Source organism: Bolinopsis microptera, chromosome 5 (genome assembly GCF_026151205.1).
Source record: "Bolinopsis microptera isolate Bmic1 chromosome 5, MBARI_Bmic_1.0, whole genome shotgun sequence".
Lineage (NCBI taxonomy): Eukaryota > Metazoa > Ctenophora > Tentaculata > Lobata > Bolinopsidae > Bolinopsis > Bolinopsis microptera.
This window is the reverse complement of record NC_087076.1, coordinates 2842735-2986279: the sequence shown is the minus strand read 5'-3', so window position 1 is coordinate 2986279 and position 143545 is coordinate 2842735. Positions and strand designations below refer to the sequence as shown.

Below are 143545 nucleotides of genomic sequence, written 5' to 3'. Positions count from 1 at the left end.
AACTTGTAAAAGTGTTGGAGCGTCTACAATGTAGGCGCTCCAACACTTTTTCTTGTTATAGAATTGGTGAGAAGGTTCTGAATTGATCCAGAACCTTCAACCTTTGCCTCTTAGTATTTTATTTAGATATTAGTTCCCAAGACTTACTGTTGAAAATTAGGGAGCTGAATCGTGGTTCACAAGCCGAGAATATAAGCTAGGCCAATAAGATTTTAAATAAATTAGGATGATTTGCGACTTTTCTATAGATAACAGTAGGAGAGACCCAGTTACAAATGCATAGCATGGAGAGAAAATTGAATGTAAAATTTATTCCATCTTGCCCAAAAACAACGAAATATTTTGATTTGGGGATGGTTGAAATGGAGTGAAAATTGGGTGAAACCCCCTCAATAACCCTTCTATAATATTTATATTTTTCTCTATGTAAATAGTTGTACAATGTACATAGTTGTGACTTTTGAGTTATGCAATTTACGTAAATCGTAATTGTTTTAAGTAACGTTCATCCCTACGATTCACATATTTGCTTTATCGTATTACATCATTACTTATCGATAATTTATTAATATAATCAATACAATAATTACGAGGTATACTTCGTGACTTTAAGCGTTTGAATTTTAGTTTAGACATGACGTGATAATCTGCATATTTTGTTCTGTTGGGTGTATAACAACCCCATAACAACAGGTAGCAACAAGATTCGATCATAGTATTACGAAAATGTTAACCCTGGCCTTCATCAGATTCAAGAATTATCATCCTTACTAACCTAATTAAATGCACTTTTCCAAGATAATCCTGTTCAGATAAATATTATAAATATTACATTTAAATATTATATTATATAAATTTATGGCAAATTCTTAGATTCTTACACAGTCCGTAATCTAGTAATAATGGTCATGGAGGCACGTAGCTCAGGAATCTGTTTTTGTTTCTAATTTTCTCCCTGAAACGATTTTAAAATAGTTCATACAATGAGCGAAATAAGTTACAAGAACTTTGACCTTTTAAGAAAATGTTCCTTCGGGATAATCTCAATCATTGAGCAGATAACAAGTTCCATGAAATTAAAACTACCGTAGTACACACTGTGTACCTCATTGAATAGACCGACTGTTTAATGCAACCTGTAATACCACTCACCAGTAATAAAACCTTGTGTCATTTACAGTTTTGAGAACGGTCTAACTTTAAAGTTTTATCAATAAAAAGAATTTCTTTGTTTGAATTATGATTCCCATGAAACATTCATAAATGAGACAGGAGAAACGGCATCTTAGGACGCGAGGAGAGTTAGGACTCCTCGGGGCAACTTGGTCGTTTAGCTCCGGACAGTCTATGCAACGTCTATGCAACGTCCATGCAACAACAAAAGAACCGTCTATGCAACGTCTATGCAACGTCCCTGCACAATGAACACTCTATGCACACTCCCTGCACGGTCAGTCTATGCAACGTTTATGCAACGTCTATGCAACGTCCCTGCACAGTACCATATGAACACCGGCTACTAGCCGGCTACTAGCCGGCTACTAGCCGGCTAGTAGCCACTTTTGTAATAACAGCTCCTCAACTTCACATTACCAACCGGCTACTAACCGGCACTTGAAAAGTGGTCACTAGCCGGCTACTAACCGGCTACTAGCCGGCTAGTGACCACAAAGTGGCTACTAACCGGCTACTAAGCGGTCACTAGCCGGCTATTAGCCGAGCTCTAAAGCAGACCTACTAGTAGCCGGTTCCAAACCGGCTACTAGCCGGCACTCGAAAAGCGGTCGCTAGCCGGCTACTAACCGGCTACTAACCGGCTAGTAACCACCAAGTGGCTACTAACCGCTTTTCGAGTGCCGGCTAGTAGGTCCGCTTAAGAGCCGGCTAGTGACCGGTTAGTAGCCGGTTAGTAGCCACTTGGTGGTTACTAGCCGGTTAGTAGCCGGTTAGTAGCCGGCTAGTGACCGCTTTTCAAGTGCCGGCTAGTAGCCGGTTTAGAACCGGCTACTAATAGGTCTGCTTTAGAGCTCGGCTAATAGCCGGCTAGTGACCGCTTAGTAGCCGGTTAGTAGCCACTTTGTGGTCACTAGCCGGCTAGTAGCCGGTTAGTAGCCGGCTAGTGACCACTTTTCAAGTGCCGGTTAGTAGCCGGTTGTTAATGTGAAGTTGAGGAGCTGTTATTACAAAAGTGGCTACTAGCCGGCTAGTAGCCGGCTAGTAGCCGGTGTTCATATGGTACTGTGCAGGGACGTTGCATAGACGTTGCATAGACGTTGCATAGACTGACCGTGCAGGGAGTGTGCATAGAGTGTTCATTGTGCAGGGACGTTGCATAGACGTTGCATAGACGGTTCTTTTGTTGTTGCACGGACGTTGCATAGACGTTGCATAGACTGTCCGGAGCTAAACGACCAACTTCCCCTCTGATTGTTAATTACTGCATCTTGCCATGCGTCTTTTTTATCGACCCGTTAAGTTAATTCATTTACCCTGCAAGTCCTGGACTTTGATATTTTACCATAGCTTGCTCGCAAAAGTTAACTTCATCAACATTATTAGGTTGTAGCCAATGTGTACTATCTTGATGGAGAAAATTGCTCCTTTAAAGTCGTTGGAGATTCCAGAAAAGATGTTTCTTTTCAAGACTCATGTAAGTTTCATTGAAAAGGGTTGGCTTCCAAAGGACGGAAACGTGATAGTAAATTCTTTTCAATCGTCAACGGGTCATATTTATTCTAGCATCATTCACCAACAAATTGACAACAAACTAATTGTAAGAATGGACTTCTTTATCGATGATGAAGCAACCTTGGAAGAGATCGATATTTTTTTAGATGAAGTCCTGAATGGCAAGAATGAGGCAAATTTCAGTAGTTGGTTCGTAATGAATATGCAGACGAGATATTTTGATGACATCGTCAGAGGTGTCATCCAACGACTTAACTTTCACTTTGGAAAAGATCCCAGTAAATTTAACCACAACATGATAGCTTCTCCTACAACAGAACCTGGCCAAATATCTGTACCGCAAGGCTACATACTCGGTCCACTGCTGGAAGGTCATGCTGAGGTAATCACCAAACAGTGGGCTCTGGACATTGGTTTCGGTGATGCAAGTTATGACAGCCTACAGTCGATGGTATTGGCAAACATAACACAAAGGCCATGCTTTGGTATTTTCAGTAACAGTGATCCAACAACTCCGATAGCATGGTTAGCTGTGTATGGTACGGGAAGTATTGGGCAGCTTCATGTTAAAGAGGGTCACCGAGGGAGAGGGTTAGCTAGAATCCTTCTTAGGAATGCTCTGAAGATAGTTCAGAAAACCCATGGTATGGAATGCCGGGTACACGCCTGTGCTGAAAAGACAAATACTGCGTCTCTCAATTTGCTCCTGTCAGAGGGTTGGCAACTTCAACCTTTCAATCACAAGATTATACTTTTTCGTAAGACTGGCGAGCAATGATCAGAACTCAATCTTAAGTTCAATATATGGATATATATATGAACATAATGGACTCCTCCTGGCACATTATTGACCGGACAAATGTTGCATTAATACAGTTTTGAATTTTAACATTATCTACGATTTGTTTCAAACGTTTTTTATATCAATATTTATTTGTAATATTTTCAACAGTTTTGAAATTGTTTTCTTTGCAATACATGTATTTATTAGAAACCTCTTGCGTGCTCTAAAATGCATCTGCTCATAATCGGTAATTACAGTGTGAAAATTTCAAGACACGTAACTTGATTCAATAATCAGAAAGAGTCCTGTCATAAAAACTGTTGATAAGCTGATGTTAGAAATATCAAAATTATAATTCCTCTGCATTTGAACTGTTTGAATTTCCCTTTTAGTGTTGGGTAGGTACTTTGAACTTACAATCGTCTGGCTGTTGCTCTGATACTTCCTTGAATAGAATGCTCAAATATGACTACTTGGTCAGCGAGCTTAAAACTAATTGAACTAGTAGGGGAATAGGTACAAGAGATAATGTTTAATATTACGTAAATAGGCCGGTCAGGTATCTTTTAATAAAAAGATAAAGTATCTTCTACATATAGAACCGTCTTATTAAAAATTCGAATCTTCTTTATACTTAGTATTTTTCAAGCTGTTTGCATTCTTGGGTCCAAACCATGTCCTCCCACATTCGACTTACAATTTGACAGTTGACTGATTAAATTACTTCATCAGAGGGTGTATTCGGGCTATTTCTTCAAAGTGTTAAATATTTATTTTCGTGTATTTATATTGCTATACATTATTTTTTCCAGTTTAGATTCAACGTCGCTCAGAGTACAATTTGAGTTTATTTCATACTTGCAGACATTCACTCTGCACACTTAAAGCGTTGTGTGTTATTCCCATGGGAAAAATGTCTCCTTGTTTCCCCTGTTTTTAACCGCAAAAATAATGTCCAGTACCTTCACGCAAACCTTGATTACTCGCTTCAGATCTTGGAATTTTGTACAAAAGACGGCGAAACTGTTTCGTATTTCCATTTCCATTTAAACGGTTCATTCGCATTTGGCATCCGAAAGCAGATTAATTGTTATGTCGACGTAAATGACTGTTTTAAAGACACGAAACAGTACTATGTTTGTACGCGGCGGTCAGATATTCTGAAACAGTACACGGCTTTTTATATCCTTACCGCGCGCCGCTAGCCACGCGCGCTATCATTAAAATAACAAAGTGCCCAAAGTGCAAATCCTATGAGTGAAGGACACGTCATGCTGGATTTCATCCGACAGTACAATATCAGTGAAGTGGACATGTTACTTTCGTTATGCATCGAACTAAAACAATGTCTATTAATCCCGCTACTAACAAGTGACATCAACAACTTTGAATAACGTTCTGTCTTATGTCTAGCAGTAATGAAAGGCAGAACAATTTATGCTGCAATTGCAAATTTAATAGAGATAAACTTTCAGGCAAGAGCATCTACGGAGACAAATTCAAAGACGAAAACTTCAAGCTGAAGCACTTCGGACCAATGTGGCTGAGCATGGCTAACGCTGGTAAAGACACCAACGGCTCTCAATTCTTCATTACCACTGTGAAAACTCCCTGGTTGGACGGAAGACACGTCGTCTTCGGCAAAATCACTAAAGGAATTGTAAGTGGAGATATTCATTAGACAAATAGGTTGTATTAAAGTTAAAGGCAACTTGATTAATTTCAAACTAGGCCCTAGGGACTTCGAAGGTCGAACGATCCACTTAAATATTTCTATTATTATTCGAATGAAAATGTATTATTTCAATCAGGCTAATCTGTTTGAAAAACTTGACTTAACTATATAGAGATAGTCCTGTATCAAAAGATACAAAACATCGTGTAACTATCAGTATGTAACCTTACCTCTTTTTCCCAGGATATTGTCAGGAAGATTGAAGGTACAAAGACCAACTCCCGTGACAAGCCACTTAAGGATGTGGTCATTAAGAAGTCCGGCGTTGTGGATGTACCTGCTGGTACACAAGTCGACAAGAGTTAGAGATGTTCTCTTTTATCAGATCTCTGACTTGCATGAATTATTTTAATGTTCTTAACTAGTAGCTACTTGAGTATCATCGTGCTAGCGAAAACTTAGGAATCCTGGGACTGGTTTTTGTACTGGGTGTTTTCAATTATTTATTTGCTAGAAAATATTCGCTAATTTTGAATTTTAAGCCCTTAAAATTCTTTGAACCAGAGATGTTATAATTTAATCATGTTTCAATGTTAAGCTGAAATTTTGATAAATTTATATTTAAAGTTACTATTATTATAATGTCATGTTTCATTACTACACAATCTACACAATGTAGGTGCAGGTGACTCCACCAGGCTCGCTGCAACATTCACTTCCTCTCATCTGGCAGCTAATCAGAAATTTGACACCCCTCCTGCAGATATATTGCTTATTTTTGGCCACAATTTGTGACGGTAGCGTGTCGTCAGCAGCTCATCCTTAACTTTGGAGGTTCATGCCCTGAGATTGAATAACAACGCCTTCTCCTTTGCAATCTCGAGTCGGGTTTGTAACTTGTTGCAGCGCCCTTTTGATCAGTTTGCGGTCCGTATTTTGCCCTAATCCTGTTATATTTACTTCCTATCATGACCTACGAATTATGCGATGTTTATTAGCTCGGGCTATAGTTAGTTAATCCGCTTTGTCCGTGTTTTTGTGTTACTTTCCTGTCATCCCATCCCTTCAGACTCTATAGCCTCTGCGTTATCAAGTAGAACTAAACTAAAACTGGAAAAATTCAACAGTGTGTCCAGTCTGACATCTATTTAGAGGGATGACTTTAGTCGGAGTTGTAAACTACATGCGAATCCATTAGCACATAGTTTTACACATTTTCTAAAGCACGTTGTCGTGGGTTTAGGGTTACTGGGGTCGCTGAAATTGTAATTCTCTGTCTGTAACTTAATCCGGTCCAGTTAGCCGGCACGTTCATTTCCCTTTTATAGTAGCTTTCTGTTATCATGAACATGGTAAGTAATCACCAGTTCGATTTCATTTCATTTCTTCCTCTGCTTTTGTAGAACCGTGATTTTATTTTCTCAAACATTCAGTGTTTATCCAGTTTTACCCAGTACAGTAATAGTTGGTTATTGGTGTGAACTTTAATAAGAGGTTCCTACTTATTAAGTAAGCAACTTATCATTACTATAGATTTAGTGATCTACTGATATGGCGAGTTAAAAGGAGCACTTCATTCCCAACAGGCAGGCTGGGTAGATCACCTACTCAAAGTAATTTTGGCAGCCAGCAAGCTTTCTATTTGCGTACCATCATGACGGTGGAGTGCGCATGATTTACCTGAAGATTACATGAGCTTCGTTGTTACACAATCTGACAATCGGTCACTCGACGGAAGGAGAGGCCGGTCTCCTCCCGCTACGATTAATGCAACATTATGCCTTTGCGATTTGGTAGATCATTAATTTCCAATTTCCATGTTGTTCTTTTTAAAAGTTTTCCTTGAAAAAGATTTTTATAATCACCGTTTCTTTATTAAAAATGTTGCCTTAACGGCAACGCTAATTTCACGTGTATAAGCTGATCAGTGATCAATTATATTTAGGAGGTTATTTCACGACTAAATACTTTTTCAAAAAATACCCCTGGATGAAATCAGAGATGAAATCAAAATTTGTTTGATTCTGTGGTAAGTGATAGTATTTTACACTTACAGTAAACGTTGAATTCGAATTCGGACTGTCTCCTAGAACTGTAGCCATGCAGTCATTATATTCGACAAGAACTATGTTGAGGTATTTTATTTTGTGTGAAAATCTTAAGTGATACATGACGACGGCGCTCACATTTGAAGGAGCATATAATCTGTATGATCATTGATCACATTGCTTAGAATCTTTCTATACACGATAGTATGTTTATCATTCTTTGGGTACAGTATTTGATGGTACGTTATCATTGATAACAGGCCTGGTCTTTATTCGAGAGTATGAAACACCTGGTTTCGACGAATTGGGTATTAAATGTGCTGCAATTCATCAAATACTGTAAAAACTTAATGATTTTGATCAGTCTTTATTTAATAACTTCTATGGATAGATCTGTGTCTACTCGAACAGTAAATTTGAATGTTTTTCTGATTTTTATAGTCAGGATAAAATTTCAGGAACGGCTGGACACCTTATTTTTATTTTTGACGTCAGTTCTCTATCCACCTTTACTTAGGCTTCAGTTTCTTCTTCTGGTACTACACAAAGTTTAAATTTAATTCTATTATGACGTTTTCATGATCTGTAAATGCCTCCACATAAAACTATCACTAGGTATTATATCGTATCTCTTGATGACAGTTCGTCTCGTAGTCTTAATGATAAATCCAAGATCGTCTCGATATAAACACAAACATAAGTCCGCGTTTTTAAGCTGAACCACGAACGCGTTTAGTTTCACCATCGATCGATCGTCCCGAGACAATAATATCGTGTTTCTATTGCTGTTAGTGTTAGATCTTCCCGAAACTATCTACTGCTCAGAAACTTTTAGCGCGATGCGTTACTGTGCCGCACCGAGCTGCCATGAATTGACATCGTCAATTAACTCAGAAACTAGTGCATAGTGGAAGAAATTATTAACATAACCATGCATTTCACCATGATCATGATTGTATCAAGTCGTGACCCCCATTATCCATTGTTGATTGTCGTTTCACTAAGTGGTATCACCAATCACTAGTAGTAGTACTAGTATCGTGGCGAAAGCCACGATACAGCCGCGCACTCGTGCGCGGCAGGTCTACAAGTACAACGTATGACAAGATTGACGGATGTTACTCGTCTAAATTTCTTCGAAGTAGCGCGCGCCGCTTTCTTCTCGAAACGGCAAGTGCTACGAAGTAGCGCGCGCCGGGCCAGATCATTAACAATGGTCAAATGACAAGATCATGATCGATCCACCTACTATACTGAGTAGTGAGTTCACAAACCTTCCAGAAAACGCTAACTTAAGTTAATGTTATAAGTATAATCGTACTTATGGTTGCTTTAAAGTTCAACTGGCGAATCCTTAATGGGTTGTACCCGAACAACATTTATTTGGAATATAAATGATTAGAATCGTCAATAACAAATAAATTACTAAGCAGATCGAAGCGCGCGTCAGCATTATAGCAAGTTCTAAAACTACGGTTACTGGGCGGCGCTCAGCCTGTTATTCCGCAGAATCTCTATTCTATGTTCATAAATCTATGTTTATGAATATAATAGCCTGGGTCCCCAGCTTAAACCTACGGATGAATTCGACTTTAATTTGAATCTTTAACCACTGTAAATGACATCAAGGTTTGAAGACCACATGGCATTCGACTAGCGGCCTCACTTTAGTCTTAGATTTCTAGTAAGCATTGATAATGGGTTGTTTGCATATTACGTAATCAGCCGAGGCACGAGGGGGGAGGGGGAATTCCCAAATAAAATAATTACGCTAGTTTAATTTTGACACATTAAATTGCATTTTATATGTTGTAGCAAAAATATGTTCGCTCCTTTATAAATGAAAAAAAAATCACAGCCGGGCGGAAAGTATACAATTTGCAATTACAATGAACCGATAAAATAATGATATTCTTGCTATAGGTTTAAATGTACAACCTCCCAGGACGCGCGCCGAGTTGGATTCGTCGACGGTCCTGGAACAAATATTTTACGAGTATTACCCGTTAATGATATTCACAATCAAAAATGACAAATGAAAGGCAACGTATTTCAAATTACTAATCTAATTACTACATTTACATCATTTTTACTGGGCTGCGCTCATATCAGCCTGTCATTCCGCCGTTTTTATTGGTGTTGATGACCACTATCAGTATCAGTTTACAGTTACATGGGGTCCCCAGGTAACACTTTCTATATTTATTATTATTACATTTTCATCCCTCATATCTGTTAAGGCGCGCATAATAAATAAATTTCTTTAAAAAAAGCAAATCCTATTCAATATCTATATATAGATATCTATACATAGTAATATATAATAAGTATAAATATAATACAATTATATAAATGATAAAATAGTTCAATTTTTCTCTAACCAGAGCGCTCGCGCGACGCGCTTTCAGTATGCAGTATAGTAGCGCCCGCACGATCGAGTGAGCTGCTGTATCGTGTATCGCGGCTTTCGCCCCGCTACTGAAATGAAATGATACACTAGATGAAACGACAATGAGGGTCACGACGTTATACAAATCTTCACGGAAAGCACATCAAATTTGATACGTATAAAATATGTTTATTATATAACTTGCTTGATTCTGCTGTATTCAGTTTGTAGTTGACGTATTCCGACAAAAATGATTGAAATTTAAGCTGAAAAATGTTTGTACCACATTTAAAAATATATAATTCTGCGCGGCTCAAATGTCAAATAAAATGAATCTTAAATATCATTTTCCAGGAATTGGATGAATCTATGTTTATTGAATGGGGATGACTTCTGAGCTGGAGAGGAGAAAATCTTTCTCTTTTACCTATTTCAATCGCCCAATCAGCCATACTAATAGTATTTGGTATACCAACGCAGAACGCCTCTACAAGCAATCGAGCGTCGTTTCAGGCGAATACTCAGAAATCAGCGCAATAGAGGTCACTCCGCAAGACGACCCAGTTTTTGCAATCCCACCTGAATCGTTGAGTCAAAGTTTGGATTATGTCCAAATGGAATGCGACGTTCACCCTGAGACAGATGAAGCTTTTGATGAAGACACCCTTGTCCCCACAAAGTTGATAGCCTTGAAGTGTGATTCACTGGCACCACACGAAGACCAGTTAGTTTCCACCATGTTTTCTCTTGATTTGACCTTTTAAAATGCTTGACATGTTTTGTGCAATGTTGTTTATATTTGTTCTGTCGTATCACCGGTCAAACTTCTTGCGTATTGATAACCCTACATTAGTCAAGCTATATCTACTTCCTTTTTTACTGGAATTTCGAATAAAATGTTTGTGTTGGCGATCCGCCCCATTACCGGTCACTCCCCCACTCGTGTACTACCTCCGCCCGGTCTAATACAATAAAATATGCAATATTTGCCTACAAATTCATATACGAGAATTACCTCCGCACTTCCCATAGTAAAACGAGGAAATTTAAAACTTACGCATACTCAACGTTCAATTTTGTGTGGGGTTGTGCCTTGAAAAAATTTGTGGATGTGCTCACGAATTGTACAGTTGATTGTACTTTTCTTACCTTTATGCGAACACAGCATTTTATCCTCTAGTTACGGTAACATTCCTGCCGGAATTCTTTCTTTCTGTGATTATTTTCGACACCCGAACTATTCAAGCAAAGTTAGTATCACTAGTCTAAAAATATCTTATTCCTTTTTGGCTAGACATAAGATACGATCATATATCTAGTTCCTTGTCTGATGTCGCCACTCCCGACCCCGCCCACTGTATTAACTGAACTGAGCTGGCTATTATTTAGCTGTATTTAAATGTATTAATTCGTCAGGTGGTTCCACGGTTACCTAGATAGACCTGATGCTGAGGTTCTGTTGAGTAAGCACCAGCCTGGTTCCTACTTCGTCAGAATCTCTATTCCTTCTGCTGACCGACCAACCAAATACGTTCTCAGCGTTCGAACAACCGTCGGATATCAACATTTTAAGTGAGTTAATATGAGATTATTAATTAGTTCACTTTAATATAATAATTGTTGACAAGTGCTACGCTTTAACAATTTAACGTTTCGTTTAAAAAATACACCCTCGCAGTAGGCGGGACCAGCTATTTTGGGCATATATTTGCTGTGGAATTAGTGTTTTAAAACGTGTCGTAGCCTTTACATTTCATTAGTCATTAGTATTGTTTAATTTAATAATACTCTACACAACCTTATTAGAATACCACTGGCACTACTCAGTGAAATTTTGAAAACCATGCAATAAATTTGAAAACAACAATTTGAAAACAACACAGCACAGTATACATGTAGGAACATGCTTATCGCAAAATACTACAATATTTAATATTTAAGGACAGTTAAAAATTCCGGGATGTACAATAATCAGCATATATTATCACATTTAACATTAATATATAGTTCTATAAAGAGTTATGATCTATACGAATTCCGTGTCTTTGAATGAAGTTCCAGCTCTTAGTTTAAAACATTTGTTGATCAACGGCCACGTACGGTAATAGTAAATCTGTGCCGTCGTCATCTTCAAAAATATATGAATATATTAATGTGTAGATTCTCATGGACAAACCTCGGACATTTGATTGCCGTTTTGCTGTTGTTTTTTTGTTACATTAACTTAGTGTCTGTTTGTTTGAATGTGTGTGTGTGTGTGTGTGTGTGTGTGTGTGTGTGTGTGTGTGTGTGTGTGTGTGTGTGTGTGTGTGTGTGTGTGTGTGTGTGTGTGTGTGTGTGTGTGTGTGTGTGTGTGTGTGTGTGTGTGTGTGTGTGTGTGTGTGTGTGTGTGTGTGTGTGTGTGTGTGTGTGTGTGTGTGTGTGTGTGTGTGTGTGTGTGTGTGTGTGTGTGTGTGTGTGTGTGTGTGTGTGTGTGTGTGTGTGTGTGTGTGTGTGTGTGTGTGTGTGTGTGTGTGTGTGTGTGTGTGTGTGTGTGTGTGTGTGTGTGTGTGTGTGTGTGTGTGTGTGTGTGTGTGTGTGTGTGTGTGTGTGTGTGTGTGTGTGTGTGTGTGTGTGTGTGTGTGTGTGTGTGTGTGTGTGTGTGTGTGTGTGTGTGTGTGTGTGTGTGTGTGTGTGTGTGTGTGTGTGTGTGTGTGTGTGTGTGTGTGTGTGTGTGTGTGTGTGTGTGTGTGTGTGTGTGTGTGTGTGTGTGTGTGTGTGTGTGTGTGTGTGTGTGTGTGTGTGTGTGTGTGTGTGTGTGTGTGTGTGTGTGTGTGTGTGTGTGTGTGTGTGTGTGTGTGTGTGTGTGTGTGTGTGTGTGTGTGTGTGTGTGTGTGTGTTCGTTTGTGTTCTGAGTGTGTGTGTGTAATGTGAGGGAAGAATGTAGATACTAAACGAGAGGTTTAAGTCCCGGCAGGGTGCGGCTATGCTCCCTCTCTCTCCCTCTCTCTCCCTCTCTCTCCCTCTCTCTCTCTCTCTCTGACCATGGTTTAAACATCTCCCTCTAGCTCTATGAGTCTCCGACTCTGTATTATATATTCAGTCAGGATATTATATAGTCCACATGTGACAGCTCTGCTCTTCCACCAGATTTAACCCCAAACTCTTCCGGATGTCCGGGTGTTTCCAAAGAAAGGAGTGTGGCACGTCGTAGGACATACTGGGACATCCCTCCACCATTCCTCACCAGACAGAGCAGTGGAACACCGCTCACCAGGCTACCGAGTTCTCTGGTCAGCTAAAGAAAACTACGTGTGAAGAAATTATAAGGTTTCTGCTAGGTGTTGAGAAACTATTTTTAGTGCCCTCTCTCTCTCGCTCAAAAGTCAGCATGTAATGGCCTGCTCTTAATGTACACGTAACTTGTACTACACTTCTATACCATGGTGAGGGAGGCAGAGAGAGAAGTAGCGAGAAGTGGTGAGCTGACTTTACTAGGGGGCAGAGAGAGAAGTGGTGAGCTGACTTTACTAGGGGGCAGAGATAGAAGTGGTGAGCTGACTTTATTAGGGGGCAGAGAGAGAAGTGGTGAGCTGACTTTACTAGGGGGCAGAGAGAAAGAGAAGTGGTGAGCTAACTTTAGTAGGGCTAGGGAGAGAAAGAGAAGTGGTGAGCTAACTTTAGTAGGGCTAGGGAGAGAAAGAGAAGTGGTGAGCTAACTCTAGTAGGGGTAGAGAGAGAGAAAGAGAAGTGGTGAGCAAACTTATAGGGGGCAAATAGAGAAGTAGTGAGCTGACTTTACTAAGGGCAGAGAGAGAAATGGTGAGTTAAGTGTTAACTCTAGTAGGGGTAGAGAGAGAAAGAGAAGTGGTGAGCTAACTCTAGTAGGGGTAGAGAGAGAAAAAAGGGGGGGGGGGGCCAACCATATTAAAGTATATTAAAGTATATCCCCGGGTCAAAATCGGAAAAAATCCTACATTTTAATATACTTTAATATACCTACAATTAGTAGATTAGAAGATAAGCCAATTACTGGTCCCCTGAACTCATACTTCATATATTTTGGCTCATAAATTAGTCAAGTATCAATATCTTTGAACAAGACTAACCTTACATGAAAGGTAAATCTAATCTATACATTAAATAAAACAAAATTTTTCACATAATTTTTTATAATGTAGGTATATTAAAGTATATTAAAGTATATTAAAGTATATCCCGGGTCGAAATTGGAAAAAAAACCTACATTTTAATATACTTTAATATACCTACAATTAGTAGATTAGAAGATAAGCCAGTTGCTAGTCCTCTGAACTCATAATTCATATATTTTGGCTCATAAATTGGTCAAGTATATGGTAAGTAACATGGATTCAAAATTTTAATGGAGAAAATGTAGGTATATTAAAGTATATTAAAGTACATTAAAGTATATTAAAGTATATTAAAGTATATTAAAGTATATTAAAGTATATTAAAGTATATTAAAGTATATTAAAGTATATCCCCGGGTCAAAATTGGAAAAAATCCTACATTTTAATATACTTTAATATGGTTGGCCCCCCCCCCAAAAAAAAGTGATGAGCTAACTTTAGTAGGGGTAGAGAGAGAAAGAGAGAAAGAGAAGTGGTGAGCTAACTTTAGTAGGGGTAGAGAGAAAGAGAAGTGGTGAGCTAACTCTAGTAGGGGTAGAGAGAGAAAGAAAAGTGGTGAGCTAACTTTAGTAGGGGTAGAGAGAGAAAGAAAAGTGGTGAGCTAACTCTAGTAGGGGTAGAGAGAGAAAGAAAAGTGGTGAGCTAATTTAACTAGGGGAGAGAGCTAAGTCTTTGAAGCTTTGTCCTGTTCCCCACGCGGGAATATCAACACGTAATCGTAAAGAAACGAACCGATGACAAAATCTCGCAGAAAGAGTGCAGGCATTTTGCCTATTATTGTTTAGCCTTCTTCAGGACTCTACACACTATAAAAGGCGAGAGATTCTTTCAGTTTCTTTGGTGATTCCATCGAATTGTACTTTCCGTGTATTGCAAAAGTGATGGCTAACCTTCACACCTTCGTCTTCTTACTTTTGTTACAGATGTTTTACAGCTCTAAAAATAAACCCAAATAGAATTTGAAGCGAACGTGAACCTCCGTAATCCAATTAGAGACAGTGTATCAAATTCTCTTTCTCGGCTCTTCCCCGGGCTTCTAACACTGCACGACCCAAAGGGCTCATTTAGTATTCATAGGTTCTTCTGTTGAGATAACTGTTGATGCAAACTTCAATAGAAATAACATAAAATATTTCGCTCCCGCATAAATTTTTATGCATCTTTTTAACGGGATCAAATTACGGTCAGGCTGTGCCCTGGTTCATTGCTCAGTGTATCGTGCCGTAGTTGGATCCTATAACCTTTCCTCCCTCCACCTTTAGATCTTATTTCTCATTTCACCACCTTTTTCCCGCTCAATTGCTCGTTTTTTCTTTGCTCTTGTCGTTCAATTTTTGTACACAATTGCTTTCTTCGTTCTAATTTGTGGATTCTTATAATATAAATGCCAATTAAAAGTTACCCGTTTTTCTGGGAGGTTGCCGATTATGCCGCTTTTATTTCATTCGCACGATTTAGTTTGTCCTGTCTAGCTGTGTGAGTGTGAGTGTGAGTGTGAGTGTGAGTGTGAGTGTGAGTGTGAGTGTGAGTGTGAGTGTGAGTGTGAGTGTGAGTGTGAGTGTGAGTGTGAGTGTGAGTGTGAGTGTGAGTGTGAGTGTGAGTGAGTGTGTGTGTGTGTGTGTGTGTGAGTGTGTGTGAGTGAGTGTGAGTGAGTGTGAGTGTGAGTGTGTCTGTCTGTGTTTACTGTGTGAGTACATTTTCTCTCCCCACCTGTAGCCGACAATTTAGTGTAATTTACTTGCTCCCGTACTGGTTAGTCTGTGTGTAATTAGCTCGAGCCGTGTATTTTATTCAGTAATTGTCACGTGAGGGCCTTCCTTTTGACATATTGGGTGGTCTCTGATTTGCACTAATGTGGATGGCAGGGGGAAATTACTACTTTAAAGTGAACGGTACCCCAGACCTGCCTAGCTCTCGTCTGGTTTATGGTCTGTGTACATTTCAGTGTCGAACTGTCAGCTGACTCTACAAACCTCCACACGCCTTAACTTTCGTTTCTCTGACGTCTTCATTTTAATTTACTGATCATCCCGGATTGTGATTTATATCGTGCGTTATAAAAAGTGAGTGTTCTCGTTCTCGATACCATATCAATCAAACAGGCGGCGGCGGCAGGTAGTTCAAATCCACCGTCACGTCAACTTTGCCCTGATGGGCAGCGAGGCTGAGTGTAAACATAACACTGAGATTAAGCTGGTAAACATCTGAAGATTCAGTGAAATGACGTGATTGTTATCTGAGACTTGTATCCCGCAGCGATACGAGCTATTCTCTGGGGGTTTGCAATGTGTAGACATACCATGCAGCCAGATATCTTCCTTTAAGTGGTTTCTTTTTTAGGAGAACACTAAACCATTATGATCATATTTCTGTCTTGCTATGATTTAGAGCGAGGCCGACTAGCTTTTATGTTGTGTTTGATCGAGCTTTATTTTTTGTTTTATTTTGTTAGACGCCTTTATTAGTTTGTATATTTAATATTTGAATTTGAGTGTCCCATTTTACGAGATAGCACATTATGAGGGATTAGAAAAAGAAAAAAGGTAGAGTAGAGTAGTAGTGGAGCTCTCCCTCCCTCCCAGTAGAGTATTAGTAGAGTTCCCTCTCTATTGAGTGAGGAGTCGGTAGTCCTGATCCCTCCCAGTATACTTATAGTATTAGTAGAGCTCCCTCACTCCCTCTCTATTGAGTGAGGAGTCGGTAGTCCTGATCCCTCCCAGTATACTTATAGTATTAGTAGAGCTCCCTCACTCTCTCTCTATTGAGTGAGGAGTCGGTAGTCCTGATCCCTCCCAGTATACTTATAGTATTAGTAGAGCTCCCTCTCTATTGAGTGAGGAGTCGGTAGTCCTGATCCCTCCCAGTATACTTATAGTATTAGTAGAGCTCCCTCACTCCCTCTCTATTGAGTGAGGAGTCGGTAGTCCTGATCCCTCCCAGTATACTTATAGTATTAGTAGAGCTCCCTCACTCCCTCTCTATTGAGTGAGGAGTCGGTAGTCCTGATCCCTCCCAGTATACTTATAGTATTAGTAGAGCTCCCTCACTCCCTCTCTATTGAGTGAGGAGTCGGTAGTCCTGATCCCTCCCAGTATACTTATAGTATTAGTAGAGCTCCCTCACTCCCTCTCTATTGAGTGAGGAGTCGGTAGTCCTGATCCCTCCCAGTATACTTATAGTATTAGTAGAGCTCCCTCACTCCCTCTCTATTGAGTGAGGAGTCGGTAGAGCTCCCTCACTCCCTCTCTATTGAGTCAAGAGTCGGTAGTCCTGATCCCTCCCAGTATACTTATAGTATTAGTAGAGCTCCCTCACTCCCTCTCTATTGAGTGAGGAGTCGGTAGTCCTGATCCCTCCCAGTATACTTATAGTATTAGTAGAGCTCCCTCACTCCCTCTCTATTGAGTGAGGAGTCGGTAGTCCTGATCCCTCCCAGTATACTTATAGTATTAGTAGAGCTCCCTCACTCCCTCTCTATTGAGTGAGGAGTCGGTAGTCCTGATCCCTCCCAGTATACTTATAGTATTAGTAGAGCTCCCTCACTCCCTCTCTATTGAGTGAGGAGTCGGTAGTCCTGATCTTTCCCAGAACAAGTGTTATAGCGTGCGTGTCCATGGCATGCTCGTTCCTAGCCTGTCCTGTATCTCCATCTCCACCTTGCACACCTCTTACCCGGGCCGACCAGTGCTAGTTCAGGAGGGAGTCTATATATTATAGAAATGAGACGAAACATCTCAAATATTCAATCCTGGATTTGTTGGTCTCGCGTGAGTTGCACTTCTTGTCACAAATTGTGAAACAGAATTTAGAGACCCTATCTCCCATTTCGATAAACAGTTGCTGAAATTATTTAAAAATAAATGATCGTCATTTTGTTAGAAATTATACAAGAGTTTTTCACGGTGTTCCTTTATAAATACGTTTAGTACGTTAATGCTATTTATAAAATCTAGTCTGCTTCTTCAAATCCGCACAATGGGAATCTCGAATCATTCCTGCATATTATTCTTAAATCATGATTAAAAATATAACGTCAAACGTGTAAAAGACTGATAATTCCTATAAGTTTAGTTAACACTAGTTGTAGAAGCTCCAATATTCCCGACTATAAAAGTGCCAGACGGAATGGCAAGTTGGGTTTGCCGATTAGGATTCCTGTTCATAACCAGCTTCAAACTGTCTCCTCACAAGCTGGTCCGAGTGCTCGGAGTTTCCGAATCCCACAAACATCTCCTCGGTTTATTAAATTGCACAACTTTTAATCGTCGGCGGACGTCCCAAGTATCATATTAGACGACTGTCGAAAGTCAGTTAAGTGCTTTTCGAGAGACTCCCTATCTGTGAAAGACGGAGCTGTGCCGATAAGGCACAAGCCGACTAACATCCCCTTCTCTTCACCCCCCCTTGTAGTGCACTCACCCGGCCATGTCATCTGCTAAATTTTGTCAGACCAATATGAAATTTTTGAATGACTCGGGCCGGCTTCCCGGGCCTGATACGGAGGGGGTGACGTGTCTGAGCTGGAGAGGTTGTCTAGCTGAGCTGTAACCCGTCACTTGAGAGAGTACTGCCTGGCAGGAACTGCTGTCTTGAACTGTGTCGCGGGGAATAGCGACTACCAACCCGCCCACCCACCAGCTTTTACTTTTCTCTGAAACCAACTCCGGGAAGGGCGTACTCTAGAGCGTTGTGGGAACATATTTACCCCAGACTGATCAGAAGTTCATCAGCACATGGAATTTATGTTCAATAAAATTTCGAATACCAGATACGGATACCTAATAAAGCTTTCTGTTTTGCCAATTAGCGGTTATTTAACATCTAAGATTTCATCTCTCTGAGGCTGCAGACTTGACTCTTTTCAAAAATGCCCCAGAGGCCATAAAGACAAAAGAAGGCAGGCTCTGTCACTAAAGCCGTAGTCCGGGTGCCATAACCTTACATAACCTTTACAGAACCCTACATCTGTGTTCTTTAGCCGCTTGATTGACCTGCTTTGTCTTGAGAGACACTCATTGAAGAAGTCTATTAATCAAACACATGCCTTTCCCTAAAATTGCTGGGATTTAGGTTGTCTAATGAGAATATGGGCTTGTTTTTGAGATCCGAGGATTATGAACTTGTGTTGATCTGTGAGAAATTCATTTATATTTAAACTCGCGGGGTTAGGTAACACTTCTCGCGGGGTTAGGTAACACTTCTCGCGGGGTTAGGTAACACTTCTCACGGGGTTAGGTAACACTTCTCGCGGGGTTAGGTAACACTTCTCGCGGGGTTAGGTAACACTTCTCGCGGGGTTAGGTAACACTTCTCGCGGGGTTAGGTAACGCTTCTCGCGGGGTTAGGTAACACTTCTCACGGGGTTAGGTAACACTTCTCGCGGGGTTAGGTAACACTTCTCGCGGGGTTAGGTAACACTTCTCACGGGGTTAGGTAACACTTCTCGCGGGGTTAGGTAACACTTCTCGCGGGGTTAGGTAATGCTTCTCGCGGGGTTAGGTAACACTTCTCGCGGGGTTAGGTAACACTTCTCGCGGGGTTAGGTAACACTTCTCGCGGGGTTAGGTAACACTTCTCGCGGGGTTAGGTAACACTTCTCGCGGGGTTAGGTAACACTTCTCGCGGGGTTAGGTAACGCTTCTCGCGGGGTTAGGTAACACTTCTCACGGGGTTAGGTAACACTTCTCGCGGGGTTAGGTAACACTTCTCACGGGGTTAGGTAACACTTCTCGCGGGGTTAGGTAACACTTCTCACGGGGTTAGGTAACACTTCTCGCGGGGTTAGGTAACACTTCTCGCGGGGTTAGGTAACAGCTTCTCGCGGGGTTAGGTAACACTTCTCGCGGGGTTAGGTAACACTTCTCGCGGGGTTAGGTAACACTTCTCGCGGGGTTAGGTAACACTTCTCACGGGGTTAGGTAACACTTCTCGCGGGGTTAGGTAACACTTCTCGCGGGGTTAGGTAACACTTCTCACGGGGTTAGGTAACACTTCTCGCGGGGTTAGGTAACACTTCTCGCGGGGTTAGGTAACACTTCTCGCGGGGTTAGGTAACACTTCTCGCGGGGTTAGGTAACACTTCTCACGGGGTTAGGTAACACTTCTCGCGGGGTTAGGTAACACTTCTCGCGGAGTTAGGTAACACTTCTCACGGGGTTAGGTAACACTTCTCGCGGGGTTAGGTAACACTTCTCGCGGGGTTAGGTAACACTTCTCGCGGGGTTAGGTAACACTTCTCGCGGGGTTAGGTAACACTTCTCGCGGGGTTAGGTAACACTTCTCGCGGGGTTAGGTAACACTTCTCGCGGGGTTAGGTAACGCTTCTCACGGGGTTAGGTAATGCTTCTCGCGGGGTTAGGTAACACTTCTCGCGGGGTTAGGTAACACTTCTCACGGGGTTAGGTAACACTTCTCGCGGGGTTAGGTAACACTTCTCGCTCCATTACTTAGCTTACTAAGTTAAATACCGCTGTGATGACTATGTAAGGTTATGTAGCTGCAATAGTTGATAAATAAACAGATCTTTATTAAATATCAGCTACTAAAAATAGTCGATTTTAACTTTGTGTGGGGTGAGCTTATCCGTCAAAAGTTGGTATGGTGTGGTTCATTTCTTGATCGAGTCATAATTTCTTTGTCGGTGTGGAACATTATTTTTGTTGAGATAAGATACTAACGCATTATAAAGCACTATTTGTTGATCTGTTGAGATCAACAATGTCTCAGATAACACGTCCGATAAATGATAACGTGTCCATTTCCAAGGTTTTGTCAAGAAGATATAAGCACTGATAGTCTCTCCTAATAGATGAGCTTTATTTCATATTTTGGTAGTCAGTAAGGCAAGCACTTGGCGACGGTTCTGATGCCAGTCAAAATCGTCCAGCCTACATTATTATGCTCTGTTTGAACCGGTAAAATAACCTGTTTGAACCGTAAAATGACCTGTTTTAACCGGTAAAATGACATATTTTTGACCATATATTTGTTATCCAGTGAAATCTATTTAGACCGGTTTAGTTCCGGGATTGTTTCAGGCTGCGTGGTTAGAAAGTCTATATATAACACTCATCCAACTAGTGCAGTGTTGATTACCAAGCAGAAAGTACTTCAGTTGTAGGAGCGACTGTGTTTGTTATGTCATTGGGGGTTCCATTGTTTTCGTCATTTTTCATTGCAAATTTCCAAAAGTGCCAGTAAATGTGCCCCCCCCCCCCCCGGCCCCCCTCCCCCAGCTGCATGTGGTAATGCTTTCATGACGATTTGTTTAAGGAGAGATTGTCTTTGTTTATGTTTACACAAGAATACTGTCTCTGTATGTTAGTAGTGTGTTTGCTGCGGAGGATAGTCCAGCCTTCTCGGCCACTTTGTCACCGGTCCATTATCTCAATTTAAAACCGGTTCGTAACCCTGTAGCCTGTAAATGCTCCACATATTATTATGCTGCGTGCCCGCATTCCTTTACCCCCTCTTGCTTGCTTTAATTTCTTTGCTTTTACTCGTAATACGATACAATACTACAGATTCCTTACATAGCTGAATGATAAGCGGAGATTGCAGGGGCAAGCTGGGAGAGATAGCGCGTCTTTTGAAGGTGATCTATTTGGAAATTATGTTGGTTATACTTTGATGACTCGTAGTTAGTAGTGTCAAGTTATAAATATCTGAGTAAAGAGGAACAATAACTTTACTAATGCCAGTTAGTGTGGATAATATGATTATTTTAGGAGAGAACCGATCGGCGGAGCTGTTTGTGCAGAACGCTGCTTAACATCTCGCACGCAGTTAAAATATCCCCCTGTAACCTAGTTCATACTAAAATTAGCCAGTTCTTTCACCACTTGTGTTGTAATAAACTAGTTTGTTATGCTGTACACAGTGGGCCACCAGGCTACTGTGCTGTAATACAGCTACTTTTAACACAAGGCCTGGTTATAAAGCTTATTGCGTCTGTCGATGGAGCTGTAATTTCACATGAAGACTATTCCTGACCAGGATACATTTCTATGTCTACCACGTTTCAACGGGCCCAAGTTTTAAAAACTCAACATGCTGGCTGGTTCGTACTTTCGGTAAGGAAACATTTACCATCTTCCATCTCTGTCAGGTTCTAAGGAAAAAAGTTAAACTTTTCACCCGCCCTGCGTCTTTCTGATTGGAAATAGTATGTTCTGATACAGTATATACACTTCTGATTGTGCTAGTTCTTGCCACGGTCAGCGGCCCCGTGTTTTCCCAACAGAAGCGCGATTATGCCCTAAATTTATCCGAACTGTAAACGCGGCTTTGCTAAATCTATTATCTAACAGACGGTACCCCAAAAAAAGTCTACTACGCAACCCTTTTAAGTGGGCAAACATATGGGAGACTGTCAGTTAATTAATGCATTTTATTTGTGCTACGTAAATTTCACTGACCGGTACCTTTCCCTTTATTTCTATAGATATTATTGTTATATGCACAATAAAATTGTAATATTTCATCACTAAAATCAATTGAATGAGATCACAGGCCAACAGTACGGTATGTTCCATTAGATCACCTCCGTATATTTTGTATATATTGGTCCTTTCTCTCTCAGTCTCTCTCCGCTGACGACAGACAAATAGTGTATAAATACAGGAGAGAAAGTCACGAACATGCCATACCCACAGCGTCTGGCACAGGTCCAGTATTTCAGGTTCCAGCCATGGGAGATAGAGATCACATTATAGTGTTGTCATCACATTTTATTACCATCTCAAAAAATATACATACACTAGGGTGATTTAGAGTCCCTTCTAATTGAATGAGCATTTTTTTGCAATGATATCACATTTATGTATAGTCCATTTCAGCCGGCAAGTCGAGTGAATGTCAGATATAAAGCTATTTAAAATACGCTAGGAATAGCTTGGTGACCACGTGGTGACGTCACGTGACACCACGTGGCAAGCATTGTGTGTGAAAGAAAGTGAACTTGATGTTACTTAGCTCAGTTAGTCAATTGATAAAGCACTAGAAACGCACCAAACCTGTCTTTCAAATATTTACTGAGAGTTAGAAGGGAACACGGAATTGATTTGAAATAATCTACGGTCACTGTATTTTACAGTGCGTGATATAATTCCAATTATTCGGATCACAATAAAACACCGGAACAAAGCGTTTGAGGTTGAGTTAAGTTTATTATTAATGATTATGAGATCTTATTACCACACACGAAAATGATACATAGTATATAACGAGACAAATTGTGTAGATTGGAATTGTTTGTCGCCCTTTTAATGCTCCTAATTGGGGAGATCTCAGACATAATAGAAAGAAATTCAAGGTTTAATCCTTCGACAATCTTTTATCAGATAATCCGTTAATCTCTAGCTCTGATTAATTGCACAGTGTATTCTAACGTTAAAATTAAATTTACTCAATTTAAACTTTATATGCTAAAGTGAAACTGACACCATGTTTTCGATGTGATCACTTTTTCTGAATTTTGGGGTTGGTTTGATTAGAATTAATTGTGACGGAGCTGATGAACTGTTATCTTAAGTGCACATGACGGATATATAATTTCACAGCGGGTTAACTCAAAAGTCGGAGTAACCGTCAACTTAATGGGGTATAAAAACGTTCAACACTAGAGTATACACGATACATAGTATGATAAATATAATGACACCATTCTTTGCTACGTTACTTCTCAGTCTGACTTTTCCTTGTGTGAGTCTGAAAACAGTAGCATGTGCCAAGCAATATATCATCAGTACGTGACAGTACGTGACAGTACGTGACGTCAAGTGACATAATATCTGGAAGGTATCATTGACGGACTCATATTCTTATTAGGATATACCTGCGACACTGAGTTTAAATAATCTACGTTAACAAACATTTTCATCCATGATTCAAGAGTTCTGTTTATTTTAAGATCAAACGTTAATACATCGTCTGTTTTATTCATAGTTTCTGTGAAGCAGAAAGTATGCATCACAATAAAATTACAGCCATTTGCAGTTTGTTACGTCACCAGTGTGACGTCACCCGCCGGCTGGAATATGTGACAGTGTATTGTAGTCTCTCAAAGTCAAGGCTTACTTGAAAAGTAGTTGTACGCTTACGTCAACATGACGTGTGTTGGCAAGAAGGTTTGCCAGCCTGCCAGCAATGTTGCGTACAATATACTGAAACATAAACGAGCCGCCAAATAAATCAGATCGCTGCCATCTAAATAAAAACGAGCTTCATCATCACAAACGTAACACTCGATATTTTCAGGATAAAAACGATCTTAGGTGAATACTACATCAGTATCTACAAATTCCCAACGTTGAGTAGCATAATTGGATATTTCAGCCAAGTGTCTCCACTCTTGGCTGGTTTATACCTCAAGTCTCCTCTCTCCCCCAAGAGGGTAAGTACTATTAATTAACTAGTTAATTGGTTCATTTGTTTCTCTTTTTTCGTGTATTGTTAAGAATAACGGTAGTGTGGGTTGAGTTAGGTCTAGTTAATATGGTGTATCTCCATCCTCCACGCTGTGCAATGGATGGCTTATTCGTAATGGTACATTGGTAGCGTTTGCAAAGTTATTTTCATGCAGATGTGTTGCGCTGAACTTGTCGCTGGTTTGCGTTACGATGATTATTTTCTATACTATACTACTACTACTACTATACCCTACCAAAGTCATGTTTGAGTACTAGTTTCTTATAATTTTGAGTCTTAACCAGAACCTATGGGCACAAACTTAACTAATTTTCGGGGGTGTCTTTCATCTACCCAGTTGTAGTAAACTTATCCTTGTACACACTAAGTAACTAATAAACATACTCGTAACTTTTAAGTTGTGAGTATTAGTTCTCAGTTGTAAGTGCAGTATATATTTAATATATATTTATATACGTCGTATATTTATATTATATTTATATGTCGTATATTTATATTATATATGTTTTGACACATGACTCCAGTGCCACAGTTATTACTCGTCACTTCAGACCTGTCACCTGTCAAAACAAGGTGCATCACCTTCCCACCAGCAGTTACAGCCATTAGATCATTACATTCTTTTAGAGCACCAGTTTAAAGTAGGCATACTGACAGGCCAGTTTTATTTGCCCAAATATGGGCAACTATATTATCAGGTGAGTTTTAAATGCCCAAATGTGGGCATTTAATATGACGTCATGAAAGATGCCCTTCAATTGTTCGGCCTATAAAAGCTATCGCGGCTCTGCGAAAGGAGGCTTCTGATTTACAGTGCTGGCCAAAATTAACAGAGGGACCTAATTTAGCGGCCTTGGGTTGTAATTTAGCGCCATCTTGTGTTGGCCAACGGTGTTTAACAACGCCGTGTTACCGATTGAAGAAAACTGACAATCGGGGTTTTAACTGTCCTTCTTTGGATAATACTCTTTTTATAAATATACAAGTTTATTGGGATGTCAAAATATTGTGTCAAAAACACTTAAGGTTGTTTTAAATTTTCGTGTTCGTTTAATAATACCAATAATTAGCATTATCTTAGTAACAAAGCAACATTCAATGGTAATTTTCTTCCTTCTGTCTTCTTTCTCACCAATTTAACGTTGTAATGCCCTTATCTTATATTGCCTGTAAAGTGCCTCCCCAATTCCCAAACTTCAACATGGATTGTGAACATGTTACCTGTTAAGTGTTAATAGTGAGTGGAAGCCTCTTGAACCGGTAATCGTGCGGTAACGATCCAAACAGTAACGTTTCCATGAAGTAAGTATACCACGTATCGCATTTGTGGACCCATCTCAAAGCCACCAGTAATGCCACAAATCTGACATTCAAACAGATTTGCTCCTGATAATCATTTTGATTACTTTCATCAATTTATACGTTACACTTCATACGATTGTTGGCGACTTATTAAGCTTACTTGGTACCATCATTAAGCTTGTAATGTGTGATTTAGCTGTGAAATGTTTTAATCAGGTGATGTTTCATTCTAAAATTGCGGTTGTTTCTGACTTATTAAAGATGATATTCTATTCACGTAGTTATAAAACATCGTCCTTAATGAGTCTTTTCTGAAAGAACGATAATATTACAGCGAAAGAAAATTGTAGTGATTTTAGAACCACTGTAATATTTAACAAGAAATCCACAATTCTGGCCCAAATGCTCAGAAATCTTTATATACTGGTTTAATTGTTACATACTTTGATTTGGACGTTAAAACGTGTAATTATCAGTGGCTGCTTGCTGCTAGACAATGGATTAGGTTATGTAACAAATAGCTAGAAGTGACCAAATTGTTTACGCAAGACACCAAGAAGGTGATGTCGGCGGTAAATGTTCATTTATCATTCTAAGCACTGTTGTGGAATGTGGTTTTGCTGTTCAGTATCTCTTCTGTACAGTATCTCTTCTGGGAAGACTATTTGGTATGGCGTCTAAGTAATTCCCAACATGGACCTTGGATCTTTCCAAAGTCATCTATATCATTCGGGAAGAGTGAACGAGGCATCGTGGAGGGCTTGCGAAGATTGTATGGCTTTACTGCAGGAGTATTCTAGCTTTCCCTCAACCATACTGCTTTGGTAGAACTCCAGAACATTCCACACTTCTGGTGTAAAGATGTTACTGATAGCTGGTTACTTTGCCACACACTAAACCACTTTATGGGCACCCTTTACAGCGTGCTCGCTACTTCTGGCGCTTCAACAAGTACTGTATCAAATATACTGTATCAAATTTAACGTCGCAACATTCCTTACACCACCACCAAAACTTGTACGACGAATTCCAAACCTTTATTTTCAAAGTGAACATACTATCCACAATATTACCACAAATATTCGCATATCATTTCAAACTAATGCAATGGTTTCTCCAACTGAAGCGGGCTATTTATGGCATTATAAACAGCAGATAATGGGATAACAAATACTATGTTATGTATCAGACAAATCAAAATTATTTTCAGTTTCCGGATGAGAAACATCTAAAAATACCAAACCAATGTTTTGTAAGATAAGCAAATGCCTGAGAACTTAACAGGTACTTAACAAGGCCACTAGGCACAAACGCGAGATCTCATACAAAGAAACAACGCCAAATAATGAATATATAATTGCGCACGAATCTAACCGAAATTTTTAATTTGCACGTGTGGTCTTGCCCACTTTGATGCTTGACGTTATTATCGATGCGTTGATTCTGTTGTACCCTGTTCTTTATAAAGATTATATTTATAGTATTGTGATAAATATCAACTACAAACTAAGAGCTGATAGTTGAAAAGCAACATATTATCAACATATTATCAACACAAATTGCTCAATTATTACATGCCTGATATTTATGGTTTGGGAACACAGTGGTCACCTACACAACAGTGTCTACTGGGAAAGTGGCTTCAGGGCGACAATAATCCTGGTGACAATATATCATCTTCAATTTGATAAAGATCCATGATATAGTACGTTATGAACTCTCGCCTGTATCAAATAAAACAATAATATAGACGGAGCTAGTGTATAATACACATAAAGTATCAACGGATATTATACATTATATTATCTTCTTTCTAGATCCCACTAAACGACTAATCTATATATTCCACATCTAGAAAACCCACCGCTACTTTCTAGCAACCTTTATAATCGGAGCTTCCAACACTAAGGCTTCTTTTCACAAGTTTCCGTCAAAGTCACACGTGATCTCTCTAGGGTATAAATAACGACTAAGTGATATCCCATCATTTCACTTTCCGCTTATGTGTATTTATTATTTATACCGTCTAGCAATTGTTCCGATCTTTGTGTTGTATCGAGGTTTATAGTCATCAACTGCACTCTTGACTCTCAAACCAATTGAGGGGGTTGGCTGTGGCGCAACTTTGCAGGAAAGTACGGGTCTCACTCGTTCTGTCTCTACTTCACAAGTGAATACACATTACTCATTAATACATGTCCCGGTATGATATTCCACTCTAAAATACCTATATATCGATGTTCTAGTCCTCATAGTCTTTAGACGTAATATCCATATACCTCTGAGTCTAGGTACTAAAAGCTGATTGTATTTTATCGAAAGTGCCACGAGTTCTGAAGAACGCTTACTTCTACGAAGTTAAACTTGATGCCTCGAACAGTCAATATATCTGGTATCAAGATATATCTGGGCGACCTTCCGCTTGACTCGGAATAATATCTCTTGAACATTTTCAGGCAGTTCCTCGAGAGAAGCGATTAAAGGCCAAAGCGAGTTACATTCCTAAGGAAGATGAGTCACAGGACGTCCTCAGGTAAGCCATCTTCATTCTTGGACCTCGCCATCGGGTTAATTTAAAATTAATACTCGAGCTGTATTGCAAAGTTTTCGGGAGTTTTTTAACATACGGCAGACACGTGTTTCGTACTCCATATCTTATTTTGAGTCAATTATTCTCTTCATAACGTATCATATGTTGTGCTATCCTGCTACCTGCACAAACTAATTCATATATATTATCGAATAGCTCAGGCCAATTTGAGCCCTGACGAAAACGAAAGACTTCGACTTACTGGGCTTCATGTGGGCACACACAAGATACGGTTGTGTCATCTTACGTCGCTCGCTGTGCATTTTGAGTAAAGAGAGTTCCCGCGCTAAGGAAAATTGCGCGCGCACGAGTTTATTTTAATTGACTTATCTCTCGATTAAGATGTCAAATCTTACTCTTATCTTGGCCCGGCCGAATGGTAGAATTGCAGGAAATGCCCGTTTTTTTCTGATAATAGGAAGCACGTTCGAGAAGGAGGTCTGGTAATTAAGATTATTTTTCGGCAGAAGGCGCGGCCTCTGGGTTCTACAAACCTCTGTCGCGTATTTGATTTTTTAAGGAAGGGCGCGGCGACCACGCCTATCTTATACATCACTGTCTAATATTAACACATGTTCGGTGGTTTAGCGAATAATAATATCACGTTACCTTGAGTTCAAATCACATCTTCATTAATCCGCAACAACAAACCACCCAATCTAGGCTCATATTACTTGACATAGGCTCATTAAAAGGCCCTTTTGAATAGACTCCGTTATCAAATGTTTCGAACTTCAGGAGACATCAGTCTGCAGTATCAGCCAAACTTTGAGAATAGTCTTGTATTGATAAAATTCTTAATCCTCAAATGGTGCATATAGGTCCATTAAAATGCCCTAATTTTGCAAAATTAGGCAAAGTGAGGCATACCGTTCGTTCCCAATGACGTATTAGCTTAACATTTAACCGCGAATTCTGAATCACCGCGCTTACCAACGCAACGTTTGTGAACGTATGTTATCAAAGCTTTTTTCGCCCTCAAAGCTAACTTTGGGCAGGGTGACTTTGGCAGAATAGTGTTGGTTATGTGCCTAACCTGGTGAACACAGTGGATATTCTTGCTGTACGGCTAGTTAAACAAGGAATTGAAACTGTGGGGCTCCGTGCAGACCAACCTACCAGTGGCTAAAACTCTAATATGCAAAAAACGATACATTTCACATCTCCTAATTCTGGCCTGCTATTATCCTTGCAAAATACCCATAACACATGTTATGTAAATATGTTCAACTGCTAATAATAGCACAAACGAAGGGTAGGAAACATTTATCATCTCCCAATTTCAGTTTCAAGTTGGGAGACATATTTGTAACTGACGACATTCTGGACGGCGAGGACTGTCGGTATATTCGGGGACGCCGAGAGAAGTCTGGGGAAACTGGTCTCATTCTGAGGGTTCTGGTGCAGGAAATCCCGCACGAAGACGAGGATTATTACAAATACGAGTGAGTTATAATACATCCATACAACCGTTGAACAGATCAACTTTCCATTACTTTTTGATTACTGAACGACGTTATTTATTTATGATCGGTTTACAGAAGCCATGTCTTCGGAACTGTCGCCCTGAAATGTCTGGTCTAAAGCAGTCTGTTGGTGAAATAATCCTGAAATTTGAGAATTGAGTCGGGTTTGGTATCAAAAATCACACCATAATGCAATGCACTATTTTGTAATTGATGCAGGCGTACGTGCTGCCTTACTAAATATTCTTATTCGGCTTCATGTTAATACCCCGTCGACTAAAAACGTCTGCCATTGGCTTGGATGCAGACATTAGTTACCCACTTTTGCATTTTGTATTGTTCTTGTAGCCTATTTGTTAGCATAGTACTCGGTTTGAAATGATAGGGTGTAGCCTCCTTTCTATTTCTTGTCTTCTCAGCAGACAGAGGCTATCTGCTTCTGTGTCCTACCTTTCAAGCTTATCTGGTTCTCTTCAATCTCTGGATGAGAAATACTCGACGAGGTTAATGATAATTTTCAACACAACATACCCTATCTCGACCTAGACCCCCTCCCTCCTAGGCGGCCTGTGTCTAATCATATCTGTTCGTCATATCAGTCAGCTTAAAAAACTGTCGAGCGTTTAAATGTGGATTTTAACAACGACCGTTTTCTTCAGGTGGTTCCACGGCAGGATAACGGAGGCGATGGTAGACGACATGTTACGTCACGGTCAGTCCTCACTTCTTCCTTTGTTTATCTGTGTTGCTATTTTGACATTGGTATTTCGGAGCTGTTATTAACCATGGGCAATGGGCGTTTACAATTGTTAAAGAAATGTTCAACAATTGTCTGAATATTTTCATACATTCAATTTATGTAACATAACTTCCATTTTATTGGTTTATTCACGTCATATGCCCTCACTGTGATGTCATATACCAGACATTCACGTCCTTTTGCTTTATTATCTCTTATATTTACGTCAATCCAATGAAACGACTGTGGCGCCGCGTGTTTCTCTGGCACTCCTCTTCACAGATAAAAACTAGTCCCAAAATGCCTGGGATAAATGCAACATTTTGTAGATAAACTGTTATTTGTATGCGACAGTTGCTGTGACTGTGAAGATTTCAGTTTGTTTACCGATAAAATTCTCATTATTTGGTCTGCCCTAATACGACCAGTAAATCAGAATATCCCGTGAAGCTTTTCTTAAATAGGGTCAGTCTGGCACACATAATTACAGGCAACTGAAACACCGTCGCCACAACATCACTCACAAATAATTATGACTGTTAAGATATGATTTAGAGTCCCATATTGTACAATTATTCTTCTGTTCCTAGGCCCCTGGGACACGCTAACTCCAGTTAACTACCCTGACGCTATCCTGGGTTCTAGAATATTCTATCAGGGCGTGTGTGTATCCTGAATTAGAAATATCAGCGGTGTTACAACCACATTTATATGAGAAACCGCGTTCCTTACCGGTAATAATTTAGAGTAATTAGTACAAACCATAAGATAAGTAGCTGTAGGACAAGGCTTCCGTGGAAACGCATTAATTTAACTAGCACGACAAACGTTCTGTCGTGATTGCCGGAAATTGGATTTTCAAGTACGTTCTGTGTCATTAACGGCGGTGTAACCGTCTATAACGGAGTGAAAACGTACAATGACTCTCGGGCAGGGTGATCGCCGTTAATTAGCCTCCACTTTTCGGAACATCATCGTACTCTCTCTCCCGCTCCTGCTTTGCTCTTCTTGACTCGAACAGCCAATCAGGGAAGCCCTGTTTCTGGTTTTCCACCAATGGCCGGGCGGGAAAATCACGATGACACGCGGGTCTAGGTGCCAAAAGAAAGGGTCGTTATCTCTATTTTGAGCATGTGTAGATTGGCACCTAGTGTAACAAACCCTAATTTGTAGCGTTTGTGTTCCCATTCTCTAATCTCAGCTCCGGTTTCAAACTGGATCGGATCGGACGTAGAGTGTCACCAGATTTTTGCATAAATTTAACGAGCTATGCTTGAAATCTGAATCATGGTTCTGACGTATTTTCTTCGGTTACGTGTCTGCGCGTGCGGTCTGATCCTTCATCCTGTATACATGAATAATTTTATTGGAATTGTTGCAGCCAGTTAGAGAAATTGATTCTGAAATATTTTTGTAATACATGTATGTTCGACGCCGGTATTCTTTATTATCAATGGCTGGCATTTGGTCCTTGGAATTCTCAGTAAGACCTTCCAGTGTGCATATGGTCTAAAGAATGTAGCCAAAAATCGCCAAACTTTTATAAGTGTTCCAGTGAATAGTAACAACGGCAGAAACATCTTTTATTGAGCGTGTAATTAAGTTTTACTTTGATAACTGAATACCGCGCCCATTTCCTGAAATGCTGCACTGCATTGTCTGTCGATCTCTATCCTCATCAGACCAACCAAACGTCTAAATCACGATCACGTGACAATCACCGACCAATCAGAACAAAGAAACTCGATCACGTGATAACAAAGAGCCGATCAGAGCAAAGCATCACTCGACATACTTTTGTGCCCGAGTCTACCTTGCCTGTCTGCTTCGTAGTCTGCGACCTGATCGTCGTCATCACCACCAAATAATCGCTGGTCTCATAGCCGCCATCAAGCAGCCCTGCACGAGATGTTATATCGTCTTCAGAAGTTGATCTTCAGCACTGCACTTCATATCAGTTGTTTCTCAGGTAACATTCTTCAGCAGCACATACCGTGCATAGTTCGTACAATGTGTATCGTAGGAAAAATCAGTAAAATTGGCAGTGTTAGTGAGAGCATGGACAGTGAGCTGCAGCCTTTTATCACCTGTCAAAATAGGGCGTGGTCAGTCCTCTCTCTCGACTCTCTCTTTCTCTCTCTCTTTCTCTCTCTCTCTCTCTCTCTCTGCTCGCCACTATCCTTCTCTCTCCACACAAGTTGAAAGTGGGAGCTCTCCTAACTTGAGTGTCGTGTTAACACCTTAACGCTTTTCTCTCAGTGCTGTTCTCGTCCACAGTTTGCTTAACTACAACAGACACTGACCAGTCGGTCGGATATGTTGAACTGATGTTTTAAACTTTGTGTGCTTTCTGTGTCTGGTGAACTTCTCATGTGTGGTTCTGCTGTTTGAGAACTATGGGTTCTCGGCGTTCCGCATTTTTTCGGGAAACTTTGTTCTTCTCAGACCATTTTTACTGCTTTATCGCCCTTTGGGCGTTTTTCGTGCTAATTTAAAGTCAAACAGAGCTTGAGATATTTCTCTTTCTCTTAGTGTTCTTAAAAAGAGGAGTAGTTTCTTTGTTCTCAGAGAAATTACAGTCTCTCGCAAACCTTCACTTTGTGCAAACCTTTTGCCTTTGATCTTTTGACGTCCCACGTCATTAATAGGACGTGCGCACTTCATCAATCATTGTCATCTCATTTGACCAAACCGTGGTCGAAAAAGAGATGATATCAGCATTAACACTCTCTCCCGCGCTTACCGATTACTGATTGCATCACGATCAGTGTGACCGATGAATAGTTGGAGAATTACCAAGAAAATGCCCACTCCAGTCTTTGAGTGATAGGGAAATTGCCTCTTATCGCCCAGACCGCCGCCATGCTGCTGCATTAGGGAGACACGGACAAGTTACGATCAAAGCTCCCATGTTTTTACCAGGTCATTCATCCTTCATTTATAATCAATTCGCTAATACTTAAGTAATTATAACCAGTGCCGGTACTTGACCAACCCGGGCAGTGCCCCGCGCATCGTTCCCATGCCATAATCCACCTTATCAGTAAATCAATTATTTGGGGTGAAGGATAAGTGGAGTTGCCAGTGTTGGTAGCCTTCCTATAAACGGAGGGTGTGCCCTTCCCAGCCGCTCATATTATGTTAGTCAGCTCGTTGCTGCGACATATTGAAATATTCGAATGTTCATTGTGAGTTGCCTGATTGCAAGTGCAGCTATTTAACGTGTTCCGCAGTTGTATTGCAAGGGTAGGGACCTTTGCAACTACCATATGTTCGTTCGCTTGACGTCATCTTCAAATGCGAGGTGTTCCTATGGTTTGAATATTTTATATTTGAATAGCTTTTGGGTATGTTTTAGTGGGGTGGTTGTGGTGGTGTTTAAAGGCGCGGCATTTTCTTTACTTAGTTCCAGTTGTCGTGTGGATCGGGGAAACTCTACTCACACCGGTCATGTGTCCACTCTGCCGTTAGGAATCACAATTTCGTTTGTGGCTACATGTGCAGCTTAGAAGCATCAAGCTGGCGTTCCGTCCCGCCCTATGCTTATAAACCGATCAAGGGCAGTCCTCAAATTTCATTCCTTGTGGACCACAGCCCTGGTGCTTGTCCTGTGCAGTTCTCATGAAGCTCTTAAAGTATGCAGTGACCTAAGTGTAGCCGTGGTTTGATCAGCGGTCAAGGTTTCGTTACTCGCTGGTCTCGTTTTTCGTTTTCCTGTTCTTCTCCTGATCTAAACCTGAATATCCGTTAATTTCCATTTAATCGGACCTGCCGGGACTATAATTCGAACGTTTAGAGCAGTCTGAAAAGCGAGTACTGTTCATAACAATACCAAGTCTGATCAACTCTGTCACGTGACCAAAATGAAGCCTTCTGATTGGATAACTCCTATCACGTGGCCGTGATGGAGCACAGTGATTGGTTGAGGTCCACTCCGCTGATCAAGAGGGACTAAGTAGCTGCTAAGCTTCGCGTTCTGCGGTCTAGGTTAAGTGACCTTGTTCATGATAACCGCTAATGAAACTTGTACGGTATCTGTTAGCAAGGTGAGATGGGACTAGCCCTGCCCAGTTCGCCTGCCACCCACCCCTCGAAGTTTAACTCCACATTCTAGCGTTACCTTTCGTCAGTTCTATCTTGTTCTCTTCTGCAGTATTCTAGAACAAGTTCGCTACATTCCCTACTTAGGGCACTGCAGGTCACATTCCTTCATGACAGGACTCCTTCATTAAATTTCGTACGCTATATTTTCGAGTTCCTACTTCAGATCATGTTTTGTTCGTGATGATAACGAAAAGCTGAACATCTGCTTTCGTCATCATATAATGCATATTGTTTGTTATCGCTCTGTTTGGTATTAAATCTCAGAATTTCCCAAAGAAATTGATATTTTCTGTAGTCTTTCATGGCGCCGGGTTCATCGTACACCCCCCTCGACAGTTTTAATAACAAACAGCTTCTACGCTGGCTAATCCTATTATACGGCCCGCTTAATATATATTACCACGTAGATTTGATCTGGTAATTTTTTCAAAATTTACCGCAGCGATGAATGGTCACTTTATTTTATTCATTTGATCACCGTTCATTTGATATGATTACCTCACCCTCTTATTTACAGTAGGTGCTCCCTTCTCATTTATACAAGTTTCTACTGGTTTCGCTTACTTCTCCTGTGTCGTAATGGTTTCTTGTTGTGAGTAGATCGGAATTAATGGCTCTAGTTCCTTCTTGCATAACTACGTTCTAGCATTTACCTCACGTTTCCCCGCCCATCGACAGGATGTTAAATGAGATTCACATCTGCTCGTTTATACAGTTATCCATTTCCACTTTTCTGTTTCTGCCTTTTGCAAACTAGTTGTGTTCAGTATAAAGTGGTAGTTGTGTGATTTATTTAATATATAATATGTACCTACACAGCGTAATAAAGTGTGATTGATAAGTTGTAGCTGATGTATATGATATTGTATACAACCTGCTACTATACATCGTGACCGGACCTGCATTATAGCCACACCCTGCATAATTGTCATTATAAAGTTGCTCACAACCACTAAGATGTACCTACATTATTATATACCAGTCGTGGTGGCAGCCTTGTCCATATTATTCCTGAGCTTGTATACAGTCGGCTAATCAGTGGTCACCAGCTGGTTACTCATAGTCTCCATCTCTCAAAGGTAAGGGTCAGTCTTATTACGTAATTACAGTGGTCCTACCGGGACCTGATTGTGTGTAATTATGTAATTATGTGTAATTATAGCTTGTCTCCGTTGTCCCGGGATGTTTGGTTTTATGATCTGATATCCTTTGTAGTGTTTATGTGTATTATTGGGTGTGGTTGTACATGTCCAGCTTATGTTTGTTGTTGTAAGTCAGAGATCACTGATACTTTCTCTCTCTGTGATTGTGATACTCTCTCTCTCACTCTCTCTCTCTGACTCAGACACGGTCTTTTAGCACAAGTTTTAGCACAAGTTTTTACCTGATAAATTTGAAATTACTTCCCTGCGAAGCTTCTTGGGTGGCTAGCAAATAAGAATCGACCACTTTAATGGCCGTTTTTGAAACTTGGTGGTTATTTCGCAATGGTCCTTACCGAGCTTACCGGTGTCCAAGAAGCCTATCATTCTTTAAAATAATTCGTTTATTATAAACGTTCTAAACATGGAATAACGTTCTAAACATGGAATAATAAGGACAACGCCCAAATCCTACCCAGAAAACCAAACATCAGAACAAAACATTACTTTGACTTCTGCCAATATCTCTTGTTGTACGCTCAATTACAGAGATAATGCAGATCAAGTACATTGTCGAAAACAAAGTCTGACAATAGCACAAATCAGCACAAAGCTGGCATTACATTCAACAGAGCTGGCGTTTTCTACGCCTGAGTTAGACATTGAGATGCTCTGATAAGATTGGAGGGTTGATAGTTTAGTCCCAATACCCTAGAAATGATATCAGTAGTTTGGTAATGACATTAACATCCAGCTGAAGCGGGATCAGCCCAGAGCTGCGCCCATTCTTGAGCCTCAGTGCCTGCTCTTAATTCAACTATCGTCCCCATTTCTTCACACTTCTCTACCTTTACATTCTAGCCACTATAATTGTGTGACGTTATTTTGCATTTTTTCTAATATATCACTGCCTCACACTATTTTGACGTAATTTAAAGTTTGATTACGTAAGACTCTACTATGTAGTTAAATCTGCTACTGGATAATATTAACATAACGATTACAGCGTTATAGGTTACGTTACTGTGTAATCCTCAGCGAGGACGCGGCGCCGAGTTTTTAGTGGGCGGAATTCTTTACTAGCTTTGTAATTGGGTATCAGTGTTATACAATGCAGCAGCCTTACAAATCATTACAGAACTATTTTTCATTGTGAGTGAATTATATACGTTTTTCATTACAGATGAGTCACATTGACCGAAGTCTCGAGCCCACGCCCTTTTTATTGAACACATATTTTAGTTAATTTCAAGAGATTCTTGCTATTTTGTCATTTTAGTTCGGTCTGAGGCACGTAACGTTCGAGACGTCATATCAATGCGGCCCTGCAACACCTAATTGTTAGGAATTATTTCCATTAATTAGTGGCTAATTATGGCAGGGATAGCTGTTGATATTTTTGTTTAAAGTGAGAGTACCCGGATAAAAATAGCTTGTCTTTGTGTGTCCGGTTGGTTTTGTTGGTTTTTATACCTTGCTGGCTGCTACCTTGCTGACTGCTACCTTGCTGCCATTACTCTAGCCTGTACTGATCTCCCCACCTCTCTCAGATACTATACATTTAATCAACTTTCCTGCCTTCAGTCCAGTTTGTATGGCTTCCCAATTTCAGCTGTATACTCCTCATTTGTAGCTACACGCCGGGATCACGTGGCACTTGCTAATGTAGTCACAGCAATAGTCACATGTAGTCACAGAGTAGGTCAGGTGGAGGAGACGCCCTGTGCTGCACAGTGGAGGATATGACTTGTGTGAGCAGCAGCAAGGGCTGGAGTTGGTGGCTGGCTGATGCACGGACCTGCCGGCCAGCCCGACCTGGCTACCTGACCTGGTTTGGTTTTAGTGGCTTCCCGCCACGCCTCCCCACTGGTAGCCTGGTGATATTTAGGTGCACTGATTACCTCTAACTCAGCTTCTCTCAGTTCTCAAATGTTTCACCAGCTTGTGCCATTCTAGTTCAACTATTTGTGCAGGTTGTAGAGCCGCCATCTCTCAGATCCATGACTTTCAGCAGCACATGATATCAGCTTGTCATTCCCAGGATTGCAGTTAATGGCTCTCTTGTACCTCCCTTAGCGTCGTGGGTGGCACCTCTTTGAACTGGAGCAAGTCAGCTGCTCGACTGGTCTATTTATTTCCTGTTCAAATTTGGGTGTATCTGCCTTACTCCAGGGGTGGAGCCCAAAAGGCGGTGGAGCACACCTTGTTGTTAGAAATGGGAGGGTTTGTGGTGTTGACTTGGGTCCTTACTCCTTGCACTGGCAGGTGCCATTACCAACCAATGTTTCTGAATCTTCAGTGAACACCGAACTTGTCACGGCACTGCAGGAAGAATTTTAATGCAGCGCTGTTGTTTTAAAATTCAAAGCTGTTAAAATATAATCAGATGCGACATTGCATGCCCAGGTTTCATTTCCGAGAAAAATTTTTGTTTCCAAACAAAATTTGTGTTTTAAAAGTTGATCTGATAATATGGGTCACGCATTGTCATGCAGCAGACAGTAGAGCCATCTGGTCTATTTCAGTTATTTTGCTTATCAGTATTACGTGTCACACTTATTTCGGAGTCAGGACTAAAATAAAACCGTAGCCATCTAGCGTAACCTTTATTAGGTTATTGTTAGTGTGAGAGTTTGGTAATAACCAAATCAAGTCAGAACTATCATGATCATGATGTAGTCGAAGTGTCCGCCCGCGCAGTACACCTTACTCGCGCTCGCTCAGACTCTATTATTGGGAATGATACCCAGAATAGTAACTCAACCTCCTGACTGTAACCCATATTTAGAGGTGAGCTATATTAGGATTGGTCACGTGTCTGGCTGATGGTGGACCACCCACAAACCCCCAGTCAGGAACTGGCAGGTGTACTTGCTTGTTTCTCCTTATATAGTCATGGTTTTTAATGGCTTGTCGCGTTCTGTCAGCTATAAAAAATTATTTCATAGCCGTTGATTCGCTTTGCCTGCATGATTTCGTTCCTCCTACACCACTTAGACACAATTTGAGATCATCTTTCCACTTGGTTCGAATATAGTCTTTAGTTTCCAGAAATACCACTGCATATTTCAGGATGATGATGATTTAATCGGAACTTAATTGCCGATTATGGATTGTTTTTATGGCGGCACTTTGAACTGTTCTCCAAGATTAGTTGGGTCACCTGATCAATTATCGGTTACATAGTTCTGAAGCACCCTAATTGGAGACTGCTGTGTAAAGGTACCGAGACCATGCCTTTCGGCTCTCTGACCAATCACTATCAGTTTAATTTGTACCAGTAATCCTCTGTGTGTTCTCCTCTCTACAGGCAAGACCGGCCATAACTTTTTGACCCTATTGACGCTAAATTATCGTGTTTCTAATTTTTCTCACGCCCTTAACCGGTTGTTTCTGTTTACATCATTGATATTCCTGGAACATGCCAGTTGTGGGCCTGCTTTTTGCAGCTTATACGCCGGTCTTATACTCAAACCAAAGGTCTTATCGCTTTACAACGACACCAATAACGCGGTGACCTTGTTACTGAAAAAGATTAAATTACTTATTTATAGTCCCACTCTCTTTGGAGGGGTTCTTATCTCACAGAAAAAATGGTCTTTCCCACGCTGCCCACCGTGATAAGGGCCCTAATATAAACTACCCGTCTTTTAATGCCTTTTTGATGATTTCATTATTATTGCAAATATTAGGTTAGGCTCGCGTGATCTGATTCAAATATATAATATTCAGCTGTTGAGACTCGTGCCGGTTTTAGTTTCACCTTCTTGTTGTATGCGCGGTGGATACTGTTGTGCAGCTCTCGTTGTTTATCTCTCGTGTTTTTAAAATGCTCCTAATTCCTACCATTCCTGGAATTCCCTCTCTAGATCATATTTTCATTGTCATAACTTCTGATGTATCGATTATGGTCTGAAAGACGAAATCGTGCCCTATTTAATCAGAATTATAGACACCACATGCCTTCCAGAAGGACTGAATAATAAATTGAATAACTGGATAATATGCGGGGTAACCTTGATAAAAGAACCGCCTGCATTTGCTCTCTTATCTTCCAAACATGGTCCCTTGTTTGAAGCGCTGTAATATTTCTAGGAAAGCCGAATGTAATTTGTCTAATATGTTTTAAACTAGGGGGTTGCTGCTGGTTTTTGGAAATTGTAATTTCACCTTGTTTTTAGTATATATAACTGATAACGGTGCCACTAGCAGACATATTTCATTTCATTTCTTTCGTTTCTAGCTTTATGCTTGCCCCGGAATGGTATTGCTTCTGACACCCTTCACGATGAAGATTCTGCAACGGCCTCGGAGCCGACTTGCTTCAAAAGGTACTACAAAATTTAATAAATTAACATTGTCATCGTTATTTGACTGAGTGGTTTAACCTTTTTCGATCTTCTTGTTTTAATCTGCATGAACTACATAATTTGCTTGTACCTGATTTGTAGAGAACATATCACTGCTCTCTTTCTCTACTGTATTACAACCAACCAATGAAGACGGCTTGAACTACTTGATAAACTGTGCTTCAAAGGGCTCAATTGACGCATTGAAAATGCAGCTTAGAGGGCGTCCAGTGGGCTCTGTGACAAAGTCACGATAACGTATTTGAAATGCAGCTTTGAGGTCCACTTTTAAGTTGGTCCAATGCTAAACAAGTTGTTACTATCCGAGACTTCGTCTAATTGCTGCATTCTTAGAATCACGGTCTATCCGCTATAATTTCTCAGTATTTATCAGTACAGGGATGATCTCCTCAAATAGGTATAAATACCTATTTATAAAAACCCACCATTTAAAAGCTATGCTTTAAATTTGACAGTTGTTGCTTTGGGTGTGCTGGTTCACTGGATCATTTTTAAACTGTTCTGGGTGTTGAAAACTCGGATCAGTACAATTTTAATGGGCAACTCCATAAAAGAGCATTTTATATGGTTAATGAATACGACTATTGAGTTACACCCTTATTTATCGTTATTTATCAGCTGATATCTCCACTATCTCATTTAATAGCAGTTCTGCTGTGTTTTTTTCTTACTGTTTAAGAAACATTACTTCATGTCGTTCATCTAGGATCGTGCTCATGTGTAACATAAAAGTTGAGTTGGTGGGTTGTGTTCTGGGTTGTCTCCAAGTTTACAACAGTTATATGACCGGTTATCTAGGTTATCTCTGCTATCCAGGTCTGGCCTCGTTCTTCTCTTTCCCTCGTTAACAGAATTGTGTTAATTGTAGGCGCGGCACGGCTGCATCTAATAGGGCAACAGATGAAGGCAGCAGTAAACTTTGCGACTAAATTTAGGGAAATGAGTTTTAAACCGAATCTAACACGGCAGAATAATTTGGAGCAATTAGCTGCTGTCTAGAATCAGGATGTCACGTGCCCAATCTGTGACTTACCCGCCACAATCCCACCAATCACAGCGTCTCTCTCTCTCCCACATGACACGGAACTTGCCGGGGCACCGGTATAGCGTCTGGAGCAGCAAGCCTGCTGAGCGTGCGTTGCCTTGATACAAGCTGGTCACGTGTCCCACGCACGTGCACTTCTTCCACCCACGTGGTACACAGAAAGCACTAAGCAATATACACGCTTATTATAGAGAGGCGTGGCATTATGTGCTGGACTGCTTGCTCTATATAATATCGATACACCGCCTTCAGCTGCACATTGTAACGTGTACTCTCTTGCAATTCTCCATCTCTCGCTCGCTCTTTATTGTAATGCTTTTAAATCTATTCATGCACTTGCTTGCATCCGCTATCAATGCATTAGCCTGTTTAGAACAGAACAAAAACGAGATTTAACTCTTATTGTTGGGGGATTTTATATTTTCTTAATATCGCTGCGGTTTCTGCATGACATAATGGTCGCGGCATGCGACTTATAAATTGGTTAACACTTTCACGCGCCTTATTTTGTCAGTTCCAGTCGCTCTCTTGCCCGTTATCATCTAGATTTCCTTATCACCACCTCTCGTCAAGTACTAAATTGACCCGTCCAAGTACCGGATTTTCGTTTCCCACAAATTTGATACTCAGCCGTGTCATGCACTAATCTTGTGATTATCTAATTAAAGTCATTAAAACGCCCGGTACTGCCCTGTAAAACCTGGCCACTGCTAATTTAGATTTATATTTTAATGACGTTATAATTGATTATGTAACTAATGAACGTACTTGTGAATTAGATTTATTGATGATGGTTCAACTTCGGTTTGCGAGAAGAAGACCTTACAGTTGGCACAAATCAGCAGGTAGCCACCTCCTCTCTCAGTTTACACTCATTCTACACACTCTCACACCTCCACCGTGATCACCCTCATGTGTTAATGAATGTGTCGTCACGTCGCCCCTAGTAACGGGTCACATTCCTGACCGAGACTACCCTCGCAGGACCAGGACATTACCTAGAATCCTTCTTTACCCGGAAATAGGGCCCTCCATTAGCCGGATACCGCAGATTCCTGGGATATCTTAATTATTGGGAGCACACAAATTACAAATTAACTCAGATCGCAATTTGGATTTGTTCCCTGTACAGGGGGTTGTCTGATATAATCATGTGACATGCTGTGATACTGTCGTGTACGTTATCACAGTCACACGGCCCTTTTCCTGTTTCACATCATTACAGCTCATTTCACCAGTATCTCTGGTGCCTGATCACATCCCATCCGACCACAATCACTTTAATTGCCCTCAACTTTGACGTGCTTCATTTGATTTTACACCCAAAATGTAAAGATTTAATATCCTGTTCGATTTTGACACCTGCTCTTATTTCAGAGGACGACGGAAGATACGTGATAACGAATTCTGGCACCAACACTTTCTGTATGCACATCAAGACAGGAACTGATATAAAGTCTACTCAGATCTTCCCAACGGGGGATGGTAGATATATGATGGGATCTCAGAGCCACGAATCTTTGACTCAGTGTATCGACTCTAAGGGAAAATCTTACCCTAACCTGAGCCCTGTCAAACGAAAAAACGTAAGTTTTTCTTCTTTTTCCCTTGCAAGGTCAAATATAAATAACAGATTTAACTCCGATTCTAACTTAACTCCATGTTTTATACTACTGATTTGAGTCGAAAGCTGATAATATTAACGAACCAGCATGTTTGTGAGGTTTTACTAACTATTCTTATCTCCAGGTCCGGAGTGTTATCTACGGATCTAACCCTCAGAACAGACCTTTAGTACGAGATGATAAGATTCCTGCTCGATGGAGACCTTGTACGTGTTTATCATTTTTTAAACGTCGTTTTTGTGCGTGTTCAATGAATTTCCTTCAAATCGAAGTTCTATTTCTAGAAGTTTTCTCACCTCAACAAAAATTCTTTCAAATTATCTTATTATTTCTTCTTGTTTCACCCGACTTCCGGTGTTCGCGTCTAAACTGTATTTAATTAAATTTAAAAATAATCAAATAATGTCTTGTGACATGCTAAACAGTCTCATTTTCAGCAACCGCTAAAGAGTGGAAACCAATTAATATATTCTTCGAGACGGACGGAGACAATGCTGTTTTCAAGAGTACTGATAAAAAAGGAGAGAAGGTTGGTACATCATTTTCCGTTCTTGAAATTAGCAATAATTTCATTTCTTAGTTTTGCGATAAAATTAAGATTTTGTGGGAAAGTTTTAAGTGAATCTTACATCATCTCTTTGTGTTACTTTACCGAAAATCAACGCCCGTCTTTCAACATCGGTAAAAGTAATTTCATTAGAATAAGGTTTATTGATAAGCTTGTTTGACATTTAAGTATCTCTGACATCATTTGATAAAAGTCTCACTTTCCCGAATGCCGAAAATTACGCAACTTTCGTCCGTGTTTTAACACCCCAGCAGTCGTCACAATTCTGGAATTAGATGACATAAAAATGAAGGCGGAGCTGCAAAGTTTTACATATTTGCTTTCTGCAGGTCGAGAAGCTGATCCCGCTAAGAAGTTGCCGAGTGTACGAGGTTGACAAGAGCATGTTCAACTCTGCTTTCTGTTTGCAGATCGTTGTTACGGGCTTGAACCGAGAGGTTTATGGACATTTCATTGAGGTGGACAGTCACCACAAATACTTGGTTAGTTCGCCATTTCATTGTATTTATTTCAGTTCAGTGTATTCATCAGTAAAATATGTTTTGATTCTTCTTTCTCTAAACCTTTTTACTTAAAGAAAATTTAATGATCTTATCTCACACAGGAACTGCTAGCAAAGCTCCAGAACGAGCCATATCCGGTTGACAACGGACCCAGCCGACCAGGAAAACGGATGAAGAACCTCAGGATCAAAGTGTGCCAGGTAGACGGACCTGCTCCCGTTAGTTTGCCCGGTCCAGTGTTTTGCCAAGTTGGATTCGATGACTCCACCGTGCAACGAACACCCAACGCTCACAGCCCCAAGAAACTCTGTTGGAACAGCACTTTGCACTGTAAGCACAGTAACATCTGTAAAAGCAACGAACTGAAAGTAAAGTTGTGTTACAGTAAGAACAAGAAGCCCTGCGAGCTCGATGCAGCAACAGTACCCCTTAGTGAACTTGATAACATGACTTTCAAGACTCTTTACCCTACCCTCAACATCAAGGGCCAGGTTAGAACCGAAAACATTGCATATTTCCTTTTTAATCCCACACAAATTTACTTTTTGGGTCACGTTTGCGGAGTTCTATTGGAGTTCTGCTGACGATGTGCACCACTATCGGTTTTATATACTTTTTATCGTACAATTCTAATAGAATTTAAGTCGGCTTTATTTTGCGTTAATTTCTTTTGAAATTGATCACGTATTAACTTTATCAATGTTAAGGTGCATTCTTGCGAATTCCTATTTTAAAATTATACAAATGGCATTATACCCGATAAATTCTAACGTTGTCTCGTGTTTCAGAATAACCAGGCCAGGTTGAAACTGGAGCTTTACTACCGTGATCACGCAGTTTTACAGTCATCGTATTACCACGATCTGGTGAATGAGCTTCAGAAGGACAACTTCAGAGCCATCAAACTGTTAAGGCACATTCATTGGAACCAGGACTCGCGAGAAACATTCGCTAATGGTAAGTTTAAAATTATACGGATGTTGGGGTTAAGCGGGGTTGAAAGTTTGGCTATTTCTGGCCCTGATTTCAGATTCTCAGGTGCATGTTCAATAAGCACTGACATAAAATGCCCTCCACGTTTCCTCCCCTATCATCTGAGCAAATGTTTTAAAATTAAGTCTCTGAAAGGTTTGATATAAACTCAAGTCTGACATTCCTCCCGTCCCTCAGTGCTGCTCACAGTGTACGATAAGACCAAAGTGCACCTGATAAAGGAGCTCATATCGGAGGAGATTGCCCGACATCCTGAGAACGACAAAGGCTCTTTATTCAGGGACAACACCATCACCACCGCCCTGATGGTCGCTATCCTCAACGCTCCACCTTGTGGAGTATATTGGGATAACGTTTTCTCGGGCATTGTCGCAGATATGAACATGAGAGTCAAGGTGAGTTTCAGCATGCACATGTTGTGGGAATATTTCTTATCGCCCATGACTGGACCTGGAAGTTGTGGGAACCTGTAGTTTCCGTAGAAACGATTATACAACATTATCGAGCCCGGTGTCAAATTCGATTAATTTCGCACGTTATAATTTCGTAATTTGTCGTTTTATTTATCGTTTGATTTGAGTCAGAGCCTAACCCATTGACGTACTTCAGGCCAGATCAGAGACAACTAATCTGGATGAGGACAGACTGAAATCACTGATCGAGGAAGACAGAAACCGAGTGTTAGACGCTCTGATAAAGTCAGTATCTGAGATACCAGACACTATCAGAGATGTTATCCGACATATCTTATCTGAAGTGGCGTTGAAGTGGCCAAACGAACCCTCAATCCAGTCCGCTATCTTGATGTAAGTTCTTTGATTTTCTTTTTAAAATCCTTAAAGTTGTATAATTTGGCCGGGCGCAAGTTTGGAGAATATTCTACCAATGAGATTGTAAAAGCCAGGTCATGACACCTGCCTCAAGTTTGTGTGTCCATTAAAGGTGATAAAGGTGGGCAGTCTGAGTGAAACTCAGAATACACGGGGCACGGCTCGGCCGCTAATAAGTTTATGAATTGCTGCATCTCAGATGTAAATCATATTAGGAGTGTTAAGTCACGGCTGGTTTTAGGGTCGCCTTCTTTCCAGTAAACATGATTTGAAAGGTTATCGAATTAGCTACCGGCAATTCGCACCCAAATTATATAATGGCCCCTTAACGTGTTAGTCTAGCCTAACCTCCACGGCTTTGTTGGGGATTAAAGGAGCGTCAGTCTTTCTAGATCACCGCTTATCACTTTTCACACAGTGATAATTTCAGACCGGCTGTAATAATATGAACCACCGAACGCACATTCGTACAAATTGTTGGGATTGTGCTCTGTAACTGAGCACGGCCCGTCTAGGTGACTCTAGTGGCTGTAATATTACTGTCAGGTGTGTACCAGGCTGAGTCTAACTGATCCTATCTCCACAGGACGATTATGTTTGTTAGATTCTACTCCCTGAGACTCTCCCACCCAAAAGATAGGGATCTTCAGTCGATGCATCCAGACACAGCTCAAGCGCTCCTCAATGTCGCGAAATCCATCAAAAGGAAAGACGTTGGAGGGTTTCTGAGTGCGATAATCAACAGTGCTCCAACTTCAAATCTAAATGTAAGTATTCCCGTCCGAGGGTTTAAATAATCTATTTTCGTTCAACTTTAAACAGCTAAAGTAAGTATATGGGCACCTCGCGGTGCAGTACAAGTGAACATGTTTAAACTGTAAGAGCTTCTCACTGACCAGGACGCCTCCCCACAGGAGCAGACAGTACAGGATGTGTCAGGACTCGACGCTGGTGACGGCGCCCACCTCTTTCACCTCATTCAGTCCACTCTCCGTGCCACGGACTCTACATCACCCTGGATTCCTGCCTCCGACCAGGACCGAACTTCACTGAACTCTCTCAAACAGGTCCTGAAACACTTAGAATCTGTCGAGCAGGACGTGGACTGAACCACCACGACAAACTGTTTTTATACTTTTTCGTAGAGAAAAAGAGATAAAGACGGGTCTTGAGATTCAATTTCCTTTGCGCCGACACGAGCTGATCGCGGCGTTATTTCTACAACATGTTTTTAAGTTCGTGGAATTTGTTAGTTTTTAATATAGAACGTTGCTCGGCGACGTGATTTGGTCTGTTTCTTGACTTTAGGTAGAGTACTGTGATTCGAGGATCGTTTTTTACTTTTATACGAAGTAACTTGTGACTCCAAGCCGGACTGCAGAATGACCAGCAAGATCACTAATTCATCATTGCTCTTGCTGCGTTATTTTCTAGCATCTAGCATTACAAAAATCTATTTATGTAAAGAATAAACTTTAGTTTTAGGTTAGGTTTTGGGAAGTTATTGTCAATTATGTTTCCACCTGCGAGAAATTTTTCTATGTCCTATGTATATGTGATATTTCTGACGAAAGTAAAATAGCCAGTTTTCTAAGATGTTTGTTGTTCTGAACCCCCATGATCAATGTGTCCTAGTACATGATTCATGACTTTTGATGTAGCGGTAGTCTTTTGTCCTTTTCTTTGTAACTTGAAAAGTGATGTAATTTTAAATTTGACATTGTCAGTAGGTCTTCAAAATTTGAGTATGTCGGGGCATGGTAAATGGGGATATCATTGTATCTTAGGTGAATTTATACAGCGCAAGTTGAGTGGAGTTAATGTGTATGCAGTTATTTATTTGGAATGGATAGTTTGGAATAATAACGCTGTTGTATTCTGGTATTTACACTAATACTATAGATAACAATGTTTGTATGTTGTATAGAGTTTATTATTTCAGTTTTAAAATTTCGTGTCTTATTTTTAACTCTGACGATAGCATAAAAGTTGATCATCGTACAATGATCGTTCAATCGTGCCAGATACTTCAAATGGGGAAACTATTGCGATTTTTTTGCAGATGGTTAGTTTATTATGCACATTAACCTGAATTTTGAAGGCTGATTTTTGTTTTGGGGCAGATTTCTAACACACTGTATATATTTTTGCTCTAACCAGAGCCCTCTCGCTTCACATAGCCATGTGTCTACGCGTACTGCCAACTGCGTGACGCGCTTTGCGCTTGTTTCACAAGGGCTCTGGTTATAGAGCAACCCTCTCTGCTCTCGCTTACAGTAGCGCGCGACCGCCGAAGGCGGTACTAATACTATTCTATGTTATACCTTACTCGGAAATATTATGACTGGGATAAAGTGGTGGGTTTTAAAAAATTCCGCCATATTTTTCCCGGTCAACAATTTTACCAGTCATAATAAAACCCGCCGAGTCAGATTATGGGGTTCCAAGGGGGTGGTGATCATCATATTTTACCTGAAGTCTCATATGTGCTAGAGAAGACGTTTGAAGCAGTGGATGGAGGGCTGTAACTTTATTGGCTGTTGCTACCATAATTTCGTTATAAAAATCACAATTTGGTTATAGAAATCAGATTTCAGGATGGACCGTGATTCTCATTTCTCTTGGCCTTGCCCATGAATCAGTGGATCGTAGAGAAGAAAACAATTTATATGTTATAGAAGAAATCAATGGAGCGAGAGACATCAGCTGAGTCGCTCAAGATTGATCGCTTCTCGTGTGCAGTGTGTAAACTAAAAAAAGAGGGATTTTTTCCCGTTAAAGTAACTTGTGGCCACATCCCGCTAGAAGTAGAAGTGAGTAAACTGTGCCACTATTTCATGGTCCACGGTGGATTGATTACTGGAGCAGTTGAAGATGCAAAGCCAAGACGTTCCCAAATACCAAGCGGTGGGCAGGAAATCAAGCTCCGGCTGACCTTCAGAGCAGTAGCCCCACTAGCGGACAAAATGAAAGTCTTGTTAAGACAACAATACGACTTCGAATTTGACGGTCAGCAGCAGGGGGATATCAATAATGATAATGGAGGGGACATTAGCGATAATGAGAATGAGAATACGCTTTAATGAAGATTTGACTTATTATTGCTTAGATTTATTTTTCTTTCAATATACGTGTCTTTTTTTCTATTTCTGAGTAATATCAATAACTGTAAATTGAAATAAAATTAACTTCTTTAACAAGTAACAAAAAACAAAAATTTCGGTTGAAAATTTGTTGACCTCTGAAAAAAAAACTTGAAAGGTCGGCCACCGGTAAATTTATGACCGGGATAATTTGGCGGGTTTTGGGAAAGTCCGCCATATTTTTCCCGGTCATTAAATTTCCCAGTCATAAATTAACCCGCTACAATATTCCCGAGTAAGGTATTTTGAAACAATGAACAAGCGTTCACATAGCCATGTGCCTACGCGTACTGCGTGACGCGCTTGTTTCACTGCAAGCGAGAGGGCTCTGGTTAGAGCAAGAACAAGCGCGTCACGCAGTACACAGTAGTAAGCGTAAACACATTAAGTTTAACAATAACATTAACGGGTGATACTCGTAAAATATTTGTTTCAAATATTCAGGCAACAGGACCGTCGACGAGTCCAACTCGGCGCGCGTCCTGGTACTGGTACAGTGGTAGGTTATAATTATAAACCTACAAGTAGACACATGGCTAAGTTGTAAGTGAACGTATATACAATTACAAGTCGTGACTAAAAAAAGTGCCTCAATTTTAATCTGTGGACTGTGGAGTGTGGAGGGATTTCTGTACAGAAATTCGATATAAGTTAAGTTTCTTTGTTTGTTTGAAAACCCCGAGGGGTACCATTCGTCCATTCGTTTCCCAAGATTCGCCCTATTTTATCTGTTTTTAATAAAATATCAGTAGTATTTGCTGAGCGGAGCTCATATCCTGTCCATGTCAGTGTCATTCCGCAAAATCTTTGCTACACGTTGTATCATGTATACCCCTCTTGTTGCTTGTGCAAGCGAAGCGTGCACTCCGGCCGGCTTCGCGTGCGATCAAAAGGAAATGCACTTGCAACTGCAAGCGTGTGTCAACCAAATTTCTCTATTCTGGCTGAATTTGGGAAATTTTAGTTTTCTGTGCCTCCGGCAGACCAATTGGAGAACCTTTCCGTCGTTAACTTACGGCACAATAAAGTTCTCATACTCATAGTTGTCATATTCTGGACAAAAAGTTCGGGGTGGAAAAATGTTTGAAAAAAATTCAACAGACTTTAACTTGGACGGATCTTAAATGAACAGACTTTATTTGAACGGACATTATAAATGAACGTTAGGGCCTCCAGCGTTCAATTAATGTCCGTCCAAATAAGGTCCGATAAGGTATATGACAAGAACAAATTCTGAAAGTCTCAAACTTCTATTTTGTTCATAAGTTAGAGCCATAATTAGATTTAGATATTGCGCTGTGACAAGGACAAAAGAAAATCGCGATTATTTAGGCCAAACATCGCGGCGCTGCGACAAGCAGAACTAGGCAAAATCGCAGCGAATTCGCAGAAATTTCCACGGTTCTTCAAGTGAACAACAAGTTCAAAGTTGTTCTTAGGCACGTGGTTCTGGAACAAATAGTCCTATGGCATATTATCATTATGGTTATCGGACAGAATGAGGTTTAAATCAATTTACATTTTGAAGCTCAGTGGCTTTTTGTGGGCGATTTAGAGGTGGCGGCATGTTGCCAGCATTGTGGCATCCTTTGTATAATTTTTTCGCTATCACTATTACTATGTTCGTAGAAATATTTCCTTTACCCTCATGAGTTTTTGTCTATATTGTGTTCGAAAAGGTATATTATAAAGTCATAATATAGATTCATAATATAGATTAATTATCTTAACAATTGGTCAATGTTCTCGTTGTTCCAAATCTCACTAGTAACAGATTAACTGCTAACTAACCTTATGCCTAACACATTTGACATCACATACATATTATGCTATTTGATCCAGAAAACCCACTTCCCGATACTCCTGAAACTTGAAATTTTTTTACAGTCGATTTGGTCAACGTCTAGACACCCTGCAAAATTTCAAATCTCTAACTCATTTTTAACATGGTTTTTAACATTTAAGGCACCTAAATATGGCGATTTTGGGGTTTTTACCTAATTTCGTATAACATGCTGGCGCGTATTTTGCGCAAATTTCTTAAAAACCTCCACATAACTATTTCTTATTCCTGTCATCTTTAAAATTGAATTAGAATGTTTTGAACTTAAATATACCTGCTGAACTATTTTCGATGAGTCTTAATAGCCTGGTCGCAGCACTTTTTGTGTTTTAAGTTTAGCAAATAAAAGAAATTAGCAAATAAAGTAAACAAACGTACATAAATAGGGCAGTTTGTGAGTTCAAGTACAAAGTAAGTAATGAGTATCATTCAGTCGGGGGCAATGGCGCAACCGGCTGTTCAATTCTTAAACTGGACAACAGAGTTTCGTTTAATTTCATATTTTCATCCTCAATGTCAGTTGTCGTGCACAATCCACCATACTGCAAAGTTTCAGTATCATCTACTGCTTTAGACAATCCGATGTTTCTTCTCATCATCCGGAGAGCATGACGCTCAGCTCTAGGAAGAATAGGTGTTGGTGGTGACGAAACTGTAACTATCTCTTCTTCCATCAATCTCCTCATTCTCTTCTTGTGTGGCCGAGAATCAGTGAGTTTAGTTGGTCTTGTTGGGTTTCTAATTTCTGCTTCAGTAGAAATTGTCTCTCTTTCAGAAGGTGCACGTATCATCGAAATTGATAAATCAGTTATACTCTTCGCGATTGTTAAGGTCCTCTTGAACAAAAAACCGAGGTATGGATCATATAGTAATGGATTTATGACAGAGTTGATAGGAAGGATCACTATCGAGAATGTTGCATACCAAGGTGAAGCATCTACAATAAGTAAATAGTGCAATCCTGACACAACAACAAACGGCACCCAACAGAAGAAGTCCGTCAAAATTATAATAGTTATTTTACGTTGAATTTGTAATGAAGTAAATCGCCCTTGAAGGCCAGCTCTTTCACTTTCAGAACATTTTCTCACGTATTTGGAGAAAGTCGATGTTACTACATGTATGTTTATAAGAGCATATGAAGAGAAAATGATGAAAAAGCATGCAAAGTTTAAGGAGAGCAAGGACAAGGTGTAAAAAGCTTGAGGATCTTCTGGGGTAACAAAATACTTGAACAAACAGACTCCATCGTTGCCATAAAAGTGTAGCTTGACACCATTGACACCACCATATCTCTGAGAAAACATGTTCTGCACAAGACGCCGAATCGTTGACCAGGGTAGATTTGGATTTCCCCTATACTTCGAGTAGTACTTTTCCAAAATCGCGACGTGTTTCTGTTTTGATGGAGCACCGACAAAAAGTTTGATTTTTTTGTCATAGAGAAGACCATTGACAAAAAAGTCCTCAAGTCTGTCCAGTAATGGCAGGTACGATATTGTGAATGAAGCTAGCAACACGATAGCCACCAAAGCCAAAATGATGAATGTATACCATTTGTTTCCAGTTGTGCCAGGTCTCGCACTTCTTATATTGATGACTCTACACAAGCTGAGAACCACCATAGCAAACAGCGATATCTGAGATCCAGTGGAACTTACCACGCCCAAAGCCGCACAGTAACCACTTGTTAGCCAGACCAACCTTTTTTTGCAGTATGTCTCTTTGAGGAGAACGTTAACTACTGATAAAACTACAAGATATAGTCCAACCATGAAGTCCCCAAGTGATATCATGAGAATCATCAATTTGTTCAAGAGTTTGTATGAGCAACCAAAATCTCTCAACTCAGTAATCGTTCTCATGAAAACTATGGTGTTAAATAAAGTGGCCAGAAGTCCAATAATCCACGAAGATACCGACAGAAACGGGTTATCAATAATAGATTTAGAGTGTGAGCATTCATCTGAAAAATCCTCACAGTCATAATGGCCATCTTCAACCCTGTTAAGCGGGATCATTTTTCCACTTTCTTTGCATTTGAAATGATTGATGCAGTTAATTTCATCCGAACCATCCCCACAGTTATCCACCAAATCACAAACCTTATCATGGGTGACACAATAGCCATTGTTACAGGGGAAAAGGTTGCTAACATAATTTCCTTTTTTCTTAGAGGCAACAGTCAAGTAGTTCTTCCCGCTCAAAGTGAACACCCGATTATGCTTAATGTTATAACAAGAATCAAATTTAACTGGCTTCAGGATGCAGGAAACGTTGCTACAAAATCCACTGCAGCTTAAGTGGACATAGATTTCTCCATAGACGAAACTGCACAAGGAGTGATGGTTAGATTTAAACATCGCAATCGTTATCGGCTGAGTTGGTACCCCGAATGGTTCATCAAGTGAAGTGAAGTTAGTGATTGAGTGTCTTTCAAGAGTGGGGTCCTTTTCCAAATTCTCTAATCCCGGTATATAGTAACCTATATAAATGTTACCATTATGTTTCACAATTACCTGATTTTGTAAACCCCGATGATTTCTTGAAACTTCGCAAATTTGGGTCCCTTTATCGCAAGTGCCAGTTCGGTCACAAAGATTGTCATATTCTTCGTATTCTTCTGTAATGGTGGAACACAGAAATACATCTGAACAGGCTGTGCCAATTTCTACATATCTTTTTGTCCATCCTTGGCCACAAACCTTCCAGGAGTCGAGATCTTCGTCTTTGCCATTCAAACAGTCCTTCACTCCATCTCCTACCCAGCTAAGAGGTATTGGCTGTTCTGTTCTTAGTTGATTACTGTCGGAGAACTTTCGTTCGCAAGTCTGATTTGTCAAGGATTCACAAATGGAGTTGTCTTCGTCTTTGCCTTCTGGACAATTTTTGTGTCCATCACAAAACTGATGTTTGTGAATCACACACCCACCCTCTGCGGCATCACAATTCTTATCTAGTCCATTGTCACATAAACTGGTTTCTTTACAGAGTGCGTATCGTGTGACATATGTCATATATCCATCAACTTCGCAGAGAAGCGGGGAATCTAAAACACGAGAACAATTGAGTTGATCTCTGTAATCCTGGCAAACAAGATAAAGTTCAATGGGAATTGCGCATCTGTTTCTTTTAGTGAGAGTTAAGTTTTTCGATCCGAGTTTTTCGGTGCTTGTACAGGTTTCATGTCCGATGCAATCAGTTTCATCTGAATTATCTAAACAGTCCTGATAACCGTCGCATAAGACAGCGGGTGGTACATAACTAGTATACCAATTCTGGAAGCCTATTCTCTCGTTAAAAGTGTTGTCACAAAATATTCCATAGTTATCGAATTCCTTTACAACCAATTTCGTCTTCACATAGATAACAGCTACATTTTTCGTTGCATTGTTCGGTTCCTTTGATCTGAAAGTTTGTTCTCAAAACCGGACAGTACAACAAACATGAGAACTTGCAGAAATTATCTTAAAGATAGTATAACAAGTTACAATATTTCGAACTGTTACTTACATATTGGTCCATGGCATCTTTGTTACAAATAAACATTTCCTTATCACAATTTTGCTCATCTATTTTTGTATTGGAACAGGAATATTCACCATCGCATGAGTAATAGTACATCATATCGTATCCTCCATTTCCCTGAATCCATGTATTCTTCGTACTATAGAAACGGCACATAAACGAACCACAGAGAAAAGGGGCATCTTCTTGAAACTGATACTGTGGACATGTTGCGTGTCCGCAAACTTGATAGAACGCTGGATCATTCTCACATATTTCTGTGTGCTCCTGTAAGAAAATGTTATGTCAGACTTGCTAAAATAAAACTTCAAAGTTCTTTCTTATATTATAAGGCTCCGGGTAGTTGAAATTATCAAGATTCTACGTATTATTGGACGCTTAAACTGAACGTTTTTAGCAGTCGAAGCATTCTTGGAACGAGTTGAGGTCAATCTGTCTCCGATTTCATAATAGGTATTTATGATTATTTATGAGGTTGCCCCCCCCTCCTAAAATAACACCACAAAACTTTACCTGGAATTCACATATCTCGATTGGTACTTGGTAGTAGATATTGGAATGAGTACATTTGTAGTAAGTTGTCCCGTTTATATTACACTGCATCTTTAGATACTCCCTAACCTCCACTATTTGGCAATCTACTGATACATCTGAAGATGGGGATTTTTACTTATTTCTGTTACCCGCTTTATTTGTTTTTATCACAATAATCGTGGAATTTCTTAACTAATTAAAACTTGTATTTTACACAAACCTGGCGCTGAAAGTTGGGACTCTGATCCCAGAGCGACTGTAACGAGGATTATTGCTAGCAGCTTCTTTAATAAGCCCACTATAATTGTCATTATATCTGTGAAAAAAATTCTTCATTTCATGAAACCATGAGTCGAGGATCAAAAGTTTTTTTGTAAAACTAAATTGAAACATTAGAGAAGCAATAAAAAACTAAAAAGGAATTCTATAATATATAGAATATATATATTCTCTAAACTTTTAAAAAATAAATGAATGTTGTTACTGTGCTACATGACTACAATCACACTGACTAGTAACGTAGGAGCTTTCTGATTGTCCAATAATTGCAACTTGAACATTATCATTATATAATTGCCGTAATGAATTGTTGGAACAGAATTTGCCTTTGTTGCAATTTGGAAATCGTACCGTACTTAGGCTAATTACGGTACTAATAACGGTACTAAGTAACTTAGCTCATGATCTAGCAATGTGTCGGCATTTTATTGTAAATCTTACATACAATATACATTTTGTATTGCTGATCAATACTGAACGTTAAATTTACAAGTAAGCCCTTTATAGGCTTTGGGACGGATGAAATTGCTTTAAAATGGCGGGCATTAAAAAATTAGCTCTCTTTGTTTGCATTGGACCCTATTTCTAGTGTACCGTAAAGGTAAATAATATATAAAATTAAAATCAAAGATCAATGACTACAGTCCATAAATCACAAGAAATTAAAGCTTAGCCAAATTCTCCAGCACTGCAACTATATCCGTAGCAGATAAGAATGGGTAATTTAGCGGAGGTGCCTGGATTAAGGATTCATCAGGGGTCTTTTACGTATTGACTACCTGCAAATTTCTCCATGAATGTTGTCGACTAGAGACGACACAAAGGAACTGCAACGACAAACTGTCCTACTATTGAAACAACGACTATAACATGACTTCTATTATGTTGAACTAATTCGCAATAAATGGTTTGGATTCGATGAGGATAATAGTTGACTGCCATATATTTCGAAACACTACGTCGTATGTGTATGATGAACATTTTTAAACATTCGTTTAAAATTTGTATGTGGGTACCGCTTTAGAGTCCTCATAGTATGGGTCCGGTAAGGGAGTTCCGCTCTAGGGTCATACCCTGGCGATTTGACCCCGCTCTAGGGTCCTACTTTCGACCAAGTACTCCCTACAGTCCCCCGCTCTAGGGTCCCCCGCTCTAGAGTCCTACATCTCTAGAGTCCTACAGCTGTAGGACTATTGAGCGGAGGACTGTTGAGCGTAGGACTGTAGGTCGGTGAAGGTCGGAAGTAGGACTGTAGAGCGGTGTCAAATCGCCAGGGTAGGACTCTAGAGCGGCCGCCCTTATAGTTATAGATCTCACAACATGAGGACTTTAGAGCGGTACGATCCTAAAATGAGGACTGTAGAGCGGTGGACTGTTGAGCGGTGGACTGTAGGCCGGTGATGGTCGGAAGTAGGACTGTAGAGCGGCCCTCCCTTATAGATCCCATAACATGAGGACTCTAGAGCGGTACCCTCCTATAACATGAGGAGTGAGGACTCTATAGCGGTTGAAAATTTGAAGATTGAACACTCAACGAAGCTAAGTTATACATTGTAACTCGTGATTGGCGTAGATCGAGCTTAGTTCCGACATAGTAGTAGTAGTAGTAGTAGTAGTAGTAGTAGTAGTAGTAGTAGTAGTAGTAGTAGTAGTAGTAGTAGTAGTAGTAGTAGTAGTAGTAGTAGTAGTAGTAGTAGTAGTAGTAGTAGTAGTAGTAGTAGTAGTAGTAGTAGTAGTAGTAGTAGTAGTAGTAGTAGTAGTAGTAGTAGTAGTAGTAGTAGTAGTAGTAGTAGTAGTAGTAGTAGTAGTAGTAGTAGTAGTAGTAGTAGTAGTAGTAGTAGTAGTAGTAGTAGTAGTAGTAGTAGTAGTAGTAGTAGTAGTAGTAGTAGTAGTAGTAGTAGTAGTAGTAGTAGTAGTAGTAGTAGTAGTAGTAGTAGTAGTAGTAGTAGTAGTAGTAGTAGTAGTAGTAGTAGTAGTAGTAGTAGTAGTAGTAGTAGTAGTAGTAGTAGTAGTAGTAGTAGTAGTAGTGTACTGTGTTCCAATTGTCGCTATGTACCTACTAGAGTAGCTTTCGGGATGCTGTACTAATGTGACACCTGCAAACGTCCATACTTACCAGACTTAAATAAACAATCTCAAGGTGTAACGGGGATGCACATTTTTCCCACGATACTGCCGAGGCTAGAACAAACAACTTCACGGAAACGCATCGCACTGTACAGATAATATCTGATCAGTGCAACAGTGTGATCTTTGCATTTTCGTACGTCGGTCAAAACGTGCAAACAATTCAACCGACGCGTTATAATTGTTTTCTCATTTTATTTTTTCATGAACTTTTATGCTATTAATTCTTACCATGTAAGCTGATTGGAACCGAATTCTAGTGCTTCATGGTTAATCTACCTTTCTGTTTTAGGCGACAATACGTTATGAAATCAAGTCAATCCGCGAGACGAAGTTTTTAATATCATTCAATTTGAATATATTCAGTTTAACACAACTGAAAATGTGTTGGACTTGGACTCAATGAAAAACATTTTCTTTTCTTTTGATACACTGCATTAAGTTCTAATTACCTTATCGGACCTTATTTGGACGGACATAAAATGAACGGACATAATTATGACCGGACATTATTACTAATATGAACGCTATAGAAGGCATTCAAAACCATCAAAAATCTGAATTTTTTCATTTTTTTGACGTTTTTAAATTTCAGCAAATAATTTTTAAATCCATTTTTATACAGTAAGTAAGAAAAGCAGTCGTTAAGCAGTAAAAATGTTAAAATATGTGTACATGATCAGTGTCTAATATCACATATCATCTTCACCAAATGGGTTTTCGTGCATGAAATATCAGTGATTTCTAGCTTTATGGAAACCTTTTTTATCAAATTACCCCGGTCCTGCATTTCAGTGTTACTGTTAACTTTTACAAGCCATTCGGCGTGAAGTGGTTTTATCTTTGACAACTTTAGGTTAACCTTAACATCACGTGGAGCTTTCCTAGCACTGTTTCATTACCTCCCCTGAGTAATATGAACTATAACAACCCCGGACAATGTCCTTAGCAACACGATTTACCGTAATATCTATAGGCTGGAACAAGTTTGTCATGTTGGCGGGGACTAGCTCATGAACTATGTTGTTAAGTGCCATAATTTCGATGACTTTTTTCCGCCAAGTGACCCTTGAAAACATCATATACTAGTAAAGTTTTCTGTGCCTCCGGCAGACCAAGGAGAACCTTTCCGTCGTTAACTTACGGCACAATAAAGTTCTCATAGTTGTCATATTCTGGACAAAAAGTTCGGAGTGGACAAATTTTTGAAAAAAAATTCGACGGACTTTAACTTAGACGGACCTTAAATGAACGGACTTTATTTGAACGGACATTCAAATGAACGTTAGGGCCTCCATCGTTCAATTAATGTCCGTCCAAATAAGGTCCGATAAGTTAAAACATTGATGTTATCACATTTTGCGTGGCGTTTTAAAATGCTCCGCCTCCTGTGTTCCGCATTGCTCCAATTTATTCATCGTAACATAAGTACAATTATGCCGCTAACATACACTCACAGGGACTCTCAATGACTTGAGCCTTCATTAAAACGCTTAATATAAAACCTGGAGTTTTACTTTTTATTTTTATTTCCTAAGAAAATTATACAAACGGAATTATAAATGTTCGTGGGCGAAATACTTATACAGTGTGTTAAGAACTGCTGTACTGTGTTCCAATTGTCGCTATGTATTAGGATAGCTTTCGGGATGCTGCACTAATGTGACACCTGCAAACGTCCATACTTACCAGAATTTTTTTTTCGCCAAGTGACCCTTGAAAACATCATATACTAGTAAAGTTTTCTGTGCCTCCGGCAGACCAAGGAGAACCTTTCCGTCGTTAACTTACGGCACAATAAAGTTCTCATAGTTGTCATATTCTGGACAAAAAGTTCGGAGTGGACAAATTTTTGAAAAAAATTCAACGGACTTTAACTTAGACGGACCTTAAATGAACGGACTTTATTTGAACGGACATTCAAATGAACGTTAGGGCCTCCATCGTTCAATTAATGTCCGTCCAAATAAGGTCCGATAAGGTAAAACATTGATGTTATCACATTTTGCGTGGCGTTTTAAAATGCTCCGCCTCCTGTGTTCCGCATTGCTCCAATTTATTCATCGTAACATAAGTACAATTATGCCGCTAACATACACTCACAGGGACTCTCAATGACTTGAGCCTTCATTAAAACGCTTAATATAAAACCTGGAGTTTTACTTTTTATTTTTATTTCCTAAGAAAATTATACAAACGGAATGTTCGTGGGCGAAATACTTATACAGTGCGTTAAGAACTGCTAGTGCTGTACTGTGTTCCAATTGTCGCTATGTATTAGGATAGCTTTCGGGATGCTGCACTAATGTCTAATGTGACACCTGCAAACGTCCATACTTACCAGAATTAAATAAACAATCTCAAGGTGTGACGGGGGTGCACGTTTTCCCCACGAAAAACGTGCCACTGCAGAGGCTAGAACAAACAACTTCACGGAAACGCATCGAACTATATAAATAATATTTGATCAGTGCAACAGTGTGATCTTTGCATTTTCGTACGTCGGTCTAAACGTGCAAACAATTCAAACGACGCGTTATAATTTTTCTCTCATTTTTCATGAACTTTTATGCTATTAATTCTTACCATGTAAGCTGATTGAGACCGAATTTTAATGCTTCATGGTTAATCTACCTTTCTGTTTTAGGCGACAATACCATAGTTGGTCAGTACGCACTGTACGAACTTTTAAAAGGTGCCGAACTGTACGAATTTTAAAAAGCTGTTGAGGAATTTTTACCGAATTTTAAGAAAAAAAGTTTTGTTTTTTAATTACTTGAGTCCGAAAAATTGAAACCTCAAACTGTTAAATCAGATTTCTGAGTCGGACACTACAAGTTTAGGTGATATTGATAATGATAGCAAAGTTGATGTGACTTATTGCATTGATTTCCTTGATAAAGTTGAGAAGTGATTTTCATGCTTACTAATACTTCAGTTATACAATTTGTATTATTGGTCAAAACACAAAACTTAAACCCCTCATATTTCAAATTATAAGATTTTTGTAGTTAGCTTTTCGAAAATTTATGAGGCGAATTTTTCCCGAACTAATCCCGAACTTTTAAAAGGTGCCGAACTGTACGAATTTTTTACAAATTTTGTACGAACTGACCAACTATGGACAATACGTTATGAAATCAAGTCAATCCGCGAGACGAAGTCTTTGATATCATTCAATTTGAACATATTCAGTTTAACACAACTGAAAATGTGTTAGACTCAATTAAAAATATTCTCTTTTCTTTTGATACACCACTTTAGCGGGCAGTGCGGGCCCACGTACTGGCGCAAATATAGCCCGCTGGGCGCTGGTGGATATGTATATATTATATAATTGATTTATACAGCTCACGTCCTTGTAGAATGTAGACGTGGCTGCAGCAAATACGTGTCTTTTATTCAGGAGATCCCTGAAGTGGGGGAGCTCCATTTTGTTATGACTTCCGATAAAATTATTCCTTCTACGTTTGTTTGGATAAGTCTTGTTTCTAATAATGAGGTCTGATCGTCATCTTCTAATACAGCGTTAGATGTCTGTGTGAAGGTGAAATGGTGATATCCTCTGTTGATGTAATTTATTGTCAGAGTAGGAAGACGATTTATGAAGGAGCAACCTTAAACATGCTACCTATTGCTCATTTCTAAGATGTCCACTACATGATGTTGCTCTTTGACGTATGTCCCTTACGCGCTTTTAGTTTTAACTACCGTTCACCAAACCTTGACTGCGGCTTTGTTAACAAGGTTTGGCCGGTGGAGGGTCCGTAGTAGCCCCATTGCCTTAGTATTGCTGCACAACTACTACACAAGTCTTGTTTCTCTTTGTATTACGTAGATCAGAGTAGAACCTGCCCAACATTTCTTTTGTGCGGCAAAGTTGGAGGCAAAAAACACAGCAATTCAGCTGAATATTGTGTTTATAAGCGACTAATGTGACTCAATATTAATCTGTTTTGGGATTGTAATCCAGCTTGAAAAGTTATTCATTCGCCAAGATTTACCCTCTTTTGTTTTTTTATTAAATATCATGTAGAGAAGGTCATTGGACATTTTTCGTTTAGTATTTTAATTTATATCTGATATTCATCAGGGAAGTTGGTCGTTTAGCTCCGGACAGTCTATGCAACGTCTATGCAACGTCCGTGCAACAACAAAAAAACCGTCTATGCAACGTCCCTGCACAATGAACACTCTATGCACACTCCCTGCACGGTCAGTCTATGCAACGTCTATGCAACGTCTATGCAACGTCCCTGCACAGTACCATATGAACACCGGCTACTAGCCGGCTACTAGCCGGCTAGTAGCCACTTTTGTAATAACAGCTCCTCAACTTCACATTACCAACCGGCTACTAACCGGCACTTGAAAAGTGGTCACTAGCCGGCTACTAACCGGCTACTAGCCGGATAGTGACCACAAAGTGGCTACTAACCGGCTACTAAGCGGTCACTAGCCGGCTATTAGCCGAGCTCTAAAGCAGACCTATTAGTAGCCGGTTCTAAACCGGCTACTAGCCGGCACTTAGAAAGCGGTCACTAGCCGGCTACTAACCGGCTACTAACCGGCTAGTAACCACCAAGTGGCTACTAACCGGCTACTAACCGGTCACTAGCCGGCTCTTAAGCGGACCTACTAGTAGCCGGTTCCAAACCGGCTACTAGCCGGCACTTAGAAAGCGGTCACTAGCCGGCTACTAACCGGCTACTAACCGGCTAGTAACCACCAAGTGGCTACTAACCGGCTACTAACCGGTCACTAGCCGGCTCTTAAGCGGACCTACTAGCCGGCACTCGAAAAGCGGTCGCTAGCCGGCTACTAACCGGCTACTAACCGGCTAGTAACCACCAAGTGGCTACTAACCGGTCACTAGCCGGCTCTAAAGCGGACCTTCTAGTTCCAAACCGGCTACTAGCCGACACTAGTAGCCGGTTTGGAACCGGCTACTAGTAGGTCTGCTTTAGAGCTCGGCTAATAGCCGGCTAGTGACCGATTCATTACTTATTTTCGATTGAGCAGTGCTGACCGTGGTGTCTGCAGTTGCTGCTGCTAGTGCTGCGCTGGTATTGATCAAATTTATACTAACATGGTTGATTTGCACAGGCCACTGAAATCTCTTTGAAGATTTCTTTTCTACCTCCATTTGATTGATTGTATGCTTTTTTAGATGGTCCTGACAATGTACGCTAGTCCAGGGGAGTGAGCTTGTTAAGTGCCTGTAAAAATGCAAACATGACCCAAACCGGAGCTGGAGCAGCTTGATTTCGGTATCGGACAACTTCTCTCGATCGAAGTATATAATTATATGGGATGATTTTTATGTATTATGTTGATGCTGAAATATCTGTTTTTAGCTCATTTAACGCAATTTTGGATAAAATCATGTTATCGATCTAACTAATATTTCTATTACATCGATTAAAAATAATAACATCGTTAAACTATAATTCGAAAAGTGTGTCAAACAGTATATATACATTCAATTAAATCAAGTGATGCAATTGGCAGAGCACAATCAAATTTTAAGTGTTGCAATTGGCAGAGCACAATTCATTGCTACCAATAATTTTTTCAAAAACATTTTAACAAAACACATCGTTAAACTTAATGTAATACTAATAGTGAGAGTATTGCTTATCATAAATAACCTGTATTATCAGGTTGTGCTCTATAACTACAAGTACAAAGCTAAAGTTGCTGCATATCATTTGTACTACAAGTGCGATCAGAACAACAACTCGCTGATTAAATGGGAAGAATTGTGAACTGAGAAGTCTGACTTTTTCTAGTATTAGGACATTGTCCAGAGAAAGAGTGTGCAGAAGGATATTCGAAGTGCTCGGACGGTGAGCAATGTATCGACGCTAGTTAAGCAATGTATGTGATGGAGGTTCACAAGTTGGTTCTTGACCTTGTACCTTTCAATAGAGAATTTGTGGGTTTTTAATCTCTTATTTGCGAACTTATTCCAAGGCCCATTGCCATTGTAAGGTAACAACTGTTTTAGAAACTGTAAAGTTCTTGAAATCAATAATTATTTTTTCAGCACCCCTCAGCATCTTGATAGAATGAGGTGCGGCAGTGCTTATCTTTACAGCAACAATAATAGCTGGAATATGTGTTCTACGCTGGTGACGGAATCAGAGAAGTTCCTCCGCTGGAAATGTGGTCTATGAGAATACTGATATTTCCAACCCAGCTGAAGTATCCCCTACAGGCTACAGCTCTAGACACACGCATGATATTAACTCCCTGTTAATTCTGAAGATCATATATATGATACCGTAGTCCGTAGATGATATACAATTTGCATATGAGTATGCTAGAAGTGAAGATATATTGAGACATTGTATTAAAGAGATTTCAACAAACTACATTTAAAAGTTTGAAGTTTGTACGATCTTAATGACTTTGTTCATTTTTACAAATGATTTATAACTGCCGATATAACTGTCTTATTGTCCTCATCCATTTTCATTTAAAATTTGCAATCTCATGAAATGACCGAATAACTACAAGTACAGTTACCTAAATAGATAATTGTAATCTCCACGCTTATCAAAGATTTTCTGTTTAAACTAATTACATTTACAACACTACAAATCTATTACATTTCTTGAGGATGTAACAGAAGGTATGTGTATAATGTTGATTTAGAGGGGTCCTCATCTCCAACTGGAGATTCACTTTTTCAGTATGCTAGTCTAATAATATAAAGCAGTCTAATACGTATTTAACGGGTGATACTCGTAAAATATCTGTTCCATATACTGGACCGACGACGAGTCCAACTCGGCGCGCGTCCTGGTAGGTTGTAAACCTACAACATACGTATAAGCAGACTCACAATTAAAACCGACCAATAAAGTATAATTAGCGTACAATTGTTTCCGTTCACCCTCTTGTAAAATAAAAGGCAATAGCGAAACTGAAAGGTTACGAATGGACGTTTTTGCAGAAAAACGTGGATTTTGGAGATAGTGGTAAGTTTTTTTTTTGGAAAACGAAATTAGATATATACAGAATAGTATTACAGGTTATATATTATGAAAATCATCATTGCAAAAATAAAACCCAGTCCATGGGACTGAAAAAATTAGTTGACTTTCGATTCGAAAGAGTTAAATTCTAAATCATCCATGTCTAAATCATATATAAACTATTGTTCATTGATATGGGGTTTTGCTGCAAAAAGCCATATAGATGCTTTATTCAGCAAACAGAAGCAAGGAATAAGGGCTATTATGCCTGGCTTTGTAAACTACTACTTTAAGGAAGGTGCCTTACCACAACACACAAAGCCATTTTTCAGTGAACATGAAATTCTCACTGTGCATGGTCTTATCGTTTACAACTCAATTATCTTGATGCATAAAGTTAAAAACATGCCACAATTAGTCCCCAAAAACATCTCTCAAGCTTTTCCCGCCGACATACCCACAAAACTTTCTGATCACACGTCAGCCTGCTCCTGGCTCCAGTTATACGGGAAAAGACACTTTCAAAACAGTATTTACTACTACAAGGGACCACTGCTCTCTGTCTTCGCAGACAAAGCAGACGTTACTACACTTCCGACATTATTTTCGATAAATCTGTTCAAGACTAGTGCCAAGAAAATGCTACTTAATCTTCAAAGTGATGGTGATGTTAACGAGTGGCAACCATTCCTACTGCACAATGTTCCAGGCCTAAGACAGTCTAGACGTGAAATTTAAACTTATAACATCATTAATCGCTGATGGTAAAATTTTGCACAAAATTTTAAAAACAATAACTTCCAAGCTGTTCAGTGCAAGTCTAAACTTCTTAACCTATAGGATCGATATTATGGATGTGTAATATCATGTGTAGCGTGAAGCGTCGTCTTTTTAAATCTGTAGTTCATAATACTTCATGATCACAGTGTACTTTTTGATAACAGTGTGCAGTGCCCTTTCCAGAGGGTTTGTTTTAAAAAGAATTCTTTAACATTACTATTTTATATCTATTACTGTTTGTATTATAATTTTGAGTAAACATTAATCGAGTAAACCGCTCGATTCCCAATCAATCAATGTTAGATAATTCGTAAGTTTTGTTTGAGGTATTTCTTGATCCTCTAATACACAATAAAATTAATTTCCTAATTAAAAATGATAATTTACACCGATAATAATTTATAATATCGTTGTAATTCTGCTTCTTCTTATAACTATAAGCAAGTTTGTTGCAAAGCAGTTTCTCAAATGTCCTGGCTTGAGGTCCCATGCCACCCGTTACTGAATATATTAATGGAGCGAATGACCCGTGCTCTACATTAAGTATTCTCTCGTTGTAGCATCGTGTTTTCTGTCTCTCGGCGTTCTCCATTGTCTTCTTTGTCGAATATTGAAGGTAGGAATTAGAATTAGGATTAATTACCTTAACATCGAAAAAAGCCACTCGGCCCGGCCTATAGAAACCACGAGCTCTAATATCGGGTCTTGCCTGGTCACCAGTGGCGTAACGTTCCCTGTTGGCGCCCCCCCCCCCCCGCCGAAAAGGCGCCCCCCTGTTGGCGACCCATCCCTAAAATTGAACAAATTAGGTGATTTTAGAGGATACGCCTGTAAAATCTCTAAAAAAGTGTGTATCTAGAGCAAAACGTGAAGTTTTGCTAGTACTTTAGTTAAGTTTTCGAAATTGTCCCACATTAAAACGACGATTTGGCGCCCCCCTAAGACGGCGCCCCCCTGCTGGTCACCCGTTAGTGTTGAGGACCTCTTGAACTGCTCTCCTTCTAGTTCTTGAAGCTGAGGTTCAACTTCCACGTCCGAGCAAACAGTGTTCAGCAAGCCAGCTAAAAAATCCCTAATTTCATTGTGTCTGATAATGATGTAGCCACCAAGATGGCAATTTAGCGAATGGTTCACATCAAACGTTTTTCCGCATGGACATTGTGATGGCAAACGATCCAGATCTAAGTTGTACCGCAATCTGATAGAATCCCTGAATTCAGATTTATTTAGAACGAAACCATGTTTTCTAAGTGGTAAACATGAGAGCCAATTTGAACTCTCTGGTTCGCTAATAGTGGTAAGTGGGTTTGAATATGTTGTCATCTGTCCTTTTATTTCGTTAGTTACCATGACAACTAACGCGCAGTGAAGTGCGCGAGTATTGCTTGCGGAGATGTGATGTATATAGATGTAGCTAACATGTCAATGAATGCGCGGCGCGAGAGAATTTTAATGTATACTATTTAATTTATAGCATTAGGTAATAAGCCCAATTTCAAATTTGTACGTGCAACGTGGCATGCGTAGTATAGTGTACTGATGTGTATCCAGTATCAATATTAATATTATGAAGTAAGCTGATTGGAGTCTATATTTATAGTTATACTTATACTTATAGTGAACGGAAATCTAGCGTCCGCCAAAACGAAACAACGAGCGTAATTCTTGTTGAGAACCAAAATCGACGAAACGTTTTTGACAATACTCTGTATTGCTACACGTTGTACTTGTATACCTCTCTCGTGCACTAGCACTCCGGCCGGCCGAAAAGGGGTTGCAACGCACAACATAGGTCAACCTATTATGCATGCGATGGAGGACTTCGCCGCTTCGACGCGCCGCGCGAATTAGCATTCTTGCTTCGCATCGTCGTCGATCGTTGCTCTGCTTCGCATAGCAGAGCAACGATTTCGACGGATTGACAACGTCAATCAAATGCATGCGCACCACAGTCCACTCACTACAATAATATTATTTACCCTACCCCCTTACAATAACCCCCACCGCACCAACAACTCAATTAATCCTGCCCGTGAATTGCTAAAATAAAGTTAAAAAAAAAACAAAAAAAAACCCCATGCACAAATTTAGAGGTCCCCCAAAAACCATCTATCTCATCAACCCTTCCCCAACAAATCCCCCTCCACACTCCTCTCCCAAGCATTTTTTTTTTTTTTTTTTTTTTTTTTTTTTTTCATTTTTTTTTTTTTTTTTTATTTTCTTTTTTTTTTTTATTTTTTTCTATTTTTTATTTTTTTTTTCTTTTTTTTTTTTTTTTTTTTTTATTATTTTTATGTTGCTACTTTATTTTTTGTATTTTTTTTCTTTTTTTTTATTTTTCTTTTTTTTTATTTTTTATTTTTTTTTTTATTTTTTTTTTTTTTTTTTTTTATTTTCTTATTTATTTTTTTTTTTTTTTTTTTATTTTTTTTTTTTTTTTTTTTTTTTTTTTTTCTTTTTTTTTTTTATTATTATTTTTTTTTTTTTTTTTTATTTAAATATTCTCATCTCTCACTCTCCTTCGATCATTATTATTAATATAAACGCTAAAAGAAGGCTTTAAAAAATCAAAAAAAATCTAAAATTTTTTTCTTTTTTTTGACTTTTTTAAAATTTCAGCAAAAAAAAATTTTTTTAAAACCCTTTTTTTATACAGAAGTAAGAAAAGCAGTCGTTAAGCAGAAAAATTGTTAAAATATGTGTACAGATCAGTGTCTAATATCACATATAATCTAAACCAAATGGGTTTTTTGTGCATAAAAAATTATCGTGATTTTAGCAAAAAGGGAAAATTTTTTTTTTCCCAAATTCCCCCGGGTCCTGCATTTCATGTTACGGTTAACTTTTACAAGCCATTCGGCGTAAAGGGGTTTTTATCTTTGCCCAACTTTGGGTTTTCCCTTTTAACATCAGTGGATTTTCCTAGCACTGTTTCATTCCCTCCCCGGGATAATATAAACTAAAACAACCCCGGACAATGCCCCTTAGAAAACACGATTTACCGTAATATTTTGGCGGGAAACAATTTTTTTATTTTGGGCCCGGGGAAATAGCTCAAAAAAAACTTTTGTTGTTAAGTCCCCAATTTTTTTTCGATGCCTTTTTTCCGCCGTGACCCTTAAAACATCATAACTAGTAAAGTTTTCTGTCCCTGGGGCAAAACCAAGGGGAAACCCCCGCTTTTTCCTTTACGGCAAAAATAAATTTTCTCATAGTTGCCCTTTATTCGGACAAAAAGTTCGGAGTGGAAAAATTTTTGAAAAAAAATTCGACGGACTTTAATTTGGGACGGAACTTAATGAAGGGACTTTATTTAAAGGGGAAATTAAAATTTGAACGTTGGGGCCCCCAACCCTTCCCAAATTAATTTTCCGTCCAAAATTTAAAGGTCCGAAAAGGGGGGTAAAACATTGATGTTATCACTTTTGCGTGGCTTTTTTAAAATGCTCCGCCTCCTGTTTTCCGCATTGCTAATTTATTCATCGTAACTTTGCTTACAAGTTTAGCTCTTTCTGTCCCCTGTTTCACGGAAATTAAACAGGGATTGGGGCTAGTTAGAGGCGGGCCCGGGTTGGGCCCTTAAAACGGGCCTTTTCCGAAAACTAATAAGTAAAAAATTATGCCGTTTCCATACCCCAACAGGGCCCTTCAAGATTGACCCTTTTCATTAAAAGCTTAATTTTAAAACCTGGATTTTTTTCCCCTTTTTATTTTTTTTTCCCTTAAAAAAAATTATACAAACGGAATGTTGTGGGCAAAATTTATTTTTTACAGTGCGTTAAAAAAATCCCAGTCCCTGAAATTGGGGTTTCCCAAAATTGTCGTATGTATTAGGATAGCTTTGGGGATCCCTGCCTAATGTCAAATGGACACCTGCAAACGTTTTTTCCTTCCCCAGAATTAAAAAAACCCAATCTAAAGGTGTACGGGGGGGCACTTTTTTCCCCACGAAAAACGTCCACTGAAAGAGGTTTACCCCCAAACAACTTCAGGGAAACGCATCGAACTATATTTAAAAATTTGATCAGTGAAACAGTGTGATCTTTGCTTTTTTCTACGTCGGTTTAAAAGTGAAAAAAATTTCAAAGGGGACGCGTTAAAATTTTTTTCCTCCCCTTTTCATAAAATTTTTTATGCTATTAATTTTACCAGAAAATTGATTAAAACCGAATTTTAATGCTTAAATGGAAAAACTCCCTTTTTCCTTTTTTGGGGCGAAAATTTACCATATTTGGTCAGTACCCCTGTACAACCCTTTTAAAAAGGTTTTTTTGGCCAAAACGGGTACGAATTTTAAAAAAGTTTTGAGGAATTTTTACCTTTTTTAAGAAAAAAAGTTTTTTTTTTTAATTTAAACTTGAGCCCGGGAAAAAATTAAAACCTCAAACTTTTAAATAAATTTTTTGAGTCGGCACTAAATTTTAAAGGGATTTTGAAAATGATAGCAAAGTTAGGTAAATTATTGCATTGTTTTTCCTTGAAAAAGTTGAGAAGTGTTTTTCCCTGCTTACAAATCCTTCAGTTTTAAAATTTTGTTTTATTGGTAAAAACCAAAATTTAAAACCCCTATTTTTCAAATTAAAAGATTTTTTTTGCTAGCTTTTCGAAAATTTAGGGGGAAAATTTTTTTCCCGAAAAATCCCAAATTTTTTAAAAGGTCCCGGAACTTTTACAAAATTTTTTAAAATTTTTTGTAGGGAAACCTTACCAAAAGGACAATACTTTATGAAATCAAGTAAAATCCGCGAGCCCGGAAGCCCTTTGAATCATTCAATTTGAAATTTTCGTTTAACACAACGAAAATGTGTTAGACTCAATTAAAAAATTTTTCTCTTTTTTTTTGTTTACACCAAATTTAAAAAGGGGGCAGGGGCGGGCCCCCCGAAAGGGGCGAAAATTTTTACCCCGGGGCGCTGGTGGATGGGGGGTTTAAATTATTATATAGATTTATACAGCCACGTCCTTGTAGAATTAGAGTGGCTGCAGCAAATACGTGTCTTTTTTTCGGGAACCCCTAAAGGGGGGGAGCTCCATTTTGTTAGGACTTCCGAAAAAAATTTTTTCCTTCTACGTTTTTTTTTGGAAAGTCTTTTTTCTAAAAATTTGGGCCCTGATCGTCATTTCTTTTACAGCGTTAAAATGTCTGTGTAAAGGGTAAAATTGGTGATATCCTCTTTTGATTTTAATTTATTGTCAAAAGTAGGAAGACGTTTTAAAGGGAAGGACCCACCTTTAAAAAACATGCTACCTATTACTATTTCTAAGAGTCCACTACATGAAGTTCTCTTTGAAGTTGCCCCCTTACGCCTTTTGTTTTAAACCCTACCGTTCACCAAACCTTGTTGCGGCTTTTTTTAAAAAGGGTTTTGGCCGGGGGGAGGGTCCGCGGGTACCCCCCTTTTCCCTTTAGTTTTGGCACTAACTACTCCCAAAAATCTTGTTTCCTTTGTTTTTCGTAAATCAGAGGGGAACCGGGCCCAACTTTTCTTTTGTGCGGCAAAGTTGGGGGCCCAAAAAACACGCAATTCGCTGAATATTGTGTTTTTAAGCACTAATGTGACTCAAAAATTAATTTTTTTTGGGGAGGGTAATCCATTTAAAAAAGGGTTATTCTTCCCCCCAAGTTTTTATTTTTTCTTTTTGTTTTTTTTTTTAAATTTTTTATGGGGAAAAGGGTCAGGACTTTTTTCGTTTAGTATTTTAATTTATATCTTAAATATTCTTCGGGAATTTGGGTGGGTTTGGGGGCCCCGGACGTCTATGCAACGTCTAGGGCAACGTCCGTGCAAAAACCCAAAAAAACCGAAAAATCAACGCCCTGCCCCTTGCACTCAGGGCACATCCCGGGCCACGGTCAGTTATGCAACGTCTATGAAACCGCCCTATGCAAGGGCCCTCCCCAAAAATTAAAACCCTATAAAAACACCGCTACACCCGGCTCTACCCGGGCTAGTACCCCCTTTTTTTGTAATAACGCTCCCCCAACTTCACTTACCAACCGGTTACAAACCGGCCCAACTTAAAAAGGGGTTTCACTACCCGGTTTACAAAACCGGCACTACCCGGGATAGTGACCCCCAAAGTGGCACAAACCGGTTTCTAAGCGGTCACTACCCGGGCTTTTAGCCGAGCTCTAAAGCAAAACCTTTAGTACCGGTTCAAAAACCGGTACTGGGGGGGCCCTTAGAAAGCGGCCCACTAGGGCTACTAACCGGTACAAACCCGGCTAGAAAACCCCCCAAAAGTGGTTCTAACCGGCTAAAAACCCGGGGCCTAGCCGGCTTTTAACGGCCCTACTAGTACCCGGGTTTCCAAAAACCGGCTACTACCCGGGAAATTAGAAACGGTCACAACCCGGTTTTCTAACCGGCTACAAAACCGGCTAGTAACCACCACGGGGCAAAAAAACCGGGCTAAAAAGGGTCACAAACCCCGGCTTTAAAGCGGACCTACACCCGGCACTCGAAAAGCGGTGCTGGGCCGGCTACAAACCCGGTACAAAACCGGGTAGTAACCCCCAGTGGTACAAACCCGGGGTCACAAACCCGGCTCAAAACCCGGACCTTTTTTTTTCCCAAAACCCGGCTACTACCGACACAGTACCCGGTTTTTAAACCGGGCCCTCCCTTGTAGGTCTGCTTTAGACCCGGTAAAGCCGGTTAGTGACCGTTTTCTTACTTATTTTGTTTGAGCAGGGCTGCCGTGGTGTCTCCCATTTTGCTCCCTGTAGGGCGCGCTAAAAATTGACCCAAATTTATACAACCCTTGGTTGATTTGCACGGGCCCCACCTGAAATTCTTTAAAGATTTTTTTTTCTCCTCCATTTGATTTGGGTATCCCCCCTTTTTAGGGGTCCTGCCAATGTACCCCAAAAAAGTCCGGGGGGAGTGGTTGTTAAGTGCCTTTTTTAAAATGCAAACATCCCCCAAAACCGGGAGCTGGGCGTTTGATTTCGGTATGGGACAACTTCTCTCATCGAAGTATAAAATTTTATATGGGTGATTTTTTATGTATTATGTTGAGCTGAAATATCTTTTTTTTTAGCTCATTTAACGCAATTTTGGAAAAAAATTAAAGTTATCGTTTAACAAATTTCTATTACATTTTTTAAAAATAAAAAACATCGTTAAACTATAATTTGGGGGGGGGGGGGGGAAAAAGTGTGTCAAACAGTTATATATACATTCAATTAAATCAAGTGATGCAATTGGCAGAGCACAATCAAATTTTAAGTGTTGCAATTGGCAGAGCACAATTTCATTGCTACCAATAATTTTTTCAAAAACATTTTAACAAAACACTTCGTTAAACTTAATGTAATACTAATAGTGAGAGTATTGCTATTCATAAATAACCTGTATTATCAGGTGGCTCTATAACTACAAGTACAAAGCTAAAGTTGCTGCATATCATTTGTACTACAAGTGCGATCAGAACAACAACTCGCTGATTAAATGGGAAGAATTGTGAACTGAGAAGTCTGACTTTTTCTAGTATTAGGACATTGTCCAGAAAGAGTGTGCAGAAGGATATTCGAAGTGCTCGGACGGTGAGCAATGCATCGACGCTAGTTAAGCAATGTATGTGATGGAGGTTCACAAGTTGGTTCTTGACCTTGTACCTTTCAATAGAGAATTTGTGGTTTTTAATCTCTTATTTGCGAACTATTCCAAGGCCCATTGCCATTGTAAGTAACAACTGTTTTAGAAACTGTAAGTTCTTGAAATCAATAATTATTTTTTCAGCACCCCCCAGCATCTTGATAGAATGAGGTGCGGGAGTGCTTATCTTTACAGCAACAATAATAGCTGGAATATGTGTTCTACGCTGGTGACGGGAATCAGAGAAGTTCCTCCGCTGGAAATGTGGTCTATGAGAATACTGATATTTCCAACCCAGCTGAAGTATCCCCTACAGGCTACAGCTCTAGACACACGCATGATATTAACTCCCTGTTGATTCTGAAGATCATATATATGATACCGTAGTCCGTAGATGATATACAATTTGCATATGAGTATGCTAGAAGTGAAGATATATTGAGACATTGTATTAAGAGATTTCAACAAACTACATTTAAAAGTTTGAAGTTTGTACGATCTTAATGACTTTGTTCATTTTTACAAATGATTTATAACTGCCGATATAACTGTCTTATTGTCCTCATCCATTTTCATTTAAATTTGCAATCTCATGAAATGACCGAATAACTACAAGTACAGTTACCCTAAATAGATAATTGTAATCTCCACGCTTATCAAAGATTTTCTGTTTAAACTAATTACATTTTACAACACCTACAAATCTATTACATTTCTTGAGGATGTAACAGAAGGTATGTGTATAATGTTGATTTAGAGGGGTCCTCATCTCCAACTGGAGATTCACTTTTTCAGTATGCTAGTCTAATAATATAAAGCAGTCTAATACGTATTTAACGGGTGATACTAGTAAAATATCTGTTCCATATACTGGACCGACGACGAGTCCAACTCGGCGCGCGTCCTGGTAGGTTGTAAACCTACAACATACGTATAAGCAGACTCACAATTAAAACCGACCAATAAAGTATAATTAGCGTACAATTGTTTCCGTTCACCCTCTTGTAAAATAAAAGGCAATAGCGAAACTGAAAGGTTACGAATGGACGTTTTTGCAGAAAACGTGGATTTTGGAGATAGTGGTAAGTTTTTTTTTTGGAAACGAAATTAGATATATACAGAATAGTATTACAGGTTATATATTATGAAATCATCATTGCAAAAAATAAAACCCAGTCCATGGGACTGAAAAAATTAGTTGACTTTCGATTCGAAAGATTTAAATTCTAAATCATCCATGTCTAAATCATATATAAACTATTGTTCATTGATATGGGGTTTGCTGCAAAAAGCCATATAGATGGCTTTATTCAGCAAACAGAAAGCAAGGAATAAGGGCTATTATGCCTGGCTTTGTAAAACTACTACTTTAAGGAAGGTGCCTTACCACACCACACAAAGCCATTTTTCAGTGAACATGAAATTCTCACTGTGCATGGTCTTATCGTTTACAACTCAATTATCTTGATGCATAAAGTTAAAAACATGCCACAATTAGTCCCCAAAAACATCTCTCAAGCTTTTCCCGCCGACATACCCACAAAACTTTCTGATCACACGTCAGCCTGCTCCTGGCTCCAGTTATACGGGAAAAAGACACTTTCAAAACAGTATTTACTACTACAAGGGACCACTGCTCTCTGTCTTCGCAGACAAAGCAGACGTTACTAAACTTCCGACATTATTTTCGATAAATCTGTTCAAGACTAGTGCCAAGAAAATGCTACTTAATCTTCAAAGTGATGGTGATGTTAACGAGTGGCAACCATTCCTACTGCACAATGTTCCAGGCCTAAGACAGTCTAGACGTGAAATTTAAACTTATAACATCATTAATCGCTGATGGTAAAATTTTGCACAAAATTTTAAAAAACAATAACTTCCAAGCTGTTCAGTGCAAGTCTAAACTTCTTAACCTATAGGATCGATATTATGGATGTGTAATATCATGTGTAGCGTGAAGCGTCGTCTTTTTAAATCTGTAGTTCATAATACTTCATGATCACAGTGTACTTTTTGATAACAGTGTGCAGTGCCCCTTTCCAGAGGGTTTGTTTTAAAAAGAATTCCTTTAACATTACTATTTTATATCTATTACTGTTTGTATTATAATTTTGAGTAAACATTAATCGAGGTAAACCGCTCGATCCCAATCAATCAATGTTAGATAATTCGTAAGTTTTGTTTGAGGTATTTCTTGATCCTCTAATACACAATAAAATTAATTTCCTAATTAAAAATGATAATTTACACCGATAATAATTTATAATATCGTTGTAATTCTGCTTCTTCTTATAACTATAAGCAAGTTTGTTGCAAAGCAGTTTCTCAAATGTCCTGGCTTGAGGTCCCATGCCACCCGTTACTGAATATATTAATGGAGCGAATGACCCGTGCTCTACATTAAGTATTCTCTCGTTGTAGCATCGTGTTTTCTGTCTCTCGGCGTTCTCCATTGTCTTCTTGTCGAATATTGAAGGTAGGAATTAGAATTAGGATTAATTACCTTAACATCGAAAAAAGCCACTCGGCCCGGCCTATAGAAACCACGAGCTCTAATATCGGGTCTTGCCTGGTCACCAGTGGCGTAACGTTCCCTGTTGGCGCCCCCCCCCCCCCCGCCGAAAAGGCGCCCCCCTGTTGGCGACCCATCCCTAAAATTGAACAAATTAGGTGATTTTAGAGGATACGCCTGTAAAATCTCTAAAAAAGTGTGTATCTAGAGCAAAACGTGAAGTTTTGCTAGTACTTTAGTTAAGTTTTTCGAATTGTCCCACATTAAAAACGACGATTTGGCGCCCCCCCTAAGACGGCGCCCCCCTGCTGGTCCACCCGTTAGTGTTGAGGACCTCTTGAACTGCTCTCCTTCTAGTTCTTGATGCTGAGGTTCAACTTCCACGTCCGAGCAAACAGTGTTCAGCAAGCAGCTAAAAAAATCCCTAATTTCATTGTGTCTGATAATGATGTAGCCACCAAGATGGCAATTTAGCGAATGGTTCACATCAAACGTTTTTCCGCATGGACATTGTGATGGCAAACGATCCAGATCTAAGTTGTACCGCAATCTGATAGAATCCCTGAATTCAGATTTATTTAGAACGAAACCATGTTTTCTAAGTGGTAAACATGAGAGCCAATTTGAACTCTCTGGTTCGCTAATAGTGGTAAGTGGGTTTGAATATGTTGTCATCTGTCCTTTTATTTCGTTAGTTACCATGACAACTAACGCGCAGTGAAGTGCGCGAGTATTGCTTGCGGAGATGTGATGTATATAGATGTAGCTAACATGTCAATGAATGCGCGGCGCGAGAGAATTTTAATGTATACTATTTAATTTATAGCATTAGGTAATAAGCCCAATTTCAAATTTGTACGTGGCATGCGTAGTATAGTGTACTGATGTGTATCAATATTAATATTATGAAGTAAGCTGATTGGAGTCTATATTTATAGTTATACTTATACTTATAGTGAACGGAAATCTAGCGTCCGCCAAAACGAAACAACGAGCGTAATTCTTGTGAGAACCAAAATCGACGAAACGTTTTTGACAATACTCTGTATTGCTACACGTTGTACTTGTATACCTCTCTCGTGCACTAGCACTCCGGCCGGCCGAAAAAGGGGTTGCAACGCACAACATAGGTCAACCTATTATGCATGCGATGGAGGACTTCGCCGCTTCGACGCGCCGCGCGAATTAGCATTCTTGCTTCGCATCGTCGTCGATCGTTGCTCTGCTTCGCATAGCAGAGCAACGATTTCGACGGATTGACAACGTCAATCAAATGCATGCGCACCACAGTCCACTCACTACAATAATATTGCCACAGAGTTTGACACACGTTGCAACCCCCTTTCGCGCGCGGTGGCCTCTGACAGTCCGGCCGGGATGCACAAGAGAGGTATACAACGTGTAATAGCAAATAATAAGTTGTATTGTACACTGTACACGCGCGCTGCATAGTACCCTTTTCGCGCGCCGGTCGGCCGACGTGCACGGAAGGGATTACAAGTCTAATTTAGATTTGTAGCGCGATGCGTTACTGTGCCGCGCCGCGCACTCAATTGTCAATGAGGCTTCTCACACCTCTCTAGATCGGCGAGATACGCTACTGTGCCGCACCGAGTTACTGGGCCGCGCTCAGCCTGTCATTCCGCCCAATCTCTATTGTTTACCAACATTAAAGCCTGGGGTCCTCAGGTAACGCGCCGAGCTGAGATGAATTGACATCGTCAATTAAATTTAGATAAGCAACGGATGACTTATAACTTTACTATCTTGATTGACGATGTCAACCCATCGAGATAGTTGCTCTGCGAATTGATTCACGATGTCAATCCTTCGCATCTCGCCGATCTGCATACGGTGGTTGCGAGAAGCATTATTTGATGCGCGCGCGACCCAGTAGTGCATCGCGCTACAACTCTGCGAAGTTTACGGATGTTACTCGTCTAAATTTCTTCGAAGTAGCGCGCGCCGCTTTCTCCTCGAAATGTTACCATGGCCCGATCATGGTAAGTGCTACGAAGTAGCGCGCGCCGGGCCAGATCATTAATAATGGTCAATCTGCGAAGCAAAGCAACGATCGACGATGCGAAGCAAGAATGCTAGTTTGCGCGGCGCGTCGAAGCGGCGAAGTCCTCCAATCTACTATCACGTGGCCTACTTTAACACAGGCACATAGGAATAGTGAAATTCCAATGTGTCATTAATATTCAAAGATGTATTATTTTTTGAGGGGCTAAAACTGTGACATGATTTTGAATCGATTAAAGGACCAGTTAACTGAAAAATTTGTAGTCTCCAATTTGGCTAAGATTTAAATCAGCTGTGACAAACTGGTAAAGAATCGTATCGCCGAAAGAACCAACTCTCTAGCGTACGTGCAACGCGTGTTATTGCAATAATAAGCTGTGGCCTCGTGACGTCATAAAGTCCCTCTGTGCGCGCTTGCATAGCGTAATACATTGCAAATGTTCATCATCGTCAATAAAACACGTGTAACTCACTCAAATTTTAGAATTATGACTATTACCCTAGTTCTCCAAAATCCTTATAGTTTTGGCTATCATCCTAACTAAAGGAATAGCTGATTGGATGTACAGTGCTCACGTCATGATTTTAAACAGTGATATAGGTTCTTGAACAGTGGCGGGTGAATGTACGGTTAGAAAGTTTCTGCTATTACAACTTATGTCATATGTGATAATTTTGGATTGTTTTCATTGCTTAATTGCACAAGCAGGGAGACTGTACCGATTATTTTTCCCCAGTCCATGAAACTCTAACGAATTTAGAAAGGATCCAGATAAGTAGGAGTTTGTTCAATTCCGAGAGCAATTATATTTATAGCATAGCGAAATTTCTAACTTTAATCCGTATGTGTCAGCCAGTACAGGAGACAAGAAGTCTGGCTACTTTACGGCCGTTCCTCTGGGACCATTAGTAGAAGTAGCTTCTATCAGAACAGTGCCGTGGGAACAGAATTCCCGCCAAAATGCCCGGTCTACCAAATAGTAATACTGATTGGAGTGTACGGTGTGAGGTGTGTTTTGAATTAGATTTACGGCTTACCTAGTTGTTATCCTAATTGCATTATCTTCGGTACATAACATAAATAAATTACTGTTAAGTTTAAATACCAAGTGCAAACGTGTTCAGTCAATCGACCCACTGAACAACTATAGAATTTCCAAGACCCTATTATTCTCTGGCCATATATTACGGCACGATCGATTGTTAGATGGCTAAACGACCAACGTTAATCTATACAATTCTAAAACTATGAGCTAGCACTTTAATCTAAAAATAAACTTTTTATATTACTCCTGATTTTTACATTTCGCGTAAAACATTGTCGCCACAGGTTGATCTTGTCATACGTTGTATGACCCGCCGCGCACGAAGTGCGCGGCTCCCCCTGTATCGTCGAAGACGATACAGTGAAGCGACCGTGGGGGTCACCACGTGATACAAGGTTGATCATGGACACTAACAGCTTAATTTGAGATAAATGACTTATGAGTTTTTGTAAAGTTAACTCTAAAGTTGTGCAGTCCAGTCATTTATGGACATTTATGGAAATGAACCTGCAAATGTTCTATTGATACATGTTTCGCCTTCGGCGGCGCGCGCTTCGCGCGCGAAAAGTGGCATGCAACGTATGTCAAATGTTCTAATACTCACGAAACTTTGCCATTTGCACAGACCTTCCCGAAGTTATGAATACACGATTTTCGTTTGGAGACATTTTTTGACCGTGGAGAAAACCCAGGAGGGCCACGCCCATATTGACCCAATAACGTAACCGACCCCTTTCTTCTGAAGGTCGTAGAGACTTCAAAATAGGCTTAAACGAAGCCGCATATGCATGTTTATATAGGAGTTATTGAGCAACACATGGCCTAAAATCCTTACTTTTCGAGAAATTCGCCAAAAACCATTTTGGGCGTGGTGCTGAGCCCATTTTCGATAGGATCGTGATAGAGTCTTTAGACAGGGTGCAAAAGAACCGCAATTAGCATATTAATATATGACTTACGAACAAACATATGCCTTAAAGTGCTTACTTTTTCAGTTATTGGCGAAAAACTGATTTTCGGTTCCAGAAATCATGCAAAACTATGGGTATCTGGTAAATTGGGCTATGAAGGCCCCTAAAGGTTTTTGAATGTGTGCAAATTGTGCAGAATGGCCATGTTTATATACAACTTATGAAGCAACATGTACCCTAAATTACTTACTTTTCGAGTTATTCGGGGGAAAAGATTGTATTATGTCCATTTTCTACCTGTAAAATACAGTCTCACGACCTCCTCTGCGCGCGCAGGGACTTTATGACGTCATCGCCAAAATAATACAAACGCTATTTACACGCGTTAGAGAGCAGTTAGAGATTTAGGAATTCGACTCGTTGCTTAGTTTGCTATTTGTCACAATCTGTCAAAATATGAGGATAACTTTTTTTCAGTTAACTGGTCCTTTAAAATGAATTATAAGTCGTCAGATTAATCTTTATTCATGTTTAAGAAAGCAAATAAAACGCCTTGTTCTGATATAAAACTCATCAAATAAAGTTCGTTTCATTTAAATAACAAGTCACGCGACTTTTCATATTTGGCGTTAAAAAACATGGCAACGCTATTCAAATTACAAACATCGGGTGTTCACCAAAACTAATACAATAATATATTAATAAGAATAAGCAATAATGCACAAACATATTTACAAAACGTTACAGGTCAAAAGTTATTTAATTGTATTAGAAAATTGTCAATATACTTTTAACCCAAAAAATGTAAAAAGAAATAAAAATATATTACTAAGTATTATATTGTAAGTATAAGTATTGATTTAATCATCATCACCATTCACAATCCCAGGGGAAATTCCAACTATCTCACGAATCGAAATTAGATCATAGATGAGCGACAAAAATAAAAATGATGGCAATTCAATTTTAAAGATGACAGGAATCAAAAATAGTCATGTTAAGATTTTTAATGAAATTTGTGCTAAATACTTAAACGAGCGATCGATCTCATTCTCGGTATCATTTTGAGTTTGGGTACGGTAACGGTAATTTAAATTGATATCCGCGTTTCCTTTTGTTTGGAAAAAGGAGACACTGGCGACGGTCCAATATTTGAGTTTTGGATAAAAATTACAGCTAAAATGTTTGATTCGCCACAACTATCAAGTCAGTTCAAGAAGGAAAAATTGGCTGAAGCATCCATGTCCAAAAGAGATAAATCGTTGAGTTCTTTACTCCATACGTTCTCACGTCGCGTAAAGTTAATGTTTTCTACGGGATCTGAAAAATATAGTAAAAGAATAAAAAATGATTGATATGTTTGGCACGAATTTAAACAATGTTGTTACTAATTCACATCTCAACAGTAAATTAAGTTCAGTAAAAAGTGAAGAAGATGATCTATTGAATCTTTCAACTTTTCCGAAGCGAGGAACACACTCGCCAAGGCGACATCTCACCTACATGTACAGTGTTGGCCAATTTGATGTCTGAACTCGCTATGATATGACCCCAAGTTTGTGTACACTTTACTTACCATTTTCTTGGTTCTCTATATCCGAAATATCTTCCCTTGTTTTCTCTTCGACATTGGTCGACAGGTTGGACATTCTACTGGACACTGAAAATATCCATCTCAAAAACGTTGTAAATAAAGATGTCAAATGGAAGGCGACTAACAAAAATGAAACCATGACAAGTGAGACAACGGTATATCTTTAAAGGCTCTATTACCTTGCTTGTATTTCCTCAGAGACAAGGGGGTTAGAGCTGTGGGTCTCTGGGGTTTAGGCTTTGGAGTTAGAGGAGCAACGTGTACGAAGTTGTCAGTTCTAGCCGGTCCCCCTGCTAGTGAAAATACGGGCATCGGTGATTGGAGTCTGATATCCTGAAATAAATATAAACTTACCAAAACATTGAAATGTTGAGGAGAAGCATGGGAGGCATGAATAATATGCAGGATTTCTAAACAGAACTCTCCTGATTAAAAGCAATGTCTATAAACCTGTTGATAAAGGGAGAAGTCCGGCTGAGAAAGCCACATGTCAGCCCTCAATCCCCGGGTTTCTAAGTCTAGGTCCTCCAACCAAGATCCCAGATCTTTTATCAGACCCAGATTCTCAGCAAGATCCGTGCGGCGTTGTTGGAGGATCGACTGTGGTACTTGAGACTTGATCGTGTCTGATAAATACACATCATATTTTATAATATAAATACAACCAATAACAGCAAGTATATAAAGACACGGGGCTGAGTCCAATATTGAACATTTTTATCCTTATTTTTATCTCACCAGTTTCAACAGATTTGCAGAGCATTTTCAGTCCGATGTAGCTGATTTTAGTGAGAGCTACAAGACACAAGTCCCCACCACAGTAAGTATTTCCTATAGTCCCCTCTGCTAGCTTCTTCTGGTATTCTTGTATTATTATTGAGGGAACCTGAGACACATTTGTTGTACAATCAACACCACTTGTAGTAAATTATTAAACACTGCCGTTTTCAGAAACCATCAGAAATAATCGCCGGACCCCAGAAAGCCCCTTTTGGGAACCCCCTAGAATGCCGCAATTTGCCATGAGTGCTTGAAAACTTATTCGTCAGAAAACGGTAGAACAGATATTTGAACACATTCAGATGAAACTAAAGACTGACCTGAAGAGCGATTTTGTCATGATGTAAGACATTGTCACCATAGCTACCATTAATCAAGCTGTTAACCACAGCCCTCTCCGCCACACGTCTCTTACACACGTCTCCTAACCTATGCAAGTGCTGCTTCACCTGAACAGAGCATTCACGTTAGGAAACTGACAAGCAATTTCAGCTCTATTGCAACCATCTCAAGGTTCAGGTTGCTGAACCACGATAATAATATTAATAATAATAGCATTTCTTGAGAAAATTGTCGTCCAATGCAATAAATCAATAAAGAAATGAGTGTTCGACCAATCGGAATGGTTCATATTATCGAGTAAAGTGGCCGGCCAAGTACATTGGTGTGTTTATTGTATAGTCTGAGCGTTACTCAGAACAAAATAGAGTATTAGCTTAGTGCGTCACCAGCGAGCACTGATTAAATCAAATATTATTGGTTATGTAGTTTCCAAGGACACCACACGTATTGGAGTAAGAGTCGCTATTTCTCTGAAACATAATACCGTATTTTATCGTACTTGGCTATCTATATTGCCACAATTTGTTCGGAGGCCGTTTTTTCTAAAGATTTTAACTTGAATTTTGTGATTCTTGAATTTGACGCCTCAACGCAGGTTTTAGTAAATTTACATGTTTACCATGCGGCGGAAAGCTGAGATAGCAGAGTTTCAGAGAGCCCTACGTTTAGGTTAAGAGCGGGGCTTATCAAGCCGAGAAAAATACTTCATCAGGTGAGAAGAAATTAATTTGGTTTATTTAAAACCGACATCATTTATATTACTTCGTAGTTAACTGCTGTCAAATGTGTTTGCGTGTATGATAGCACAGCACAACTGTTCCCTGGCTGAAACAGTACTTATTGTGGTTCTTCACCGGTCTAGTCTCAAGCATAATATTTATAATTATATCGGGGTTTAGTCGTTACTTTAAGCAGCGCTGGAGTTGTTTAGTCTGTACAGTACTCGTAGTTCGTGTACTGTTCGTGTACTGTAGTTACTAGTTAGCACTAAAATTTAGCTATGAATCTGAAAACTACTATAATTAGCAGCGCACACAGTTTATTAAGTCCAAATAAGGAACGATAGGGTAGTTAGAAGCCTATCAGCTAATTCATTTTCACTGTATCTTTGCTATTACGGCCATGTAAAGTATTCTTGTCAAATTTCAAGATAACTTAGCACTTAACGGTCGCTGGGTGGGGCTACTTTAAAGTGCATAAGCCGGGAGTTTTTAAGTTTTTAAATAGAAAGTTCGAATGTGGACCGCTTCTGTGTTGAAATTCATAAAGGAGGAGCACTGACGCACTGAAGTCTGAACCATAAAATTACTGTTCATTCAGTTCTGTGCGGTGTTTGTTGAGACTTAAGAGGCCTGCACCGTTATCATAATGTTATATTATAAATAACAACAATGAAACATTAGCTTTTTCTCCTCTAATTGTAAAAGAAGAATAAGCTAATGTTTCACTTGTACCAGTTGCAGTGTTATCATGTCATCTCTGCTATCGTGTATCAACCAGTTTGGCGGTTTTATACTTTAATAGTTATAATGTGGCAAAGATTTGGTAGTTTCTTAGTTCCTAGTCTAGTTCATAATAAATCAGTTTTTACTAGTCTGAGACGAAACGGAATCTCGTTAGCTTTTCGTGTTAAAAGCGATTTCTCAACGGTTATCACCTCTCTAGATGGTTCTTAAAACATTTGGACTTCATTGCATTTTTGAAATAAATGCAATGAGGGCGTTTTCGGCCACACCCTTTTTCAGGGTTTCGCGGTCACTCGAATTTTTGTATTTCAGCCCAGGAAGGTCTTAAAGACTATTCCGATACACCAAAATGTGCCTAATAGCCACATTTATATACAACTTATGAAGCAACATATACCTTAAAATGCTTCGTTTCGGAAATATGGCCGAAAAACGGTTTTTGGCTTGACGCAGTTCATAATTTCCGTGATTTTTGGCATTTCCGCCTAGGAAGGTCGTAGAGACTATTCTGATACACTAAAATGTACATAATGGCCATATTTATATACAACTCATGAAGCAACATATACCCTAAAAGGCTTATTTTCGGAAATGTGGCTGAAAAACAGATTTTTGCCGAGTGAACAATTAAATGACAATATTCACAAATGACCTATTGGACTGTTAACTAGAAAGGTCTTAAAGACTCATGAGCAACACAGCATTTGTCACAAGATGTAAGATGACTCAATTTGTGTCCAGAAACACCTACAAAAATTGGAGAATGATCTACTTTATTGGGCATCTCTCTTAATGGGCCAGGCCAGCAGCATATCTGTGTCTTACTAAATGGCAATTTTTCAAAATTACGGTTTCTTTAGTAAAGGTCAATGGGTCAGTTGCTAACAGCAAATTGTTCGCAATTGCCGACTCATGCACATCATATACTCAAAAACGCTCACTTTAGGAGTCATAAGTAAATAACTACTACATGATTTGTGAAAACTCCAACAATTTTTCCTTGGTACCAATTTAAATAAAATGTGTGACGTGCCAGACTTCAAACTTTTTATTTATTCATGCCATGAAACCATATAATATATGTACCAAGAATACCGGACCTAAAATAAATCGGCACTGGATCCGGGTCAGATTGTTGCTTGACCGCTGACCAGTACCAGTACTTTATAATTATGATTGATTTCGCTGCCTCGACCAATATTGGTTTGTAATCCCTGGATTGAGATCTGTTGGCCGCTAATCTCCTATAATACCGCAGTGGTCTGGTTCCCACTTCAGAATGACCCCATATTCTTTTTTTTAGTCGCATAGATTTTCCCATCGTATGATAATGTGTGTCATTCCCTCGTTTTTTAATCAAGTGGTGACTGGCTATTTCTTCTGTTATTACAGCTGTGAGCTGCCTCGAGATCTTATCTGGGGCATGGGCACAAATACTAGAACATTAGAACTGTAATTCTAGAACTTCAGATTAAGGTTACTTGGCAGAATAGCATTAGCAGGGTTCGAGATTTGACTGAGGGCATTCAGGTAACATATGTCAGGTTCACATCACCTGATCACCAGTTGAAGTGCATCTTAATTTCGGCATGCAATGCCTTTATGCCTTATAAGTTATAAGCTTATAGTAGGATCACGGGGTTTTTATATTAGAAGGTCTCGAGATGCTGATTTAGCTATTTAGGTTTCACATGTGAAATTTTTCCAGCTTAATTGGGTAAAGTGGATTTTAGAGCGGGGAGGGGGTCTAAATTACCAAAATCTGAACAATCTCTTACTTACGGGACACTACGGGACAAGGGACGGATCTCGGGCCTAATAGCTGTTTTTTAATGAGAGGCTGGAGTTTGGACCTAGATGGTCAACGTGAGGATAGCATGAGGATTGAGGATTTAGGATGCTCTGCCTGCCTTTCGTGGGGTCTTGTAACCCCGAAAGCTGGTATATCTTATCTAAATTAACCTTGGTTACATCCCGTGCTGTTTCGAATAATTATAGGTCCAATATCAAGCAAAAAAGTCTAATCTCATGTACTGATGTTACACTTACATGATCTCCGACGCGAGGATCTCCGAAGTCCGATCTTAAAGTCGGATCTCAGAGCCAAAAAGAGGAACGTAAGCCTTGGTTCCTCTCTTTGAGAGTCAAACAGGAAATTCGGTGTTATCAACTCAAACTCGGATTCGTAGCACAATTGAAAAACCAAAGAATAAAAATCTTAATGAATTTCCCGACATCCTAAAATTAATATCAGGTCGTATTCAATTCAGTGGCCCAAACTCCAGTAGAGCAGTAGGTTACAAGACTTAAGTTCAAGTCGAGGAACACTTTGATTAAGCATGATCCTTGTCTAGTTGGAGTTTTCGCATATCATGCAGTAGTTATCTACTAATCACTCCTAAACTGAGCGTTTTAGAGTCGAATCTCGAACCCTGCCATTCGGCCAAGTAATCTTAATCTGAAGTTCTATAATTACAGTTCTAATGTTCTAGTACTAATGTATTAATGCCCTAGATAAGATCTCGAGGCAGCTGTAATAAAAAAGAGCTAGCCAGTAACCACTTGATTAAAAAACGAGGGAATGACACACATTATCATACGATGGGAAAATCTATGCGAACCAAACCACTGCGGTATTACTATTATGGTAAATGAGCTAAATTAAACTGCAGCCAACAGATCTCAATCCAGGGATTACAGACCAATATTGGTCGAGGCAGTGAAGTCAATTATGATTATAAAGTGGGGTACTGGTCAGTGGTCAAGCGACAATCTGGCCCGGATCCAGTGCCGATTTATTTTAGATCCGGTATTCTTGGTACATATATTATATGGTTTCATGGCATGAATAAATAAAAAGTTGAATTTTGGTCATTACATTTTGGCTATATAGGTGCCAATGAAAAATTGTTGGAGTTTTCACAAATCATGCAGTAGTTAAACTTATTTACTAATGACTCCTAAAGTGAGCGTTTTTGAGTATATGATGTGTATGAGTCGGCAATTGCGAACAATTTGCTGTTAGCAACTGACCCATTGACCTTTACTAAAGAAACCGTAATTTTGAAAAATTGCCATTTAGTAAGACACAGATATGCTGCTGGCCTGGCCCATTAAGAGAGATGCCCAATAAAGTAGATCATTCTCCAATTTTTGTAGGTGTTTCTGGACACAAATTGAGTCATCTTACATCTTGTGACAAATGCTGTGTTGCTCATGAGTCTTTAAGACCTTTCTAGTTAACAGTCCAATAGCCCATTTGTGAATATTGTCATTGTTCACTCGGCAAAAATCTGTTTTTCAGCCACATTTCCGAAAATAAGCCTTTTAGGGTATATGTTGCTTCATGAGTTGTATATAAATATGGCCATTATGTACATTTTAGTGTATCAGAATAGTCTCTACGACCTTCCTAGGCGGAAATGCCAAAAATCACGGAAATTATGAACTGCGTCAAGCCAAAAACCGTTTTTCGGCCATATTTCCGAAACGAAGCATTTTAAGGAATATGTTGCTTCATAAGTTGTATATAAATGTGGCTATTAGGCACATTTTGGTGTATCGGAATAGTCTTTAAGACCTTCCTGGGCTGAAATACAAAAATTCGAGTGACCGCGAAACCCTGAAAAAGGGTGTGGCCGAAAACGCCCTCATTGCATTTATTTCAAAAATGCAATGAAGTCCAAATGTTTTAAGAATCATCTAGAGAGGTGATAACCGTTGAAAAATCGCTTTTAACACGAAAAGCTAACGAGATAGCCTTTTAGAACGGTTGGGACCCGACTATACTGAGCCGGCTGAATGTAATAAGGTTGTTTTTTCTAATCCATCATAAATTTTCCACAGATAAGCTGTTGATACTAACTCGTTTATTGCAGAGAACGAAATGGTGAAATCTAAAGACGATACGGTTTCAAAGTCTAAGATCATCATGGTCTCGTCTATTGATGACTGTACTAAATCAAATGCTAAAGTTGATTTAGGGCCCTCTAATGTTTCAACTAACAAGGAAGAAAGAGCCGAGTGGTTAGTGGCAGTGGATCGCAAGATTTCTCTATTCGAATGGATCATACTTCTCACAGCGCCCATCATAAATCCGGTTATAGGAACCATTATGATTGTAGTTGGGATACGATATTTTATGCAAAAGAAAAATTGCGACAGGGACAAAGCTTTAAAAAGTAAAGCTCTAATTCTGGGACTAGCACAGTGGGCGTATCGACTTTCAGCGACAATTACAATTCTGGCCATTTGTCTGATTGTAATGTATAAAGTAGGCAGATTTCCGGCAATTTGATTGTTTTATAATAACGAACAAATTAAACTATAAATTGGTGATCTGTTTTTAATTTGATCTTATTTTTAATAATATTTTTTCGATAAATACGAAAAAACGTGTCGTTTACAACATCAACAAAAAGGGAGAGAATGAACATTGAACACGCGCACTGAAAAAAAAACAAACCTGCAAAGATTTTTGTTGAACGTCCGTTCTCAGAGCGTCCTCATCTGCAATCGATAATGTCTTGATGAACTTCTTATCGGTCGAAAACGCTGTGATGTAATCTTTTTGCCTTGTTTCCAAACTATCTTTCTTCATTTCTAGCTTCTAATGAGTAAATAGAATAGTTTCTTGATATAAAATGCTAGTTGCTACTATAAGAAGAAAAGTACAACAAAAAACAATTTTATATCAGCCACTGCTATTACATTTCATTCAACTCACAGGCCGCAGCGAAAAAGCACCAACCTTCTTTTTTTTGGAGAGATTCTGGATTTCGTCAGAGACATTTTTGGCGGATTGAGTCCACTTGCCCCTCAGTAGATGAGTTTCCTCCGCTCGAGCAGCTACTTTTCTTTTCAGAACCTCAATCTCGAGACGAAGGGTGGTAGCAGCAGCCAGGTTTAGGTGAGGTTTTGAGGGTGAAAACACTGGCCCTACCTTAGATCGCTGGGGGAAAGAGAGTAAGGTTTTAACTCTGGCTAAATAAAACCCGATCAAATAATCTGTCTACCAAATGATGTTAATGTTTGTTCCAGTACATATATCAATATCTCCGGAGATATCATGTGAATTATCAGTTCTTATAGTTATATAAAGAGACAGTAATTTATACTAAATACCTTAAATTTCATGTTTTAATTGTTTTACCTCTTTATGTTGTCCAGTGATGTGTGTAGAAAGTACTAATGCTGCCAGCCTCTCCAGCATGCTAACTACTAGACCTCCTGATGCCTTTGTTAAGGTAGAATTGTTGATCCGAGGTATTTGCACCCCCTGAAATGATATATAAGATAATCAGTGTTTGTTAGTGGACCACTGAAGCTAAGTCGTGGCTAAGTTTTGACTACGCTGGATAACAGTGACTCATGTCCAAATTATACATGTGTGTATATAATATGTGGATTATGGTGGGACATATTTTATGTTTTGGTCGGTCATCGTTACCTCCACATAGTCTCTGTTTAGTTCAGTCAGCCAATTAAATACATTCTTCCTAAAGAGGTGACTTCTTTTAACGTCATATGCTGGCCAACAACCAACAAACTCCTCTTTACTCCGCTCCGGGTCTAACTTTGTAAGTAGGAAATGCAGCACAACCTGAAGTTTATATCGGTTACTATTCACTAATCTTGACTAGAGGGGCAGTTTAATACAATTAAAGTTTGATATAGTAGAGTAATTTGCATGATTTTCAAACGATTAAAAGTTGTGAAATAAGAAAATAAATCCGTCTCACCTCGAGCCCCTTCTTATTAGGAACTCTGAACATGTCAGGTTTGAACTGAATTTTGTACTGTTTGTCCGCGGAGAAGACATTGAACTGAAGAAGCTGGAGGGTGGAGAAGAAGGCATGTTCCTCGGTCACATTTGTAACGGTTTGGCAGTTGGCGTGCTCTATAATCACCATCCTATTATTGAGAGTTAGTTAAGTGTCTGCTAATTGTTAGGTTTATTTAGAAACTTCACATATTCATATATATTATTAATTAATATCATGTGATATACAGTATACTTAGTTTATTATAAAGTAAGTTTATTCCACTGATAAATGATTCCTGTTCGATCTGTAAACTGGCTTTACAGTATTATGCAAGGAAACTTGGTGTACCTAACTTGTACAGAAGTCTTGTCTCACTAAAACTAATCGTCCGAGAAATATGTCCCGACATGATAAAGTGAAAGTGAGAAGAGTGTCCCACTATCAGAAACAGGAAATGTGAGAAGTGTGTCTGATACAGCAGCGAGGAGTGTGCCTCACTATATTTCAACAATAAACTTAGTAAATGTGAGAAGTGTATCTCACCTCATCTTCTAAATTTCACCTACTTCATATACAAGGAATAAGAGTAAGAAAACATAACGTTCAGCGATATTTAAAATGAAATATTCAAATCAAGATAATTTTATGAAATAAATTATTCGCCATCCGGCTCTGCCTGGGAAGTTGTCATGTTGTGCAAACAAGTCAAGAATTCAACTTGTCAAAAAAAACACACAGGCATGAATGTAATTGATTGTCAATCTTTGAAGATAAGAAAAATAAATAAATCCCTGCCACGTGAAAACGTGTCATCAAAACAAAAGAGTTACGATCTAAGGATCTAAAGATCTAAGGATCGAACATCGTTGAGATAAAACCCATAAAAAATACTCGAAACGGCTACGTGATCTTAAGTATTTCATCATCCACTTTTTTGATCAATTTAACAAGTTTTCTCCACTCAGTAACATTAAGGGAAATCCCCTTTTTACCAGGAGCCATCCCGTTTGCTCCCATATACATTTCTCTGATATCGATCAATGGTTTGCCCTTAAACTGTCTGACCTGAAACAAAACAAATTTATTCAGTCAAATTTTGCTCCAGTATCTTAAGAACAGAAAGACTAAGCAACAATTTTGATTTTAAAGTTCAAGTATAATTTATACAAAGTTTGAAAATGAGCCTTGGAACTATATACCTAGATGTAAAACCAACTAACTAACTAACTAACTAACTAACTAACTAACCTGAATTCTGCGCATCCGTTTCTCCTCCAGCCAGTATCCTCCTGGCTCCAGTCCCCTGCTAGAACAATCATCAAAGTCATCATCTATACTTTCATCGCTAGAGGAAGCCTCTTTCTTAGCCTTCTTTTTGGGTGCTGGTTTTGACTCTACTCTAACCTGGAGCAGGTTATATTATTACTCATAATTATGATATTATTTTTTATATTTTATTTATATTTTTTATATTTTTTATAAGATGCAACCTGCCAAAACCGAATTAGTTACACTAAAATAATGAGACCAGTAAAATGATGAATAATGTCAGATAAAAATAAAATTATGAAGAATTAAGATTATGAAGAAATAGGATTATGATGTTCTTAAGCATTAAGGAACTGCTAAGTGCTAATGACTTTTAAAATAATTAGAGAGTTGATAACACTCTGCGAGAATCCAAACCTCTTTAGTAACTGCCTTTTCCTTGTGACTAGGTTTCTGAAAAATAATGGGTTTAAGAGATCTACTACTTAAATTTAATAACTCTCAAGTTTGGACTCAAGTTATAATATGAAGTCTAATAGTTCTGTATGTAGTTTGAAGACAATGTTAGGAGTTACCTTACTGATGGACACCTTAGAAACGGGCTCGTCTGAATCGTCTGAAAGACTGTCGTCACTCAAGTTACAATCTCTTTTGGGCATCCTACCGCTACAATAACAGTAACTTATCAGATTATACCATCTTACAGGGAAATATAATAAGAGTCTAGCAAATCACAACAAAAGTAATAAATCATGGTCTTGTGATTAATAGAAAAGTATTTATTGGTTCAGTATACGAAAACATGTTATCAATGATAAACGATTTGAATTAAAATATGACGTTTATTGTTAGGAAAACAACTGGCTGCTATAAAAATAAATAATATTTACATCGATATAATTACATGATAGACATTTAAATTATCTGTACACATAAAATTAAATATTCGAGAAGCAAACCAGTGCTACTCTGTCTGAAGCAAAATCTGAAACTTTTAATCGAGCATATATATAATACGCTCTTACGTTTTATCTAATGAATAAGAACTGAAATATTCCTGAAAATCAAAAAGGACGACTTGAGACGTCGGATACGTTCATGATAGCCCTGACTCCCGAGCACGAAACATGTTTCGAACATGATACCCGGATATTCTCTCCATTTATCATATTTAAGGCGGCGGATATCTTCAGAAATCTATGTCGTCACTGTCGTCTTTTTCATCGTAGTTCTCAGAGTCTGTTTCCTCGTCTTCGTCATCACTGATGGGCATTTCTCCCTCTCCTGCAAGTTCACTACCAGAGGATATGTACTCACTGCCCTCCTGGTGGGTGGTATTTTGTTAACAATTTGTAAATAATTTATAACAGGAGATGACGTCATCACTCAATTGGGCGAACTATTTTGTTAAAGAATTGGAGTTAAGTTAAATCATATTATAGGAGATAAAGGATGATTTCTGAGCGTAAAATGTGTTTCGAACAGACCTCGGTTTCAGTATCGGAGGCCTCCATTGCCCCAACAATCCTCGGGTTCTTACTCTTTACTTCTTTGACCTCTCCTTCGCTATCATCGGCAAAGTTCTCAAACGTGTCCGTTTGATTAAACAGTTTCTTTTCTTCTTCACGCAACTGATCTTGCATTCTCCTCAATTGCTTCTCTGTTTCCTGGGGAAATGTGGGAATTTTTAGTTCGCATAACTCAAACACAAGGAAATTTCTTAAAAGAAACTTCAATTATATTAATTAACAGCTCAGCAATTGTCTGTGATTAGAAACGAGTCTCTTCCGTCCGAAAAAGATGATGATAAACTCTTACCTACTATGAGACCAATGTGATATAGTCACTTATTGAAATTTAAGGAACAAAATGAATCACAATAAACTTCTTAGAGGTAACTGACACTGGTAACATCTAGTGAAGAACAAGACGGAATACTGCAACACAGTACACATTGTAATACTTTCAAGCTTACATTGAAAATAAATAACGCGACAGGAGAAGGGTCAAAGATTAGATTCCTGATCGACATTTAAAGATTTAATATGATCTTAATGGACCTTGAGAACAATTAACAAGAATTGCTGCCGTAGTTATGGGTTTGTGAATGGCATCTGTGTTTCCCGTCAACGACTTACGAGTTCAGTTTTAAGTCTAAATTTGAAATTTTAGTTAGTAAAATTCAAACACAAGGAAATTTCTCCAAAGGAAGTTCAAGAATTTCTACCTGTACATAACGAGTTGTCTATGATTATATAAATGGAGTCTCGTTCGTCTGATTACCATGACGATAACTCCTTTCAGTATGAGACCAATGTGTGAACACACATAACAACTATAATGTATAATAATAAGAGGCCCCATTGTGAGGGTGCGACTGACGAGGAAACTCAGGGCCAGACATGAAGGGTCTGTATATAATACATAACAATAACGCTCTGTGCAAAACACTGCATTAATATGCAGTATGTAATATGTATGAATCACAATGAACGTGTAAAAAGATCTAATGGTACGACTTAAAGGATTTCTCAAATAAAGGTACAATTCCTACATAAGAGAAAATATCAGAGATTAATCGTCTAGATGTAATATGTACATACTGTATATATCTCGATGTAGAAAATATTCTAAACATTGACAATAGTCTTCTGTGGCAAAAATGAGAACTAATCTGACAAATGGCAGTGGAATCTGAATCTGGCTTCCTAGTAAGATTCAACTGTACATGTATGTAGATTGAGTTGATCTTAATTTCGGTAATTGAAAGAACATGCACCAACCTCTACTTTGACTTGTTGCTGACGATCGTATGCCTCCACAATCTGCTCCAAATATGTCAGATTCCTGAATTTCTCCATGTAAACTTCGTACAACTTCTTCAGATCTCCCTCCAGTTTCTCAAACTCGTCCATGAAGGCAGGTCTTACATTCTGCAGACTTTTCAGCCTCTTGTTGTTTCGCTCCAGTTCCGATTTCTTCTTCTCTATCTTAGCTTCAAGATTCGCCTCGTCGTTTGCTATGTTATCCAGCTTATTCTGTGTCCCTTTGATCTCGTTCTGCAACAATTTTCAACATTAAAGTCATGTCTTGTTTACTAATACGCGCTAAAATGATATTACTACATCATCATGCATTAATCAAAGTGCAATTAAAGGTTGTCTACCTCCATGGAAACCACTTTATTCTTCATTCCCTGCTCTATCTGACCCATCTCAAGAGGTCTAGCAACAGCAGCCAGCCTCAACTCTCTCAAATCAACCTCAACAGCTAACAGCTCGTACAGTTTCGCTCCACTCATCGTTATTTCAGTCGCCAACTGTCTCGCTTGCTTCAACTCCGAGATCTGAAATTATAGCCACAAGTTAAATTCTGTCAACATCATGATATCAATTTAGTACAATTAAAAAAATACAATTAGATTTTTTGTAGCGTTTTCTTAACATATTTATAAAGCAATAGATTATGTCATTGCTCATTGTGAAATATGACAGTGTATCACAGCACGCACTGTTTTGGGCGACCAAGTCATTATATTGGAACTATCTAATATATTTGAAATTGAGCGCTAGAACCCAACGACAGTGAAAACTTGCATAAGTACGCAGTCAAATGTCGGCTAGTAAAAAGATACAATGTACGGAACGCGCGAGGAAGGCCACTCTCCCTCTGCACCTACTGCCCATTTTAGTTCAAATCTTTGAATAGAAGTGTATGTACAACTAAATGTACATTAATATGCTAGAAATCTATCTCGGCTGCACAATTTCTCAAATTCACTAAACAAAAAGTAAACTATTACCTTGTTTGAGACGTCGAATGAGCGCTCTGTCACATCTTCATTTGCCTGGTCTGCTTTATTAGATCTAACTGCGTTGTACAACATTGAAACAACTTTCAACATCTCTTGAACACTGTAACCATCTGCCATATACAACTTTTTAGGGTTCAATTTTATCCTCGTTTTCGTAGCCTGAAAAGAAATGGTCATTACTCATTAGAAGTAGCAAGGTTTACTGATGATTTATGGCGAGATGGTGCGACCTATTCGCACGAGTAGATATGCGGATGAAATAAAAACTCCTGGAATATTCGATAAGCATTGAAATTTTTGTGAACGAACCATAAACTGAGAAACATATTTGATGAATATCACTCTGTCATCTTCTGTATCAATGTCGTGAGGCAGACTAGCGTTTGGTTCGTATCTGAAGATAAGCTCTATAAGTTTAAACTGCCTAAAAACTTATTAGCGAGATTTAAAAAGGGTTGATCTGGTATGAAATCTCACAAAATTCTTATCAATTCTAAAGTCTAGCTAAGGCTCTTTAGCCGGGCATGTCCCCAACCTTTTTACTAGCCACATCAATATTTCTGCGACTAGAGGGAAATTAGGCTGCCGGAAATTCTCCATAGAAATCTGACGAGGATAACCAAGTGCTCGCATCATTTCCGTGAAATCTGAAAAAATGTCAAATAATGATCACCAATCTCAAAATATTCAAAATTCGTCCTCAATTAAAAGTAAAGTTTAGCTCAGCAGACTCAAAATAAGGTAATAATAGTTCATTCTACAGTCTACAAGGATAGAAGTACTTACATCTGAGATCTTTAAACGACATTGTTCAATCCTAGTCCTAGGGAATAAAATATCGATCATATAAATGTAGATTTAATTATTTACAAATTACGTTTTATAATTCACGAAAGAAGAATAAATTGTAATAAATAATATAAAACATACAGGTTTGGGGTTTATTACAATTAAACAACTATGATACGTAACATTAAATATAGATCTTATGTAGAAAATTAATTAAGGTCAAAAGTCAATACATACTAGGGAATCAGGGATCAATAAGAACAATAAGAAATAGAAGCACAACATCACGAAATTGAAATAAAACTATTAAAAAGTGCTCCAGATCATTCTACGCCCCACCAGAAGAGATTCCCCACCGAGCAAAAAGAAAGGCCGTGACACCAACACTCTCAATATTGTTCTGAACAATCAGGCACACTGCATCTTTGAGAGACATCTGAAACTTTGTCACCGGTACCATCGACATATGTGGGGCATGAATTTTAAAATGATTAGTGACCTCAAACAGGAGATTCATAGCTTCAAAAGGAGATATAACAGGAATTATCTGAGATATGTTGAGCATGGGAGCAGGTATCCACTCCACCTTGCTCAGCAAATCTAACAGTTTTACTGTGTTCTTCAGATGAGGGGGAGACTCAGAACATTTCTTCACACGACTGGAGGACCAGAATGAGATCAGGACCACTAACATGGCCCTCACTATTACAACTAAATCTGAGTTTTTTGTAGAAAGTGCTTCCTCAAATATGTTCCACAAAATTGGGGTGCGATCAAAAGTATTCATAACATTGAGATCCCGTTCAATGGCAGCTTTAATAGCAGCATTGTCTGGCCAAGGTGCCTCGAGATTCACATCAGGACACAGAAAATCGAGTAGGAATTTACTGAGCTCCTTGCCAGCTTTGGGGGAGTTACTGATGATGCTTTGGAGAAGGTTCATAACACTTTGTACCACTAAAATGTTACTGCAGCCTTTGTTAGGAACCCTCACCAGCCTTCTGATCTTCCCTCTGTGCACATCTTCCTCGCTCTCAACAATAGCAGATTTCAGACTGCAGATAACTGAGTTTTTGTTGCTATCATCGTCAACAAATTTCGCTGTTTTGCTCAAATCATCCGTAGTTAGAGACGTCAATAGATTGTGAAGAATTGTAAGTCTGATGCAATCTTTTATAGGACACCATTTGATGACATTTCCTTTCAACTCACTTATTGATTCAAGCAATTCTATATCAACATCAGCAGATGTGATTCGGTTAACAAATGTGATGAAAACATCGAAAATAGTATTTGTTATGTAAATAGTGTCAGCAATGTCAATAGCCCTCGGCTCTAGAAAACGTACGAGGAACGAAATAAGTTTATAATTGTCAGTTTCATGAAGGATAGCTGCTATCTCAACCATATCTGTAGATGTCAACTCGTGATGTCCATACAATTTAAGCTTATCTGAATTTTCGAAGAACAAAAATAATTCTGCTTGGCCACCAGCAAGATTCCTAACATCATTCAGAACCGTTTTAAAACAGCTAAAGCTGATGTTAGGATACAACCCCTTGATGTCATCTAGAAGAGCCTCAAATCTCTCCAGGGGTTGAGTTAAAATGAGTTCTGTGATAACAGTTTTGGCAACACATAGTCCTTTGTAGATGCAAATGATGAAAAGACATTTCAAAATATAAGGATGTTTGTATGGTTTCTGGTAAGTCAAACATTTACAAAACATCTTTATGTCTTCAGAGCTTGACATATTTTCAATGAACATAATGTTCTTGTCCTTAGCTTCAATCACTCCATAAACAGCCAACTCTAAGTTCAGAAGTATTTTCTGGAGAAGACTAGGTCCAAGGGAAGTGGAATCTACATCTTGTTCCAGCAAAGACATGACAGTGCTGTAAGAATTAACTTGAGAGTGCATGAACAGTTTCGCCAAATCATCTATCATGGTTGTACTGAGGGCTTCTTTGGAGCTGTTCATCAGCTTTTTAAACGCCTGACTGTCATTGAGAAGCATTATAGAAACAGGTTGAAGAGCAGGTATGGAACACAGGACATTTAGAACAAAACCAACTTTCTGATTCACCGCACTCTCTTCCTCTAACAGGTCCATAACGGCCGTGCTGACTAAGTTACAGTTGTACTTGCTTAACTCAGATATAACGCTCTTAAATGTTCCAAAGCTAGCAGTTTTATTTGTGAAAGCCTCAAAAGACCTTCTGACAATTTGTGACGTAATTTTGGGATAGGGATTTAGAACTTTGACAAGTATAGTGGCAGTTTTATCTGAGGGAGAAGGACACTCTTTCGAGAATAAGTCGAAAATCTTTTCCACATAAGAGTCCTCATCCTCCTTGTACAGGGTCTCGGCGGCTGATAGCAGCATTTTATTGACAATAATGAGAAGCTTCAACATTTCACCCACCTGGGTCAAAACTTTGAAACACCATTGTAGAATAACCAGAATCATGTCCTGGTTATACTTTTTATGACCCATCTTGTGATATATCACATCTAGTGACTTCTTAATGTTGTGCTCCAAATCCAGCTTGACAGGGTCTCTTGCAGGAATCATGGCCCGTCTGACCTTGTGTTCCAAGCCCTCGCAGGACATGACAAGATAGAACAAACGCTCTAAAGCTGCAGAGTGGCCGACAGAGGTCTCATTTAGTACCTGGTACACTGCTTCACTACAAGTTATTAGGTCTGTTGATTTGTTAGCGTTACAGTACGCAATCTTGTGAAGAGTTTGGTAGTTTGACATGTTGTTTTCTGACCATGGGTTGGTACCTGTGAATATTATATTAAATAGAGTATTTACATCTGTTTGGGGGGAAATAGGTAAAATGTTTAATTCTATGATAAAAGTATAATTCAATTTATAATCTATATTTTACAGTCAAAACACCTCAGCCCAAACTCCAAAACCTTCTTCCAAAAAACAACTGATTTCATACAAGATAGTAGAAATATACCAAAACATGGCTTAACCACAAACTATTGGCGCTCTTTCCTGGGGGCCAGAGAAATAGACCAGAGCACGTACAATGTACATGAATGTTACTGGTTTTCATAATCTTACAGTACAGTCAAATTATGCTACTTGTGCCAGTTGTATATTTTTGTATTATTTAATGAACGTTTTAAATCAAATCAAGATAGCAATAATTCAAAGCATGCAGATAAGACGAAGCGGGACTTCACATCTCCTGCAAGTTCTGTAATTAAGAGCGGAAAAGTTTAGAGATTTATTTTATAATCAGGAAATTTGAGTAGATAAGACGAAGAAGGACTTCACATCTCCTGCAAGTTCTGTAATTAAGTGCGGAAAAGTTTAGAGATTTATTATATATAATCAGGAAATTTGAGTAGCAGTTTGAAGAATCGAATTGAGTTCACGCTAAGATAACGAAACAATTTTATATAAAATATTGCATCCGGTTCTTGTGTCCCTTTATAAGTTTCAATTAATTTATGGCCGGAAGTTTTGATTTCTCTGAGCTGCATCATTATTTTTTATCTTGAACAAGTGTTTGTGTTAATCACGTTTTAATATCGCAGTAGTAACCAAGTTCAGGTCAAATAGTTATTGAACCTTGCCACCAAACTAGTATAATTTGCTTGTAAATAACGATTGTTTCATCACCTTTTATTCTCAACTTCTAAATCGTGTTAACAGTGGTTACATTCATCAATGTTATTGGAAATAGTTAACATTTTGTTCTCACTTGCAACTGATTTTTTCTCCTAAGTTATAATCAAAGATAACATTTTTGTAATATCTTTTCGAAGGATGAGAGTATTTAGGAGTATTCTCTACCTGTTGTTTGTACACACGGTGTTTGCAAAACACTATGACGACGGGAACCGTACACCAGTGAGTATCTATCATTAAGTCAATATTCTACATTAACATTTTACTTTAACTTTAACAAATGAAAAATTCTTTTAAAAGCATTACACATAACTTTAGATCGTTATTTCTAAATCAATCCTCAGATGATTTTATCAAATATATGCAATTTCTAACAACTGAAATAATTGTCAATAGTAATCTCACTATGAGATCCTGCAGCAAATTTGTTGAAAGTCCCTGCTGACCAAGTGTAAACTTTCAGGAAAGTTATGATGATTCATGGATGAACGAAATACGGAAACCAAAGTCAGATGATAAATCTAGAAATGAACCTGAGGAAGGAACTGAGGGTGGCAGTGAGATGCCAGATAACCTGGAAATGGAACGCACTCTAGTGTATATGCCGATTAAAGGTAGGTCTATAACAGATAACACAGCTGTTAGAACTATTAGATATTTGTTTTAAAATCAAGTGGCTTACAAACCCAAAGGGTAGACCAACACTTGAAACATAACCGCAACAGTCTTGATATGATTTGAGGTAACAAAATTAAGACAATCTAACAAAATGGATAAGGACCAAATGACACTTTCCTTAATTATAATTAGACTTATGCAAAATTACAAAATTCACAGAATAGAGCTTTAAATACAACCAGCTTAAAGGGAGAGCACTTCTAGAATAAACACATTATTAGAAATATTAGAAATATTTATAATAAAACAAAATTCCAGTATCAGATGTGTGTGTTGAAGAAACGGATGAGAATGGATCAAGGTACAGAGGAAACATATCTGTGACGGTATCAGGACACACCTGCCAGAGATGGGATTCTCATACACCTAATTCTCACAGTAGAACTCATGACAAGTAAGGAAGTTTTATTAAAATATTATTTATTACCAGTCTTAATAAGGGCATTGAAATATGCCATTCAAAATAGCCTGAAGCTCACAGCATCAAGCTTGCTTGATTACAACAAAACTTCGATAAGCTGATTGAAACTGTTTTATCACATTACATTAGATTACAATTTAAATGTTATTTGAAGTGTTGCATAATGCATATCTTATACATATCAATTCAAAGTTTTTCAGCATCATGACAATATTTTAGTAAAACAAAGTTTATGACAATATTATTTTCAGTTACCCTCATGCAGGACTGGAAGAGAACTATTGCAGAAATCCAGACAAGTAAGTTTTCTGATCCAAACAGTCATGTACAAAGTTGGGTCTGCAAAATCTTTATTAGATGAAAGTCTGCATTGAATGGGTAAACATAAATTATACGTCATTTCACTTTTCCAAAGCTCTGAAGTAACATTTCAACATTTGTAAACTGTTCTCAGTGAGGTAGCACCCTGGTGTTATAATGGTGAAGGAAGTGATCCTCGATGGGAGCTCTGTGATATACCTACATGTGGTAAGTGCAGTGGTAGTGTGTAAAGTGGTACTATTCAAATAACTAGACTTATTGTTAGTGTAAATAATTTCTTAGAATATGCTGAGTAATTCGAGTATTCGACGCAAGCTGAATTATAAAGAAATGGTAAGAGGTTGCTCATGATAAAACTAAAATAATAGGAACGTTTTTTGCCATTGAACAAAGATTTGATGTGGTTAGAGCTGTACTGGTTATTTGATAGTTGGGCACCACAAATACTTAACATAAACTATTTATCCTTGAATACATGTAGAGGGCAATATGATTGTGCCACAAATTTTGCCACACTACTCACCCTAGGGCTGTGTCCCTCAAGTCACCCAAATGCCTACTTCAATGGAAAATACTGCTGTGCTTCTAAAAAAGAGAAAATGTATGCGCCACAAGGAGAAGAGTGTGATGGAAGTCTAATTATAAGTTATAGCAGTGAGTGCTGTGAAGAAGATCAGTACATAATATGCCCTTATCTGAACTGCAAATCTGAAGAATTGAAAGCAGGCAAAGACGATCTGAGCAATAAATGCCCTTTAACTCATCCTAATGTTTACTACAATGGACAGTACTGCTGCGCTTCTAATAGAGAGAAATATTATGAACCTCAGGGAGGAATGTGTGATGGAAGTCTTATAAGTTACAGTAGTATGTGCTGTGAAGAGGATCAGTACACCAGTTGTCCTCAAAAGCACTGTTTGCCAGTAAATGCTGAGTCAGGTGAAGACATTGCATGAAATTATGTTGTAACCGTATTTAAGACTTTTTACTGATCTTTTTCATCAGACATGAAATCTAGACTGAAGATTTATTTGGCTGTAACAATCAATTTGTGAATAACATCAATTATCCAAGTCTGACCATTTCCACAGACAATAAGCATTCCCTAACATTTAAAGCTAGGCAAGAAACAAGATTTAATATGTTAAGTTTGGTTGATGGTTGCATTCTCTGATTGTTATTTGATCAATCGTTAGAATCACCATTACATAGTGGATAATAGTTCTAAAGCTTATATTAAGATTGAACTATCATAATCTTCTAATTTGTACTGTGGAATTGATAGTTAGGTATGATTCCAGCAGAAATAAGGTCTTATAAAATATGAAGAACATGATAAGGATTGTAAAACTTATCTTAAAGTTTTGGTTTGTGGGTATAGTAGTAACAGAAGATTGAACAGAAATGTATAATACTATAATTCGACAAAAATACTAGCAATATTGAAATCTGCTAAAAACATACTTTGATTAATTGATAGTATTGTATGTATATTTTTTACTAGACTAAATGGAATTCCTCTTCAGGATCAGATTTTGCAGATGACATGCTCGAGAAGCTAGAGAAGGAAATCACAAAGAAGATAAGAAAACTGAAACTTGGACAAATTAAAAAATATTTACAAAGTGATGAATCCCTAATAGTATTCCAATGGCAACTATTGACAGACTTAAAAGAAAAGGGTCGCCCTGTAGACCTTGAAGATGAGACAATTTCCTGGATTTTGAACGACCATGATGCACTCGAGACACTCCTCACTAGTGGGGATGTTGAGGACAATAAATGGAAGGAAGCTGTTGAAATTGTTGCAGAGATAATAAGGCAGGATCAAAATGCAAAACAGGGTCTGAAACTTCGGCTTGCCATAGCAGTAGGTTTGACTTTCTCAACAGATGTTTTCTCAATGGCTCACGGGGGTTCCATTGATGGAATAGCAAGGTATCACAGTTATGCTCAGTGGGCAGATGAAAAACTTCTACTTGAACCATTTTATACTTTAAATGCATGGCAAATGAGATATGTGGTAGGATCATGGGCAGAGGATGATGAACTGATCTGGGCAAGAAACAACGCATTGGAGGACTTCAGGGACCCAGACAAGATAGGTTCTGTAACTCACAGCATGGTAGAATACAATCTTTACAATGATGATGGCATCAGTGTACAAACTTCCGGCTACTACTATGGGAAACCTGTCACTCTTGAGTGGATACACACGATTGGAGGAGTGTGTGGTGCAATATCAAAGTTTGGAGCTGGAATGGCACAGGCATTTGGCATTCCTGGACTACCAGTTGGTCAGCCTGGACATTGTGCATTTATTTGGCTAAAGAATGGTACAAATTGGTACCTTGGTAACGACATAAGTGGTTGGGCAGAGAGCACAACCCATTCTGGAATACAATATTCATGGAAAAGTCAGGCACCATTCTTTCCTGTGATGAATGAAGCTCAACTGAATCCTGATGCATATCGTCTATCTGAAAAGATGAGAATTATAGCGGCAGCATTTTCTGATTCAAAATACAGATTCACAATTCTTGAAGATGCAACTACAATCTGCCCTCAAAATTATGATCTTTGGTATGACATGAGTGGTGCCTTATCTGAAGGAACAGTTGATAAGAAACTTTTGGAAAATACACTGAGCCCTATTTTGCTGGAGTATGAAGAAAACAGCAGAGAGATTAAGGATGTCGCCAAAGGAAAAGAGGTCACTGCTAGTGAATATCAAAACCTTGCATATTATGTGGCCAAGGATGGAGGTGAATGGTGTTCAGACAATACAGTTGCTTGGGTGGAAATAGATCTAGGTGGTCCTTGCAGTATAAATGAATTTCAGATTCATTGGTGGGGGACATCCTACAGCAATGATTATGACTTGCTAGCTGAAGTAGACGGAGAATTTGTTCTGGTTAGGACTGAAGACGATGAAAACAGAGATGAATCTTACTATAATCCTTGGGGAGTGCTTCAAGGTTGGGACAAGCTCACATCAAAGGTACGAGTGGATATGAGGGATGGCAATATTGACCCTTGGTACGGTAAGTATTACTTTGGAATTCGACAAATGATCATCACAGGTGTCGAACATGGAAATAAAAATGTTGTATCATTAAACAAGCAAATAAAAACAAACAAGCCTAGTGCAGGGCAAGAGCTAATAGACGGAGATATAAGCACATACTGGACCAGCGATGAGAGTTCATCGTGGATAAAGATTGACCTAGAAGGCCTCTGTGTGATAGATCATGTGATATTTGAATGGTTAGACAACATACAAGGTCGGCAGAAAATACAATATCTGGTCGGAGGGAAATCCAAACTGCAGAAAAAGGGTAAATTCAACAACATTCATTTACCCGGGATCGCAGGACAGCTATCAATTAAATTACAGAAGTCTGTCACATACTCTATCCGGGAAATAACAGCAGTTGGTTCATGCTATTCTGCCAGAGACATCCTGAAAATAAAAGTGAACATGGGATTTAATAAGCCGGATGCATCATATAACTTGTACGTTATTGGTGATATATCTGGAATCATAGAACAATTGGAAATTGGAATGTGAACTTTGTTTTTAGAAGCAACTGAGAAAAACTGTATAAGTATTTAATGTTTAAGTAGCAATAATACTTCAAACTAAGCATAGATTATAAAAGTCAGTGAATAGGGAGGGGACAACATCTGAATTTATCAATAGCATTTTAAAGGTTGTGTTGATTGTATTGATTTGATTTGTGTGATCCATAAAAATTTACCTTAACATTAAAACTATTCCGTTCAAAATAATCGTGCTCATTCACTGGAAATAAACATATTAACTATTTAAATGAAAAATATTACCCCTAATAAGCATAGATAAAGGTGTCATAGACTCCATGGTAATAGACTCTGGCCATTGACTCTATAGGGGTCTTGGTCTGTGTAATCCTCTAAAGAACTGTGAGGATGCTGGACTGTCCAGTGACCCCATGAGCTCTAATATAAGTAGAGGCGGCCCAGCATCTTTGGTCTTCTCTCGTATTCTAGCAGCTCCATGGCTTCAGAGATGTTTGGCACAGTCCTTGGAACAAACTTCCACCACTTATACACTGCCTTCAGTTTTCCAGCAGCGCTATCATTCCACCAAGCATTAAAAACTAACAGTGTGAAGCTTCCTTTCTCCACTTCGAGAACCCTTGCGTTGTTACACCGTTTTTATAAAAATAAAATGTTTCGAACAGTATACAGGTAATTTCAGCAATGGTAATTGTCTAAAAACTTAACAAGCACTCCATGGCCTGTTTAAGGTTTAGGAGTGTTGATCAGGTTAAGATCCAAATCACTTATTGCCGTGGGTGGAAGAGTTTTGGTACCTCCTTTTGGATAGAGATTATACAGGTTCTGAGTAAATCAAAACGCAGTCTGCGTCTGACAAATGATATCACATCACAATACCGTTGGCCTTTCTTAAGGCTGATCTTTTCAGCGAGATGTTTTAGGAACTGTGAAGCCTCAGTTGCCATTCCTCCTGTAGTACTGAACACCAGTGGCGTGAAGGTAGCCTTTTCTACATTGAGGACTCTTACACCGTTTTTTCTCATTTTTATGGAATTGGTACATCGCTGGCATCGATTTACTTGCACTGAAGCTAAGTAAGTCTCACATCGCGATCCTCATTTCATTTCATTATTCAAGTGCTCTGCCAATTGCAACACTTGAATTACTTTATTGTATATATATACTGTTTGACACTTTTCTTTTTAAAGACGAAAGCCAAGTAATGCATATGGCCGGCCTTGTGCGCTGAGGGCCCACAACGTGGGCCAACATTACTCTGATCATATTTTGTAATATTTGTTTCGCTTATTGAACGGCAATAAGTTGCGTTCAATAAGGGACCTCAGGCTATTATGTTCATAGAGATTCGGCGGAATGACAGGCTGAGCGCGGCCCAGTAATAAGTTGCGAAGCAGTTCGGTGCATGACTTAGATGGTTTTAAACCTACAACTGTACACGTATTTATATTTGTGGTTTATTTCACTGGGGATCTCAGGCCTTTCTGTTTGTAAATTTATAACAAAAATGGGTACTCTTCCATACAGTCGTCGACTGGAAATCCTCAATTTAACAACGCTGGCAGAGCGGCAAATACGTGGGGACCTCATTGAATCTTTTAAAATGATAAGCGGTTTGGCCAATTACGGAGCTGGTTTGTTCAGTATGAGCAGATCTGGTCTTAATGTGGTATCAAACAGTATATGCAGTAAAAGTAGCAGTAAAATGAAGAAAGTCCACAGTTCTTTTCTTCCGGAGAGGATGAGACCATATTGCATTGGAACAAACTCCACTCGGATGTCAAGAATTGTGGGACTGTGTTAAGTTTTAAAATAAGATTAGAGGCTTTCAAAAAAGAAACTATTTTAAACGGATCTGTAAATGATAGTCATTTTTGGTATGTTTCGGACGAAGTATTAGGAAAGATTGAGGGATTAAATTATGCTACTAATAAAGAGAAGCACAATTTTTTTTTTAATGTTGGGGCACCCACTTTACCTCCCTATTGGGAGGCTACGTCCGTCGGTTAGTGACTAACGTCTATTGGGGTTCCTCTGGTTGTAGGTGTCAGTAGGTTTGGGTCACTTGGCATGGGCTAGTGATCCCGCCCCTCCAGAGGATAAAGCCTGGTGAGCGACGTTTCCCGTAAGGGAAACTGTCATAATGCTCGTTCACGGGAGAACACCACCCATGCCTGGATGTTCTCCCGGGTACTCGATAGAACAGGCTGCCCCCTGTCATTCTAGTGGGCTGACAGGAACCTACCAGGCATGCCTGAGCCTATGATGTAATTCTCCCATATCTTTGTTGTTTTTGTGTTATATCTTTGTCTTTGCGCGGCTCAATTTCCGCGCAAAGACGGAAAGTGCTGATTCACGAATTTACATGCTATATTTGAATTTTGAGTAGACCCTTTTTTGTCGCAATTTGGCAATTTCTTTGTTCACGTAATTATTGCTAATTTTACGTTTGCTGGTAATAATCTAAGTGCTATATCTCCAATAGCTGGCAGTTTGTCTGATTGTTAGATCCCCTCTAACTGGTAGCGGCCCTAAGGCTGGCAGTTTGTCTGATTGTTAGATCCCCTCTAACTGGTAGCGGCCCTAAGGCGGCATGTGAGTGAATGAGTGAGTAAAAGTGAGGTGTAGGAGAAGTGGGGAAGAAAACATGAATATGAAAGTATGGTACACTGTTGCCAGCTGACTCACCAGCAACAATGCAAGTCCAAGAAGAAAGAAGGAGAGACACTGTCCGTTATCTGGGTGTGCCACCACCGACAGTGCTCCCACTTCTGTGGGGCCGAGGGTGTTGGCTCCAAGAACCAGCCGTGAGCGAACAGCGCCTGACCCCCTCTATGGTTAACTTTAGAATAACAGGACTATGCTTTTCTCCAGGCCAATCCGTTCAGTAACCAGCTGACCCCGCACCACCTCTGATGGAAGATGTGGTTCGGATTGGACTTCGCTAGGATTTGTCAGTTTTTCTGTAGACACTAATGCTCCCTCGAGGAAAGACATGAGCCCCGGCGAAGCTGACCAAAAACGTGGCAGGGATTCTCACCCTACAGAGAAGCACAATGAATATCTTGTGTGTAATCCTCATGTTGCTAAAAAACGCTTTATCAACTTATATAGTAGCGGAAAGTATGTAAATTAAATGTAATGTAAATTAGATTCTTTTTAACTTGGTTGTCTAGGCCATTAGATTTAAGATAATTTTTAAACTTTAGTTGATATATTTTTGATGATGTGTGATGATGTTTGTGTCATGATATTTTGATTTGATTTTGATTTGATTTACCTACAAAGACGCGCGTCGAGTTGGACTCGTCGACGGTCTAATATGTAAAACAAATATTTTAAAGGTATCCCCCGTTAATTTTTTGTTAATGAATATATTAAACGAAACAAATTGAAGCTACACGGGAATGTCAGGCTGAGCATCATTTAGTGTTTAGTAATTTCAACCGCGTTTCATAACCAGAAATCAATTCAATCCAACGTTTTATTTTCAGTCAAAGTTAATATTGTTTTCTTTAAATATTGTATATGGTTGTTACTCTAAAAGTAACTATTTACAATTAAAATGTTTAATTGACGATGTCAATTCATGGCAGCTCGGCGCGGCACAGTAGCGCATCTCGCCGATCTCGCTGTGAGAAGCCTCATTGAGTGCGCGGCGCGGCACAGTAACGCGCATTGCGCTACAATTTAAATGTGGGCCGTTGTTTACTTTGATATAACCAAAACCCTTTCGCTTGTTATAGCGCGCGTCCTCCGAAGTTGTTGTTGTGACATGAAACTTAACGGGTGATACTCGTAAAATATCTGTTCCATATATTGACCGTCGACGAGTCCAACTCGGCGCGCGTCCTGGTAGGTTGTAAACCTACAACATGAAACAAGCGCGTCGCGTCACCATTCACGTAGTATGCGAAAGCACATGGTTAGGTGAATGGTGGAAGCGGTTTTTCAGACAAACAAACAGACAGAAAGAAATTTTCCAATTGTTACTTACTTTGTTACTACTTTGTAGGGTTTCATAGAATCCTCTATCGGGCCATCGAAAAAGTCGACCCCCCCCGGGACAGTGTAGAAACTGTTTTATCACCACTCCAATCAAGCAAGGAGTTTCCATTCCGACGGCTGTATCCTGGAGCTGGAGGCTCGTCCGGAAATGACTTCACAAAGTTCGTTAAAGCTTTGTAGCGCAATGCGTTACTGTGCCGCGCCGCGCACTTAATAAGGCTTCTCACAGGCTAGATCGGCGAGATGCGCTACTGTGCCGCGCCGAGCTGCCATGAATTGACATCGTCAATTAAGTTAAAGCTGCTTTGAATTGCATAGGATACTCAATGGTGTGCATATGTGTTGGGATTACATTCCATAATCGAGGTCCAGTGACCGCAAATGAGTTGTCGTGTAGTGCTTGATTACGTTGACTGCTGGACTTAGCTATACTGGGCACAACTGCTTTTTGACCATGTCTGAGAGTCACCGAGAACAGGATACCAATATCATTAGGGCACTTGCAATGCAGAACTTTCCACATGTTGATGATTAAATACCGTTCTCTTCTTCTTTGCAATGACATCAGATCTAGGGCCTTTAATGTTTGCCAGTAGTTGAGATGCTGGGTGCCATCTATTTTCGATGTAAACGTACGCTGAATCCCTTCTAGCTGTTGGATGTCCTTGTTCTTAGAGCAATTCCACAGAGGACAGCAATACTCCAAATGGCTTCTAACGAGAGACTTGTACAGAGTCATCATGGTGGCTTTGTCTCTCGTTTTGAACGCACTTAGCACCCAAGAAGCAACTTTTCCTGCGCGTTCAGCTATCCTGTTGACGTGTGGGGTCCAGGACAAATCAGCGGAAACTGTCACTCCTAGATCTTTCACCGTTTGAGTGGGGTACAGCATGTTTCCGTTAGACACTTCATATGTTTGAGCTTGGATGGCGAATGGATGATCAAACAAGGAATTCTTTGGACAATGCTTGTGAACAAGAAGCTCAAACTTATCCTCATGAAGGGCCATGTTGTTGCACTTAGCCCAATTAACAACAGAGTTGAGATCATCCTGCAGGACATCTGTCAAACTGTAGATATGCCTAAGAATCCTAGTGTCATCAGCAAAGAATCTGATGACAGACCCTTTAACACATAGCTTCATATCATTTATGAACAGAATGAATAACAGTGGCCCAAGAACGGTGCCTTGTGGAACTCCACTGAGGATTGCGTTAGACCAAATTATTTAGAGTTAGACCAAAAAGCCCGTGGTCACAGGAATTAAATATTCTCTCATAGTTAGTGCAATTTTTGCTGCTCATGTGATAAGCCTTAGAACACGTCAGAAGAGAAATAGCAAAAATAACATGAACACATCTCATGATTTTACATTTCCTCGATGTAGCGTGCGACTATTGAATTTTTAATTATGTTTATTTATGTACTAATTGTTATTAGACGTATTCTTGAATTGTGTAAATTTGTTTTGATCCCGTCCCGTTTGATACGACAAAGAAAAATGGTTTTATCAGGAAAGGAATTAATCAACGTTTCAATGTTAAAACATCATATTCATGATCTTAATAAATGTAATAAATTTGTGGTGTTGTGATTAGTTTTGATTGACGATGTCAACCCTTCCAGATCGTTGCTCTGCGAAGCAGAGCATTACTGGGTCGCGCTCAGCCTGTCATTCCACCGAATCTCTGTTTATGAACATAATAGCCTGAGGTCCCCAGGTAAAGCAATGCAACGATCTTGTCGTTGCAAGCAAGAATTCTAGTTTGCGCGGCGCGTCGAAGCGCCGAAGTCCTCCAATAAATAGTTTAAATTAAAATGTTTGATTAGTTAGCTTAATTAAATGCTTTTGATACAAGTTACAACAATTAAACAAATAATCAACAATTAAACAAATAATCAAAGTTTTAGCACATTTTACAGCATAAAATTTAAACAAATGAAAACATATAATGCTCTTAGTGGTAAATGGCCGTTTGTTCTGAGCTGTATGATTTTTTGACAATCAACTAGCGGGGCAAGGAATGTACTGGCTGGTAGCTTTTGTACACACCAAAACGCTAGTCTGGTTGATTAATGACCAAATTAGAGGCGTTGATAGGAAGGCATTATAATTTGTGATTGTAAGAGGGAATATTTGGCATGCATTATTCTAGCAGCTATTTTGTAAAAAGTCTTCATGTTATGTATTTTGGGTTTGGACAGGATATTACATTATTACCGTTTAAAATATTTCCAGCGCGATACATAATACTCAATAAATGTACTATCGACTTGTATTGGACAGAGAAATGACACGATCTTGTAACCACAAAAAATCGGGAAAATATAAAATCACTGCTGACACTAACAACTAAATTCTTTTCACAACATTTTAACTGACTCGAGCACTTTCACATCATCTTGTTACTAGATAAACCTCAGTTCTGCTTATTACAGGCAGGCTGCTGATACGGGGAGAGGTCATCGCCATTTATCATTTATTGTTGGAGGTTCAAATTTGCCATTGAAGGCTGATAAAATGACAACAATGGCAAACAGTTTTCATGATTTGATCATTCTCTAAAAGATTCTTGAAACTTTTCACCTCCACAGGCCTTTGTAATTCTTACGACTTTTAATGGACAAACCAGAGAGTTTAAACATCTGTTTTTGCAGGTCATAAAAACATATTGCTCACTGTATAAGCTGCTGCACTCATGTTTGTTCTCTGGTAGAAAGATTGAATATGGAGCAGTAACTCCTATAATGCCAGTGTCAGGAATTTGGAAGGTTTCATTGGAGCACAATGAGATGTGTTGACCCATGCTAAGAGAAATCTCAGGAAGACAGTATGACACAAATTTTGTTGGGAAACTGGCAATGTCCACAAGCAGCTTCTTCCACAAATTAGGTGTTCAAACCATTACACATACTCTCCAGTTTCACAAATTCAGTGGTCTCTGGCCCACACTTGGAAACATTTTCACAAAAATAGCCTTCTGGCAAGTAGCAGAATGAAGTGCTTACTTTGCAGGTCGGCCAGAGGTTCAGTTCATCTTCCCCTCCAGTGCAATCCTGAATTCCATCACTAAGCCACGATATTGGTAGACTTAGAGGCATTTCATGGCAATATCTGCGGGCACACATTTCTTCAGTCATTTCATGACATATCTTGTTATTTTCATCACTTTGTTCAACACAATCAAAATTGCCACCACAAAGTTGATGTTTATGAACTTTGCATTGAAAAGAAGGTCCTCTGCACAGTACATCGAAATCGTCATCACAGAAAGAATTGAGAGAAGAACTGTTAATTCTAATTCTGTTGCCCAAAAGTAAACTTACACAAATGACTGTAGAAGACAAAGTTGTCATGAATACGTTTATAGGACATGTCAAGAAAGCAGCTTTCTAAGTAAACTACATCTGTCGCGTTTGTAGATTTGCACTGACGCCTGACCAATCGTTCAGTACTATATAGTATATCAGTTGGGCTCTGTTTGTATACCTACTAACAATATACATTGTCAACAACTCGTTAAATATAGATACCTCTTTAATGTTGACACTGCATGGTGAGGCTTCTGTAATGAGTTTTTGAAGGATAAAGCATACTCTTTTAGAAAGGACAATGCCATTTGTCAATTTTGGCAACTAAATTAAATAACTACTGCTCCCCAAAATAGTGGGAGCTTGTATTTAAGTTGAGTTTATTGTTGAGGCTAGTCAATCTTCGTAACATCACGATCATTGTGACATTTCTTATTAATATCTCTACAAATAAGCATTTAATGGTTTGTAACGCTTCAAAAGTCGTACATAAATACAGCTTTTAAGGTTATTTCAAGTTAAAATCTCTACGACCTTCAGCTTCCCAGCTCAAGTTACCAAAATACAGTCCTATGTTTAGGCTCACTATTTAAGCAAACAAACAGTTTTTGTCAATATCTTTAAAACAAAGAACTGTAAACCTTATGATGCATCATAACCTGTACATAAATATTAAATATGGCTTTTGCGGATATTTTTAACTAAATTTTGCTCTGCAGGATTAGGACTATAATATCTAGTGTATCTAGATGATTTTGGTGCAGAATGACCTAAGGAATGACCTAAAGTGCATACTGAAATACACTCTGTCACTAGAGTACAGTATAGATCAAATGAATGTACTACGGCCGATTTGATATGTTTGTTCAATTTGCTATATATTTGCTACTTTGTAAATAATTTAAATTTATAATATTCAATAAAACTTCATTACTGTTAATGCACAATAATTATGTAATGTAAATATAAACATAAGTTTATCTACTGTACAAATGGAGAGTTTGCGAACATTATTTTGTTTCTTTTTAAAAGTCTAAGTTTGCATCCATTTCGCCAAAAGTCAAGCCCCCGTTTTTTCTTAGAAAGTTGCATATGGAAAAGTTTTGTAGTTTCCTGGCATCATCCACTGGACTCGTTTCCCATCTGTGAAAAAGACATGGTGAATACAGTGCAGCAGGTAGGCATATTAATCAGTATTACTCCATCCCAACCAAAAGATTGAATAATTTAATGACATTTAATATCTTAGTCATGTCGGGTATCTACACACAGATAAAAATGTGGCAAAAAAGCATTATTGTCTAGAAAACATGACAAATGGCAGTAATGTCCAAATGATGGAAGCAATGATAAACCTGTCTGTAGGATTAACGTTCACTTTGCACTGCTTCACTAGAAACACCACCACATCCATTTGCTCTGAAATTGTTATTTTTAATCGTTTTTTATGTGCGCAAAAGATGGTTACTAAAGATACCTGTCAAAGATTTTGTGATTTGTGAACTGAATCATTTAAGACCAGCAGCTTAAAGTTAGTTTTTTAAATCATTCCTTGAAATAAAATTTTTCTTTAAAATAGTTTTCTTTCTTTCTCTTCTTAAATAGTAGAGAAAAACTAGTGTTCTTCAAATTCTGATATTAAGGTAACAAGTCAAGATATCGATTTTTCTGAAGTGGGTGTTACCTCCACAAACAGCTAGATGGAGAGCTGTCCTACCATCATAGTCACTCCAATTAAAGTCAATATTATCTGCATGGTATCGGTAGAGTTGGCTCATGTTCCCTGTAACTGCAGCAAAGAGAAGAGACATCATTTGCTGCTCCTGAAACATTATTTTTCATTGGCAACCGCACAAATTTAAAAGATTAAAAGTCTTAAATTTCTATCGAAATGAAATGTAATCTGTAATTACTGATGAACAGGTTATTATTGATATGACATCTACAATTTAATGATTACTTTAGTTTCTCCAAGTTTGCTTATAGTAGGATTGAGCTTGTCATCATTCTTTTTCAAGTTCCTTTCAAATAGGTGAAATCTGAAGCGCTCAATAAACTTCTGAAATTTAAACTGGATGAGGTTATGTTTTATAAATTTTGGCAACAAGATCGCGACAATTTTGTGTCAGAATAAATATGAGCATTATATACAAAAGGTGATAATTATACAAGGTGGGTCACACACTCACATAATTTGAGTTAATTACATATATTATGATAAAATTGATCAAATGTCATTTCCTTATCATTGTGGAACAATGTATATTGTTTCCATGTGATCAAGGGTTAAATGGCAAATTTATCAGCCATAAAATAATGTAATTTATCAGCCTTAAAATATGAAATGAGGTATTTATATCCCGCTCATATGAGTAACCAACAACACGTACACAAGGAAGGTGGTTAACCATGCCAGAGCGGCTGTCTGTGAGTGATGTGAGCAAATGTGTAAATGTGAGCAAAATGCAGCTAATCCTTATTTTATATTATCGAACATTTAACCAACTAACCTTGCAAAATTGAACACCTTTAACACTGTTGTTAGTACTATTTAGCTGTGGCGAGAATATGCACATGCCCATGACATTTGGAACAACAACCATCATGAGCCCCGCAACGTTACTCTTAGATGGTAAACCAACCTGTTTAAGGCAAACGTAATGTTATTTTTTAGTGCTCACATCGCATTTGGTGGTGATGTGAGTTCATAATATATAGTGGAGCTTTATTCCATCGCTATACGGCACAATACTTTCTTATAATACTCCTAATGGGGTATATGACACTTGAAAGGTATTAGGAATTGAGATCGAATGCAAACCTCTCTATACCAGGTTTTTTTTCTATACCGTGCACTTTTCGTGTCCCCAGAGAAGCCCAGTATAGAGAGGTTTGACTGTATAAAAGTGTTTTCCCTAAACATTATTGATATGCTGTTGATGCAATTTAAATGGTATTTACAACAAAACTCTAACATTACCTCAAAGGCATAGGCACCAGAGTAGTCATTCATTCCACAAGACATCATGAGACTCAGAGTATCCCTCACTGAATTCGGGGAAATTACCTGTAAAACTCCTCTGGGTCATGTGAGTACTGACACGGCACCAGTAAATGACCGGGATAAGAATTTTGAAATGGCCGGGACCAGGACCGGGATTTTTTATCCAATTTGAAATTGGTTGGGATCAGTCAAATTTGACCAGGACCGGGACCGGGATTTTAGCTCTTTTTGGACACAAAATTTAGCGGAATCAACTATTTATGCAGAAGTGATCCATGTTCAAGATATTCAATTGTTTTCAATTTGAAGTTTAAAGTCGAAAAAGTGAATGTGCTATATAATTACTTTTCTCTAGAAATTTATTCCCGTCACGCTGCAAATTTTTTCCAAAATCTTTATTGAAGTTGTATCTTAAATCGCGGTACAAATCGCGGTAAAATTGGTATTTTGGCCGGGACCGGGATTTGGTAAAAAGTCCAATCCCGGCTACGGCCGGGCCCCGGTACTGGGATCACGGTCGATCTTTGCAAGGCACCAAACTCATCATAAATTGTCAGCCAGCTAAAATATTTTTAATGATCGCAATTATTGGACCTATCATTGTTGGTTATCATCTACGAGTTGTAAGTTATATCTTTAAGATATAAGGACAACTTTAACATTAGTATTTAATTTGTTTTTTTTGCATACAGAATGGACGTAAAATTCATGAATCATTCCCAAAACATTTTTTCCCCTTTTTCGAAAAATAAATTAATATACATTCAAGTGAAAGTGAGAAGGTGATCCAGTTTACTGAGACTGCTGTAGAATAAAATAATGCTAAATTCTTTCAGATAGTTTTTTAAAGATTGTTTTGACTTTTCTAGCGAAAAAGTGGATCATGTCCCACCTTTACCAAAGTCTATTACGATTTGTATTATTATATATACATATGATGGTAATGGTGTCTTCTTTTTGCAATATCCATGTTTCATCGCCATTACCAATTGTGTTAAGCTACTTAATGTTTTTGACAGCATACAATCAAAAAGTTAACAATCCCTCAGGTGAGGTTAACCTATCAGCAACACAATGTTAAGTAATGGAATACATTATCAGATGATGTGAATGTCGTAATAATGACTTATGTATTCGTATATGGGACACTTAAGAGGGATTTTTGGAATCATGGATATCTAGCCGGCTGTGACTACATAGGAACTGGACGTTTGGTTGACAAATATCCGTTGTTGGTAGATCCCCAATCTGCTATTCCATTCCTTCTCAACCGCAAAGGAAGCGGACACGTATGTTTTTACAGATTATTTTAAATTAGTCCTGGATTCTGCGAACTTAATTAGAACTTAATTGCCAGGAGTATTTAATTTCTGTAGAGGTGTATATTTAAATTCATTATTTATTAGTCTGCTCCTTTTCCTCACAACACTATCAACAGCAGGTGGAAGGGGAGATATATTTGGTACCAGACGAAACATTAGCAGACTTGGACAGACTTGAGGGGTACCCTGGTTGGTACAACAGAACAGAGCTGCCAATCCTCATTACAGCAGACCCTGAAATGAGCAAACCTTATACTATGACTTGTTTGGTCTACATATTGGACGAGTAAGTGAAGTTTAAGTTAGATTTGTTTTTTCGCGTTGGATTAATAAAATAAATATATTTTATAATATCATTAACACTAAATTAAAGTACTGAAATTTTGCTCTTCAGCTCTCCAAAAGTACAAGGGCGGGAATCGAAGTTTTACAAGAACTATGACCATTCACACCGGGCTAGAAGATCACTGGGTTAGATAAATCTTCTCTATCTCAAGACATTAGATCAGATTTGTGAATGGGGTCGGTAGCATGATGCAGATAGTTTTATTGACGTTGTTGTTATGACGTTTTAAGAAGGACAGTGTTGTTAACGACCAATTGACTCACTTAGTTTTTTCAACATCACCAGTAAGATCTTCACAGCACGCTGTTGAAGATATAGTATTATATTATTGAGTTCGAATATTGAAAATCTGGACAAGATGTATCATCTATATTGAAAATGCCTTACGGGGAGGGGGAGGGGGTTGTTGGGGGGGGGGGGGAGAGGTTGGTTGGGGTAGGGGGGTTAAAATTAGGTTATGTAATACAGTATGCTAAAACCACCTCTAAGTGAATTCTGAGAGTTTTGTTTTTTTAGCTATTTCACATATTTTTTTACAGAAGACCGCAAATATTTTTTATCCAGAATAAACAGTATTCAATATTGCTTTGAAAGAGTCAATGACTTGTTTTTCAAAGCAGCCAAAACTTTCTTTATTTTTAAAAAGCCTTGGCAAAAATAATAGCCTCTTTGTGATCAACTTTTTTAGTTCTGTTGATTTTTATTTCTGATTGTATTGTGTCGTTCAACTGTTAAACTCATACATTATGTATCTAACTAATAGATTGTGTAGTGTTATGTATATCAACATGAAGTTGGCAAGTTGCCCAAATGTTTAAAATGTTTCTCCGTCTCTGAACTCTACTAAAAGATTCAAATATTATGTTTCATTCTACAATTTAATTACTTTCCATAATCCTAAATTTTACGTTATGAATGGAGTTTCAAGCTAGAAAAACAAATTCGTAACGTGTCCTTACCATTTTGAACCTATTTGTTTCATTAATCAATGTTGTTGTTTTATTGCAAGATAAATGTACCTTCTTATAATTAAGTGGGCACACACCCCCAGAAGCGAGAGTAGCTGCAATAATAGAGCCTGCATCAGTTCCCACATTGATAGAGTTGAGATGCATGTACATCTCCACCGTGCTATCCAGTCTATCACTGTGTGGTAGAGAGCTTCTTTCTCTGAGGTGGTGTCCAATACCGTACAGTTCATTGTTATTGTTTAACATGCTGAGACAGAACGAGTTACTGAAACCAACCCCCGCTTCCTCGCCTGTGAAACTTCTTATCTGCCGGAGTTATTTATTGAAATCTATAAATAACTTCCTAGATAACAGATAATTATAATGGTTATAAGAGAACAGGAGATAAGACACTGTTATAATATATAATGCAATGCACGCTGTAAATATTTAATATCGACTAGCAAGTTATTTTATTACCTTAGTGTACAAGTGCTCGAATGATTCGCTGGTAGACTTGTCTTCACACAGAATATCTGTCAGAACTATTCCTCCTGCGTCCGTGAGTGGGTTGTAGGGCTTACCTGGTTTCAGACAATTAATTAATTACCTGGTTAATTAATTAATTACTCAGTTTCAGATAATTTTGTTATGATATTTATATTGCTTGCTGTTCTAAATAGGATAGCGGCAAAGTATGCTTAGTTTTCATTACAACTTGTCAACGCAGCATTCCTTTAGTGTAAGATAGCAGCCGGCACATCATGTATCATATTTACAGGTGATTTATAATATGCTGGCTAAGTTCCAACAATGTAATTACCTCCTGGTCCAAGTTGGAAACTGCCATCAATTGGTTGGGTTTCTTTTCCAATGAACTGGTGAACATAGCTACTGGTAAACTTAGTCACTGCAATTCCATACAACAGGGGTAATACACTAGCACACAGTGGGATGTGTCTTTTGTCTTCGCCAAATGATAACATCTGAAATAACAGCAGGTACATGTTCTATCAGTACGTGATTTTGTATCATGTACAAAGGCAGTCAATTATCCGACTTTCTGTGAAGGTATAGCACGTACAATGCTGAGTCATAATTGCATTTCATAAGATTTACAGACTAAGTTATTAAATTTAATTACCTGTCCGTCAACTGTACATATGCTGACATTAAACGCTCCTTCCTGTCCTTTTAAAAACAAGTTGGGTAACTTGCTATACACCTGCGATATTATCATGAAGTACCTTACCTGTATAGTACCTTAGTGTTCAACTCGCACATTCAATCTGTAAACTTCATAGGTAAGCACTGAGCAGTGAGCATGGGTGCAAATTATATAACTGAACAATTATTATGTGACACACGGAGTGTGTTCAATGTAATTATATTAATTATAGATATAATAAGATATTGCAAATATTGCAATTCTAGCTGAGCGTATCCTTAAATTGTTGGGGGGAGGGGGGGGGGGTGTGACACGTCTATCTATGTCCGCTTGTCTCATAGAATCCAAAAAGGACAGGACATTTAATTGTCGGACATTGGTGGACATTAGCGGACAAAAGTGGACAGCTAAATTCGCTAAATTTTGCTAAATATTGCTAAATTTTGTTGAAATTTAGGCGGGTAATACTTTTTCAAAAAAAGTCTAATTTTATATGGTTCACCCAGTAAATCCTGTTTTAAAGGTATTTTGGGGCACAAAGCAAAGTGAGATGTCGAGGACCGTTGTTCATGGATACAAGATGTATACTTATCAGAAATGCAAGGGTGGCATTTTTTCTAAAAAGCTATGGGCTTCGAAACAATACCAGCTGAAATTGAAACGGGCAGAAATTCTTTGATTCTATGATCCTCATCAAAATTGTTATGGTTTAAAAAGACGAAAGAAAAATAATGGAATACGAGGTCAGAAGAAATAACTTCACTACTTATACTGGGTATCAATATCAAAACAGACTAAGAAGTAACTGACTTACTGGTCTGTGTGTGGGTATTTATAGACATGCAGCCCTGGAGCGAATCAGAATGCAGGATCGATAACACGTGACCATAGGCAAGCCAATATATCCACTACAATCTACATTGGTATCACGTGATCTACAAACACATGGAGTGGTTCTGGCGTTCTGCGCTTGACAGGGCTGTCGGCAAGCAGACAGTGTCTGGAACAGTGCTAATCACCGTCTAGAGCTGAGTCACTGTCTAGAGTCCAGTATGGAGTCACGTGACGTTGATTTCCCGTAAAGGATCAGAGAGGAGTGACGAATAAACAAGCACAATGCTGGTAGAGAGGGAATAAGTGGCGAAATCAAGAAGAGAAGGATAACATAATCATGATCATTGATTTGTTCAATCAAACACACAAGAAGAAGATTAAGGAATCTGGATATTTAAAAAATGTTTATGTTATCATAATAATCAGGTTAGCATGAAACGTAAACAAAAGTAATTTTCAGAAAAAGTGCAAAGGGGAAGCTTCCAGTCCAAAATCGTGTGTCTAATGGTAGGCTTTGAAAAAATATGTTCGGCTCATAATGATCAGGGTAACCTGAAACGTAAACAAAAGTTGTTTCCAGGATAACTTTGTAAATTTTTTGACTCTGTCCGAGACCCGAGTCATCTCGATACGTACATCTAAAGGCAGAGCTCCCGCTTCCGAGTTCGGTTTGCAAAGGGGAGGCATGCTTTCCGAGATTGAATCGCAAAGGGGATGCCTCGATAGGTTGTGAATATAGGCTCCTTATGAATATAGGCTCCTTCCAATTGTCCAAATTATGTGCAAAAAATGCTCATAATGTTTGTCAGCTTATGTCCGCCAATGTCCGTCAATGTCCGCTAATGTCCCCAAGTCACCCACCCCCCCCCCCCCCCCCCCCCCCCATTGATACTTTTAATACTAACTTGTCCTTCGTTGTTTTCAAGCATTTGATTGTATATTTTCTCACACTCAGTAGCAAACGACAGCCACTCTGAAATGATCAAGTTGCCAGCAAATATCTTGTTAAGAAATGAGAGGTTCGGTCGAATACACCTGAAAATATATTGAGAGGTGTTTTACTTCATGAATTGTTACATGTTACAAATTGGCGTAAATGTAATCGAATCAGCAAATTTTCCTCGAATATCACTTCATTTATGGTTTCGATTCCAACAGATAAGACTGCACAATTCCAGAAACTTGAAATAGTGAACAAACCGGAAATACTAAAGATAAAGATTATGAATATTTAGGATTTCTAACCTGCACTGTATAGTATAGTGTATACACTATACATATTACATATGTACATACAGAGTGTTTCAAGACTCGTGTTCAAATTATATGAAATTATAATTTTTCTATTTTATGAAGGAGCAAATCAAATGAAATCGGTTTGGGAATGCTTGTTAGGTCTTACATTTTAGTTATTCCTTGCAAAATTGTGTCAAAACCCATTTTTTACATACCTGTAAAATTCTTCAATCTCTAGAGTCTCAGGGAACTGACTGGAATCATTAAGCTGCTCCGATTCATCATGTTTAGTCGCTTTTAACAATGAAATAACATCGGTGAACCTCGGATCTGTCAATGGATGAATTCCAAACTTCTCCAAAAACTGAAATATAGTTGTATACACTGTAGTTATTGTTGAATTTCCCAATTCAAGGCGCGAGAAAACAGGCCTGACAAATGTGGTATTACTATTACATTTATTATTGTTTATATAAAATAAACAATAAAAACAATTACCACATTTGTTCCGACCATTCTCGTTTACAGTAGTGATCATAAAAGCAGAGGTAACATATCAGCAGTAGGTACGGAATCGCACTATTGACTTAATACCGCACTTTATCGCACTATTGACTTAATACCGCACTTTATCGCACCATCAGCCGCGGCCGTTATTCGTTCTATCAGATTTGTGTACTTGGTACTGCTGTGTCCATTGTACAATGATATAAGATCGACTTGCCCATAAATTGTGTAACTTGGGTCAAACGTTTTTCATGGCGGAACAGCTTAGCTTATAATACACACTATGTCTTGAAATCTAATGTTATATAAAGTTACATTATTGAATACTCAATTATGCTCATCATAGTTCAACTAGCCTCAGATATCCTGCATTCCTACCCATCTAATTGTAAAACTTCTAAAATCTATAAATTTTCGTTGACGTAGAGAAAGTCTCATTATTAGTGTAAAATGTAGCAAAGTTTTTGGAACAAATTTAAGCAATTGTTTGTCGTCTTTAATATGAGGTTGTCAAACAACATATAGCAAGATATAGCAAGACATAGCAACATATAGCAAAATATAGCAAAATATAGCAAAATATAGCAACATAGCCAGTAAAATGAGTGTTACCTTAAAGAATTTAGGAATGGAGACCTCCAGCTCTGTATCGTCATCAAGAAACATGTTCAAAATACGCTGATCTATTTCTACTCCTAGGTAGTCTGCCAGTGATGTCGACCTGAAGTTCAGTTTGTTAATTGAGAATTAGTCACAGATAATATTATACGCTAAATATACGGCACTGTATTATATCGAGTTCACCGTGAAATTGGCCCTCGCTCAGTGTTGAGAAAGTTTCCACGGCGGTGCGTTGTTCCAACTTGTGCTGATCACCATCACGCAATATTCACACAATATTCAACTACAATTACTACAAAAGTGACATGTCACTCTATTTAATTTCTCCCTAGTACCTACATGTACATTGTACATTGTACATGTATGGTATATATCATAAATTTTCGTCGTGCCGTATATGGACGATTCCGCGAAAAGGTAAACCAGTGCCGAAAAATAAATCTAACAAAGAAGTTCCCTAAAGAATATATTATTGTGACACAGATTTGTTTATATTTGAAGTACGTTCGTAAGAGATCGTTCACATATTATTACGTAATCACTTTTTGGACAATTTTTAACCCCCCTCCCCGCTCCGTAATCAGTTTTACACATAGCTATTGTGTCAAAATTACACTAGCGTAATCATTTGGAAACCCCCCCCCCCTCCACCCTCGGCTTATTACTTAATAATAATATGTGAACGACCCTAAATAAATTTGTCCGTTGGAGCACTTAAGTTGCTCCTAATCGAATTTTCTCAGTAGGCCTTTTATTATTACATTTTGTAGTAAATCTTATGAGTCTTGTTTTATTTAAAATATATCTGTCAACTTGTTTCGAACTGGGCTATTGTTTGAAGGCCAGCCTGGTTACTTAGTTACATAATGTAAAATCAATTAACTTTTATAATAAGGGTAACTGTAAATATATTACAAACTGATACAGCTGCATTTCTTACAGTCCCCTATAGCACAATCCCCTTAGCCATTAAACAAATCCTCACTATAATGAACAACGTCCAACAAATAAAAACAGTACTACTGTTCTTCCAGGACGATGATTTAAACGATCATATAATATGACGGGTGTAGGAAGAGGGGGGGGGGGGGTATAATATTAACTAACTGACCCGTGGGTGCTACTCCCAGACACAGATGTAGATTTAGCCGTCCTTCTACTAACTTGAAAACACTCAGTCTTTTGATCGGATCTTTCCATTTTATGACGAGGTCAACAAACAATAGCAGGATGAACAGCAGTGTGTTCTCTAAGTTTTCCAGATGTGGTTATAGTGACAAGTTATGACATGTTGATGATTTCCAGATATTTTCTGCTGATTAGATTGATCATTTTCAATTTTCATGACCAGATTGAATTAGCTTGGTTTAATTTGTCACAATAGTCTTTCTCTTATCCAATCAATTTTAGTGTTCTCATAGCAGCCCTCTTAGAACCATATACATTATATAGTTATATAACGCTGGTTCTTTTATTGTTGATATTATAATATTATGATGAATGGTGAAAATGAGTATGAATTGTATACTGATGCAACAATTTGTAATATATGCCATAAAGATAATGAGATTGAATATGCTCATGAGAAGTAAGCTTCTCTGGTCTCCTCTCCTTAATAGTTTTCCTGTCACCATTACAAATTAATCACACACATATCTGATTGTTCTATCAAGATGTCATAAAGCACGAATTAAACAGTACACTAATTAACACAGTACACTAATTAACACAAATTAAACAGTATTCTCACGTACCCTGACATCTATTATAGATTTTAGCTATGTCACTGGAAGAAAGAGCAACTACAGGATCAGCCCTCAGAAGAATTTTCAAGAAGGTGAGATATAATAACGGGTGATGAATAAAAAATGGGACTACATGTTTTAAATTCCTCAGCTTCCACCTGAACAAAATTTTGATATTTTACCACAACCACCAGTTACTCTGAACGATACTCGAACAGTTTCCGCCCCCATTTGATCAAATTGGTTGATCTTTGTCCCCGATAATGGTCTCGAACTAGGGGAGGGGTCCTATAAACATTTTACAGTAAAGCACTGTTCACAGAAGTCGCCTCACAGGTAGTTAAAGCTTCCATACCAAAAACAATTTATCAGAGAGTATGCCTAAACTTCCTATCTATCACATCCTAAAGCGATTTTAGCAGCAGAGGTCGGTAGCCAGAGCTACAGAGACAAAAAGTTCATCCTGTATTATAGCACTTACGAAAATGACCCAATAGGAACTGCTGGTGAGCCACATAACCGGCACCCTACCAAGATCCCTGGTGATCTGTTTTGGCTGTACTCTCGGTTATATTTCCAGGGCAGTCACATGACTAAATGTTTGTTGTCTGAAAGGTGTCAAAGCCCCTAAGATTAGAGATAACACCCAAAAATGGGAAGTCGTGAGCAAATTCGAAAATATGTATAATCTTGACTAAACGCTATATTTTGCTATTGTTGAGAAGAAGTATTTCGGTCTGACTGTTGTCCATACGTCAAGAAGTAGGGAATTGTATGCTTAAGACTAGGGTTCAACACCCCTCAGCGTAGCTAAAACCAGTCAGAAGATATTTGAGCTCAAAACCACCTGAGGGGTAAAATTTTACCGTGTGAAAGATCGAGGCTAGGTCAAACTATCGGCTTTAGTATGGTCTATAATGGTACCACGTAAAAATCAAAGTGCTTGGAGCCTTGCCTGGTGTTGTTCCTACAAGAAAATATCCCCAAAGGGTGGAAGGTGGTTCGTTAGGATGGGGCTAGATCGTATTTTTCTGCGAAAACCACATCTTTACTTGCAGCCCATAGGGTTAATTTCGTCCCAAAAGTGATCGACCAAAGTAAATTTTGACAATCTCAACCCATAGAGGACTTCTTTAGAGTCCTGGCAACACATGTCCATGCCCGGAATATGGCTAGCAAGCATACATGGGCCTTAGGGCACAAAAGAAGAGACTGCGCCAACACGATTTTAGGCCCAACTGTACAGACGGATTTTTGAGCTTGAAGAAAGAAGCCCTCCTGAACCAATCAAAATGGGCTCATGGGCGCTTGTCATTGACCATACTTGTTCAAAATTGCCCGCTTTACAACGCTGTTTCATTGGTTTGAACCAAAAATAGTTTTATCGACACTAAAAAGACCCTTGAAAAAAGTCCCATTTTTTAGTCATCACCCGTATGTAACTTCACAACAGGATTAAAAGTGTTTGGTAATATGAGTAAGCCAGTAAATTCTTGGTGTTAAATTAAATATCGAATCCTTTTGTTACATTATCTAATTGACTTATTTGCCTGTTTGAATGAGTCTTACTGTTTAAGCCTAAGGGGGTATACACCAAATTTTCCAATCCACATGACCTCACAGGAAGTTCACTGTTCAGTGACCATCTAGCGCACCGTTTCCACACCAAACAATTTTTTTTGAAAACACGCATTTCTGTAATCGAGCATTTTCTGGTTAAAATGCATTTCTCGGAAAAAATATTTGTTTTATTGAGAAGCTATAACTCAAATAGTGTTCACATCTTGTGAACATACGTGTTAAATCTTGATATCTATACATTCTAAAATGTCGATAGGAATGTGGTAGAGACTTCTAGACAAGTGCAAATGGTCACTGAACTTCCTGTGAGGTCATTTGGGTTGGCCGACACAAAACCCAGTTTTGGTGTATACCCCCTTAAATCTTAATGCTGCCTTACAATTGCTTATTCTTCCATCATCGGGCAAATTGGCAATATTTTCAAACATTTTACCCACTTAATCTCCCTTATTTCAGTATGCGATAGAAAATGAGCAAGGCCAACTAGTGATCCCTTCAATGGTCTTTGTGCGTGACTTCCTGCGTTGGGACGTGTCTGATGAAGCTGTGTCCCTTGTAGCCAGAGTAGCTGATCTCGGTAACTCTGGCTCGATCACACTCGACGAGTTCATGGCTGTAGAGCGGATTATGAGGATGCCAGATGCGCATTTCAGACTTGCGTTTAGGATGTGCGATAAGAAGGGAAAGGGGAATATTACTGTTGAGGATTATATGGGTGTGATGGAGGCAACACAGGTACTTTGGGTGTAACTTAGATGTTGCCTTGAACATTTTATACATACGTTTTAAAGAGAACTCCATATTTATGCTGTTAACAATAATTTGCGAGTTTGCAAACATTATGATTTAAACTAGACTTCTAACTAGGATAGTACATTTTCAGGCGTATAAGGAGGTTCAGTTTACCAAAGACTGTAGCTGGATGAAACTGCACTTTGGGCGGAATCTTCAAAGACACATGAGACCTGACGAATTTCCACAATTTATTGCAGTTAGTTTTAACAGAACTGTTTCCTTATAATTCATATTATCTTTGTGTTATGTACATACTGTCATAATGTTGTCACCCAAAAAGTATAAAAAATAGTTTAATACTATACACTATACAGTTGCATACTGTACACATAGTACTATTAACTATTAACTATTATTAATTATATTATTAGCTAGAATTTCTCTTGCATCCTAAGAGACTTTTAACCGTCACATATTTAAAATAACAATTGTTTTCAGAGTGTACCTAGGGAGCACATTCGGCAAGCTTTTCAGTCTCTAATTAAAGATTCGACGGATGGCAGTATTGATGCAATGGCGTACTGTGATACCCTGGCTAAACTTAAAGGACCTTCTTTCACCAAATACTTGAGAGACAACCTGCTCGGGGTAATCATTTAACTTCTGTTTATAATAAATAAACATTATAAGTAAACAGACATGTATATTGTATTGTACATGTATATATAATATATATAAGCTAAAAGAGAGCAAGGCAATGGACCAATTCTTGATGCTGATTTTGGAACTGTTGATAAGCCGTGTCCAATGTACCGATACTGATCTCGTAACTAAATCTGATAACTCGATTCATCTGTAGAGCGATTATAATAATCACAACCTAATTAAAATGGAAAAATATTACTTAAGGATTAAATGTGTGATGAGCCACGTACTTGGGTAACTAATGGTTAACATAATAATCATACAAAAAACTCCATATTACTGAACAATAATTTGCGATTTCAAAATAATGGTTTACTATTCAATGGTGTACATTATCCAGCTCAAAGATTCAGGTTTACCAAAGTGTACTGGTAGAACCCCTCTCGAATCTTCAAGACACTGACTTTGTCGCATTTACAATTTATGCAGTTATTTAACAGACGTTTCCTATAATTACATATAATCTTATGTGTTAGGAATTATAGGTCATATGGTCACCAAAAATATAAAACATAGTTAATATCTAAAAATATATATATATATATCCAATACAAAACAGACATGATCATGTTCATGTGTACTGTAATAATGAATGCTGGATGTCGTCCAAACTGAAACCCGTTAACCTCCTGAGAAATTGACATATTATGGAGCAAATATTTGCTTAAAATACGCTTTTCATATCGATACAGGGCACAACTTGTACAAGACTTGTACAACTTCTATAGTTAACATACCATCCTAATTGTAAACAGTGTATCGCATGTATAGTGTATAATACATGGCCTGTACAGCATGCAGCGGTATAGTTTCTACTTTAAATATCTGTCTAATTGAACAATTATTCAATTAGCTAAGTGTTCTAACTGTGTATTAGTAAATCAATGTATACAGATAATGACTGCGCAGACGACCCGGATAAGTTATTCTTACTTCACAGCACTGAACGCCCTGATACACAACATAGAGCTGGTTAAACAGATCTTCTCTAATGTGGTGGACAAGTTGGAGGAGAAGGAGATAACTAAAGGTTAATTATCCCCACTGTGTAACTTTACTTTAACCGTACTATGTTAATTATGTTCATGATGTTTGATAGTCTATAACTAATAACTATGTATTTTTTACGTTTCGATAACTTCAGACCAGTTTGACCAGGCAGCCTGGCGGTTTTCAGAAGCTATAACTCCCGTCCAAACCACGTTGCTATGGCGACTTTTAGATCACGACAATTCGGGGTTAGTACCTGTTTTTTATTAAGTTATGTTCTAGAATCCTTCGTTACATAACTAAAAATACCTTGAAGTCATCTAAAATTAATAAAATCTGTGAATGTAATTTTGGAACATTTTCAGGAAAATCGCTCTAAAGGATTTCGCTCTGCTGATTCCGACTATGACTGTATCTAAACAAACTAAAGCTAAAGAGGTGATTTTTTATTATTATCATGTATACACTATACAATCTTTTCATCCTAATTTGCAAGCTATATTTTTGCTGGTGCACAAAAAAAAAGAATAATACCGCAGTAAATCGGGGTCCCCCGTAAATCGGGGTGTAACTGTACTAAAAAAATTGCAAATTGTATAGCAGACCGGGGATATTCTGGCATTGAGTACAGACTGAGAGTTATATCAACATTCCAGGGTAGGGTAAACCTGTTGGGCCTCCCCCTGTGTCCGTGAAGTGGTCTGGAAATGTGCCAAAAAAAACTTGAAACTTTCCTGTTCGCTAATATAATCTAATACCCTAAAGTCTATTAAATTATGCCCTTATATCTGATATATATGGGTGTCCAAGACATGTATCACATATTCTGATAAATTAATTACTGTACACTATTTTTAGAAGGTCAAATAACAATGCCTCATAATGGATGTCGTCTAATTTGACCTTGATTTTGCAGGAAGAGTCTAAGCCGATAACAGCTAGTCAACAAGTGGCGGTGCAGGCGTACCGTTTCGGTATGAGTTCTGTCGGAGGAGGTAAGAAGCTGTTACCAGTTCCACAATCTGCAATTTATAACACTTCAGCTCACTATCCAGTCAATGTCGAAATGCGTGTAATCCTAACACGCCGCTTAGAACTAACACCTCGACTGGATAAAATTTTACGGAAGGCGCGATAACATGAAATTATTTATTGAATTCTTAGCGCGATTTTGACGCGCGGATTGTCGAGTCGCGCGTAATTCAAATGACATGCAGACTCGATATCTAGCAACACGTTCTGTTTGTTGTTGACCGACAATGCCAATCCTTCGCAGCTCGTGGCTAAGCTTAAGTGGCTTATGCCTTAGCTAATTAGCTCACTTAGAAATACAAACATGCACTCATGCTTAGCGCAGCTGGGTAGTGTAGTGTGCTACAAGTTACAACATGTCCTTTTGGCATTCACCGCTAGGCAAGCATCTGAAGGACTTGACCTCAAACCCCTCACCTTCGCTATCACATAAAAAATTATTGTAATTGGTAATTATTGCTGCAAATCCTAACTCGTAGATCTCAGCGGCCGGAGCAGCGACAGTTTACCCAATAGATTTGGTTAAAACGCGGTTACAAAATCAAGTGACAACCATCGCGGACGAAGTTCTTTATAAAAACAGCTTTGATTGTTTTAAGAAAGTGCTTAAGTTTGAAGGCTTTAGAGGTTTATATCGGGGTATTCTACCCCAACTCTGTGGAGTTGCTCCAGAAAAAGCTATAAAAATGACGGTTAGTTAAATTCTGAGTATTACGTTTTTGAATGTGTTTTGTTCCTTCAAAGAATGAAATGCAGATTGCGCGCATTGTCGGGCTCAAGTTTCAGTTTATGCCCTAATTATACAACTGGTTGGGATAGAGTTATTATGGAAATCAACACAAAACAATTTTTTGAGTTTAGCAGAATCTTAAAATGGTGTATCCATATTTTCAGACGAACGATGCTGTCAGACAATATTTTACAGACCCTAAATCAGGGAGCATCCCATTTTATGGCGAGGTACTCGCTGGAGGAATGGTAAGATTACGACAGTGTCTTCTTTAATACAACAGGTTGCATGCTGCCTCCTCTCTGTAACTTATTAAGTGTCAAGTTTTATCCAGAGATAAAATGCAATAGTTATAAACTGATAATATATTCGATACAGTAGAATCTCTATATACCGGGCCTGTCGGGAGAAACGAAAAGTTCACGGTAGAAAAAAATTAGTATTGGAAGGTTCGCCCGTTCACAGGCTCCCTAATAACGCGTCAAACATCTCCCAATAGGTCATAATATGCACGTATTGTGCCGTATTGTGATGGAATACAGCTAGATATGTACTCAAATCAGCACCAAATACGATATGAGCTATGATAAATCAAATTTCTTGCACAACACGAGCAAACTAACTTAAAGTTTTGGAGAAAGAAGAGGCCCTGTGTATCGAGGTACCCGGTATAGAGAGGCGCGGTATATAATAGAGATTATTTATATTTGCTGCTGTACAGGGAGGATGTGCGCAAGTGATGTTCACAAACCCGATAGAGATTGTAAAGATAAGACTGCAGATAGCTGGGGAGGTGGTTTCTAATAACCACGTGACAGCTATGCAAGTTGCTAAAGAACTCGGATTTGCTGGTCTCTACAAGGTTTCTATTCAGCTAGCTCAAAGACAAATCAATATAATAGTATAAAAATATAAAAATTATTATAATAACAGCTTTATTACAAATTTAAAAATTATTTGCCCCCCCCCCCCCCTTCCAATTACTACTATCTAGGGAGCGAGAGCTTGTTTATTACGTGATGCACCGTTCTCTGCAATCTACTTCCCAACCTACGCCCACTTGAAGAAAGGATTTGCGGACAGGGAAACGGGAGTGACCTCATTTCCAAAGATCCTGTTATCGGCCACGTTAGCTGGTGTTCCCTCCGCGTCATTGGTTACGCCTGCTGATGTAATAAAGACAAGACTGCAGGTACATAGTTATGGTACTCCGTCATCATAAAACTAAGCAGGAGTCTTGGGTGCCCTGCATGTCACTTGTCAATAATCTGTCACTATGACATAGTTAGAATGTTCTGTAAATTATCCACTCCTCCACCTTTCAGGGCTTCATTTGAGTTTTGCTGTAAATTTGTACTAGTTCCCAAAAATATTACTTATAAGAACGATAAAAACTACGCTACCAATCACATTATTTAACAGTTTAGTTATTTCAGGTGAAACCAAAAGAGGGCGTGAAGCCGTACACCGGTTTAATAAGCTGTGCTAAGCGCCTCTACCGGGAGGAAGGCATGGCTGTGTTTTGGAAGGGTGCTCCTGCAAGAATGTTCAGATCATCACCTCAATTCGGCGTCACTCTTGGTGAGTGCAAACTGCACAGATATTAGCTCATATTCTTACTGTAAAACCACCTATTTAGCGTACAGTGTGGGGGTTAATAAACTAACGTGGCCTTGTTTGCTCATCTGTTAAGATGAATTTACCCCTGCACTATTATTATTATTAAAGTTTGATTTAAATAAGAATAACCAAATTCAATGTCAGAGCATAATCAATAAGTCTGACCTTAATACTATAAAATCAGGTTTTTAAAATGTTGAAATTTATAGATTTCGCCAATAAAAAACAAGTGGCGAACACTTGTTATAACTTGGGTAATTTGTTGGTTTAGCATGCGGGATAATTTAAACTATTTCTTGCTTCCTTAATGTAAGAGAAGTTTAAGTTAATCATGTATTACAAATAATATTAGCATTTCAGACACAACAAGTTTTTAATTTGATGTTAAACCTGGAGCCAAGTATTTTTGATATTCTCACAGTTATTCCTTTAAAACCGACACAGAATATCTCCGAAATAAATGGTGACATTCCACAGCCGGGAAGGACAAAAACAAATAGACAGTTTATATTTCTTCTTTTTTTAGGGGTATACGAGATGTTACAGCGCTGGTTCCCGTATGGTCCCGCCAAACATATCGAACCCCCAAAAGCCCAGAAAATAGGAACGTATATTCCTTACGGCGCAAATCCCGACCATATTGGGGGTTATCGCAACACTGAGAGAACATTTGCAAATCTCGAGCAAAAATTAGGTTGGCTAGAAGAAATAAAACAATTTATTTCTGAAAATTAATTGCACAATTTAGCATTACATCCTCTTTCTTTTAACAGTATGATCGTAATTTGAAATTTAAAATTAACAAGATAATCCTCGCTTAATCCCACTAATACAATTTACTCTAGATTTACTTTCAGTCTTATCAAAATAAAATTAATTTCACAGGTCTCTGGTTCCCCAGAAGCGGGAAAATCGTCAGCACAGAAATCTCAAAATCAGGAGACTTTAAAATCGTGATGACGGAAGGTAGAGGTTGATAAATAATTCCATCTACTTAGTCTTATTTTATAATTAATTATTGAAGTTCATGGTCATTTTAATGGTAAAAGTGTTTTTGAAGTAAAGTATTGTGCCATGCTGTATATTACAGCGATTTAATTTTTCACCCGTCTTCACAATTTGAAGAGTCTGATATTGACATGTTGGGGAAAATTGCTTATTTATTCATCGTTCATAATATGTAGGACATAAATTCTTTAAAATATAACAAATTAGTGTGATTAGTATCGCTTTATTTCAGCAGAAATCAAAATTTTAACGTAAACTTTGTTGATATTGAATATATCTATTTATAATTTTGTTTTCGACATAATTTGACTTTGGGTATAAAATACAAATACACGTTATCTTATTATAAATGCTGTTTAAACGATTCAAATTGTAGTTAAATAACATTACTAAACGCTTTTGTAACCCAGAATTTAATTTGTTTTACGTTTGAAACTAATATAAGTGTAGATTCACATCTACACGTGTAATCGGCTAACCATGTTAAAAATTTTCTGCCAAAGTTTCAAATATCAAAAAATACGCAATCAATTTTAAACTGTCTCTATCGTCAAAACCGTGGCAGTGCAAAAGCTGTACAAATCTCAAGTTCGAGACAATAAAGTTTTAAGTTCAAGCTAAGCCCTGGGAGGGATTGGAGGAGGTTTGCAAACTTTAGGTGGAATTGGTGGCGGTCTCATTGGGTAATTCTCAATGGTGTCGTAGGATTCATCAGGTATATCGTACTCTGGGGGCGGCACTGCAACTCTTCTACGGAGTGTTGTTTGCCTAGTCTTTTGTGGCAGCGCTGGAGGCGGACTTTCCAGACCTAATTTGCGTGGTACTTTTGACTTTGAACTGTTTGCTCTGCTTCTCCGTACTGAAATTAGGCGCGTGTGTTTAAGAATGAGTGTTGATATGTTGCCAATATTTGGGGCAAAGAAACGATATTGACAAAAGGCGAATAGTCTACAACCTGACATGTTGACTGACACAAAGTGAGTCAACTTTCAGTCAAATAGTGCCCAGTACTATAACAAAACTTGAAGTCATGATGACAAACTTACAAGGTGGTGAAGGTGACGCTTTCCCTGTCTGAACCGTGGATCTGACAAAACTGTTTGGAGATGGTGATCCTACGTTCTTCTGCAAGTTTAACAGTTTAAAAAATAAGATTATGTAACAATGATATAACCTCAGCTGTTTTGGGGCGAATCATTCAATATTCAAAGGTTCCAAAGTCCATATCGGTTCATTTCCGAGTTTAAAAATCCAATACCTGAACGACTGGTCTCACATTAGGTCTCACACGCTGTTTTGGTTTGTCTTGAGGGGGCGAATTCTGGGCTTTTCTGGCAGGATTTTGCATCTGTTCGTAAAGCTGAGGGACTTGAGCGTAGATATGAGCAGCTTCTCTGTACACTGGTGAATTGTGTCCATAGATTGGTGAATTGTGTCCATAGACTGGTGAATTGTGTCCATAGACTGGTGAGTGGTGTCCATAAACTGGAGAATTGTGTCCGTACAATATAGGGCTGTTCAAAGGAGAACTCTGGATATAAATTGGCGAACCCCTGTCTCCAATACCGGCGGTTATTGGTGGTCTTTTTTCTGGCAGCACATACATGTCATCTGAAATTAATTTAATTAGGATACAAAATATCACATGTTTTGATAATAAGTTTTTATCAATAAGGTCGATAGCAGAATGCAGATAGTCTGTGTAAAATCAAACTAGAGTATAAACTTGAAATTAAACTGCGCGCGGCGCATCATGTTATGATACTGTGAACTTGAAAGTGATGACGATGTCAATGTTTAATAACAAATAAACCGTTCAGTTTTCGCTTCAAGCGGCCAAGTTGAAAAGTTCAACACTGGATTCACTTACATGGGCTTCTGTTCTCAGTGTTAAAACTCCGACTTCGACTCAAACAGTTAGACTTGTTGATAGCCGCTACTCTAGGCGGTAGTGGGGGTGGTTCATCTAACCTCCGGCTGCAAAATGACTTTGACTTTGTCAGGGTCGATCCTTTTCTGACTGAAAATTACAGATCTTTAGTCGTTAATAAGCAATGCTTTAGACATGTGTCTAATTTCAGAGAATTAATCCGCAGCTGAAAATAAATGTTAACGGACAATATAGATGTAACAAACTACTCGTCTTGTTGGATAGTTGCGATGCAAGAAAGGGACCCCGCCAACATTTCATCAATATTTGGTTCTGCACTGAAAAGCCTAATAAAACAACTTACTTCTGACTGGATCATCTTCATCTTCACTCTCTGAAATCTGCTCATGTACTTTCTTCGCAAAAAGATTGAACTTTTCTGTAGCTTTATCAACACTTGGTCCTCCCTTGGGTTTGACTGATGTGCTCTTCCAACCGAAAAACTGAAAGAAACACGGTATCAGTCCCATGATTAGATAAAATTGTTTGGAAAAAGTAATGTAACGAATATTTAAACGTGTGCAATCAGAATCATTAAACGGGCTTAATATCCATAAAATAGGGCCTAGAATCTGACCCCATTTGTTACACAGAAAAGTTGAAATTAGAACAATTGAAGATGGTGAAGAGTTCTTAGGAGATGACAAACACTTCATGTGCAAAAATATTATTTTCTAACGAGTAAACACACGGAATCACCTACATAATCATGCCCCTTCGTCGATTTTACCGGCTTGATAGTTTTGTTTTTTCCAGAAAACCTCAATAACTTCTTGATATTAATAGATTTCTCTGTCATACTGAAACGAAACTATCGCAAATCTAAACAAAAATGACGCAAAAAGCCGTGATCAATAGCAAAATAAGGTTAAAGTTGCCGCATTAGATCATCTGTACCCAGGACGGGGAATAAGGGCTGCAGCAGAAGAATTGTATAAAGCACTACATCACATGTCAAAGTCAACAGGAACCTATCAAGTGCAGTAAACTTTATAATTATTTAAACAAAACAAGCTCTCTGTAAACGTAGCCCTTCTCGATTGGTTGAAAGTAACTGAACAACAAAGTGATGACAAAAAGAGAGAGTTTTTAACTTTAGTATCACTACCAACCTGTACTGTGCCTAAACAGACGCAACAGGCCCCGACATGATAGCGCTAATATAACACTATATCGTTGTATCTGGGCGTCAGGGCGCTGCCTTTTTAGTGTTTGTCAGGGGTCGAATTATATAGATTTTGGTTGGCGCAGAAAAGGTGAAGAGACTTCTATGGGTGTACTTATCAGTCTTAGTCGGAGAAGACTAGAGAGAGAATAAAGAACCCACTATTTGATACATATCATTAGTGTAGTCTATACCCGAGAAAAGAGGGAGGGGAAACCCGACATGTTTCACAGTCACTTTCCGGATAAAAGTGATATTTGCTTCACATAAACATTACACATGAAGAGTTTTGCTCAAGTGTGACGGAATCAAGTCAATAATAAGCGTGATGAGAGGTGTAAGTCTCTTTTACAGAGTCAGACAGGGGAGCAGGAAGAAGAGAGCTAACTTTCTAACTTGTCATCAATGAGATAATTTTAAATTACTACCAGATCTTACCAAACAACTAAAATTGTTTAGTTTAGAATGACTAAAGCAAGACCCGTACAATAAACTTGATTTTGACACGAAATCAATGGATATGACGTAACATTACAAGTTCTGTTTACAACAAATCCTCACCAACCTCGACTGGGTCCCAGGACAGATCGTAATCAGTAACTCTCTTAAAGAAAGAAGGAGGACCATTAAAGGGTTCCACCGTAAGACTCTTATCATAGAGATCTGAGAGAAACTCTTTTCTTGTTTTACGCTCGTAAGGGCACACTTCAAGCAAGAACCCCTGGAAAAGTTGGGACTAGTAGGATCATTTTATCTACTTGGGGGCTGTTTTGAAAATCAAGAAAATGGGGTTTATTCATTAAGTACATTTTTCACCTCTTCTACCTTTACTGAAGCATCTTATCAAGATGCTTTGTAAGTATCAACTTCCAGACTATTTGTTTCCATACAGAATAAGGCTCAGATATTTGTGTTGCACTTAAGAATGTTAGTGAGAGGTCAGCTGTAACCTGTAAATTTACCCCATTTTCTTAACACCATTTCTTGTTTAACAAAACAGTTTCGCGTGCAATATTAGAAATATGATCTTCCAGTTCTTTAAATAAAGTTGGAAATACGGAAAATTAGAAAAACTCCAGATAACCACGTACCTTGATAGATTCCTGGCAGGTAAAGTTAAATGCCCGCTTCTGTAATAACGTGATGTTTTCAACCTTGTCAGACATTTTCAGACAAGCTTCAAAGTTCACTTCCTCTCCATTTACAAAACTCAGATTGGATTCTTTAACAAACCGATTGTACGATCCTGACAGAGTTGATTTAATTGAGTCAATTTTCTCATCCAGATCGAATTGTGCCTTCGTAAAATGAGAAAATTATAAATAACACGACTCAAAATACAGGGTCTGTGATGTTGCGGTTAATGATTATGCCTTGTTAGCCAGATCTGCAAAATCTAATCAACTGTAAAACCACTTAACTAAAATTAAACCGAAATAATGGGCTATAATTAACATGTATTTGATTTATTGTGCGGCTGAAAACCTCGACACGAACTTTTTATGAGACAATATTCTGCAGTCTCTAATTACAAGTAATTAGTACTAAAATAACCTATTAGTGGTATAGAAGGGGAAGTTTCTGATAATATGGTTTTCCAGTAATCCTCGTAATTATTCTTGGGGAGGTCTTCGATCTGAAACAGTAGATTTTAGTATTTATTGAGGGCTTTTAACTGTACTAAACATAGGTACCACCAAAGTTAGTAACTGTACCTTTTTTTCAAGAATTACGGGGCGTCCTAATAAAAGCGGTTGTCCTTAATTAATTAATTAACCTTTTACCGTATGAAAGCAAATTAAAAGTCATAAATTTACAACACTGTTTCTTTCCTTAAAAACGAGCACTTTTTCAAACTGCTTGTTTAACTTGTTGTTAATTTAGTTTTCTACAGCTTTGCTGTTTCCGGTTTTCCACAGGATGTAACAATACCACATGTAACCGCCAAGTTCCCCCAGTTGAAACCAATTAATTCAGCTTACCTTTGACAGCGTATCCTTGAATTTTAACAACAACTGCCGCATCGAATGCTTCAGTCTGTACAGTTCCGCACTTTGTAGAACGTTGTACACAGCCATCAGTCCACTATAGTTCCGGATACTGTGAAGTGACTGAGAAGTTAAACCGTATTAGACAAAAACACAGTTCACAAAAACGCAGTTACTGGTGGATTTAAATAATGTTATTAATCTTATTTCAATGAAAATATCAACTCATTGCTCGCAAATTTTAACTTACTTTCAGAAGGTGAAACATATTTCTAAACATTGCTGAGCGCTCCTCTAAGTTTCTACTCTCAACAATTGATCGTCTTATCCACAAACTGTATCTGTCTTGGAATTCTCGCAGTTTGGATACTGCTTCACCTTCATTAACTGAAATATCGTGCTCGTTTATAACGAGGTAACATGTAAATTGTAAATATTACTACAATAATCTCATTATTAGCAAGGCACAGAGGAAACAGGGAAGATATGAGGAAGAAACTACTGATGCTGCTGGTCTACAGTTGTACTATAGTAACTTATAGTAACGAAGGTAAATTCAAAGATAACTCACCTATGATATCAAATAGTCTCATTTTAGCAAAACAGCTGTGTTCAATTAAAGTAATCTGCCTGGCAAGTTCTACTGGGTGTAGCTGAAACAATTTATATAAATTATCTTCGGAGCCAGAGTGAATATCAAGGAAAAACAAAAGTTATTTGTGCTTATAAAAATATAAGATTTTGAAGTGCAAACACTACAAAAATATAGCAGGAAGAAACGTAAGAAATGTTCGTACAGTAAGTAAGCTGTATTTGATAGGTGTTTTGGTCAGATACCACAAGGTATCGGGAGGAGGTTCTTCTTCGTCCAGTAAACATGTGATACTGTCAATTGTTCCAATACTCATTATCTTAGTGCTGTTGGTCGGGTCCTCTATAAGCTTTTCTATCAGTTTCACCCATTTTAGCAGCCAGGGTGTCTTCTTACAACTGAAATCGAAATTTACAGTTCAAATCCTTCAGCTTCATCTAAGAAATCGGACCTGTATTTTAGCATTTTATTACTGTTAATCATATTCAAACCTCAAAACATTTACAATATGGTATCACCATGACGTGGCACGTATTGCTGTAATTCTCGGAAATTCTTTAAAATATTGTTTAAACGCGACTATCACGAGATATATAACTTTGTATCTTCCAGTTTGGCAGAGAGTACGGGTTAACGAAGTGATAAACTACGATCTTGAGACAAATCCACTGCTGATAAAACTCGACTCAACGTTTTTCGAATCCCCTAGAAGCCTTAATCTTGCTCTTTTCACCGAAACATTGGGCCATATAACCGTTATAAAGCTCCACTTCAAGGAATACGTCACTCTACAAATTGCCCACTGCATAGAAAATGAGGTTTTAACGCAAGAAGTAAGGGGGGAGGAACAGCTGTGGAAGGTAACTAAAGACGAAGCTAGCTTAGTGATATACTGTGACCATGTGGAGCAGATAAGACTAGTGTTTGGTGAGAAAAGGGGGAGGTGTGAAGAGAAACTCTCGCTGGATGTCCGCAATGTTATATTTATTTCGGGAAGCACCGGAGCTTATTGGAAAACCGTATCTGAAGGTCCGTGTAAGGCATTCTTTTTCCTGTATTAACAATTTACACACATGAATTAATTTGTTACCTCATCAATGCACTATTTTTTGCGAAACCAAAGTTGAGTATAACACCAATAGGTTAAAAGTGTTGTTAAACATTGCGTTCAGCAAATAAGAGCCTGTTTAACATTGCGTTCAGCCAATGAGAGCCTGTTTAACATTGTCAGGTGACAAGAACTGTGTTGGATTACCAGAAAAGTGGAGTCTCATGAGTACAGACTCCCAGTTTCCTGTTGCCTCCAGCTCAGCAGTGTCTCTGAAGTGCGGAGAGGGATCTGTTCTAGTGGGGGATAACAGTGTTTTGTGTGTTCAGCAGCGAACATTCCAGTGGGTCCTAGAGGAGCCTCACTGTGTCAAACCAGCAATAGTGCCAGGTTAGTTTGCTCACTCAGTAGTGCCAGGTTAGTCACTATCAGATTAGTATTACACTGCCTGCTGCCAACATGGCCATTCTATCGGCCACACGAAAACTTAAAATCGAGCCTGCCAAACAATGAAAACGCGCAATGAAAAGACTTCCTCAATTCTAACTAATAGTTTCCTTAATAAAGATATCAATGTCTTATACAGATGAACCATCACACAGTATACTGAAATAAAACCTGTCTAGGAATATCCAGAGGTTTGATCCAAGAAGCCCATCCCTTAAAAAGTCTGTCTTGTCAATAAGAATCCAGGTTTTGAGAATACTGAAAACTTTTAACTTCTGAGTCTTCTCTGTTATTTCCTTGTCCTACAAAATAAAGGATAAATTAATAATCCGCCAGTAAATATTCCGATAGAACAGCATTTTATAGAATGAAAAGAATACCTAAGTTTTCTCGAGCACTTGAAAGATTCATACCTTGGCATCTTCGATCTTGTATTTGTGAAACTTTTCCTGCAACAGTCCTAGCAGTATCCCCGAAGTAGTGAAAAGTTTGAAAACTGTCAGAAAATCTTTAGTAAACCCTTCATCTGAAGTTTACGATTTATTCAATATTCAGCAAAGGAAATTCAGGTTTATTAGTTTGGTAATTTTGTATTTACCAAATCTCGGTATTTCAAAATACGTCTATTTCAAAAGAGTCCGTTTCCGAGAGGCCCTAGAATGAACATTACAAAAGTAAGAGACACCCTACCAGTGACAGCTCCCTGTACGAGGCGTTCCACCAATGAGGAGAGGTTATTGTTGAGTACAGGTTCAGAAGTGCTCGGACCGGAGTAAACTTCGTCGTACTCAGAGTACATAAACCGGCCCATGTTGAGCAGAGAGTTACGAGTTTCGGGGACAAACACTCTGTGGAGGGGGAATGTGAGTCAGATGTGTTAGAAATCTAGTTGTGAATGTAACATGATTGATGATTGCTAAATTTTTGCAGTACGTTTGAATTTAACACAAGTAGCAAGATCAAGGAAGTTATTACCAGTAAAACTAAAAACACAACTTTACAGTTCACAGAAGATGGCAAACCTTCGACAAAGTAGGACGGTTAAAGATACCACCACATCATTCTTATCTTCAGCTTTAGCCGGCAGCAGATTTATCACTTGATCTTTTAGATTGACACTGAACTAAGAAAAGGTAAAGTTTAAGTTTATCACGAACAGGTTTATCATATTTCTGGTGTATGCAAATGAACTGAACATATCGGAGCATATTTCACTAGTAAAGGTTTAAAGATTTGGTATTTAAAGGTTGTAAATGTATACACTATACATATTACATAGTCGTTGAGAGGCTTTACAGGGTTGAAGTAGGTATTAATGTGTTTAAATGAAAATATAAGGGGAATGTTTTTGTCGTTAATTCTGTGTCTAGGATGTTACCTGGTTGAGATCATTATGAAGATCTTTGACAGTTTCAACTTCAGTTATCGGAAATCTTTGTTTCAGTAAAATTATGTCTCGGTTTTCTTTATCCTGAGAAAGGTTTTGGATGACAGCTACATTTTAAAGAATTTAAACAGTTGAGTCACTTTGTCAAAATGAAACTCGATGGAAAAAGTGATGAATTATAACACTTAAAGATAAACCTCAATAAACCTCAATAAAGACAATTGAATGAAAAGACAATCGAATGAAAATTCATCTAACATTTTTAATGAACCACAAAAATAAACAGCTAAAAAATTTTGAAATTGGTTGAGGACACTGGACAGCTCTAGTTAGGCATTACTCGCCAAGTATTACACCGACCCACCATGTATATAAATAAACGGGAGATATCATTCAGCGCACAATTTAAACATGTAGGTTTTGTTAATTAGGTCACATTTATCACCAGTAAAAATAGATTCAGGACAATGCATTCAGACAGTCAGAAGGTACAGGGCTTATGACTACCAACTCTTTCGCAGAAGCCGTAAACTTGATAAAACTTCCAACTATATTTGATAAGGTAAAACATCTTTTAGTTCGATTTGGGGCTCAGAGATGGTGTTTTAATTTCAAAAATTTACGTCGAATAAATTCCATAAATTTAAAACATAGCTCAAAATGTAACCAGAGTGAAGCCTTTAAAGCAGCTCACCACTTAATATATTTAATATTGCACCATATCAGGGAACATTTGAGCTTGCTAAAAACCTGAAGCCAGGTAGAGACTAGTTTGGTAGTGGTAAATGAGCACTGATCTGGCTTCGTGCCAATCAACTTACCAACATGCTGATTGTTATGGTTTCCTCAGTCACTTCCACTAGTCTTAGCTCCGCCTTCTTCTCCACGATCATGCTCATGTAACTCTCTGAAAGGTCGCGTGGTCACAAACTGGTCACATGGTCACGGTTCCAATCTAAACGAGCCACTATTTGAACCCGCGGTATTTTGTAGAATGTAAACATGAAATATTTGTAGGAGTTGGGGTTTACTGAGAAACAGAGCCGAGTTCTAAAGTTGTCATACCAAGGTAGTGTCGTAGCGTGTCAACACCCATGTAGTGAAGCAGTGGAACGCATGAATCAAGTTGGTCACGTCTAACCTATAAATCTCATTACACTTTAGAAGCTTTTTTAGTAAAATATTTTTGGTGAGATGACTGGTCAGATCACAACACGATTGGTATATATACCAATGTTGCTATATATAGCAACAGTCATTATATAGCAACAGTCATTGTCTCTCTCGGAGAGATTTATACTACAGTTAGGTTAACATGTCCCCTTGTAGGGTTGTAAAACTTGTACATTGTTTAAAACTGTAGGTAGTTGCAGCTTGTAGGCGAGACTACTTAGATCCATTTACATCATTCACAAAAAATACGAACTTTTCCCAGCGCTGTGACTTTACTCAGGAATGTACAGTTGAATTGTAAAGCTTCTAATAATGACATGATAACAAACTTACTAGAAGCATCAAATAACAAGGAAACGATTCTTGTAATATCATAAAAACAAGCAAGACCCCTCCCCTGTAACTCACTGAAGAGTAGCTGAAGTGGGTTGTCACGAGAAGGGCGTGGCACTAGGTAGAGTGGATAATATCTGTAATCGTTATAGAACTTGTCCATTACATCCTGTAAATATGGCTACTTTGTCTTCGATCAATAAACCGAACTTTTAATTTGAACTTTCAAATTTGTCATCCAGCCCTTGTAAATTATAATATTGATCTAAATAACTATTTATTTTTCTAACCTGAACAGCAGACTCCGTATTATCCAAGAAATACAAAGCTTCTCTGAGGAGATCTTTCTGGATGGTCGCGAATTTCTCACTTTCAGAGTGTAACTTAGACAAGTTCTTCAAACAACTTATCAGATCCTAACATATTTTATGGTGATGTGGCGTAATATTTAAAATTCATCTGATAACGCGACAATCGAAATTTGGGATTCCAGTGATTACATGGCTAAGAAGGTGTAAAATATGTCAAAGTACCCGGATAGTGTCAAATACGTAAGAGATGTGTTGTATTGGCTTGAAGAGCAGAACTTCCAGCAGTATCGTTACTGCATCCTCCGAGAAACCCAACTTCACACAATCTTCCTGAAATTGGAACCTCGTGAAGATTTTAAGTTTTCTGATAAAGAGGTGATGTTGTCACTCCTTATACAAGTTTAGGTAATAATCTTATACAAGTTTAGGTCATAATCTTATATTTTGCCAGAGCAGATTTGTTCTAGTTCTGATGTCGAGATTTCAAATACGCTGAAATCAGGCAACTTATCAATCAATGAAGGATTAAAAACGTTGACTTAACGAAATTTAGAAAAAATTATAATTTATATTACTTTGGAGGATCATTGCCAGATCATTCTTCCTTTTAATCAATAAAGGGTGTATTTAAAAGATTTTGCAACTGTCGGCAAGATTTTAGCCTTGAAATCACGCTGAAGCCGTTAAAGTAACCAAGATCAATTGTCCATTGTGCAGTAAGCTGGGCAGGACACATTATTGAATACCATATAAGGGCATATAACGTCACCAGGTGATGTCATGAATAGATTAAACTTCCATCCGAGCCCGATTCTTAATTAACAGGTCATATTTGATCATCTTATAAATTACAAGAAATCAATTCGTCGTGTGCGATTCGTGTCACACTGACAAGGTTTAAAAGTCAGAGGTCAAATTTCACCGCCTCTTATCACTGATACACTCTGCCAGACCAAAAATAAAACCCCCTAACGTTAACCTACACCGTGAAAAATATCAATATTTGTGGCTTCGTGATTCGTCCACCTTCAGGAGAATAAAAAGGGCTTATCAGTTTTTATAAATTCATTACGATTCTGACAGCTGTCAAAATCTTCTGAGAAAAAGGTTCAGTCTTTAGTAAATATCGAATTTTATTCCGAATGTTCTAGAATGTGGAAGTGCTACTTACGAAGGAGTATCTGAGGTTATCTTTTTCTGTTTTCAGCTTTTCCACGTGATTCATTGACATTGCATAATTGTTGCCGTAGTAAACGTACACCTCCAACTGTTCTGACTAAAAGATAACAGATAATTCACTAATGAATATGAAACTTTATTTGCACACGGTTATAGTCACTTATCTATTCACTTTAGTTGATCTACGAACACAGAAACATTAACCACAAACTCAGGGATGTATAAGATTTGACACTCAAAAGTTAAAACTGGGCCCCCTGTTATCACGTCTATACAGGTGAGAAAGTAAGACTCCTAGTAATCACTGTTCTTTACCTTAGCAAAGTGATTGAAGACAGACCCCACTGGTAGCAGCGTGTCTGAGGTAGTGATAACTTTCATTTCCTCCATGCAACTCTGCAATTCTAATTCCACTTTTACCAACTCACATACGTTTCCAAATATAACATCCACCGTATCCCCGTTCACGCCTGAAATTAAAACCAGTGTAATGTTTCTCAGCTTATTACATGATACATAAATGTTATGTTATTTTACGGATACCATGTCAATATCAAAATTTTGTTCTGTCGATTTTCTACCTGCATAAATAAGATAAGATGAAATTAGGGCCAGTGAAACGCTAGTCATATTATAGATTCGATTTCAAGAAAATAAAATATATGTTAAGTTATTGAAAAGATACTAATTTTGAAAAGCATCTAATTTAAAAAAACCTGATTTGGGGTTGTCAAAAACAGGTTTTATTTTCTCCGCCATAATCTGTAACTCTTGTATGTAGCAATTCTGTTCATTTTGAAATGCTTCCACAATCTGAGGTATCACAACGTTTAAACGGGGAACTATTCCATTTGAAGTATTATAGGGATATTGGACGTTGGTTTTGGTAGCTAGATTGTTGTAAAAATACTCGGATAATTAATTGTTCAATGGAGTAACATGATTGGCTTACAGCCAACTTGTGCCGCCTCCCTACTATAGCCCACGTCTATGGAATCCGGAAACATGTCAGAAATAGTGACAAGGTGTTTTCTTCAAAACCAACCTCATTAAATTGTCTGATCTGATCGAGACTTTCGTCAGTTTTAAACACTTTTCTCTCTATAGTCAACATGAGAGCATCAGTCCTAAACAAGAGTAGATTGGAGGTATTCACTTTGAAAAAATACATATTTAGGTGCTATGTTTCAGTAAGTGCTGTAAATGCTTAAACAAAAATTATACGGTGATATAAATTTAAACTTAAATCTTAAAATATAACAAACGAAAATTTAATACTACAAATACAATGGTAAAGACCCAATGCACTGATCATAACGGCACAAAACGAAGCTGGTGTACAGAC

General features: G+C 38.6%; 10 protein-coding genes across 12 annotated transcripts in view; 4 read left to right on the top strand and 6 right to left on the bottom strand.

Moving 5' to 3' along the window:
* The window catches only part of LOC134815361 (peptidyl-prolyl cis-trans isomerase B-like), a 6967-nt gene extending 1178 nt beyond the window's left edge, over positions 1–5789 (top strand). Inside the window, exons 4-5 of the mRNA XM_063823884.1 lie at positions 4948–5132; positions 5391–5789. Coding sequence (XP_063679954.1) covers positions 4948–5132; positions 5391–5513 — 308 coding nt within the window. The 3' untranslated portion in view covers positions 5514–5789. The remainder of the gene's footprint in view (positions 1–4947; positions 5133–5390) is intronic.
* Positions 5790–9920: 4131 nt separating this feature from the next.
* LOC134815360 (ras GTPase-activating protein 1-like) lies at positions 9921–47373 on the top strand. Its single transcript, XM_063823883.1, has 16 exons — positions 9921–10308; positions 11001–11156; positions 23976–24111; positions 27905–27981; positions 29325–29483; positions 30164–30216; positions 42282–42490; positions 42654–42735; positions 42967–43058; positions 43427–43579; positions 43702–44091; positions 44389–44557; positions 44771–44988; positions 45203–45399; positions 46010–46190; positions 46338–47373. The coding sequence occupies exons 1-16, from the start codon at positions 9965–9967 to the stop codon at positions 46530–46532; spliced, it is 2811 nt and encodes a 936-aa protein (XP_063679953.1). The 5' UTR covers positions 9921–9964; the 3' UTR covers positions 46533–47373.
* A 31921-nt stretch (positions 47374–79294) lies between these two features.
* Positions 79295–88858, bottom strand: LOC134815163 (HAUS augmin-like complex subunit 6). The gene is made up of 11 exons (XM_063823668.1): positions 88662–88858; positions 88370–88522; positions 88073–88198; positions 87671–87871; positions 87386–87529; positions 81433–81561; positions 81071–81218; positions 80783–80958; positions 80512–80665; positions 80315–80398; positions 79295–80058 (listed from the first exon to the last, which is right to left on the bottom strand). Exons 1-11 carry the CDS (start codon positions 88830–88832, stop codon positions 79946–79948), a joined length of 1599 nt encoding a protein of 532 aa, XP_063679738.1. The 5' UTR covers positions 88833–88858; the 3' UTR covers positions 79295–79945.
* Positions 88859–89282: 424 nt separating this feature from the next.
* LOC134816046 (activated RNA polymerase II transcriptional coactivator p15-like) lies at positions 89283–108425 on the bottom strand. The gene is made up of 5 exons (XM_063824762.1): positions 108422–108425; positions 90530–90622; positions 90372–90407; positions 89934–90089; positions 89283–89750 (listed from the first exon to the last, which is right to left on the bottom strand). Exons 2-5 carry the CDS (start codon positions 90611–90613, stop codon positions 89586–89588), a joined length of 441 nt encoding a protein of 146 aa, XP_063680832.1. The 5' UTR covers positions 90614–90622; positions 108422–108425; the 3' UTR covers positions 89283–89585.
* On the bottom strand, positions 90820–94751 carry LOC134816045 (clusterin-associated protein 1-like). Its single transcript, XM_063824761.1, has 8 exons — positions 94555–94751; positions 94304–94415; positions 94078–94162; positions 93757–93927; positions 93121–93300; positions 92738–93013; positions 91442–91621; positions 90820–91278 (listed from the first exon to the last, which is right to left on the bottom strand). Exons 1-8 carry the CDS (start codon positions 94574–94576, stop codon positions 91144–91146), a joined length of 1161 nt encoding a protein of 386 aa, XP_063680831.1. The 5' UTR covers positions 94577–94751; the 3' UTR covers positions 90820–91143.
* On the top strand, positions 98254–103451 carry LOC134816044 (uncharacterized). 2 transcript variants are annotated; one of them, XM_063824759.1, is made up of 7 exons: positions 98254–98434; positions 98676–98826; positions 99149–99284; positions 99563–99610; positions 99766–99839; positions 100161–100571; positions 101159–103451. In XM_063824759.1, the coding sequence occupies exons 1-7, from the start codon at positions 98351–98353 to the stop codon at positions 103201–103203; spliced, it is 2949 nt and encodes a 982-aa protein (XP_063680829.1). In that variant the 5' UTR covers positions 98254–98350; the 3' UTR covers positions 103204–103451. The 2 variants fall into 2 exon arrangements, with proteins under 2 accessions (XP_063680829.1, XP_063680830.1); XM_063824760.1 differs by lacking the exon at positions 100161–100571.
* LOC134814843 (uncharacterized) lies at positions 107491–108345 on the bottom strand. Its single transcript, XM_063823140.1, has one exon. The coding sequence runs from the start codon at positions 108343–108345 to the stop codon at positions 107491–107493; it is 855 nt and encodes a 284-aa protein (XP_063679210.1).
* Positions 108426–111092: 2667 nt separating the features above from the next.
* LOC134815102 (glutaminase kidney isoform, mitochondrial-like) lies at positions 111093–121818 on the bottom strand. Its single transcript, XM_063823579.1, has 14 exons — positions 121613–121818; positions 120493–120601; positions 119589–119737; positions 119043–119172; positions 117280–117360; positions 116959–117121; positions 116616–116719; positions 116205–116462; positions 113494–113580; positions 113024–113155; positions 112474–112572; positions 112198–112336; positions 111869–111932; positions 111093–111656 (listed from the first exon to the last, which is right to left on the bottom strand). Exons 1-14 carry the CDS (start codon positions 121699–121701, stop codon positions 111539–111541), a joined length of 1722 nt encoding a protein of 573 aa, XP_063679649.1. The 5' UTR covers positions 121702–121818; the 3' UTR covers positions 111093–111538.
* Positions 121819–122259: 441 nt separating this feature from the next.
* Positions 122260–130642, top strand: LOC134814820 (electrogenic aspartate/glutamate antiporter SLC25A13, mitochondrial-like). Its single transcript, XM_063823107.1, has 15 exons — positions 122260–122338; positions 124284–124562; positions 124711–124818; positions 125061–125210; positions 126162–126297; positions 126412–126505; positions 126623–126695; positions 127174–127252; positions 127776–127981; positions 128184–128267; positions 128741–128881; positions 129014–129211; positions 129456–129600; positions 130166–130333; positions 130525–130642. The coding sequence occupies exons 1-15, from the start codon at positions 122282–122284 to the stop codon at positions 130614–130616; spliced, it is 2010 nt and encodes a 669-aa protein (XP_063679177.1). The 5' UTR covers positions 122260–122281; the 3' UTR covers positions 130617–130642.
* Positions 130643–130727: 85 nt separating this feature from the next.
* Positions 130728–143340, bottom strand: LOC134814819 (son of sevenless homolog 1-like). Of its 2 annotated transcripts, none has more exons than XM_063823104.1 (25): positions 143246–143340; positions 142917–143013; positions 142516–142670; positions 142193–142297; positions 141244–141351; positions 141001–141126; positions 140786–140879; positions 140026–140111; positions 139196–139288; positions 138840–138940; positions 138508–138665; positions 138231–138343; positions 137989–138119; positions 136528–136720; positions 136302–136383; positions 135981–136117; positions 135725–135853; positions 135297–135378; positions 134834–134988; positions 134308–134463; positions 132882–133020; positions 132518–132667; positions 131906–132258; positions 131694–131772; positions 130728–131506 (listed from the first exon to the last, which is right to left on the bottom strand). In XM_063823104.1, exons 1-25 carry the CDS (start codon positions 143312–143314, stop codon positions 131265–131267), a joined length of 3333 nt encoding a protein of 1110 aa, XP_063679174.1. In that variant the 5' UTR covers positions 143315–143340; the 3' UTR covers positions 130728–131264. The 2 variants fall into 2 exon arrangements, with proteins under 2 accessions (XP_063679174.1, XP_063679176.1); XM_063823106.1 differs by having other exon boundaries at positions 131171–131506; positions 131694–131769; positions 143246–143326.
* Between the last annotated feature and the right edge of the window lie 205 nt (positions 143341–143545).

Excerpts from the sequence above, each read along its gene's own strand:
- LOC134816046 (XM_063824762.1), bottom strand. The coding sequence starts at position 90,613 with ATGCCCAAAAGAGATTGTAACTTGAGTGACGACAGTCTTTCAGACGAT. Across the intron at positions 90,408-90,529 it reads CTAAGGTGTCCATCAGTAAG|AAACCTAGTCACAAGGAAAA; the intron begins GTAACTCCTAAC and ends ATTATTTTTCAG. Across the intron at positions 90,090-90,371 it reads AAAAGGCAGTTACTAAAGAG|GTTAGAGTAGAGTCAAAACC; the intron begins GTTTGGATTCTC and ends AACCTGCTCCAG.
- LOC134815360 (XM_063823883.1), top strand. The coding sequence starts at position 9,965 with ATGGGGATGACTTCTGAGCTGGAGAGGAGAAAATCTTTCTCTTTTACC. Across the intron at positions 27,982-29,324 it reads GAGTCACAGGACGTCCTCAG|TTTCAAGTTGGGAGACATAT; the intron begins GTAAGCCATCTT and ends TCCCAATTTCAG. Across the intron at positions 43,059-43,426 it reads CTGATAAAAAAGGAGAGAAG|GTCGAGAAGCTGATCCCGCT; the intron begins GTTGGTACATCA and ends TGCTTTCTGCAG.
- LOC134814819 (XM_063823104.1), bottom strand. The coding sequence starts at position 143,314 with ATGTTGACTATAGAGAGAAAAGTGTTTAAAACTGACGAAAGTCTCGAT. Across the intron at positions 134,989-135,296 it reads CCCTTCTATACCACTAATAG|GATCGTACAATCGGTTTGTT; the intron begins GTTATTTTAGTA and ends CAACTCTGTCAG. Across the intron at positions 133,021-134,307 it reads TGTCCTGGGACCCAGTCGAG|TTTTTCGGTTGGAAGAGCAC; the intron begins GTTGGTGAGGAT and ends TGTTTCTTTCAG.
- LOC134815163 (XM_063823668.1), bottom strand. The coding sequence starts at position 88,832 with ATGGTGATTATAGAGCACGCCAACTGCCAAACCGTTACAAATGTGACC. Across the intron at positions 87,872-88,072 it reads TCACTGGACAACATAAAGAG|CGATCTAAGGTAGGGCCAGT; the intron begins GTAAAACAATTA and ends TCTTTCCCCCAG. Across the intron at positions 81,562-87,385 it reads TTCAACAAAAATCTTTGCAG|GTGAAGCAGCACTTGCATAG; the intron begins GTTTGTTTTTTT and ends TGCTCTGTTCAG.
- LOC134815102 (XM_063823579.1), bottom strand. The coding sequence starts at position 121,701 with ATGGAAAGATCCGATCAAAAGACTGAGTGTTTTCAAGTTAGTAGAAGG. Across the intron at positions 116,463-116,615 it reads TCGAGCACTTGTACACTAAG|ATAAGAAGTTTCACAGGCGA; the intron begins GTAATAAAATAA and ends TAACTCCGGCAG. Across the intron at positions 112,337-112,473 it reads GCAAACTTGGAGAAACTAAA|GAGCAGCAAATGATGTCTCT; the intron begins GTAATCATTAAA and ends ATAATGTTTCAG.
- LOC134814820 (XM_063823107.1), top strand. The coding sequence starts at position 122,282 with ATGTCACTGGAAGAAAGAGCAACTACAGGATCAGCCCTCAGAAGAATT. Across the intron at positions 122,339-124,283 it reads TCAGAAGAATTTTCAAGAAG|TATGCGATAGAAAATGAGCA; the intron begins GTGAGATATAAT and ends CCCTTATTTCAG. Across the intron at positions 126,506-126,622 it reads TTAGATCACGACAATTCGGG|GAAAATCGCTCTAAAGGATT; the intron begins GTTAGTACCTGT and ends GAACATTTTCAG.
- LOC134816044 (XM_063824759.1), top strand. The coding sequence starts at position 98,351 with ATGAGAGTATTTAGGAGTATTCTCTACCTGTTGTTTGTACACACGGTG. Across the intron at positions 98,435-98,675 it reads ACGACGGGAACCGTACACCA|GAAAGTTATGATGATTCATG; the intron begins GTGAGTATCTAT and ends GTAAACTTTCAG. Across the intron at positions 99,285-99,562 it reads CACAGTAGAACTCATGACAA|TTACCCTCATGCAGGACTGG; the intron begins GTAAGGAAGTTT and ends TATTATTTTCAG.
- LOC134816045 (XM_063824761.1), bottom strand. The coding sequence starts at position 94,576 with ATGTCGTTTAAAGATCTCAGAT. Across the intron at positions 94,163-94,303 it reads TTGATGTGGCTAGTAAAAAG|ATACGAACCAAACGCTAGTC; the intron begins GTTGGGGACATG and ends GCTTATCTTCAG. Across the intron at positions 93,928-94,077 it reads AATATGTTTCTCAGTTTATG|GCTACGAAAACGAGGATAAA; the intron begins GTTCGTTCACAA and ends ATTTCTTTTCAG.
- LOC134814843 (XM_063823140.1), bottom strand. The coding sequence starts at position 108,345 with ATGAAGCTATGTGTTAAAGGGTCTGTCATCAGATTCTTTGCTGATGAC.